Below are 118,680 nucleotides of genomic sequence, written 5' to 3'. Positions count from 1 at the left end.
CAAATAGTGTCAGTCAATTTTCTTGGATATATATGTGCTTCCCAGAGAACTGTCTATCTCTGTTTGGTTTAAGTATGTGTATGCATGTTATATATATATGTTTTAAAAGCAAGAACAATATTTAAAAATATTTTTAAGTGCTTTTTGTGCATCTTCTCAGATGACCATATGGTTTTATCCTTTGTTTAGTATAGTAAATGATATTGCTACATTTTTCTGTTAAAGTATCCTACCATTACTACTACTATAACCTCTTCTCAATCATGCTTGGCATTGCTTATTTTTTAAAGTATACTCAATGTGGGATTTTTGCCTCCTTGATTGAAGTGATATTAAATGATGTATTTTTTCCATGCTATCCTTACAAAATGTTGGCATAAGCATTGTAATAGCCTCATAAAATGAACTGCCATCTTTTTCTCTGTTCCCTCTGAAGAACAATGGCATTATCTATTTCTGGACAATTGGATAGAATTTCACTAATAAAATGCTTTGATCCTAGTATATCTATGGAGAATGGAGTTGACCTTTGATTACCATTTCAGTATTTTGTATGGTTATTACTCTTTAGGTTCCCTCACTTTCCTTCAGTTAATTTTGGTAATATTCCTCTTTAGAAAATTGTTTCATGTAGGTTTTCAATTATATTGCTATAAAAGGTAGGCAAGGATGTGCCACAACTAGGATTTTCATACAGTGACAGTTTCTTATATAGATAAACTGACATTTACCATCAGACCCAGAACTTCCATTCATTTAGGAGAAATGAGAAAAATAAAATAAAAACACTTGGAAATGAATTTTATAGCAGTTCTATTTGTAAGAGCTTTAAACTGGACAACCCAGATCTTCATTAAAAGAGGAATTGATTTTAAAATTGTGCTATATCCTTATTAGCTACCCTGGTGGCTCAGATGGTGAAGAGTCCGCCTGCAGCGCAAGAGACCTGAGTTTGATCCCAGGGTTGGAAAGAGCCCTTGGAGTAAAGAAAGGCTACCCGCCAGTATTCTTGCCTGGAGAATCCCATGGACAGAGGAGCCTAGTGGGCTACAATCCATGCGGTCGCAAAGAATCGGACACAAATGAGTCACTAACACATACACTTACTAGGCTGCTGCTATTCAGGAAAGAAATGCAATGAACTGTTGATATTTAACATGGATGAATTGCAGGATAATTTCATTGAGTGAAAAAAAGAATATATAAAAGGGTAGATAGATATTTTGATTCCATTTATACAAAACTCAAGAAAAGGCCAAACTATTGTATAGAAATAAGATGAACAGTTGTTGTTTAGTTGCTAAGTGGTGTCTGACTCTTTGTGACACTGCCCCTGCCCACCCGCCCCCCCCCCATCCCCCACGCCTGCCCCAGGGATTTCCCAGGCAAGAATACTGGAGTGGGTTGCCATTTCCTTCTCCAGGGGATCTTCCCAGACCTGGGATGGAACCTGGGTCTCCTGCATTGACAGGCAGATTCTTTACCACTGAGCCACCTGGGTTGCTCAAATTAGCAGTTACCTAGGGCTAAGAGGTAGAGGAAGGGGATTGACTGAGAACTGACAAGAGAACCCCTGGGTTGACAGAAATATTTTATACCTTGATTATGGTGGTACTAGTTACAAGTGGCATATAGTTATCAAAATTTCTCAAATAATATATTTTAAAGGTGTGCATTTTACTGTGTGTAAATTATACTTCAATAAAGTTGATTTAAGAAAACAAAACTTATTGGCATAAAATAATTACAATATTTGTTTATAATTTAAAACGTACATATTCTAATATTGCTTTCCCTTTTCATTCCTAATGTTATTACTACCTCATGTCTTTTTTTCTTGCAAATGTTTATTTTACTGATCTTAAAAAAAAAAACAGGTTGGGTTTTATTGATGAACTTTACAGTTTTCCTGTTCCTTTTTATTTCTGCTTTAAGTTTATGGAGTCCCTCTATTTCCTTCAGGCTATTTTGTGGTTCTTTTTTAGATTCTTGAATAAAAAGCTTCATTCAAGTATTTTCAATTTCTGTTTACCATCGTTCTAGGTTTCTTATTTTTCCTTTTTCTGCTTTAGATTGATTGATCAGTACTTTTTACTCTGCTTTTTCTTACACTGGTTTCAAGTCATGCTTTCTATTTTGCTTCATTCAGTAGGTATCTATATTTTTAAGATACTTGTTTTGTTTTAAAACATATTTTTATAACAACTTATACAGTTATTAGGTATCCACATCCATTCTTCTCAAATAGACAAGAAGCTTAGAAAACTATTGCTTCCCCTCACTTAGTATCCCAACTCACTGCTCCACTATTCCACTTGTTATTATCTGGGATTTTAGTTTCAGATTTTTTTTTTTATATCAATGTTGAGACATGATGGAAGTATAGTAAGTTAAATACATATATCTAAAGCGTACAACTAGATGAGTTTTAACATATGTGTACAGCTGTGAAACCATTGCCACCATCAAGATAATAAACATATCCACCCCCTTGGGCCCCTTGAAGTTGCCCCACAATTCACTGATACTCTGTTCATTTGTTTTTCCTTCAGTCTTTGTTCTCTTGTTTCATCTTTGTTTCATTTTGCAGTTTCTACTGTTTCTTCATGTTTACTAACCTTTTCTTTTGCGAAATCTAATTTGCTACTAAACCCATCCAGTATATTTTTTTGGTATCAGATCATTTAGTTTTCATCTCTAGAATTTTATTTAAATCTTTCTTATATCTTCTATATTTCTACTTAACATGGTCTATCTGTCTTCTACCTTTAACATGGAATGTAGTTATAGTAACTACTGACTGTCTTTGTCCACTCATTCCATCATCTGTGTCATTTCTGGGTCTGTTTCTACTGGTTGATTTTTCTTATTATTATGGGTTTTATTTTGTCCTGCTTCTTTGTAAGCTGGGCAATATTTGGTTGGATGACCATTGTAAATTTCACCCTGTTGGATGCTGCACATTTTTCTAATAAATATTCTTGTGCTTTGTATTATGTTTTTGGAAACAATTTGGGTCTTGTTTTACCTCCTTTTGTGGTTTGCTTTTATGCTTAGTTATTCAGATTTAGAGCAACCTTTAGGACTCATTTTCTCCTCTGCTGATATAACATGCTTCTGAGTACTGTGCTGATAACCCACGAATTTGCAGGTTTTTCCACTTTGGCTAATGGAAACACAGACTATTTCTAGCCCTGTATGAATTTCAAGGATTGTTCCTTCCAGTCCTTTCAGGTTGTTCTTTCCCTGGCACTGTATAGTTTCCTCCCACACATGCACTGATCAGTATTCAGCTGCAGCTCCAAGGGAGATCCTCAGCAGATTTCCAGAGCTTTTCTTTGTGTTGCTCTCTTTGTCTGATACTCTGCCCTGTGAACTCTAGCCACCTTGGCCTACCTAGACAACAAACTCCATCTTTCAAGGAGACCACAGGGCTCTGCCTAGGTTACTACTCTTGATTCTGCATTCTGGATACTCTCTCTGAGCAGCAACCTGGGGCAATCACAAGGCTCACCCTGTTTGCTTCTGTTCTTTCAGGGATTATTCGCCTCTGCTCCCTGATGTCCAGTTTCTGAAAAGATTGTTTCATATATTTTGACCAGTTGATAAATTCATTTTCTGTTACTCCGTCTTGGCTCAGATTGCTTTATCTTATTTTAAACACTTAAAATAATACTTGGATTTAACTGTTAAATGTTTAGATAGGTGATCAGAGACAAATCTTTCTGAGATGTCATTTAAAATGAGAAACAATGCAAAGGTATGGAGCTAGTCATGTTAAGAGTTGAAGAAGTACATTCCAGACAGAGGGAACAGCCTCTGAAAAAGCCTCAGACAATAAAGAGCTTGGTGAATCCTCAGAACAAACAGAAGATTGGTTGGTGTTGCTGAAGTATATCCAGTCAGGAGGAGTGCGATGCTTACTGAGGATGGAGAAACCAGCAAGGACTGGGATTTGGCCAGTATCAGGGGTTCAAGTATTATCCTAAGGACGTTGGTGGTCATTTAAGAGATTTTTTAAGTGTCACATGGTTTAGAGTTTAAGAAGGTCACTCTTGATGCTAGTCAGAAAACAGTTTCAAATCAAGAATGGGCACAAGGAGATGAGTTAAAAGGTTCCTTCAGGAGTCCATGTGAAATGATGATGACCTAGAACAGAGACATGGAGCGGACATGGAGAGCTGACCATGGTTTTAATTGCACTTTGTGGAAAAATAGAACTAGCCGACGGATTGGTTATAGAAGTGAGAGAAAGAGGAATACTAGGCTTTCTAGTACCAAAGAGGGTCTGCTCCTCATACTACTATTATCTGCTCCTCTCCTTCTATGTTACAACTGATTTTTTTCCTGGTTTTACTTAAGTAAGGTCCTATGTAAACAGAATAGTGTTCCCCTCTTACCAGCCACATGGATCTTCCTATTCAGAAATCCTACAGGGTGGCAGGTTTTTGTTTGGGGCGTGCATGGCAATGGCAGGGGAGTCAAGAATTCAGTTATGGATGTTAATTTTGAAATGCCTATTATACATTCAAGTGGAGATGTCAAGCAGTCAATCAGCTATCTATCTGGAGTTCTGGGCTAGCAATAGAATCTGGAAGTAAGCCACATAAAGCTGGTACATAGACTCATGGAAATGGATGAGATCACTTAGGCTGAGAGTGAAGAGAGAAAAAAATGGCCCACGATGGAGTCCTGAGGAACACCAGCATTTAGAAGTCAGTTCATGGCATCTGGTCCCATCACTTCACGGCAAATAGATGGGGAAACAGTGGAAACAGTGGCTGACATTATTTTTTTAGGCTCCAAAATCACTGCAGATGGTGACTGCAGCCATGAAATTAAGATGCTTGCTCCTTGGAAGAAAAGTTATGACCAACCTAGACAGCATATTAAAAAGCAGAGACATTACTTTGCCAATAAAGGTCCATCTAATCAAAGCTATGGTTTTTCCAGTAGTCATATATGGATGTGAGAGTTGGACTATAGAGAAAGCTGACCACCGAAGAATTGATGCTTTTGAATTGTGGTGTTGGAGAAGACTCTTCAGAGTCCCTTGGACAGCAAGGAGATCCAACCAGTCCATACTAAAGGAAATCAGTCCTGAATATTCATTGGAAGGACTGATGCTGATGCTGAAACTCCAATACTTTGGCCACCTGATGCGAATAACTGACTCATTTAAAAAGACCCTCATGCTGGGGAGGATTGAGGGCAAGAGGAGAAGGGGATGGCAGAGGATGAGATGGTTGGATGGCATCACCAACTCAATGGACATGAGTTTGAGTAAACTCCAGGAGTTGGGATGGACAGGGAGGCCTGATGTGCTGCAGTCCACGGGGTCGCAAAGAACTAGACATGACTGAGTGACTGAACTAGAAAAAGAATGGGGCTTCCCTGGTAGCTTAGCTGGTAAAGAATTCCCTGCAAAAGAGGAGCTCCGGTTCGATTCCTGGCTCAGGAAGATCTGCTGGAGAAGGGATAAGCTACCCATTCCAGTATTCTTGGGCTTCCCTGGTGACTCAGCTGGTAAAGAACCTGCCTGCAATGTGGGAGACTTGGGTTTGATCTCTGGGTTGGGAAGATCCCCTGGAGAAGAGAAAGACTACCCACTGCAGTATTCTGGCCTGGGAAATTCCATGGACTGAGTAGTTCATGGGGTCACAAAGAGTTGGACATGACTGAGCAACTTTCATTAGGAAAAGAAAACCTAGTGAAAGTAAGGAAGAAGGAATGTCTGAGGACATAGGGAGAAAACTAGGGAAACTAAGAGTTTCCAAGAGGAAGTGCTTCATTCATTTAATAAATATTTGTTCAGAGTCTATGCAGCGCCAGGCTCTACTTCAGGCACAATAACAAGTAGAACAGAACAAAGCTTGTAACATAATGAGGAAGGCAGGAAATAAAGAAATAAATAACTACGTATATAATATGTTGTCTGAAGACCTTATTGGACAATAAGTCCAATGAAGAAAGACAATGCAGGATAAGGGAATAGGGATTGATGGAGGGTACAACGTTAGCCGTGGTCAGAAAGGGCCCTATTTGAGGAAATGACATTTAAGTAAACTCTAGAAGTGAGGAAGCAAACCATGAAGATATCAGGCAAAGATCACTCCCAATCAAGGGAATAGCAAGTTCAAAGACTCCAAGGTGGGCACATGTCAGGGATGTCTGAGGAACAGCTAAATAAGTCTGCAGTTGGAGTGAAGTGAGCAAGGCGGGGGAGGGGCTCAGAGAGGATATTGCAGAGGGAGCTCGGGCCAAATCATACAGGGCTTACACAGTCTAAGAATTTTGGATTTCAATCTAAATGGGAGAGAAGCCATTAGAAACATGCATGGGTTCTACTTTTTAAAAATATTAAGTATGAGGTATGATTTTCAGCCAAGTGAGTATGAAACCATCCTAAAAAACACAGCATTTTAAGAGAATGTTTATCTTATGCTATTTTTTTCCTGACGCTAGTTTAAATTAAGGCCCTGAAAGTATAGAGTGCATCCTCCAACCTGTGCTAATAATAGTAATAATAGCTAACATTCATTGAAAGCTATTGTGTCAGACTCCCTGCTAAACACTGCACAAGGGTTATCTGATCTCTTCTCTCCATAACATCCCTATGAAATAGATTCTATGATCTGCATTTTGCAGAATATGAAATTGGGACTTCCCCAGGCCACACCCATGAATGGCTCTGACCTCTGTGGGATCCCTGCTTCTTTAACACGAGTATTCCAAGCTATTCATTATAGATGCTCAAGGATGTTTATTATACAAGGCTTTGCCAAAGCAAAAAAGGGGAATTTCCAAGTTCCCCATCATCTCTAGATGTTGCCTGAATTCACACCACATTCCTGAGTAACTCAGCCTTAAGTCTGGTTGATTTCTCAGCTAGCTCAGTCTATACATATACAGCCTCTTGTCAGGTTATGTGATTCCACCTCCTATGTCTCCCTGTAGCATCTCTCACGTACAGTTTGCTTCCCACTCCAGCCACCCTATAGCTGAGCTCTGGTGCTTGTTCCTTCTTGGGTTCTTATGATGAGCTCTCCACTGAAGAGGCCTCTGCCTGCTATCTCTCTTCCCACCAATACATCCTACATCCTGTGGCCACAATAACTTGGGTGAAATAAACATCTGATCTTGTTTTTCTGCTTAGATACCATTATGGGTGGTCCACTGCCTGCAGAGTTAAGCCCAGGCCTGGTAGCCTGGCTCCCCTTGTTCTGACCTCAGCCTGCCTTTCCAGCCTCACTGCTGACTCACACTCCTGGCAGCAGGCCCCACTCTCACCTCAGCCCATTGCTTGTGCATCTGCCCTACCTCTTGCTCCACTTCTGCTTTTAGAAACTCTGCCCAGATCATGTTCAGGACTTAGCTCAGGGGTCACCTTTTCATGATGACATCTCTGACTGGCACTCCCACAGGTAACTGACCCCTCTCCCTCTGTGCCCCCACCATACCTACAAATGTCCCTACATAGGTCCTGCCACACTATCACATTCAAAGGCCATGTGTCTGACTCTCACCCCCCCCTCAGCCACACCCACGCAGCCACACCCACATACAGCTACAGTTCAACTGTAAGCTCTTTGACAGAAGAGGCTGTGACTCATCCATCTTTGAATACCTACTCATCTTGCATTTCTGGGCAGCATACTGTCTAAAATATAGTAGGTGCTCAATGAATGTGTATGGAATAAATAAATGAATGAATTTAAGAAAGAGAGAAGAGACGATGAGGAAAAGGGAAGTAGGCCTTGGAACAGGTTGAAATCAGACAAAATCATCTTGATCATCTTTGTGTACAGGGAACTCACTTAGGATTGGGATAGGAGCACAGAATTAACAGTCTATGAGATAGGCTCATGCTACAACTCCAACGCAAAAGTCAAGGCTGCTGTTTTTTAACATTAGTTTTCAAGAGCCCACAAATGACCCTTCTGCTGCTTGAGCAGCTTCCTTTCATGATGTTCAGTGTTCTGGCTCCATTTTCCCAACTGCCTTACCTGCCTGTTTTCTGGGGGTGAGGTCACTGGATGACATACTTATTCACTTCCTGCCCTTAGGGTCCATCGTAGACCTGTGCCAGGGGAGAAGACCTCTAGGGGAATGCTTAGGGCTGAGAAGAAATCTTTTAACTTAATCACCAAAACCTAGAATGCAAAGAATTGATAAAATACCGAAAGACAGGCTCCCTTCATCATTCGCCCTTTGGGCTAAAGGATGCTGCTTGATTACTGGACTCTGCTCTGCTGCTAATTTGGGGGTCTGTCAATGCTGATTTCCAAAGGATGCTAGCACTGAAACAAAAACAGAAACAAAAGCAAAGACCAAAGATAGGGCTCATAAAAGAGAAGCAGACTTATTTCATATTTGGCTCTGTTACTCAGAAAAATTATAGGTTGAACTGTCAGTCAGTAAGGGCTCCCAGGGCCTCAACCACTCATAATTAACTTCATTAACAGCTCATGATTGAGACAGAATGAGAGCAGGTGTACATCTGGGGGCTTTGTATCTGGCTAAAGATATAGGCCTGACAAAACCCCTGTCGTCTCTTCTTGCTGACTCTCTCCTTCCTCCAGGGATTCCCAGAGACTGAGTAAATTGTGGCACAGCTGTACCTATTGTCTAAGCAACAGTTGCTACACTGTAGAACTATTAGCACATATAGAAAATATAAAAGGAATGACTGTGCTCCCTGATATAGCCATCATTACTCTTTTGTTGTTTCCATTGACTCCTTTGAATGCATTTTCCATATTTGGGACTGCGCTCTAAATATATGTGATGTTCTGTTCTTTTTTCCTGCACACTATCCTTGGATGGGCCTCTATGGGGAAAATATAGAGCACTAACTCTGATGGTGGGGTCTGGCCTCAGGATGAGGCAAGCTGACGTCATCTAATTGTGTACCACCCCCTGCCCCCAACACCACTGCAGTTTGACTTGAAGCCTGAGACAGCAGGTCTTGGGTTAAATCTCCTTCAAGTTCATGAAATTTTCAGTATGTTCTCCCAATCTTCTACTGTTCTTGGCAGTACAGCTTTTTAGAATTCTTTGGCACCATGCACTTTATATTTGCATTTCCTTTCTTTAAAGCATTTTCTTAATGAAACAATTTATTCTTCAATATGAAAGGGCTTTCAGATTGAAAATGTTTTCAGTTTCTAGTACAGGGTGCTTAGAGTCTTCAGTATTTGTTTGTTCATATTTATTTATTTATTTTAGTTTCTCACATTAATTCAGACTTTAAAAAAAATTATAATTCATTGAAGATGGTTTTGAAGAGATGAGGGATGGGAAAGATAAACTGAAAAGACAGCGCAAGGGAAGAGAAACAAAACTCAAGAAACACAGTATCTGTTTGAAGGTCACACCTCATAGATTTCTCATGGAAGACCAGGTCGGATAGAAGTAGAAATGTGATATTATCTGTGTGCTTTAAAAAGACCTACATTCCACAGAATTCATGTACATACATGCCTATGTGGCTGCAATGAAATCATGTTTTAAAGAGGATTCAGCTGCATTATATTTATAACTATGTGGTTGCTACCAGCTACCGGCTTGTCTCCTTGCGGTGGTTCACTTCTCTTTTCTCCATGTCCTAATTCTGTTCTAAAGGGTGCAGCTTTGCTGAAGCCACCGGTCAGTCCACACCCTCTTCCCATCATACACAATTCCAGCTATGGCTTCCTAGGAATCCTGATCTGGTCCCACATGGGCCTATGTTCTGACATTTTTGTCTCTGGGTTGCAGAAGAAAGTTTGAAGCACTGGGGATCCAGACACTTCCTTTGATGGTGAAAGATGCATCTCTATGGGAGTCCTGTCCTATCTGACTAGGATAAATAGATAATTAGAGATCAACTGGATCTGAATCTGAGGCTCATTGGCAAACATGAAGTCAACAGCTTCCCCAGAAAACAAAGTGATTAAGTAGGGCTTCTTAAACATTACTGAGCTTTAGAAGTATGCAAGGAAGGTGGTTAAAATGCAAATTTCCAGGCCCCACCCAAAGTTTCTGATCTCAAAATTTTTAGTAGAGCCTGGGAACCTGCATTTAAGCAAACACTTTCATGTGACTCTGATACTGGAAGCTCAAAAACCACACTAGGAAGAGCATCAGGGTTCTAGTGTCATATCCTGCTATGAACACCAATTCAGGAAAATAATGCCATTGTCCCAACCTCCTCTTACCTCTGTCTTCAGGTCGCATGTTGCGAATCATTAGGTGTACCTAAAGTTCCTCGTAATCCTCAATTACCTTGGTAATAATATGTGTACTGGGGAGGGGCACACACTCCCCAATGACTTAGTCCAGTTTAGCAGCTCCTTCCTGGAGAAGAAAATGGCAACCCACTTCAGCATTCTTACCTGGGAAATCCCATGGATGGAGGAGCCTGGCAGGCTACAGTCCATGGGGTCACAAAGACTCAGACATGACTTAGTGACTAAACAACAGCAGTAGCATCTCCTTAGGGATGGCCCAGACACCATCCACTCAGGCAGTTGCTGATCAACTGTACTGTCCTACTTAGAAGACAGACACGCAGGGTGCTACACAGGAAACAAATTCCCAGGAATGTGGACAAAGCCCCTGTGTTCTATGATAAACCCTGGCACAAGCTCTTTTCCAAGTGCCCAGACTCCTTGCTGATGCATACACTCTAAGCACACATTCAAAGTTCACTTTTGTGGGCTTTCCTTTCCACTTTCCATGTACATCTAGGTGTCCTTCATCGAGTCCATCTCCCATTTCCAATTTCTCAGCTCTTATGTCTGGTTCAGTTCAGTTCAGTCACTCAGTTGTGTCCGACTCTTTGCAACCCCAAGACCTGCAGCATGCCAGGCCTCCCTGTCCATTACCAACTCCCGGGGTCCACCCAAAACCCATGTCCATCGAGTCGATGACACCATCCAACCATCTCATCCTCTGTCGTCCCCTATTCCTCCTGCCCTCAATCTTTCCCAGCATCAGGGTCTTTTCAAATGAGGCAGCTCTTTGCATCAGGTGGCCAAAGTATTGGAGTATCAGCTTCAACATCAGTCCTTCCAATGAACACCAGGACTGATCTCCTTTAGGATGGACTGGTTGGATCTCCTTGCAGTCCAAGGGACTCTCAAGAGTCTTCTCCAACACCAAGTTCAAAAGCATCAATTCTTCAGCACTCAGCTTTCTTTATAGTCCAACTCTCACATCCATACATGAACACCAGAAAAACCATAGCCTTGACTAGACGGACCTTTGTTGACAAAGTAATGTCTCTGCTTTTTAATATGCTGTCTAGGTTGTTCATAACTTTCCCTCCAAGGAGCAAGTATCTTTTAATTTCATGGCTGCAATAATCATCTGCAGTGATTTTGGAGCCCCCCAAAATAAAGTCAGCCACTGTTTCCACTGTTTCCCCATCTATTTGCCATGAAGTGATGGGACCAGATGCCATGATCTTCGTTTTCTGAATGTTGAGCTTTAAGCCAACTTTTTCACTCTCCTCTTTCACTTTCATCAATAGGCTCTTTACTTCTTCTTCATTTTCTGCCATAAGGGTGTTGTCATCTGCATATCTGAGGTTATTGATATTTCTCCTGGGAATCTTGATTCCAACTTGTGCTTCCTCCAGCCCAGCGTTTCTCATGATGTACTCTGCATTTAAGTTAAATAAACAGGGTGACAATATACAACCTTGACGTACTCCTTTTCCTCTTTGGAACCAGTCTGGTGTTCCATGTCCAATTCTAACTGTGGTTTCCTGATCTGCATACAGATTTGTCAAGAGGCAGGTCAGGTGGTCTGGTATTCCCATCTCTCTCAGAATTTTCAGTTTATTGTGATCCACACAGTCAAAGGATTTGGCATAGTCAATAAAGCAGAAATAGATGTTTTTCTGGAACTCTCTTGCTTTTTCCATGATCCAGTGGATGTTGGCAATTTGATCTCTGGTTCCTCTGCCTTTTCTAAAACCAGCCTGAACATCTGGAAGTTCACGGTTCACGTATTACTGAAGCCTGGCTTGAAGAATTATGAGCATTACTTTCCTAGCATGTGAGATGAGTGCAATTGTGCGGTAGTTTGAGCATTCTTTGGCATTTCCTTTCTTTGGGATTGGAATGAAAACTGATCTTTTCCAGTCCTGTGGCCACTGCTGAGTTTTCCAAATTTGCTGACATATTGAGTGTAGTGCGTTCACGGCATCATCTTTCATGTTTTGCATAAAATATCCTTGCTATGCAAGCTTAGATACTAAGCATTATTCAGACTCTCTTTCATGCTTTGTGTGCATGTGCCCACCAGCACCCAGACACATACTCAGTACATGTGTGTAAAGAAGTTGTAGGCAATAAACATACCTTGTTATATCAACCCTCTGGTCTAGATGTCCCTGTCATAATGCAAAGGGCATATGCTTTGGAGGTAATAGATCTTAGTTCAAATCTACATGGAAACAACCTAAATGTCCATTGACAGATGAAAGGATAAAGAAGCTGTGGTACATATATACAATGGATTATTACTCAGCCATAAAAAGGAACACTTCTAAGTCAGATCTAATGAGGTGGATGAATCTAGAGCCTATTATATAGAGGGACATAAGTCAGAAAGATATTAAGCAGAAGATATTAAGAAGAGATGGCAAGAATACACAGAAGAACTGTACAAAAAAGATCTTCACGACCCAGATAATCACAATGGTGTGATCACTCACACTCACCTAGAGCCAGACATCCTGGAATGTGAAGTCAAGTGGGCCTTAGGAAGCATCACTACGAACAAAGCTAGTGGAGGTGATGGAATTCCAGTGGAGCTATTTCAAATCCTGAAAGATGATGCTGTGAAAATGCTGCACTCAATATTTCCACAAATTTGGAAAACTCAGCAGTCACCAAAGGACAGTTTTCATTCCAATCCCAAAGAAAGGAAATGCCAAAGAATGCTCAAACTACCACACAAGTGCACTCATCTCACACGCTAGGAAAGTTAATGCTCAAAATTCTCCGAGCCAGGCTTCAGCAGTATGTAATCCCTGAACTTCCAGATGTTCAAGCTGGTTTTAGAAAAGGCAGAGGAACCAGAGAACAAATTGCCAACATCCACTGAATCATGGAAAAAGCAAGAGAGTTCCAGAAAAACATCTATTTCTGCTTTATTGACTATGCCAAATCCTTTGACTGTGTGGATCACAATAAACTGTGAAAATTCTGAGAGAGATGGGAATACCAGACCACCTGACCTGCCTCTTGACAAATCTGTATGCAGATCAGGAAACCACAGTTCGAATTGGACATGGAACACCAGACTGGTTCCAAAGAGGAAAAGGAGTACGTCAAGGTTGTATATTGTCACCCTGTTTATTTAACTTAAATGCAGAGTACATCATGAGAAACGCTGGGCTGGAGGAAGCACAAGTTGGAATCAAGATTCCCAGGAGAAATATCAATAACCTCAGATATGCAGATGACAACACCCTTACGGCAGAAAATAAAGAAGAAGTAAAGAGCCTATTGATGAAAGTGAAAGAGGAGAGTGAAAAAGTTGGCTTAAAGCTCAACATTCAGAAAACGAAGATCATGGCATCTGGTCCCATCACTTCATGGCAAATAGATGGGGAAACAGTGGAAACAGTGGCTGACTTTATTTTGGGGGGCTCCAAAATCACTGCAGATGATTATTGCAGCCATGAAATTAAAAGATACTTGCTCCTTGGAGGGAAAGTTATGAACAACCTAGACAGCATATTAAAAAGCAGAGACATTACTTTGTCAACAAAGGTCCGTCTAGTCAAGGCTATGGTTTTTCTGGTGTTCATGTATGGATGTGAGAGTTGGACTATAAAGAAAGCTGAGTGCTGAAGAATTGATGCTTTTGAACTTGGTGTTGGAGAAGACTCTTGAGAGTCCCTTGGACTGCAAGGAGATCCAACCAGTCCATCCTAAAGGAGATCAGCCCTGGTGTTCATTGGAAGGACTGATGCTGAAGCTGAAACTCCAATACTACGTCATGTGAAGAGCTGCCTCATTTGAAAAGACCCTGATGCTGGGAAAGATTGAGGGCAGGAGGAATAGGGGACGACAGAGGATGAGATGGTTGGATGGCATCACCGACTCAATGGATATGATTTTGGGTGGACCCCGGGAGTTGGTAATGGACAGGGAGGCCTGGCATGCTGCAGGTCATGGGGTCGCAAAGAGTCGGACATGACTGAGCAACTGAACTAAACTGAACTAAAGTCAGAAAGAGGAAGATAAATGTTGTATAGTTATGCATGTATATAGAATCTAGAAAGATGGTACCAATGAATTTATTTACAAGGCAGCCTTGGAGAAGCAGACATAGAGAACAGACTTATGGACTAAGGATGTGGTGCAGGAGAGGGTGAGAGAGTAACATGGCAACTCACATTACCATATGTAAAATTCATAGCCAATGGCAATTTGCTGTATGACTCAGGGAACTCAAACTGGGGCTCTGCAATAACTTACAGGGGTGGGATGGGGAGGGAGACGGGAAGGAGGTTCAAGAAGTAGAGGACATATGCGTACCTGTGGCTGATTCATGTTGATTTTGATGGAAAACAGCAAAAGTCTGTAAAGCAATGTCGTTCAATTTAAAAAGTAAATTAATTAAAAAGAATCTTAGTTCAAATCTAACCACTGCCATTTATTAGCTAGCTGATCTTAGAGGAGTTAAATTCTGTGGGCCTGAGTTTCCTTATTTGGATTAATTGAGAAAGCTTGTAAAACATCCAGGACTATTTCTAGAACCTAATAGGAAATGCACATCCCATGGACAGAGGAGCCTGGCAGGCTATAGTCCATGGGTTCATAAGAGCCGGGAACACTGGAGCATCTAAACCAATAATTGTTAGGTATCTCCTTTATTTCTATTTTCTTTCTTAATTTTTGTATATGAAAGAAAACAATTCTTCAGATTTCTCTCACGCAGCATCTTAGTTAGGGTTCTTAATTGTAAACTTCAGAAATCATCTCTGGCCAAATCAAGCAAAGAGGGAATGTACAAGGGGACATTGGGTAGCTCATAGAATTGCTGGGAAGCCTGAAGAGCCAGGTGCAGAAAATAAATTGGAACTCAGAGAGGCTTTACAACAAAAAGCACAGCCAAGATCTCACCTCAGAGTAGTCTGATTGCCTGATATCTGCCACCTTTGATCTGTGAACACTGGAGGTTGCTGTCCCCTCAGCGGCAAAACCGATTATCCGCTGATTCTGCTTCTTGTCTCACGTGCTCCTGGTTCAAAAAGCTCTGGGTGATCAAGGAAAGATACGATAAATTCTACTCTGGGTTGAACCAGGATCACACCTGGGTGTACATTTTCCTGCTGCTCCTGCTGCTGCTAAGTCGCCTCAGTCATGTCCGACCCTGTGCGACCCCATAGACGGCAGCCCACCATGCTCCCCCGTCCCTGGGATTCTCCAGGCAAGAACACTGGAGTGGGTTGCCATTTCCTTCTCCAATGCAGGAAAGTGAAAAGTGAAAGTGAAGTTGCTCAGTCGTGTCTGACTCATAGCAGCCCCATGGACTGCAGCCTACCAGGCTCCTCCACCCATGAGATTTTCCAGGCAAGAGTACTGGATTGGGATGCTATCGCCTTCTCCGGTACATCCTCCTAGTCTCCCATTAATTCCTCGGCAATTCCAGCATAGGCTTCCAAGCAGCCTGCCCTTAGCTTATTCAGATGACCCACCATGTTGTAGTCCAGCTTGTCTGCTTGGGCTTGGGAGGCCTGCTTTAAAAAAAAAAAAAAAGCTCCGAGTGAAAGGGTTCCATCCTTGACAATAAGAAGGCAATGGAGATGTCAGAAAGCCACGAAAGACCAGAGTAAATCCTCACCATTTCTGATGTTCACATCTCACTCATTTCACATATACGTACATTCATTCCTAAGGTTGTAGTCTCTCTCCAGGAACCCCCCTTAAGCCTAGAACCACTCTGTTTTCAGAGCAATTTTACACCTTTCTGCCTCATCTCCGGAGAAGGCAATGGCACCCCACTCCAGCATTCTTGCCTGGAAAATCCCCTGGACGGAGGAACCTGGAAGGCTGCAGTTTATAGGGTTGTTGAGGGTTGGACATGACTGAGCGACTTCGTTTTCACTTTTTACTTTCATGCATTGGAGAAGGAAATGGCAACCCACTCCAGTGTTCTTGCCTGGAGAATCCCAGGGACGGGGGAGCCTTGTGGGCTGCCATCTATGGGGTCGCACAGAGTTGGACACGACTAAAGCAACTTAGCAGCAGCAGCAGCAGCAGCCTCATCTCCTCTTTCCTCTGCCCAGTATTCCCCTGCTGTGTCCCCTTTCCACCACCAATCCCTCAACGTAACAAATCCTGCCCATCCTGTAAATATCAATTGAGACCTTAATTCATTTTTACTGGTGTTGCTCACTCCCCCCACTCCCCAGCCACACTAAACTGCTCCTTCCTTCGGGTTGCAGGGGCACTTTCTCCATACCTCCACCATCATATTTGCTCTCTTTTACCACCAGTATGTGTTTTTTGTTTAATGGTCTGATTTTCCTCCCTCTCTTGGACCCAAGGTGAGGCCCCTTAATGGCAGAAAATCTGCCTTCCTCATCTTTGTAGCTTTGGCTGTTAGCACCCAGTAGATGCTTGATACATGTTTATTAATGTATATATTTCTTGGTTGTCTCCAAACATACATTTAGGATCCTTTCCTACAAACACAGACAAATCCTTTTTAAAAACTGAAGTAATTAATTTAAATAGTCCCCGCAAACGTTAAGTGAAATTCCCTCAGTCATGAGCGACTCTGCGACCCCATGGACTATTATAGCCCGCCAGGCTCCCCTGTCCATGGAATTCTCCAGGCAAGAATGGGTGTGGGCACCCATTTCTTACTCCAGGGTATCTTCCCTACCCAGGGATCGAACCGGGTCTCCTATATGGCACGCCGATTCTTTACCATCTGAGCCACAAGTGCGCCTTCTTTTAAACAAAAGGCTGAGAAGTGATTAAATGCTGGACAAATGTGAGCCGTATAATTGTTCACTTTATTCTATATTTACATATTTTCTGTTAAAGAGTTGCATGCCCTTATAATGTTTTAACCTCATAACGTTTTAAAAGAAGAAAGTTTGGAAGCGGATTCTCGCGTACCTTTTCCAATTCTGCGGAGCCCCTTGGTTTTTGGCACTGTCAATAAGCGATCGGGATGGGGAGGGGGGCAAGGGGGTTCAGCGGAAACCCACAGCCTTGCCAACAAGTTATGCCAAGTCGCCGCAGGTCCCTCTCTCCCAGTTAGAATGGCCCTAGCCACGTGCGTACCCAGACTCCCTCCTCGAGTCCACAACCCCGCTTCTGGCTCTGGTCCCGAACGCTGGCTTCGCTGGGAGCTGCCGGCGCTGATCGCTCCCAGTTCGGCGCAGCCCGCCCAGCCGCCTCCTCCGCACCCCTCTCCGGCTTGTACTTTGTCTCTCGGCCCTGACCTCCCGCCCGCAGGGGCGTGCACGTGACGGAGAAACTTTGGCAGGCCCGGGGCGGCGGGCGGCGGGGCTGGGGGCCGGCGGCTGAGCTCCCCCGCGCGGCGTGCGCTGCGGCGGGAAGGCGCTCGGCGGGCTGCGCTGCCTGCGCGTGCGGGTGCGCCAGAAGGCTGGGAAGGCGCCGCCGAGCGCGGGGCGGACTCCTGGAGCCCGCGGCAACGCGCGTGCAGCCTGCGGCGCTGTCAGCCCGGGGCCCCGCCTGCGCTGCCGGGCCGGCGAGCGGCTGCATCCAGGGACGCCGGGGCCCCGCTCGCGCCCGGCGCCGCGGTTCCGCTGCCGCCTCCGCCGCTTGGTTACATAGATCCTCCATCTCTGCCGCTTCCTACTTCCTTCACTCCTTAATCTGGATGGGAAGTTGGGGGAAATGGACAGGGTCGTGATGGCTTGGGTTGCTCTCCTCTGGCTAACAGGTAAGAGACATTTTCAACCGAGACGGATAACTTGACACGTATTCCGGTACTGGTACTGTTCTCATCCTCCTCCCCACCCCATCCCCAGTTCCCCCAGACTGTGTTTAAAGCTGCTTAGCAGGCTGGTGGTAAGTGGGGGAGGGGGCTCTGTGTGTGTGTGTGTGTGTGTGTGTGTGTGTGTGTGTGTGTGTGTGTGTGTGTGTATTAGAATGATGGGGGAGGCCAAGAGAAGCCCGATAATTAAGTGAGCCGGATGGAGATGCAGGTGTTTTGACTCATTCGAGATATGAGATTGTTCTTGCCAATGTGCATTTCCCTTTCCATACCACGGTTCTTCCTCAGTCTTATCCGGAGTTTGTATTATGTGAGTCCTGGGAAAAACCTGGTTGGGAAAAAAATGAAAGCTCAGGGGAGACTGATTAATTAAGAGAACTAGTTTTCTAGAGGTTGGAGGTACACGAGTGTCTCCTTGATTCCTTCCCTGGAGAAGCCCAGAGCCCCAGGGGCATTCTTCTGTGGCTCCCGGGGGTGCAGGGGCGCTGGAATGAGGAAGGAGACTGGGATGAAGGCTTGATTGGTTGTGGAGTTGAGGGCCTTGCGCTCACTCATTTGGTAGCATTTGGGGAGTGGTTCCATAGAAGAGAAGAGCCTTCTTCCCCTGATAAAAAAGTGGGAACCCCTCCTAATAAAGATAATTTGCAGAGGTATTCAGAAGGTAGCGTTTCTCTTTAGCATTAGAGTCACTTCCTCTAGCTTGGACCTCCATATTTCCCCCTACCTTTTGGTGAACTTTCTTCTCACCCTCCTGGGATCTGGAAAAGCTGTAGTTCCAAACATGTGTTCCCACAGGATGATCTGCGAGGTTGAGAGACAGGTGGCCAGGCAGGGTGGGCAGCCCTGAGAGATTCATGGAGCAGCCCTGCCTGGGGTGGGGATGGAGGGGTTAGAAACCAGGTGATGGAGGAGAAGAACAAGGGAGCAGAAAAGTGAGGACAAGAGAGGGCAGTGAAGGGCAAGAGAGAAAATGTAGAATAGCACCAAAAATCAAGTTGTGTCCCCTCTGGGGGCACTGAAGCCTGGGAAAAATCAAGTCAGTAGGAAAAGAGGAACAAGATTAAAAATCTAAGGGAAGTGATTGAAAGAGGGTCAATAATACAGTTAAGAAGAAAGACAAAACCACTATTTCCCTTAGTTTCAGAATAAGGTTATAGATTGCCTCAGTTTTTTTCCTATTCCTAATGAAGTGTTCCTAACACTGGCTCTTGCCTCCTGCTAGGTTTAGGACTGGGGGGAGCCTTTAGCAGAGTTAGCCACTTCTCTTGGCTGCTCTGAGTTCATCCCTCCCACATTATTCATATCTGAATCATCTCTAATTTCAGGGTTTGGCTGATCCATGCCTCCCCACTCCTCTGGCCTCCCAGTGCCTTCCACTTCTACCCTTACTGATTCTGAATGTCCTTAATTTGCCTCTGCTTCTCAGTTATCATATTTGAGGGGAACTTTGGCCTTGAACCTCTATCACCTCCCTAAAGTCCGCTAGGCATCTGCGGAGGAGCCCTTGATTCAGAGATGCTCTTCTAGACACCCTGGGGTGTCCCCTAGAAAAGCTCTCTGAGGATTTGCAGGGCATGGGCAGAAGGGGAAGGTATAGCCCATGCTAGATGGCTGCCAGCTTTTAATGCAATGGTCCCTGGAAGGAACAACCTAGTTCAGTCCTCTCAATTTATACAAACGGAAACCCAGAAAAGCAATATTCATACAATAAGTTTGTGTTGGAGCAGGTGCCAGAACCCAGTTCTCTCGAACCCCGGGCCTGTCCTTCTCCCATCGGCACCTGGAAAGATTGCTCCTGCTTGGGAACAGGCAACAGGTTATCAGGGCCATCCCAGCTGTCAGAGGGCCAGAACTTCCAGGCTCTGCAAGTCAGGTGGCTCCAGAGATCCCACTGATCACACACTGGCATCCCCTGGTCCTAGCTTCCGCTTCCCTTTCTTCCCATGGTGGACAAGCCTTTCAGTCTCAGCAAAGTGCAGGAGCTAACAATGGCGGCTGGGGAGGGCGGGGGAGGAGAGAGGAGCAGTCAAGGATGAGATGGATTCAGACTCTTCCTTCACAGAGCAACCAGGAAAGGAAAGGTAAGACATTTTAGTCCAGCCCAATCAATGAATTTTCTCTTGAGGGGGTGGTGGAAAGGGAGGGAAAAAGGAAAGGACAGATTAAAAATGAGTCAGAGAGCCAGAGGGGAAAAAAACACATTCATTCTCCCTCTCCCTCCCTTTTTCTCTCCTCCCGTTTCTCTCCTTTTCTTCTACTCTCCTCCCATCCACCCTCCCCGCGCCCCCCCCCCTCCCCTCCCCTCCCCGCCAGTTTCTCTGTTTTAATGCAGGCTGAGCAATTTCTAATCAACACTTCAGGTTTTTTTCCCTCAGGCTCTAGCAGCTTCTTCCTCATCTTTCAGTGCAAAAATTCTGTATTTCTTTCTGCTGTATATTTAGCCTCCTGATTTCCCATTGTCAGTGTGAGGGAGCTTCCTGCAATAGACTGTTTTGTTGTTGTTATTGTTCTTGTTGTTTTGCACAAAATAAAATGCTTGCCAGCTGCTATTTTAGCAACAGGTGCCATCTAGCAATAAGACTTGAGGAGGGTTCACTGTGTCTTTGTTCCTGAATATGGATGGTGTTTCAACCTTTCTGGCAGCAGAGGCTGTCAGAAACGCCAGAACTGTGGTGACACTCTGGGAACATACTCTAGGAGCAGGCAGAGCATTTTCCTAGAGACTCTTTTGGGTCTCTCTGTGCTAAAGAGTGCTTATTCTATTAGCATTTCTTTTGGTACCTTTTTGGTGGTATTTATTCATTTATTCATCCATTCTCCAAGCATGTACCAAATACCTGTGGTTTCTAAGTATTTTGATAGGTGCTGAGAATACAGAGAGAAAAGACATAGTCTTTGCCCTCGAAGAGTGGCCAGTCTAGTGAGTGACTCAAATGAGTTTTCAGATAATTTTGATATGGAGGTAAAAAGTCCTACAATAAGAGCCACGAGAGCCACACGGGTGCTGTAAGGGCATGGATGGGGCATACCCACCTCAAACCTGGGGTGGGAGTCGAGCAACTCGGAAACAGACTCCTGGAAGAGGTGATGGCTGAGTTAGCATGTTTGTTCATGCACAGTCAGCTGCTGACTTACTGTCACATCCAGGCACTGTGCTGCGGTTAATAAGACAGCCCTGCACCCCAGCAACTTACAGTCTGGTGGTGGTGACCTCAGTGAAGGAACTGTGAACAGTTACGGAGTACCGCTTGCAAAGGCGACCGTGGAGCTACGCACTAAGTGTTGTGGGTGCCGTAAGGTGGCTACTAACCCAGGCTACATACAGCAGCAAGCGGAGTATCCAGCAAGGGTTGTCACCTGGTTTACTTGCATTCAGGTAGATGCCTGGTGACCATGTGAATGGGCTTGCGTACGGAGAATTGAAGTGTTATTAGTCCTAGAGGAGCAGGAGTTTCTTTTAAAGATTCCTGACACCTCAGCCTCTGGCGTGCTGCGGTCCATGTGGTCACAGGGTTGGACACGACTGAGCAACTGAACTGAACTGTCACCTCAACTTCCATTATCTCCTTTTTCCATTCTTTGAATTCCCTTCCCTCATCTGTCCATTTTTCCCCATAGAAGAGACCTCTTTTGTACTGGAGCATCGTTCAGCACTTTATTACAACTCTCTCCACTTCCTACCATAAGCCTGGATATGTCTCTCCAGACTAGGAAAGGGAGCTTGTTTCGGTCTCGCATTCACTCCTTAGATTTTAGACTCATAATTCTGCTGAGTGTCTGGCTTATACAGACGTGGGTATCCGTTCTAGTAGTCCTAGTGTAATACTATGCTAGTACTATATTAGAGTCTTAGTGAAAGTACCTAGTGCTTCCAGTGTTAGTACCCAGAGAAGGTGCTGGCACCCCACTCCAGTGCTCTTGCCTGGAGAATCCCATGGACAGGGGAGCCTGTTAGGCTGCAGTCCCTGGGGTCTGCTAGGAGTTGGACACGACTGAGCGACTTCACTTTCACTTTTCACTTTCATGCATTGGAGAAGGAAATGGCAACCCACTCCAGTGTTCTTGCCTGGAGAATCCCAGGGACGGGGGAGCCTGGTGGGCTGCCGTCTATCGGGTCACACAGAGTCGGACACGACTGAAGCGACTTAGCAGCAGCAGCAGCAGCAGCAGCAGTGTTAGTACCAGGACTTGGTTAGCGGAAAGAACTCTAACCTAGGATTTGAGGACTGGATTCCAATTCTTTCTCCACAGATTAACTGTATATCCATGGGATCTGGGTCTTATAATCTGTTTTTTTTTCCTTTTGGCACATAATTTTATTGTTTCATTGAGATATAATTGACATATAACATTAGTTTCAAGTATACAAGTTTCCTTATTTATATATGTTATGAAATGATCATTACAATAAGTCTAGTTAACATCCATCATCATATATAGTTTTAATTTTTTTTTCTCGTGATAGCTTTCAGCATTTATTCTGTTAGCAACTTTCAAATATGCAACATAGTATTATTAACTTTAGTCACCAGCCTGTGCATTATATTGTTGTGGACTTTAGCACGCCGGGCTTCCCTGTCCTTCACTATCTCCCGGAGTTTGCTCAAATTCCTGTCCATTGATTCGGTGATGGCCAACCACCTTATTCTCTGTTGTCCCCTTCTCCTCTTGCCCTCAGCATCAGGGTCTTTTCCAGTGAATTCGCTCTTTGCATCAGGTGGCCAAAGTATTGAAGCTTCAGCTTCAACATCAGTCCTTCCAGTGAATATTCAGGGTTGATTTCCTCTCGGATTGACTGGTTTGTTCTCCTTGCCCTCCAAGGAACTCTCAAGAGTCTTCTCCAGCACCACAGTTCAAAAGCATCTATATTTGGTGCTCAGCCTTCCTTATAGTCCTACTCTCACATCTGTACATGACTACTGGAGAAACTATAGCTTTTTTTATATGGACTTTGTCAGCAACGTGATGTCTCTGCTTTTTTAGTATGCTGTCTAGGTTTGTCATAGCTTTTCTTCCAAGGAGCAATTGTCTTTTAATTTCGTGACTGCAGTCACCATCTGCAGTGATTTTGGAGCCCAAGAAAATGAAATCAGTGCATTATATACTCAGGACTTATTTATAAACTGGAAGTTTGTACCCTTTGACCCCCTTCAGCCAGCCCCCACCTCTGGCAACCACCAATCTGTTCTCTATATCTATGAGCTTGGTTTTTTGTTTTTGTTTTTAGAGATTACACATACAAGTGAGATCATACAGTATCTGTCTTTCTGATTTATTTCACTTAACATAATGATCTCAAGGTCCATCCATGTTGTCACAAATGGTAAGACTTCATTCTACTTTATGGCTGAATAATATTCCATTGTGTGTGCATGGATATAAATGTCAATTATACACACACACATGTATAAATACGTAATATGGCATCTTTTTATCTGTTTATTAAATGAAAGACACTTAGCTTATTTCCATATCTTGACTGTTGGCTGTTGTAAATAAAGTAGCAGTGAACATGGGATTGCATATATTATAATCTTTTAAAAATCCATTTCTTTTTATTATTTTATCTTTAATTGGAGGATAATGGCTTTACAATGTTGTCTTGGTGTTATAATCTTTTGAGTGAGGTCATGTCTTTCAGCTCTAAGGTCCTTTGGTACGGAACTTTTTTCCCTTTAATTTTGATGAGTTGGAAATCAGACTTACAGAACCCTTAGTGTCCCTTCATGGATCACAGCCTTGTCACGGCAAAGCGACTTGCATAACTCAGTGAAACTATGAGCTATGCCATGCAGGGCCACCCAAGACACACAGGTCATAGTGGAGAGTTGTGACAAAATGTGGTCCACTGGAAGAGGGAATGGCAAATCACTCCAGTACTCTTGCTGTGAGAATCCCATGAACAGTATAAAAAGGCAAAAAGATATGATACCAGACGATGAGCGCCCCAGGTCAGAAGGTATCCAGTATGCTACTGGGTAAGAGCAGAGGGCAATTACTAATAGCTCCAAAAAGAATGAAGTGGCTCAGCCAAAGCAGAAATGACGCTCAGTTTTGGGTTTGCCTGGAAGAAAAAGTGAAATCTGATGCTGTAAATAACAGTATTGCATAGGAACCTGGAATAATTGCCGAAAGAAATATCAACAACCTCAGATATGCAGATGATACCCCTCTAATGACAGAAAGTAAAGAGAAACTTAAGAGCCTCTTGTTGAAGGTGATAGAGGAGAGTAAAAAAGCTGACTTAAAACTCAACATTCAAAAAGCTAAGAACATGGAATCCAGTCCCAACACTTCATGGCAAATAGAAGGGGAAAAAGTAGAAGCAGTGACAGATTTTTTTTTTTTTTTTGAGCTCCAAAATCACTACTGATGGTAATTGTAGCCATGAAATTAAAAGACGCATGCTCCTTGGAAGGAAAACTAGGACCAACCTAGACAGCATATTAAAAAGCAGAGACATCACTTTGCTAACAAAGGTCCGTCTAGTCAAGGCTGTGTTTTTCCAGTGATCATGTGTGGATGTAAGAGTAGGACCATAAAGAAGGCTGATTGCCAAAGAATTGATGCTTTCGAACTGTAGTGCTGGAGAAGACTCTTGAGAGTCCCATGGACAGCACGGAGATCAAACCAGTCCATCCTAAAGGAGATCAACCCTGAATATTCATTGGAAGGACTGAAACTGAAGTTCCAATATATTGGCCTCCTGAGGCAAAGAGCCAACTCATTGGAAAAGACCCTGATGCTGGGAAAGATTTAAGGCAAAAAGAGAAGGGGGCAGCAGAGGATGCAATGATTAGAAAGCATCACTGACTCAATGGAAATGAATTTGAGCAAACTCTGGGGGACCGTGAAGGACAGGGAAGCCTGGTGTGCTGCAGTTCATTGGGTTACAGGGAATCAAACTCAACTTAGGAACTGAATGAACAAACAAACAAAAGGTCCTCAGTGAGGAGCCACAGAGGGAGCCCCAGTTATCTTCAGCCTTTCTTTGACCACCAATGATTGGAATGAAAAACAGCAGCTGGGAAAGGAGAGCACATGTTAGCATTTTCAGTGCCTGGTGGACACATTAGCACCCAGTGCCTGGTGGACAGGATAGGGTCAACTTTAAACAATTAAATGTTGTCATATTGGGAACTGTTGAAGTGAGTCAAGTGCTTTGGGCCAGGTGGGATGAAGCCTGCTCTAGCCAACATGGCCCTCAAATGTCCTTTCTGGTCTCAACTTTTTGTTCCAGGAGACACTTACCTCTTTCAGCTCAGTTCAGTTTAGTCGCTCAGTCATGTCCAACTCTTTGCAACCCCATGACCCACAGCACGCCAGGCCTCCCTGTCCATCACCAACTCCCGGAGTCCACCCAAACCCGTGTCCATCGGGTCGATGATGCCATCCAACCATCTCATCCTCTGTCGTCCCCTTCTCCTCTTGCCCTCAATCTTTCTGATTGGAAATGGCAACCCACTCCAGTATTCTTGCCTTGAGAACCCCATGAACAGTATGAAAAGATTTACCTCTTTACTCCTTCCAATTATTTTAGCTCTTACACTGACTTTCCCCCAATTAGGAATTATAAAGAAAGGTATAATCTAATTGTTGCTCTTGCTTATTTAGATACTATAATGCTTTTCTAGTTTTGTGAGTGGTAAAGAATCTGCCTGCCAGTGCAGAAGATGCAAGAGACACTGGTTCAGTCCCTGGCTTGGGAAGATCCACTGGAGTAGGAAATGGCAACCCACTCCAGTTTTCTTTCCTGGAAAATTCCATGGACAGAGGAGCCTGGCAGGCTACAGTCCATGGGGTTGCAAAGAGTCAGACATGACTGAGCATGCACACAATAATTTTTAAATGTGTTTTATGACTTTTAAAAATCTCTTTTGATCCTTCTAAGTAAGGCTGGTTATTATCTATCTATACATAAGAAGAACAAGGCTCAGAGGAAGTAAATGACTTGTCTAAGTCCATTGTATCTTATTGATTAAAAATAAGAAATAATGTCACTGACTTACATATGACGGTTGTTTCAAATGCCTGAATCCAAGGGAAACAGTTTCTAGTTAAGGTGGGGGAAACTAGAACTCCTGACTTAAGGGAACAAATCCAGGTGTCTGGGTTTCCCTGATGGCTCAGTGATAAAGAATCCACCTGCCAAGCAGGAGATCACACATCTGATCCCTGGGTTGGAAAGATCCCCTGGAGGAGGAAATGGCAACCCACTCCAGTATTCTTGCCTGGGAAATTCCATGGACAGAGGAGCCTGGTGGGCTACAGTCCATGGGGTCACAAAAGAGTCAGACGCGACTTAGAGACTAACAACAGCACAACGTGGGTTATCTGTCACAGGGCATTGGGTAATGAGGCTCAGAGTTCACAGAACTCGGGGATCTTACAGGGAAAAGTGGTAAAGAAGAGAATTTAGTATTTCTAATTTAATCCTAAGATCTACAGGAAAGGAGCGAGTGAGGAGTGCTGCAGTGAGGCACAGGAGCGCGTCAGATGTGGCCCTGAGACAGCAGAGGCTGCTGGCATGTCAGAGCCCATCTGGGAGTGGCGGCCGGTGCTGTGCATCCAGCAGCCGCACCAGAGCTAGCGTATGTAGCTTTAAAATCTTGGTCGTTAAGATAGCTTCTGGCTTGCTGGAAATGAAAGACGGTATCTTGGATGACTAGAGTTCTTTATGGGCCAAGAAACAAGGAAGAACTCAGAAGAACATGCTGCGTCCCTGTTCTCCTCCAGCGGCTGGAGCCCTGCAGGAAGCACTGCTCTAAATTAGGAGTAGAACCTTCACATTCAGCTGGAATCCCGCATCGTCACTCCTCCCTTGCCCTGGGCTCATCAGGAGGCAGTTGGGAGAGAGGGATAAGGCTCAAACTGACTTGGATTTAAATACTAAATTAGTAGTTTACCTTGTTTTCTTTAGCTTTAAAATGGGAAAGCTAACTTACCTTGTAAGGTTGTTGTGATCGTTAAAATGAAATGATATACAATTCCTAAGGCAGCATTTGGCACATAGTATGCTCTCAATACTTTTTATGGGCCCAAAATAGGAATATTAGTCAGCATTTTGATGTAGCAATAATCAACCTCATAATCTCAATAGCTCACAAGACCAAACATTTAGTTGTTCATATTATATGAGAGCTGTAGTCAGCTGCAGGTCAACTGTGAATTGGCTAGAATTGGTGGACTTGGCTCATTTCCAGATGTCTTCTTATTCCAAGACCCAGGATGAAGGAGCAGCCACATTGTGGGCTTGCTGTTCTCCTGGTGGAGGACTCAAGGCTGGTAGGTAGAGGGCACAGAGCCAAATGACACAAATGCCTTTTAAGCTTCTGCTTGGACAAGTCTTATGGCACATGTACTCACATTTCATTAGCCAAACGTGTCACCTGGCCAAGGCATAGTCTATGGAGGGGTAAGTGTACTCTGCCTACAGGGAACAATGCAAGAGTGAAGAGAGAAAACCAGCTGGGAACAAATAATACAATCTATTAACTAGGTTAAATCATTCAACTGAATGTGCTGAGTACCTACTAGGTAGCAGTTTTTAAAAGCCTTCAGGAGAGAGCTTTTTTTTTTTTTTTTAGTTTTTTATTTTTAAAATTTTAATATCTTTAATTCTTACATGCGTTCCCAAACATGAACCCCCCTCCCACCTCCCTCCCCGTAACATCTCTCTGGGTCATCCCCATGCACCAGCCCCAAGCATGCTGCATCCTGCGTCAGACATAGACTGGCGATTCAATTCTTACATGATAGTATACATGTTAGAATGTCATTCTCCCAAATCATCCCACCCTCTCCCTCTCCCTCTGAGTCCAAAGGTCCGTTATACACATCTGTGTCTCTTTCCCTGTCTTGCATACAGGGTCGTCATTGCCATCTTCCTAAATTCCATATATATGTGTTAGTATACTGTATTGGTGTTTTTCTTTCTGGCTTACTTCACTCTGTATAATCAGCTCCAGTTTCATCCATCTCATCAGAACTGATTCAGATGGATTCTTTTTTACGGCTGAGTAATACTCCATTGTGTATATGTACCACAGCTTTCTTATCCATTCATCTGCTGATGGACATCTAGGTTGTTTCCATGTCCTGGCTATTATAAACAGTGCTGCGATGAACATTGGGGTACATGTGTCTCTTTCAATTCTGGTTTCCTCGGTGTGTATGCCCAGCAGTGGGATTGCTGGGTCATAACATAGGCAAAACACTCTCAGACATAAATCACAGCAGGATCCTCTATGATCCACCTCCCAGAATTCTGGAAATAAAAGCAAAAATAAACAAATGGGATCTAATTAAAATTAAAAGCTTCTGCACAACAAAGGAAAATATAAGCAAGGTGAAAAGACAGCCTTCTGAATGGGAGAAAATAATAGCAAATGAAGCAACTGACAAACAACTAATCTCAAAAATATACAAGCAACTTCTGCAGCTCAATTCCAGAAAAATAAACGACCCAATCAAAAAATGGGCCAAAGAACTAAATAGACATTTCTCCAAAGAAGACATACGGATGGCTAACAAACACATGAAAAGATGCTCAACATCACTCATTATTAGAGAAATGCAAATCAAAACCACAATGAGGTACCACTTCACACCTGTCAGAATGGCTGCGATCCAAAAATCTGCAAGCAATAAATGCTGGAGAGGGTGTGGAGAAAAGGGAACCCTCCTACACTGTTGGTGGGAATGCAAACTAGTACAGCCACTATAGAGAACAGTGTGGAGATTCCTTAAAAAATTGCAAAGAGAGCTTGTTTTTATTAATAATGGCCAAGACAGATGACTAAATAGAAAATTCTTAGACAAGATGATGTGATTCTCTAGGGTACTATGACTGCAGTAAGAGCAAGAAGAAACTTTTATATAAGAAGTGATAGCTGAGGAAGTCAGGAAAGATAAGTTGGCGTTACTAGAGGAAGAGTGGGATTGAGGGAAGGGAAATTTACAGAGGAGACAGCATGTGCAAAAGCCAGGAATCAAAAGAGGACAAAAGTACAAATATTTAACTTTTTTTAAGTGAGTGGGTAGCCTGTCCCTTCTCCAGGGGATCTTCATGACCCAGAAATTGAACTGGGGTCTCCTGCATTGCAGGTGGATTCTTTACCAGCTGAGCTACCAGGAAAGCCCAGTGGAAGAGGGTGCCCCCGTCTAAAATGAGTCCTTGTACTTCTGAATGCCTACAGGGAGTATTTGAAAGCGTGAGAGCAAAGGAGTGCTATGACCAGATGTGCATTTTAGAAATATTATTTGAACCTCAATGTGGAGGGTAGATTAGATAAAGACAGACATGCAGCAAAAACCGGCCAGAAGACCCTTGCAGAAGGAGAAGGGAGACATGATGAGATTCTGAGCTCCGGTGTGCCGTGACAATGAGAGGAGTGGGCAACGACAAGAGATGAAGGAAGTGATCCTGGCTTGGTTGCAAGTGGGAGTTGAAAGACAAGAGTATCAAAGATGTCTCCAGGTTCCTGTCTTGGGATTGCTGGGATGCCATTTATGGACATGAACTAATATAGGAGGAGGAACATGTAAGGGTGGGAGATAAGGGTTCAGTTTTTCGCATTATATTAGTTAGAGTAAGCCTAAGATGCTATAACAAAGAGACCCTAATAATAGTTTAAAACGCATATAAAATAGTTTTGTTCTCTCTCCTATAACAGAAGAGAACTAGTGGGACTGAGTCTACTGTTCCCATATGTGGTTCCCAAGACTGTTCCAGTGATAGGTATTTTTCAGCCAGTAGAAGCAAGGAAAACAGAGGACCAAGTAGTTTGTTTTTAGGGAGGTGATGTGGAAATCGCATACATCACCCCTCCTCACTATGTCCTGAATCTAGTCCTGTGACCATAATTAGCTACAAGGGAGGCTAGGAAATATAATATGTGGCTGTCTTGGCTGGCCAGATTAAAACCTGGAATGTTCTGTTTCTAAAAGAAGTGGACAGTTAGCATCTCCATCTATAGAATGATGAGTTTGGGGTGCTTGTGTAACATCCAGATGGAAAAAGAAGTTATATATTTGGGTCTGGAGCTTGGGTAAGAGATCTAAACTGAAAGTACAGGTAACAAGTTGATGAAAGTGGAGAAGAGCTTTCTTACAGGAGCTTTCTCTGCCCAAATGGCTGGTCCATCCAAGAAGTCTGACCCACCTGATTGAATCAGGACCGCTTCCACAGTTTCTGGGCCGTGCAGGGTAGACTGACCTCTTTTAGTACTGCTTTAGTCACACTGGAACAGCATGCGAGCCAGCTAGACATTACCCATGAGCCTGCTTCAGATCTCGGGAAGATGAGCAAATCAAATAGAAAGGAGATGTGCTTCTGGCTTTCATTTGCACAGTGGTGGCAGAGAATGGGAAAGCATGGCTCAGTGGGACACACAGGACATACACTTAATGAATGGCAAGCTCTGTGTGCACAAGGGCCAGAGTTATAGGCAGCAAATAATAAGTAGGCCATGAGCAACGCCCACCTGAGCAAGGGTAACACCAGTGTTTACTTTAGCCCAATAGAAATGGGGAGATACTGATGCTTTTTAGGGCCCTTGGGGAGAAAACATGAAAGAATGTTGTCATATTTTTAAAATATTTTTTAAAAGAAATCTTAAAATAGTACATCTGGTCACCCTAACCCTAAAATGGATCAAGCCATTAGGTACTGTGGTAGCAAACAAGAGAAACTGATTCTGTTCAATTTAAGCAATTGGATAGAAAGAAATTTATTGAAAGAAAATTGATTAACCTATAGGACCAATAAACAAACTGGAGAACGAGGCTTAGAAAATAGGCAAACACTAAGGGAATGTCTATGATTCTTGGTAAAGCCTTTTTTATTTTCTAACCCATCTATATCAAAAGATGAATAGTTTCTACTTCTGGTGGTTAAAAGGTTCAAGTTGTGTTTTGTCTTTAAAAATTGAGCCTGTAGGTCAGACTTTCCCAAAATGCTTTATTTTCCAGGCTGACAGTACTAAGGGATGGACACACTGTGGACCATGTGTGGAGATGCTTTAGCACTCATTATTCATCTCTTACGCTTAGAGAACCCGCTTATCAATTGATCCTAAAACAGTGTCATTGGAAATTGGGACAGTATGTTAAAAATGTGAAGACAAAAAAGATGAATTTCTTAAAGATCTAACTTAAAGGCAGGAAAAAGAAGACATGTATTGTCATATTGAATGAAGAAAAAACTCAGGGCTCTGAAAGCCAAGATATGCTGGTGAATGGGCAATTCTGAGGGCTTCAAGAGTTAGAGGATGGATGAGCTTGATATACAATTTCTAAAGATGCCGGTCTGTGGTGATAATAATTTTCCGTTATCTTTAGAAGCAATCTTTACTTCTCTAAAATGCGGCTGTGCTTATAGATCTGCATCTCAAAAATGCTGGCAGGAATAGCTTACAACTAGTGGGGAAAAGGGACTTGCTTTGAAAAAAAAGAAAGTGCTAAAATAAGAACAGCATTGCTGAAGATACTGCTTTTGTTATCCTTGCAAGAACACAGTTCCTCATGTATAGACTCCTTTTTTTTTTTTTTTTTTTTTTTTTTACATGAGAATTGGGGCAGGAACTTACTTTGCCATATGTAAGGAGGCACTGTCTATACTTGCAGCTGATCCTCCCTGGCCTGGTAACTAGGCGCCCCTGGTGATTAGCTGAGATGGGGCCTGATGCGCTGAGCTGTCACTCCTCACTCTACTTTTAGGCAGCTTTTCTAGTTATTGATCAGAATCCATTCTCTACACTGAGGACCACCTGCTGAGAAAGGTCCTTTGGATTCACTTATTCATTTCTTCATTCATTCTTTGATTCATTCCACATTTTGTGAGCTTCAGCTCTATTTCATGGCCTTGCTGTATAATGAGGATACAGAGTCAACCAAATCCACCAAGCTGGATTTAGAAAAGGCAGAGGAACCAGAGATCAAATTGCCGACATCACTGGATCATCAAAAAAGCAAGAGAGTTCCAGAAAAACATCATCTACTTCAGCTTTATTGACTATGCCAAAGTCTTTGACTGTGTGGATCGCAACAAACTGTGGAAAATTCTTCAAGAAATGGGAATACAGACCACCTGACCTGCCTCTTGAGAAATCTGGATGCAGGTCAGGAAGCCACAATTAGAACTGGACATGGAACAACAGACTGGTTCCAAATAGGGAAAGGAGTACGTCAAGGCTGTATATTGTCACCCTGCTTATTTAATTTATATGCAGAGTACATCATGAGAAACGTTGGGCTGGAAGAAGCACAAACTGGAATCAAGATTGTAGGGAGAAATATCAATAACCTCAGATATGCAGATGGCACCATCCTTATGGCAGAAGGTGAAGAGGAACTAAAGAGCCTCTTGATGAAAGTGAAAGAGGAGAGTGAAAAAGTTGGCTTAAAACACAACATTCAGAAAACTAGGATCATGGCATCTGGTCCCATCAATTCATGGGAAATAGATGGGGAAACAGTGGAAGCAGTGACAGACTTTATTTTTCTGGACTCCAAAATTACTGCAGATGGTGACTGAAGCCATGAAATTAAAAGATGCTTGCTCCTTAGAAGAAAAGTTATGACCAACCGAGACAGCATATTAAAAAGTAGAGACATTACTTTGCCAACAAAGGTCCATCTAGTCAAAGCTATGGTTTTTCCAGTAGTCATGTTTGGATGTGAGAGTTGGACTTTAGAGAAAGCTTAACACCGAAGAATTGATGCTTTTGAACTGTGGTGTTGGAGAAGACTCTTGAGAGTCCCTTGGACTGCAGGGAGATTTAACCCGTCCATCCTAGAGGAGATCAGTCCTGAATATTCACTGGAAGGACTGATGCTGAAACTGAAACTCCCAATACTTTGGCTACCTGATGCAAAGAACTGACTCACTGGAAAAGACATGATGCTGGGAAAGATTGAAGGCGCGAGGAGAAGGGAACACAGAGGATGAGATGGTTGGATGGCATCACTGACTCGGTGTATATGAGTTTGAGTAAACACTGGGAGTTAGTGATGGACAGGGAAGCCTGGCATGCTGCAGTCCATGGGGTCGCAAAGAATTGGACATGACTGAGTGACTGAGCTGAACTGAAATCCACCAAATCCTGGTCCTTGCCCTCAGGGACCTTAGAGTCAGAAACCAATTTATATTGGTTCAATATATAAAATTCAATTTATATTGAATTTTTCAAGATCAGAAGATGGTCTTTTAAATTTATTTCCCCAGAACTTAACACTGTATTTTAAAACACGTTTTTGAATGAATTTGAGTTAGATAGTCAAGGGCAGTTTTCCTGAAGATCAGGGGCAGAGTATAAACTGGAAGAATGGTCTGGTGATCCAAGAATGATGACTCCTTCTTTTGCAGATATAGAAAACCCCCTATAATCTCCAATCTGCAATATCATCTGGTGCTTCTTTTGATCAGGAATCCTAATTTTTACAGATATGTTCTATATAGCATGACCCCTTATCTGACTTACCTTCCTTTTCTGTCTTCTCTAAGCAGTCTCCTTCCAGTTTTGGGGGATACTTGTTTTTTAGAGTGAAACATGGATTCTTCCCATACCTCTCTAAATGTCTTTATAAGAGCTTCAAAACACAAGTCCTTTCTGGTGTCACCAGTGCCCAGATTCCGAGTGCCAGCCTCCTGTTGGGCCAGTGTGTGCTTCTCATGTGTGTGCAGGACCTACACTCAGTGCTTCTGTCTGTCTGCCTCCCAGAAACTCCTCAGCTACATGTCCTGATGTTTCCCCAGCTGGGGGAATAACATGTTTATAATGAAAGAATGGAAGACATCCTAGTATGCCTGGAATGTGGGTGGGGCCAAATCATGGAGATCTTACATGCCATGTCAAGGCATTTGGACCTTATCCTGGAAGGAGTGGGCAATCTTTTGAGCCTTAAAACAGGAGACTGTCTTTTCTGAAAGAATATACTAGATATAAAAGATGTGGAGAGTGCACCAGGCTGGAAGTAGGGAGACCACTAAAGAGGCTGTTATAAAAGCAAGAAGGTAATGAGGACTTGTGTAAAGTGATAGTCAGAGCTTTAGGCCCAGTCTAGGTTTGGGCTTCTCTGGTGGTAAAGAATCCACCTGCCAGTGCAGGAGACCCAGGTTTGATCCCTGGGTTGGGAAGATCCCCTGGAGAAGGAAATGGCAACCCACTCAAGTATTCTTGTCTGGGAAATTGCATGGCCAGAGGAGCCTCATAGGCTATAATCCATGGCATTGCAAAAGTGTCAAACACAACTTAATGACTAAAGAAAAATAAAAGCGTAGCTTCAAATCTGTCACTTGCTAACCCTCATGTGTTAGGCAAGATACATACATTCTCTGAGAATCAGTTTCTTCATCTATAAAATGGATGTAATGATAATATCTACTGTATAGGATTTTTTGAGAGAATTAAGCTACTACATGAATGACACTTAACACAATTTCTAATATATAGTAATTCTTTCACAATTACTTCCTGGTAGAAGGAAAAGAAACCTGATTTATTCCCACTGGGAATGACCATAGGAATAGAGAAGAGTCAAATTGGAGAAAGATTTGGAATTAGTGACTGAAAGTGGGTAGAGACAGAGAGGAAATGATCAAAGCTTTAATTTCTATCTGCAGGGACAAAACAAGGGCTGTACTGGCAAAAGAGCTAGGGAGACAAGGAAGACCAGTCTATGAGCAAGAGTTGAGGTGGGAAAACAGAAAGTGATATATGTTTAATTTGAATAAAGACAGTGAAGTCGCTCAGTCATGTCCGACTCTTTGCGACCCCATGGACTGTAGCCTACCAAGCTCCTCCGTCCATGGGATTTTCCAGGCAAGAGTACTGCAGTGGGTTGCCATTTTCTTCTCCAGGACATCTTCCTGACCCAGGGATTGAACCCAGATCTCCCGCATTGAAGGCAGAAGCTTTACCATCTGAGCTGCCAGGGAAATTCTGTTTAATTCAAATTATCTGTTAAACATGGAGATGAGGTTTCATGAAGTTGAGGGTCTGAGGCACAACTTGTAGTTAGAAACATGGGAGAATAAGATTTCTTAGGTCAAATGCACAGGTGAACATTACAAAATGGCTGAAAAATTTCAGTTTATTTACCTGGCACTCAAAGATGTTCTTATTAGCCTGTATAGACCAGCATAAGAAGTACTAGGTTTTTGACATCTGACAGGTGGTGACATAGAAAAACAAAAAGAGCTATAAGAGGTGGGACTCAAGTTCAGGACACTAATCTAGCCCCCAGGGCAGATCTCTTGGGAACTAGAGTCAGAGGGAGGGTGTCCCTAGGCCAGACCTCAGTGTCCACAGGAGACTATCAGTCTTGGTCCTCATCCAGACTTGCTATGACTCTGAGGGGCCTGATCTGGGATAGGAGTGGGGATTTCTTGAGAGGTGTTTTTTGAAGTTGAGTGAATAGCAACTTTACAGTTATAGATACAGATCAGTCATGTGTGAGTATATTGGAAACAAAACCTAGTCCTCAGGAGAAGGGCCTTATATCAGGGCCCAAGCAAGGAGGGCTGGATCTCAGGACAAGGCTTTGGTCCCAGTGGATTGCAAGCCAGGTGGAAACACAGGCGAATATAAGCATGGACTGAGGGAAAGACATGTGGCTCAGTGGTTGTGGGAATCACAGCCCTCACCCAGAACCCAGGGTTAGGGCCAGAAGAGCAGTTCTAGGCCTTGCCCTCTGGTGGGAATGGGGCATCTAACAGGGCTGGCCAGGACAGGCTTGGGGCCTGGGTGCCGTGTATCCTACAGTTTGGAAGCTTCTAGCTGATGCAGGGATTGGCTTCTTTAGCTTTCTAACTCTTCACTCTGGTCCTCAAATGTTCAGTAAACTGACATTTCCTTGAAATTCCTAGTTCTGTCCTCTCCAGCTATCCAGCTGTGTCCCTAGCTTAGATTCCCAGGATTGTCATTATCCCTGCATATGTATATATGTCTGTGTATGCGCACACACACTCAGGGGCACCCTCTGTTTCCAGCTGCTAGGAGGTACGGATGTGACTGTGCTGTGCACCCAGTCATTGTTGAACCGAATTACCCAGTCTGCAATACTATTCCTTTGCAGTTGCTGCCCATTCTGCCCTATAACTCACACCTTTTTGCTCACCTAGCTCTAGGTTTGGAGAAGGCGATGGCACTCCACTGCAGTACTCTTGCTTGGAAAATCCCATGGACGGAGGAGCCTGGAAGGCTGCAGTTCATGGGGTTGCTGAGGGTCAGACACGACTGAGCAACTTCACTTTCACTTTTCACTTTCATGCATTGAAGAAGGAAATGGCAACCCACTCCAGTGTTCTTGCCTGGAGAATCCCAGGGACGGGGGAGCCTGGTGGGCTGCCATCTATGGGGTTGCACAGAGTCAGACACGACTGAAGCGACTTAGCAGCAGCAGCAACAGCTCTAGGTTATATGGCTTTACAGAAGTCAACAGATTGTTATTGACAGCAGCAGCAACAACTACATTTATTGAGTGCTTACTTTACATCAGTATTATCCTAAATGCTTAGGATAAAATCTTATTTAACCCTCAAACAGCTCCTCAAAATAGTTACTGTTATTCTGGTTTTACCAGTAAAGAAACCGAAACTCCTAAGAGGAGTAATCTGCTGCAAGTCATGCAGCTAGGAAGTGGTAAGACCTATTCTAAATGAGGACTTGCTCTAAAATCCATGCCTTTAAGTATCATGCTATAAAGAGGCAAATGTTTCTGAAAACATAGTCTTTATTCTTTGGAACATGAGCTTATGTGTATGTCATAGAAGAAACTGAGTTGACTAACCTCTGTTAATAATTAAGGGAGTCCACGATTTTACAAAATAATAATTAATGGTGTCCCATGGCTTGGTCAAGTGGCTAATCTCATTAACAGAGAACAGAGCTGAGAAGGAGGTATTCTTAGTAATCATCTAATGAAGAAAACCCTATACTTAAACAACCCTTCCCCCAACACTTTTTGTGCTGCACCTGCCTCCTTTGCTGGTTTCATTTATCCCGGAAAGGCTAGGAAATATTTCATTTCCCAAGTAGAGCCTGAATAGGCAGCAGAGAAGAAAGGTGGTTGGTCAACAGCCAGCATTGTGATTGGTCAATACCTGTGACTGGTCATCCAGCCTCAGTGACTGCTCACTGAAGTCATTTCACCTCTCTGTCCCATTTTGTTACCTGGAAAATCAGACTGTGAATAAGGATTTGAAGAATTACAAGGTTAAAAATTAATGCAATAGAATTCAAGGAGAAACTATAGGGAAAAAAAAAAAAAAAAAAAAAAAACCACCACACAAGCCTTTTCGTCATCTAGCTTTCTAGATGTGTGAGTTGGGAAGAACAGAATCAGTGACACCAGCATTTGGGGGTGGTGGAGGGAAGCAGCAGAGCCTAGGAGGTTTTTTCCTGAGCTTCCAGATGGGAATTATCTGCCCCTCGATGGCACTGATCTGCATAATCTGGCTATAATCAAACCTTTTGGTGATGAATGGTCATCAAGATTCAAGAGCCTCTCGAGGGGAAAGGCAGGAAAGGTGAGGGAGGGTTCTCATTTGAGATGTACCATCTATGGGTCATGGTCAAGGTGCTCCTAAAGAGCCCTCTCTCTGCAGGCACCCAGAGAGAGAAGGTTTAACAACTCTGTTGAGTTAAGGAATATGAGGCTCATTTTACAGGTGAAGGTTGCTTAAGAGACTTCATTTAGGCCTTACCATTAGTGTGTAGCCAGATGAGATTCAAAGCCTTATCTCTTTGATGCCAATGCTCTTTTACTATACTATGCTGTTTATGTCATTTAAACATAAATGTGAAGTCCTAGAAATTTGTGAAGTCCTAGAAATTTTCGTATTAATAGTCATTCATTTATTTGCCCATTTCTTCATTTATTCTTGAGGAGCTATCCAGCACTTAAGGTTCAAAACACTAAATCTTAAATACTCTGCTGTATTCACTTCCCAGTTCCACAGAATGAAAACCTTTTCTTCCTGACAGGAATTAAAACTTAGTTTTCACAGTGCTTTCATGGAAGAGAGGCACTAGTCTGGAAATCAGAAGTGAGTACAAATGTGGTATTTTGCCCTTGTTGACCACGCTGCTGCTGCTGCTGCTGCTAAGTCGCTTCAGTCGTGTCTGACTCTTTGCGACTCCATAGACGGCAGCCCACCAGGCTCCCCCGTCCCTGGGATTCTCCAGGCAAGAATACCTGAGTGGGTTGCCATTTCCTTCTCCAGTACATGAAAGTGAAGTTGCTCAGTCGTGTCTGACTCTTAGCGACCCCATGGACTGTAGCCCACCAGGCTCCTCTGTCCATGGGATTTTCCAGGCAAGAGTACTGGAGTGGGGTGCCATTGAAGCTATTATTTGTGACTCTATGAAGAGTCATGAATGAACGGATATTCAAGTTGTGAGAGTGAGTTTGCTTTGTGGGATGTCATAGAGACCATGGGCAGTAATGAAGGACGGTAGGCCCCCCTAGGAAACGAGTCCTTCTGCCTCTGAAGTCCACCTGGAATTCTAGGGTTAAACTCTGCCTCAAGCTACCTGAAGGTGGCTTGGCAGCCTCCTGGTTTCAACTCTGGACCTCTTTATCCTATCTTTTTATTCATATTCCTTTTTTTGCTTCTCATCATGATTCTGCTTCTGTTTCAAAGCAGAATTAGATCAAGCTAGAAACTCTTAACTCTCCCAGTAACCTGAAGAAGTTGTATTCTCTTTGTCTGGAGTTTCTAGACCTTACCATTGAGTTCATAGAAGCCCTTTGCCTCTCAAACACTCCCCTGGGCTTTCATTCATAGAAACTTCCCTCTCTTTCTTGGACACCAAGCTTCAAATTGATCTTTTTAACACTTAAACTTCTCATCTGCTTTCTAGTCTCCCCCCACCTCTTTTTGGATCACCTTCAAAGCTTTTGGACTTGGTCTGCTGCTTTTGATCTGAAATTCTCCATTTTTCTCAAAGCCTTCTTTCCCCCTTAATCTCTGTCTCCTTTGCTTGGTCACCAGCTAGAAGGGAAGTCACTTTCTCCTAAATTCATACTTCCTGGATTCATTGTCCTCATTTATCAAATAGTTTAGTGTCTATAGGCTTCAGGAGCCAGGACAGCTAAATAAGACACGTTACTTACTTGACCCGACAAGTCTGATGGTGTGAAAATAAGAACTTGCAAAATCATTATAGTAAATGTCTGGTGGAGAATGCTGGGGACACTATGGTGCAAAGGAGGAAGTGATAAATAGATTTGACTAGTCAGAGAAGGCTTGACATGAAGCCTTTGAACTGGGTTTTAAAAGATGAAAAAGAGTTTCCCAGGAAGATAAGTGAGGAAAAAGCTTTCCATAAACAAGAAACACTATGTGCCAAGATCTAGAGGTGTGATATAGCACATCCCACTTAGGGAAACTGTTAGTTTGCTGTCCTCTGAGGTTGATGCTCAAACAGAGGTGCTGCAGGAAGTGAAGCTGAGGAGGAATTAGACGATGAAGCACCTTAAATGCCTTGCTGAGAACTTTGGGTTTTGTTCTAAAGGCCATGGAGGATGAGTGAAGGATTTTAAGAAGGAGAGCCATAACAGTCAGATTTAAAAAGATAACCGGAAATTATAGCAAGGAGGATAGATACATGTGGGCAACTATAGGTGGAGTGACCAGACAAGAGATTATTGCAAAAGTATAGGCAAAAAATGAGGAGAACATACACGGAAGCAATGGTAGTGGGGTTAAAGAGGGGGATGGAAATATTAAAGATGTTAAGAGGTCACGTTGACATGACTTTGTGACCAACTAGGTATTAGGATTGAGAGCAGGTTTCTGGACAGGGCAACCAGGTAGATACTGATGTTATTCATTGTGATGGAAAAAACAAGGACAGGTTAGGAAGGTAAGGCAGAAAGGCGTGCCTGTGTAGTGTGAGGTGAGGTCCAGGGTGCAGATGCTTTTTGGACATCTTCATTCTGTTTTGCAGCCGTGGCTGAAGGCCTCCAGGTTACAGTGCCCGACAAGAAGAAGGTGGCCATGCTCTTCCAGCCCACCGTGCTCCACTGCCACTTCTCTACGTCCTCCCATCAGCCGGCAGTCGTCCAGTGGAAGTTCAAGTCCTATTGCCAGGATCGCATGGGGGAATCCCTGGGCATGTCATCCCCACGGACCCAGTCTCTCAGTAAAAGAAACCTGGAATGGGACCCTTACTTGGATTGCTTAGACAGCAGGAGGACTGTTCGAGTGGTAGCTTCTAAACAGGGCTCGACTGTGACCCTGGGAGATTTCTACAGGGGCAGAGAGATCACGATTGTCCACGGTAATAATGCCTCTGTTTTTAAGGAATGGGAGGGAGGCTGGTTTCATTCTTCACAGGTGCAAGAGGATGTCAGCCGTGCACCCTTTCAGTCTCTCAAGACTTTGATTTTATGGGAGATGATAGCATTAAGAAGCTTTCATGAGCTTGACCTTTAGTCTGATAATAAATTTATTATCAGCCCTGAATTGAAATGGGTTCTAGTGAAAGCTTTCTCAGTCAAATACTTTACACCTTGACACCAGCCTTTAATGCCCTTAACTCAGAAAGTAAACTTCCCTAAGAAGTTCTCTGCTGAGAAAAGGGATGCATGTGTGTAAGTGCAGAGCCAGGTCACTGCATGGCCCAAGTCCCAGGCAGTTTTGCATCTGTTCTACTTTTTCTCCTGGTCCCTAAAGCTTTGGACAAGAAAAGGTCCAAAGTCTGGTATGACCTACTTGATTATTGGAATTTTGAAGAACTCCTGTGAACCCGTTTTGGGCTTCCCTGGTGGCTCGGATGGTAAAGAGACTGCCTGCAGTGCAGGAAACCCAGTTTCCATTTCTGGGTTAGGGAGATCCCCTGGAGAAGGAAATGGCAATCCTCTCCAGTATTCTTGCCTGGAAAATCCCATGGACAGAAGAGCCTGGCAGGCTAACAGTCTATGGGGTCGCAAAGAGTCAGATATGGCTGAGTGACTAACACTTTTCACTTCCTGTGAACTCAGCTCATTTCCAGGAGTCCAGGTTAATTCTGGAATTTACTTGGCTTTCAGAGGCCTCTGTAAGCCTGGTTGAAAGCAAGTATTCTATTCCTGAAACCAGCCTGCAACTAGGTGTGAATTCTGGGTGTGAATTCTCTCACCTTAGGGATGCTAGTTTTTATCATTGTTTTGTTGTTTATTTGTTTTCAGTAAAGCAAACATCACGTCAACCACCATTCAGGTAAAAAAGTAGAACACTGCAGACACCCAGAAGCACCTCACTTCCACCCACCCTCTGTTGTTCAGTGTTTTCTTCAAAGGACAGAATTTGAACCAGGTCCTTCTCTTTGTGATAACAGATGCAGATCTTCAAATTGGAAAACTCATGTGGGGAGACAGCGGACTGTATTACTGTATCATCACCACCCCTGATGACCTGGAGGGCAAGAATGAGGATTCCGTGGAAGTACTGGTGCTAGGTAGGTGACAGCCCTCAGCGATATTTTCATCTTAGACTGCTTGCACTGCTCCTTCTTCTCACTTCTCCCTGCGTGTATCAGCAGGTTGCACACACAGGCTTTATCTCTGGTGCACAAACTGATTTCAGAGTATGTTCTTCATGAGCAGTAGCTGTATTTGTTATATTTTGTTTCCTGGCTGCTATGATCCCCTTTTTCGCATTGCCTAAATGTTTCTTCTGCTTTCTTAGTTTTTTTCTCCTCCTTTCCACTTGTACCTTTAACCCTGAATTCTTTCTGCTGATTCTTTACATATGCTACTAGTGAGGAAAATAGCAGGGCAGAGACAGGAATTCACTGGTGTGTTAGGATCTCCTGAGGCCTTTGGGAATCTTTTCCCATTCAATTATCTCCCCTTAAGGCAATCCTTAGGAAAGATGGCTGTGCACTTTTAATAATAAAAGGTACCCAGTGAAAAGAGCTCTGGGATAGACCTACTAGTGTTTAATTGGAGGGCAAATTTCTTGAAAGATAAAAGTGCCTGAATTAGTTTCAAAGCAAATATAATCTAATCCTTATTAATATTAATTTCCTCATAAATGAAAACTCATTACTTTTGGCTACTTTTCTCTTTTGTGGATTAGAAGAATGTCAGTGGCAGATGACCTCCTTGTATGAAACTGAAGAACTGAGCACATATTTCATGCTCTATAAATGTTAGTTGAACAAGAAAATTGGAATAAAATATACAGAAATTAAGAAAAGAAACAACATTAACTGTAGGATAAAATGTACATCCTTGAAGCCATTTTCAAAAGAAATTACTTTTTTTGTAGCTTCTAAGAAACCAGGTGATAACAATTTGGGGGCACAAATGAGGTGCTTTCTTTTAGAGGCAAATAAAATTAAAGGTTGATTTTTACCCCCTGTAGGAAATTCAGTGCCCAGGGAGAAAATGGAATTTTCTACTTAGGATTTTTAGTTTTATTCTATCAGGACTGGCAAATAAGGTTTACTGTTGCCTTAATTTTACAGTTTACAAAATGGACTAAAGTAAATATTTATTAATTATTAACCCTTTAATAATAATCAATGAATTGATGCTTTCAAATTGTGGTGCTGGAGAAAATTCTTGAGAGTCCCTTGGACTGAAAGGAGATCAAATCAGTCAATCCTAAAGGAAATCGACCCTGAATATTCATTGGAAGGACTGATGCTGAAGCTGAAACTCCAATACTTTGGCTACCTGATGCGAAGAGCCAAGTCATGGGAAGAGACCCTTATGCTGGGAAAGATTGAAGGCAAGAGGAGAAGGGGGCAGCAGAGGATGAGATGATTAGGTAACATCACTGACTCAAAGCACATAAATTTGAGCAAATCCTGGGAGACAGTGAAGGACAGAGGAGCCTGGCATGCTGCGATGAATAACTGCTGTGACCTGTAAAAGAATGGGAAATATGACATATATTCAGAAGGAAATAAAAATGTAAAAGGTTTATATTGACATTGTAAAAGACTACAGGGCAGTCAGATTCAGGATCTCCTGTGACTCGGAAATCTGTAAATCTGTAAATGTGTAAATCTGTAGGAAATAAAAAGGTAAATTTCTGCCTAATAACACAACTCTAATGGTCAAGTCTGAAGGAACAAGTGGCTCATTGAGCCTGCAATTAGCTAATTGTGAACACAAGTTATTTGACCAGTGCAACCATTTGCAGCAAAGTAATTGCTTGTGCAGGAAAAGGAGGCCAGGTAAAAACCACTTGAAATAATTTGGTCCCCGTTCTGCAAATGTGGGGAAATAAACAGAGTGAAAGCCTTGTCATTAGAGGACGTGCTGAAGTATATGAAGGACATTCCTCTGGATTGAAACATACAGAGTAACTTGGGCAAAGATGCTATCCTCAGGACCAAAAGAGGGGTGAAAGGAAGGCTCAGATGAAAAGGGTCAGCAATGATGGGAGAAAACATAAAAAAAATTAGTGTTATCCTAAAAAGGGATCAGAAAGGCCAAATATGGATGCTGCAGATCAGACAGAAGTGGATGGTGGAGTTCTTAGGGAAAAGAAACACATAAGTCTGCTATTGTTGTTGTTTAGTTGCTAAGTTGTGTCCGACTCTTTTGCAACTCCAGGGACTGTAGCCTACCAGGCTCCTCTGTCCATGAAATTTCCCAGAGAAGAATACTGGAGTCTGTTGCCATTTCCTTCTCCCAGGTTGATCTTCCTGACCCGGGGATCAAACCCGTGACTCCTACTGCGTCTCGTGCATTGTAGGCAGATTCTTTCCCACTGAGCCACTGGGGCAGCCTGTATCCCACATTAATTGGAAACGTTGAAAGCATGGTAAATTTTCCATGTAAACTTTTAGGGCAACACTGGTTGTGTTAGTTAATTAAAGGTGTTAGTTTGAAATGTAGGAGAATTTTCTGAATACAGTATTTACTTTCCAAATGCAACATTCTGAATTTTCTTGGTCTTGACACCCCATTATGGAATTTTTCAAAATATTGTCACAGTTTAAAAAATTCTAATTATTTAGTGGCTATATCCTGCAGGCCTGTTCATGAGGTATATTCTTTTTATGTGAGACCAAGAGAGCAACCTGTTCCTGAAGTCAGCCTCTAGGAGATGAAGACCTCGGTAGGAAGATAATGGTCCACAGTTTGCTGCCTACAACTGTCATGAGCCACTTGTGGTCACTGAACTTATTATGAGGAATAGTTGGAGGAACTGGGAGGACTCGTCTTATGAAAGAGGACTTGGGAAAGGGAGTATGGGAAGCCTCTCCAGATATCGGAAGTGAAATTGTGTAGGAGAGAGTGGAAACTTACCCGTTGTAGCTAGGTAAAACTAGAGCCAGGAGTGGAAGTTACAAAGGGAGGGAGTCTGTCTCAGGATAAAGAAAGAGCTATTAACAATAAGAGAGGCCTCTGAAGATGCAGTGTCCTTAGGAGTACTAATTTCTATGTCCTTAAGAAGGAAGATTTCTTTTGAGTTATTGTATCAGGTATTCATAGGAAAAGGTGTTCAACTCACTTATTTTTGAGCTTTATTTCAAATTTAAAATTATTGGTTTAAAAAGTAGATGAATATGAGTGATGTGACTACTCTGATAAAGGGAGAAAATGACTTCCTGGTAATTCAGTCCTCATGACAGAGATAAAAGGGTTACAAGTTGGTTACAAGAACATACAGGATAGCATTCACTCAAAAGGAAGCCAGTGGGAATTCAGTGTGGTCTTTTGTGGTAGGTCAGTGTTAAAAGAACTAATTCCACAAGAATAAGAATAAACTTGATGGAGGCTTGTAGGAACTGAAACGAGCTCTTCTTAGAGGATGATCACAGCGTGAGGAATAGAAAACTGTAGAATTTCAGATGACCAATTAGTAAAGGAGATAGTTAAAGGGATAAATCAGAGGCAAAGTTAAGATGATTTGTTTTTTTCATTATACTCACAAAGGTAAAGTTGGAAAAGTTAATGGAGCAAGATTATGAAGTGTCTTATATGTCAGACTAAGAACTTTGTGTTCCATCTGAAGACTTGGAGGAGCCAGTGAAGAAGCCATCACAGAGGAATGAAATTAGATTTCAGGATCAGAATAATAGTAGCAAGGTAGACAGTACGTTAGAGAGGAGTACTAGAACAGAGGGCTCCGTTACGGGCTACTGCAGCAGCATGGGTGAGAGGGCATGCGATTCTGAACCAGAGCAATGAACTGAGAGCAGACAGCATGGAAACCTTTCTGAGAGGGAAGTGATGGATACTGAGAGACAGGGATGAGTCAAAAGGACACTCTGGTTTATAGTTAACTGGGTAGCTGACTGTTCTGTCAACCAAGAGAGAGGCTACAGATTGGAAACCAGGTTGGAGAGGCCGGAAAATGAGTTTGATCCTTAATACATGGAATGTGAGATGTCTTGATGACAATTAGAAATATGGTCTGGAATTCAGTGGAAAAACAGGGATTAGAGATAACAGATTTGAGAGTCATGAATGATAGTCACAACTATCATTATGAAAGAATAGATGAGTCACCCAAAAAGATTATATAAAGTGAAAAGGGCCAAGGACAGAACCTTAGTTTGACTTCATGTGAGTGGTGACATTGGTCCTGCGTGTATATTTGTCTTAATTTCCCTTACAACACTGGACCCTTCTCAGTAGCACTGGAACATGAGCCCTTCAATGGCCAGGACCAGTTCACATTCATCTATTTGCATTGGTTTGCAGAGTTTTTAGAATAAAGAAATTTAAGTGAATGTTTTTTTAAATGATAAATGGGCAGAATCTGTAACTAATACTTACTTTGTACCTCTTAAATATTAAATATGTACCTCTTAAATACATACTCAATGCTGAGTATGTATTTGTTGATTTATGAAGTGTTAATACAATAAATGTTTATAGTCTCAAGTGAGATATAACATCATTTAATCTCATTGGTCATGATTCTTTATCTAGGTATTTAAATTTTTCCTAGTGACAGAACCACCAGGAAATATGGTTGAAGCCACAATACCACACACGCTGTCTATATTACGAACTATAGAATGCTCCCTGGCATCAATCATGTTTTCAAAAATGTAACTGTTGCTTTAGGTAATGGTTTTTACTTGGCCCAGATTTGCTTTAGTACTTCATTTCATTTCTCAGTGAAACTGCCTATAATCATTAACCTCACTTCAAAGACATAGTTGTCCTTGTCTATACTGCTTACCTCCCCACTGAGTATGACCTACCTATTGCTGCCGATGCTTCTTTCAGAGGTTGAGAAATATCCAAAGATGTGATTTAGAGAAATGCGAGGATAACCACTGATTCACCATTAAACTCAAACACTGTACTGGACACTTTTCAATCTCTTTTCGATGATTCAGAAGGTAGAGTCATTCTGAAGAAATGCACGTGGTGTTTAGGGTGCTTTGAGATGATAGTGACAGGTACCTTAGAAATATTTAGATAGATGGTTGGGATCGTAGAGCCATGCCAGCAGACAGTTACAGAAGGTGGAAGTGTCCAGAAAATCTGCCACCCTGAGATTAGACATTGGTCTAGGATCAGGAACAATCTGTTTATAACCTGGAACCATGCCACTGTTTGGATAGGAATAAAGTTCCCTCGGGCAGCTCCAGCTGGCAGGAAAAGGACTTCACCATTCAGGAAGGCTCAAGTAGGGAAGTTGCTATTTTAAAATCTAAAAGCAGCTCGCCTTGTTCTTACTTCTTTCTATGCACAATGTAAGGGCCTGACCCCTTCTTTCTGATGTCTCATGTGATAGCTTGTTTTTTAAGGGCCAAAAGAAAAAAGGAGGGAAAGGGCCCCAGTAAAAATATGGCGCAATGAACACTTGTGCCTCTGGACTGAGAAAAGGAGAACTACACGAGCCTGTTTCATGAGCATGTTTCAACATGGAACAGGTTCTCTTGTCCAGGTTATCAGGATAAACAAGACGGCTTTAGCATCCTTTCTACAATTTTGACTTTATCTAAAATATCTACAAATTGCAGGATTAACTCTCTATATAGGTGATACCCAAATACTGCTGTCCTGTTTTGTTTAATACTTCTGTTTTAGGAAAAGTGATACCTCTTTATTATAAAAACTAAACAAAACAGAAAACACAAGAGAAGAAAATATCTTTTAAAAAATTCACCACTCAGAGCTAACTATTGTGTTCTTCAGAACTCTTTCAATTGCAAGGAACAGATTCTCAAACTGGCTTAGGGGAACTTTTTGGCTTAGGTAACCAGTAAAGTGAAAGTGAACTCGCTCAGTTGTGTCCAACTCTTTGCGACACCATGGACTGTAGCCTGCCAGGCTCTTCCATCCATGGGATTCTCCACGCAAGAATACTGGAGTGGGTTGCTGTTTCCTTCTCCATGGGATCTTCCTGACCCAGGGATCAAACCTGGGTCTCCAGCACTACAGGCAGACTCTTTACTGTAACCAGTAAGTCCAAGGGTATTCCTAACTTCAAGCATGGCTGAGTTCCAGTGTTCAGATTATGTTTTAAATATCTCCATCTCCTCTGTGTTAGATTCATTCTCCAGCAGGCTGTCTCCAAATGTGACCCCTAGCAGATCTTTAACACCTTTGATCTCAGGAGGATAAACTGCCTCTCTCCATAGTGTGGCAAAAGTCCTATTGTTGGGGGTGGGCTATGCATTCTGAGAGAAACATAGGGTACCACCAACCCCAAATGAACCATATGAATTGAAGGGAAAAGGAGTAGCTTTATAAAGAGAAATTGGACATTTGTTTCCAAATGAAGAAGAAAAGAATGCCAGGCAGGCAAAAACACACACTGTTAACATGTTGTGGAATTCATCAATTTCTGCTTCTTTTTAGGCCAAATGCAATGCTATTCCAGGAGGCCAGAAATAGGCTTGCTCCCAGCAGGTCCTTGTGAGTAGGTACTAAGTTGGAATTGATTCTTCCCTGTGAAGGTAATGCAGCAGAATTACCTATGTTTTCTTGTCATGCTTCTATTTTTCCTTCCATCTCCTCCTGTGATTTATCCTGAAGTACAGCATATATTACCTTGACAAGAGGTGGAGAAACAGGCATGCATTAAATTTTTTAAAAATCAAATTATTCACAATACTGTGCCTGAAATTGTTATTCTGGTCTAAAATCAACTTTTTGGCCTACTAGCATTAAAAAGCCATTAAGAACATAATGAGAAATCAGGGAATTCTAGGGAGGGACATCTCAGAACTAGTGATCCACTTTAGGGATTTTTGATAGGAATCTGTGCCTATGGCTGTGCAGAAATACTCAGGCACACACCCCTCTGTCAGTGCTGCCTCAATTTGAATCCCGTTGTACTAACACACACACCCCCCCAACCCCCAGCACCACCACCACCACCACCACTAGTTCTGGCTGTTTAGAAAGATTACCTGTTGCCAAGACTTCCCCTCCCCCTTCTCTTGCTTGATGCCAGCCTGTGCTGCTAACCAAGGAGATTTGCCGATTAGAAGGGCTTCAGCTCAGAGTTCCCATGGCAACAGACTCCTCAGAGGTCTTTGTTGCCTGCTAAAACTTTGATCTCTGAGAGGGGCTGCTGCTGTTTCTCTCTAAGATTTACAAACAGAGGAAGAGGAGAAAAGAATTGGAGGAGAAGAAAAGTTTACTCCTGGCCAAAAGGAGAGAAGGAATTAATTACAGCCACACTCTAGCCATAAATCTGGAGGTTACTCCTTTGGAACATCTTCCATTTAGGCTGTTCCTACATTTTCATTTGTAGACTCGATTATATTTCCACTATCTTGTTTCAAATGAAAGACTTAAAGTAGAGTTGACTCCTCTTGGAAGGTGGACCTTATCCTATCCATCTTCAGATTTCCAGAAGAGTCGAGATAACTGCGCTGGCTGCCATGAAAGCAGAGACACAGAACTAATATCGGGAGAGAGCTTTTTAGGCCCCAGATCCACTGGCTTTTCTCCCAGCCCTTTCTCTTAATTCTGGCCTACTCTGCCCTGAGCTTACCTACATGCATGCCTCTATTGATCTTGGTTTTGAGAAAAACCAGAGTAATGTGTTGAAGGAGTGGAGAAGAAGGAAGAGGCAGAAAAATCAGCCAGGCATCAATAAGAAGTTGATTCTGTTTAATGGCTGTCAGTGAGCCTTCTACCATCTGAGGAGTGGAGTGGGGTTTGTGGTTGCTCCAACGACTGGGGATCATGCCTTTCACTCTTCGCAAGAAGCCTCTGATGGCCTTCACGCCTCTCTACTGCATAATCACAACCCTGTTCTTTGATGGGCATCATGGAATGCAGTCAGTTTTGCTTCATGTGTGACTTGTATTTGCATTATGATTTAACTTTTAACCAGTCTTGTTTGCATACTATGTCCCTAACACAGGGAGGATACAAAATAAATAAAAGGCACTGTTCTGTCCCTATATAAATTACCATCTTTTGGTAAAGATAAGTATTACATTTCTGAGGCAATGAGAGAACAAGAAGAGTTCAAAAGTGTATTGATATTAAATGTCTAGGCTACTGATTGACAAGAGGGGCCGCTTTTGCCCCCCAGATTTTTGGCAATATTTGGGATCACTTTGGTTGTCACAGCTTGTGGGATGCCATGGCAGCTAGCAGGGGGAAACCAAGGAGACTGCTGAATATCCCACAATGCACAGAACAGCCCTCCCACCATCAGCAAAGGATTCTCTGTCCCCACATGTGAACAGTGCTAAGGTTGAAAAACCCTGATCTTGGTCAAAGGTCAATCTGGATACTGGATAAGGTCCACTGTGAAGAGCATGGGCTTTGGGGGGGCACATTTATGTGGACTCCATGCAGCCATATAACCTTTAATAACTCACTGTTGATAAGGCATGGTTTCCTTATCTGTAAAAATGAGGGAGGAAAAATAAAAGTTAACGTGGAAAACCTATTGTGAGGATTAAATAGCACAGAACACAAACTCAGTAAATGTCAGCTCGGGGCTTCCCTGGTGGCTCAACAGTAAAGAATCCGCCTGCAATGCAGGAGACTTGGGTTGGGAAGTTTGATTCTTGGGTTGGGAAGATCCCCTGGAGAAGGAAATGGCGATTCACTCCAGTATTCTTGCCTGGGAAAGCCCATGGACAGAAGAGCCTGGCAAGCTACACAGACTAGGGGTCACCGAAGAGTGGGACACGAGTGAGGGACTAAACAGCAACAACAAAATGTCAGTTTCCTTCTCCTACTTCTTCCCATCCCCCACATCTAATCTGCAGTGTGCTGCCCCTCATCTGAGGGAACCCCCTGCAGGGAGTTCTATGTTCTGAGACTCCTCCTAGAGAGCCGATTTTCCTTTAGCCTGTTCCATAGGCAGAGGCTGTAATGAGCCATCTGAATTGGCGATCCTGTTACTAATAGGTTCGTGTTTTTCCCGATGACATCTGTGCAGTGCTGTGCAGTGGTGACCCTAGTCAGCCCCGTGGGAATCTTCCCGCTAGTGGGTTTCAGGGTATTCTGTCCCAGCATGCAATCTTTTCATTGCTATGTTTTGGTAGCTGTTGAAAGCCCCTGTTTCTCATTTAATTACACAGTGTTTGCTACCTGACCTACATACAAGGATTAGGTCATACAGGCCACTCGATGAAGGCTGGAAGGGTTTGGGGAACACCTAAGACTTGGATTAGGATCTGGATGGACTTGGAAAGACTTTAGATAGGACAACCTTATAATTTCTTGTCCGAATTAGGATACTCTTGAGAGTGAAAAGGGGAGACTTTAAATAATTTATATCAAGACAACAGGCATTCAGGTGTGATGATCACCCCATCTTTAGAGATGATCACCTGGAAGTTTTTTTTTTTTTTTTTTTTTTAAGAGAACAGAAGAGCCAGAGGAGCTGGGAGCAAATTAGTTTCAGCTCACCTTCACCTGCTGGCCCCAAGATGTTAGCAGGCATTCTAATTAGGGAGCCTATGGATGCGCACCAGCTTCCCTGGTAGCTCCCGCCAATGCAGGAGACCCTGGGTCGGGAAGATCCCTTGGAGAAGGGAATGACAACTCACTCCAGTATTCTTGCCTGTAGAATTCCATGGATGGAGGAGCCTGGTGGGCTACAGTCCATGCGGTCACCAAGAGTCTGAGACCACTGAGCAACTAACACTTTCACTTTTACAGGGCTGTGTACATCTCCATTCATTTACTAGAAGCAAGCAAAGAGGTGGCGGAGAAGGCAGTGGCACCCCACTCCAGTACTCTTGCCTGGAAAATCCCATGGACAGAGGAGCCTGGTAGGCTGCAGTCCATGGGGTCGCTAAGAGTCGGGCACGACTGAGCGACTTCACTTTCGCTTTTCACTTTCATGCATTGGAGGAGGAAATGGCAACCCACTCCAGTGTTCTTGCCTGGAGAATCCCAGGGACAGGGGAGCCGGTGGGCTGCCGTCTATGGGGTCGCACAGAGTTGGACACGACTAACGCGACTTAGCCGCAGCAGCAAAGAGGTGGTGGTTTGCGGTACTACTTGTTCACTGAGAAATGTTTGCGAAGATTTCTGAAGGGTGAAGGACGTTTAGGCTCTTCACTGCCCTGGGTTGTTAAGAGAACAAACGAAGTCTTGAAGGCACTTATTGCCCTCCCCTCACCCACAGCCACCCAGCCCCGAGCTGTGACTGCCTCCCCTCCCCCCTTCCTCCGTCGAAGCCTTTATCCCTGCCTCACTATTTTTGCTTCACTTGTTGCTCATCACTGTGGGAGGAAACTGGGCCTTCAATTAGTGCGCATTCCTGAAGCCCGCGGTTGCCGTGGTTACCCGGGCGGGAGCCCGGCAGCTGGGTCAGCTCGCTTGGCGCATTGTAGTCTGTGCACCCGGGTGGCGGCAAACGCGCTAAGCTGGTGCGCGTGAGGGCGGGGACGGGGCCGGCAGACGGGAGGCACTGGGGGCCCGCGGGAGAGTGGGCGTCGCCGAAAGAATCGGCTCAGCTCTGGAAAGAAAGAATGGCAGCCCTTGAAAGCCGGGCAGGAGACAGTGACGGCATTTTTCTCCAGAGCCAGCTGTGGCTATTCGAGTCTGCTGGTTTTGGTTCACAGGGGGATAGTGCCTCTGAGTTTGCTCTGGGAAATGCCCCATGCTCAAGCTCCTCGCACTGAGAGGAGGCTGGCCATCTAATGGCTATCAAGCTGTGTGCCCCTGCGGTCAGCCTCGGACCTCCTGGGCTTTTTTGGTTAAGGAAACTAGCCATTTTGATACCTTTGCATCTGTGGTATCTGTGCTGGTCTGATGGATGGAGCACACTGAGCTCAGGAAATCACACTGGGCACCAAGAAACTCAATTTCCTTCTTCCATTAAATCCCACCCTCCTCTATGTCATTTTGGAGTCAGATCTACCTGTCTTCAGCTTTTCATCTCATGCCAAGTTGAGCATGTTATATTACTAATAATACCTTTGCATCTGTTCACTCTTAAGACTAGGGAGTTGGATCACTATAGCACTTTGCAAAGGCAGAGTGCTTCACAATCATTTTTATTATTACTTTTAGTAGTTTATAGTAGCGCAGTGAATACCTTTTAATTAGCTCATACTGTGTTATGTATTCAGTAGTCATTTTCTGGTCACAACTTTAAAAGGTGTTGAATTGTTAACCATCTCCAATCCAAAAATTATACTTGAGTTATGTAAGTAGAGCAATAATACCACAAACACAGATTTCTGCATTGCTCATTGCAAAGACTAGAAATGCTTCACATTTTTTTTTAAATTTAAATTTTATTTTTTTACTTTACAACACTGTATTGGTTTTGCCATACATTGACATGAATCCACCACAGGTGTACATGAGTTCCCAACCCTGAACCCCCCTCCCACCACCCTCCCCATATCATCTCTCTGGGTCAACCCAGTGCACCAGCCCCAAGCATCCTGTATCTGTATTGAACTTAGACTAGCGATTTGTTTCTTACATGATAGTATACATGTTTCAATGCCATTCTCCCAAATCATCCCACTCTCTCCCCCTCCCACAGAGTCCAAAAGTCTATTCTTTACATCTGTGTCTCTTTTGCTGTCTCGCATATAGGGTCATCATTACCATCTTTCTAAATTCCATATATATGTGTTATACTGTATTGGTGTTTTTCTTTCTGGCTTACTTCACTCTGTATAATCGGCTCCAATTTCATCCACTTCATTAGAACTGATTCAAATGTATTCTTTTTAATGGCTGAGTAATACTCCATTGTGTATATATATCACAGCTTTCTTATCCATTCGTCTGCTGATGGACATCTAGGTTGCTTCCATGTCCTGGCTATTATAAACAGTGCTGCGATGAACATTGGGGTACACATGTCTCTTTCACTTCTGGTTTTCTCGGTGTGTATGCCCAGAAGTGGGATTGCTGTGGAAAATTCTGAAAGAGATGGGAATACCAGACCACCTGACCTGCTTCTTGAGAAATCTGTATGCAGGTCAGGAAGCAACAGTTAGAACTGGACATGGAACAACAGACTGGTTCCAAATAGGAAAAAGAGTACATCAAGGCTGTATATTGTCACCCTGCTTATTTAACTTATATGCAGAGTACATCATGAGAAACACTGGGCTGGAAGAAGCACAAGCTGGAATCAAGATTGCCGGGAGAAATATCAATAACCTCGGACATGCAGATGACAACACCCTTATGGCAGAAAGTGAAGAGGAGCTAAAATGCCTCTTGATGAAAGTGAAAGAGGAGAGCGAAAAGTTGGCTTAAAGCTCAACATTCAGAAAACGAAGATCATGGCATCTGGTCCCATCAATTCATGGGAAATAGATGGGGAAACAGTGTCAGACTTTATTTTTGGGGGGCTCCAAAATCACTGCAGATGGTGACTGCAGCCATGAAATTAAAAGATGCTTCCTCCTTGGAAGAAAAGTTATGACCAACCTAGATAGCATATTCAAAAGCAGAGACATTACTTTGCCGACTAAGGTCCATCTAGTCAAGGCTATGGTTTTTCCTGTGATCATGTATGGATGTGAGAGTTGGACTGTGAAGAAGGCTGAGCACCGAAGAATTGATGCTTTTGAACTGTGGCGTTGGAGAAGACTCTTGAGAGTCCCTTGGACTGATCAACCCTGGGATTTCTTTGGAAGGAATGATGCTAAAGCTGAAACTCCAGTACTTTGACCATCTCATGCGAAGAGTTGACTCATTGGAAAAGACTCTGATGTTGGGAGGGATTGGGGGCAGGAGGAGAAGGGGACAACCGAGGATGAGATGGCTGGATGGCATCACTGACTTGATGGACACGAGTCTGAGTGAACTCCAGGAGTTGGTGATGGACAGGGAGGCCTGGCGTGCTGCGATTCATGGGGTCTCAAAGAGTCGGACATGACTGAGCAACTGAACTGAACTGAAGGCAGTTCTATTTGTAGTTTTTTAAAGGAATCTCCACACTGTTCTCCATAGTGGCTGTACTAGTTTGCATTCCCGCCAACAGTGTAAGAGGGTTCCCTTTTCTCCACACCCTCTCCAATGCTTCACATTTCTAACATTTCTAAATTTAGAATAAACAAAGCTTGAGGCGGAGTGAGATATTGCGAAAGATACAAGAATACGGGTGAGTAGACCCAGGTTCTACTCCTGGTTTGATTATTAGTCAGCTGTGTGATTTTGGGTAAGATTCTTAAGCTCTCTGAACCTCAGGTTCTTGAAAATATAAAATGGATTATGGATTAGATGACCTCTGAGATCCTTTCAGAGGATCTGAATTGATTCAATCAATATAATCAATTGTATTGATTCTAGAATTCTGTGTGAATAGAAGTCAGTGCCTTAGGCTAAGCTTACAACCGCTGCCAAAAAAGCCTGAAGCATTTATTAACAGTTAATTGCAGATGGTCTGATACTAGTCATTTTGTGGAGAGAATTCAGTGTCAGAATTACTCCCTATAATTTGAAGTGAACTAAAATGAAAGGGACAAGAAGAAAAAAAATACACACATGAAATGCTTACATAGTTTAAAAATACATATAAAAGAGAAGCTATGTCCGCATTTGTGATGGATAATCATAAACTATATATATTGAATGCATGGTTGCCATGGGAATATAGAATAAAAACAGAGATGTGTGTGCCCTTGGGGAATTTCTGATTTGAGGGGATTCCAAATAGTTATAGAAACAACTTTACACTTTAAAGGGCCAGAGAAAAACATCTGCTCTTCTCAGAGACTTAGGAGAGAAACATTCTGGAGGGTTAGGAGCTGAGACAATAGGGGTGGATATAGTACATCACTGAAAACGGATCCAGGGAATCTTAGGAAAGCTTGGAAGTGTGATGAAGCCCAGATGTGCATTAAGCAGAAGGGGAAAGGAGGGAACCTCAAGGATCTGGGGAAGAAAAACATTCTAGATTATCCTGAACAGAAGGTTCATTTTATAATATATTGGCAAACCCAAGGAGGACTCCCAAGTTAGTACATTTCAGAGAAATGGATGGAGATTCAGCAGTTTTGGCATCATGTGGACGAAAGGAAGTACTCTTTTCCCTTTTCATAAGTTCCAGTGCATAACATAATGTGTCTTATTATTACTTATTAATGTGTCTTGTAATCACTTAATCAAATAATTAAGTAGTAGATCTAAAAATCTGAAGACAAGTTTGTCCTACATCTAGAACTTCTGTACCTTCCATTGTACTTCAAAGGCTTGGAACAGAACTTGGATTTAAGTTTTAAGAAGAGAGACAAAAACCAATTTGGGGAGCATATTGAATCTCTCTGTAATGACTGCCTTGAAAATACCCTAGCCTGGTGGCTTTCAACTTGTAGGCCTGGCGTAGGGTGGTGCTTCAGTTCCCCGAGATGGCAAGATGGCATTTGGGGATATGTCAGTGACCTGAAGATCTTCCTGACATTGAGCCCTGAGTCCAGGGCTGCTAAATATTCTCCAGTACATAGCATAGTGCTGAATGAATGGGCAGTTCCTTCAGATCTTCATTGAGAGCCCATTTCCATCTGGGATGGATAAAAGGCACTATGGTGAGCAGTAAATCTGAAGTCTAGCATAGAAAACTGGGGATTTGCTGCTGGGATAGCGTCAAGGTCCTGATGGGTGAGGAGTCTCCTTGTGCAGCCTCTTAGGGATGCAGCACAGACACAGGCCCTGCCCCAGAGGGGTTTCCATCCTGCTCGTGTAGGAACATGCAAAGGAATCACTCCAGGCAAGATGTGTTCTCATGGAGGTGTGTGCAGTGGTCATCAAGAGCATGGAGGAGGATGCACCCTCTCAGAGCAGTATTCTTAGAGGACTCTGTCAGAACATGTTTCGGAGTTTTGCAGACTGTGTGTGCTATGGATTTGAGAGAGGCAGAAGTTCATTAGCTAGTTATCTTAGTACAGAGGTAAGTGCATCCTGCACTGAGGACCTGGCCAGCTTTGGGGAGATGTTACTAGGACATGGTCTGTTGTAAATATGCAAGAATAATGCCATGGCTAGGAAAAGAGTGGGAAACCAGGCAGGGACTGTGTCTTGAGGGAAGGCCTCATGACTAGGGGGAACCTGATATCAAAATGCCCCCCAAAAGCTGATGGAAACATGGAGTTTGGCAGGAAGATAGTCCTCTGACCTTGGTAAGTCATATGACACAGAAGCAGATAAGTAAAGCTGAGTTCTTAACCTCACACTGTTGGACAAGCTGCGTGGGCAAGCCTGTGACTTTCAAGCATAGGGATCATGTCTTCTCTGTGTCTCCACCTGGCACAATACACATCTCCTTATTGATTGAATGAATGAATTGGAGACATTCCAAAAATGAGCTTGTTCTCAGTAATATGTATCAAGAGTTTAGTTGGGGATAACTTCAAGTTGTCAGTGGCAGAAAACAGCTGAAATGGGGAATTATATGGTTAAAATCTGTAAGTTATTTTATTCACAATGATTGTTTTCTGCCCTCATCATTCAACGCAAAATATGTGAATGTTTTGGGCTGTGAAGCTTCTGATGGTATGGTATGGTATGGTATGATACTGGCACATGCGTATGCTTGATTAGTATTAGTATGCTTGATTCATTTGGTCTATTCATGTGGAAGTTTCTTTAAAATAATGGATTCTGCAAGGTTTGGGGAAAACTGTTTGAATGCTTACATGAAAAATATTTTCTACTCATAACTTGAGCTGGGTTTGAAAAGAGTAAAGGTGGCCTTCTACTTGTGAGGTCTGTTCTCTATCCTTTTCTTAGACATTAAAGTAACTTCTAATGGCCACACTTTAACTGAATCCTAGAAGAATGACAGTGATTCACAAGTGTTAGTAAAGTGTGGTGGAAATCTGGAATGTATTTACTGCAGTTGTCCAGACTCTCAAAGATCAAACCTTCATTGGATGTGATAGAATAGAAGAGAATGGGAAGAAAAGTTAGAGCATTTCTAACTGACAACAGCATTTCTTAGAAATTGTTAAGCAAGAAGCTGAAAGCAAAATAACTTTCAGAAATATAGGATTTCAGTATAAAGCTCCAGGAAAATATAGGTCATGGTAAAAGCCAGAGAGCTTTTCTCTCTTTCCCTCTTCTCTCTGCTCAGCTATCCCCAAACTCTTGCTATGTTCTGAATTTTGAAGACATTTAATTTTACCCACTTTACTGCCAAATTCCGTCACTCACACCACCCTGGGGCTAACACTGCATGGGTGCATTATGGGAAGGCTTTACCGGCTTCTGAAACTTCAGCTTTTGGCTGTTGCTTCAGGGGGAATGAGAAGCCTGATGCATGTCTCTCTGTTGGAGTGACAAGTTTTGTGAACCTCCTGTCCATATTTCTTATTCTAAGTTTTTTAATTACCCATAAAAAAATCTAAAAAAATGAAAGCCCCTTCATTGTTCTTCATGATGCCCATTCCAGTTCCCCAGAAATAAGGGCCAACAATTCGGTGTGTCATACTGTTGCTTTCAGATTTTAATTTGAACATCGTGCCTAGAGCTTATATTCACTAACATTCTGTGTGTAGAAGTAGTGTCAGAACACCGTCAAGATGTTGTTTTAAACAGTCTTTGGGGAAACCCAGCTTTTCTGTTTTACCCATCATAATTATATCTGTGTTGATAGCTCAGTTGGTAAAGAATCTGCCTGCAATGCAGGAGACCCTGGTTCCATTCCTGGGTCAGGAAAATGCGCTGGAGGAGGGATAGGCTACCCACTCCAGTATTCTTGGGCTTCCCTGTGGCTCAGCTGGTAAAGAATCCACCTGCAATGTGGGAGACCTGGGTTTGATCCCTGGTTTGGGAAGATCCCCTGGAGAAGGGAAAGGCTACCCACTCCAGTATTCTGGCCTGGAGAATTCCATGGACTGTGTAGTCAGTGAGGTCGCAAAGAGTAGGACACATTGGAGCGGCTTTCACTTTCATATATATCCCTCAGTGATTGCAAACTTGATCTCTAGGTTTTATAGCCCCCAAACACTTTGTATGACTTGCCCAATGCTTTTTAACAATTTATGAATCAGTTGCCAACATCTGAAAATTGGGATTTTTTACGTAAAAATCTGAGGTCTGGCTAATCTTGAAAAATAGGGAGATTTGCAACCTTGAAGACACATTTCTGTGAGGTAACAATTCTCTAGAGGTGGGTAGGAGCAGCCCCTACAGACACAATATGCTGTTTGCCATACCCTTAACTGCTGTTGGTTGTTATTACAGAAGGGCAGCTGCACTTGTTTGCATTACCTACTGGTCCATATAAATATATAGAGTTGAGTTTGCAACTCTAATCACTAAATATCAGATTTGAGAGCAAAAAATATTATGGATAGGGGGACCATATAAATAATTGTCCAAATTAGAAGACTTTGAAATTAAAAAGGGGGGTTCTTAATAATCACACCAGGCATAAACCAGCACTGTCCTAGACAAACCAAGATGTAAGGTCTCCCTATTTATGGATCTCTTCCTTCAACTATTTCACTTGACTAATGAGAAAACTGAATCCTAGAAAGAGGAAGGAATTTGCCTGTTAATGGTCAGCAAGTAAACTCTTGGCAAAGCTGCCTTTATTACCCTGATTCCCAGTCTACTACTTTCTCCAACAGAACATGCTCTGTATAACAGTTATATAATAGTTAATGATTTTATATAGTTAATGATTTTCAAGTAGCTAATTTTCTGTGAGAAATTGTACACAAATCAATAGCTTGTATCATCGGTAACATTTCTATTATGAATGTAATTAATGATTTGGGCTATAGCACATAAAAGGGTGTTTAAAACATTGGTAGGCTTGAGAACTAGAGAGTAAACACAATAAATGTCTCATTTTACTAGACATAAGAGATATATTTAGAAGTGCTAATTGTCCATATTTAAAAAACCCCTTAAGTATCTGATAACTGTCTTGATAAAAAGCAAAGTATATTGACTTTTTGATCATAGGCTGTTGCCTGGTAATTAATACTAATTATTCCTTTAAGAGATGTCTAAGATCCTAAATTCCCAAATCCTTGATCACCTGTCTATTACCTTGTTGATTTCCAAGAAATATTTGTCCACAGAACACTCCATATGAGACCAATGGATGCTCTTCATCACTTGCTTGACTTTAGTCCCATATCTGTGTCTCTCATAGGGAACTGGACTGGACCACATGTAAGCTTTGCCGTTACCTCTCAGCCTTTCATGAAGGCTGAGGCCAGAGGCTAGTCAGAGAACTCTCCTTCAAGATGCCATTTTCCAGTGACCTATTTGGCCCCCACTTGTCTTTGCAAGCAGCAGACTGCTTTTACCATGTCAGCTGCACAAGAAAGAAGATAGAAAGAAGGAAAAACCCTTCTTGCCAAAACCTAAAACAGAGCTAACCTAGTGGCCCAGTCCATGCTTCATTTTCCTGGGAATGTACTCAGGTCCTGATTAACTTTTCAAATATGGGACATGCAGGAGACATGACTGGGACACATTTCACTACACTGGCCTGGTATAGTTGAAGAGAGCCAAGAAAAATAAAGTGAGCAAAGAGTCCTCTCACCCGACTCCCTTGTGCCTTGCCTCTGCTGCAACATCTTCCTCTAGTCCTGGAAGAGCTTCTCTTTTCTTCGACTTTTGTCAGAGCTGCTTTTCTGTGCATTGATAGTGATTTGATAGAGGAGAGGATCAGTGATCAACTATGTACTTTAGACTCAAAATATAAGCCACATACATGGGTAACTTTTTCTTTAACACAGCTCAAGAGGAAAAGTTGTCTTCTAAGTGAGCCAGAGAGACCAGACACCTGGAGTTGTGCTTTGTAATAGTGATGTGTGGCCACTGAGCCTTTGAAGTGTTAATATTTTGGCTACATTGATATAAGTGAAAATATTATGAAGCTAATTTCATATTTTTTAAATTTAAACAACATACCTTTTAATTTACAACAAAGTCAATTGAAACAGCTACCAAAGGAAATCTTTCAAACAAAACACAAATTTACCAAGATAGAACTTACTTTCAACAAACACATTTTTCCATAATATAACTGTTTACAAAGTTTTTCATATGAATTGTTTCATCCCTCCTCCCCTATGTGTACAGTATGCAACCCTTTCCCTAAATGGTGGGGGGTAGGGTGGATAGGATGTGCAGATGCATACATACAGGATGCTTCTACAGGCATGAGACATCTCTGCAAGGATTCACAGAAACTCATAACAATGGTCACCTCTAGAGATGGGTCCTGAGAAGCTGGGGTCAGAAGTGAGAGGCCCACTTGGCACTGCATGCCATTTTATACCTTTTAAATGTTGAATTCCATGAATACAGTTTTAACTTTAACAAAAATGGGATCATACTATACACTGTATTATAATCTCTATGTTATATGATGTTATAAGCATCTTTCCTCATTAACATTCCATCATGTATAGATTCTATATCTTAGCTTTATGGCTTTAAAAATTCTGTTAGTAAAGATATAATAACAATGTGTCATCCCACCAAACTAGGCTAATCATTTGAATTCTCCCTGGAAATTCGATCAGGCTTCCTTCGATATATCCTGAATTATATATTTACTTTGTGCCAGGCCCTGGTGGCTCAGATGGTGAAGAATCTGACTGCAGTGCAGGAGAACCAGGTTTAATCCTTGGGTTAGGAAGATACCCAGGAGAAGGTAATGGCTATCCACTCCAGTATTATTGCCTGGAGAATTCCATGGACAGAGGAGCCTGTCCTGTTATAGTCCATGGAGACGCAGAGTTAGACACAACTGAGCAACTAACACTTTTACCTTTTACTTTGTGCCAGGCACTATTATATATATATATATATATATACATACACACACACACATATATATATAATATATATAATAATTGTATAACTCATTGAGTCCTATCAACAATTCTATGAGGCAGGTACCATGAATATGCCCATTTTATAAAATTTAAAAAACAAAACTGAGGCTTAGAAAGATTAAATAACTTGTCTAAGGTCATAAGGTCACACATTCTAAAATCCACACTCTCTTAACTTCTTTCTGTCCTAGATTGAACCCATTCAGTCTAGGAGAGACAACTCTCCAGACTGAGTTTATTAGTTCCTTACTTGATCTCAAAGCAGCAGCGTTGCTTGCATACATTTTTATGTGGTTTCAACAGTGAGAAAAAGAATGGTGAACCGAGCACTTCACCATACAAGATAAGTCTACAACATTAATAATTCATCTCTTCCAGAGCGGATAAAAATTATGCATAGCACATTTTCCTTTACAAATTACAAAAGTCTCTAAAGTATATGTGCTTGTGAAAAACATATCGAACAGTCCATTCAGTTAATATACAAACAGTAATTACAATATTAAAAATTTTAAAACATACCTATGTACAAAGTTGGGGCTTCCCAGGTGGCACTAGTGATAAACAGCCAGCCTGCCAATGCAGGAGACAAGAGATGCAGGTTTGATCCCTGGATCAGGAAGATCCCCTGGAAAAGGGAATGGAAACCCACTCTAAGATTCTTGCCTGGAGAATCCCATGGACAGAGGAGCCTGGCAGGCTACAGTGCATGGAGTCTCAAAGAGTTGGACTTAACTGAAATGACTAGGATAAAATGATAGGATACTGAAAGAGGTACTCGCCAGGTCGATAGGTGCCCAGTATGCTACTGGAGGTCAGTGGAGAAATAACTCCAGAAAGAATGAAGGGATGGAGCCAAAGCAAAAACAATACCCAGCTGTGGATGTGACTGGTGATAGAAGCAAGGTCCGATACTGTAAAGAGCAATATTGCATAGGAACCTGGAATGTCAGGTCCATGAATCAAGGCAAATTAGAAGTGGTCAAACAGGAGATGGCAAGAGTGAACGTCAACATTCTCTGAATCAGTGAACTAAAATGGACTGGAATGGGTGAATTTAATTCAGATGACCACTATATCTACTACTGCGGGCAGGAATCTCTCAGAAGAAATGGAGTAGCCATCATGGTGAACAGAAGTGTCCGAAATGCAGTACTTGGATGCAATCTCAAAAACGACAGAATGATCTCTGTTCGTCTCCAAGGCAAACCATTCAATATCACAGTAATCCAAGTCTATGCCCCAACCAGTGACGCTGAAGAAGCTGAAGTTCTTTGAAGACCTACAAGACCTTTTAGAACTAACACTCAAAAAAGGTGTCCTTTTCATTATAGGGGACTGGAATGCAAAAGTAGGAAGTCAAGGAAAACCTGGAGTAACAGGCAAATTTGGCCTTGGAATATGGAATGAAGCAGGGCAAAGACTAATAGAGTTTTGCCAAGAAAATGCACTGGTCATAGCAAACACCCTCTTCCAACAACACAAGAGAAGACTCTACACATGGATATCACCGGATGGTCAACACCGAAATCAGATTGATTATCTTCTTTGCGGCCAAAGATGGAGAAGCTCTATACAATAGTCAACAAAAACAAGACCAGGAGCTGACTGTGACTCAGATCATGAACTCCTTATTACCAAATTCAGACTTAAATTAAAGAAAGCAGGGAAAACCACTAGACCATTCAGGTATGACCTAAATCAAATCCCTTATGATTATACAGTGGAAGTGAGAAATAGATTTAAGGGCCTAGATCTAATAGATAGAGTGCCTGATGAACTATGGAATGAGGTTCGGGACATTGTACAGGAGACAGGGATCAAGACCATCCCCATGGAAAAGAGATGCAAAAAGCAAAATGGCTGTCTGGGGAAGCCTTACAAATAGCTGTGAAAAGAAGAGAGGCGCAAAACAAAGGAGAAAAGGAAAGATATAAGCATCTGAATGCAGAGTTCCAAAGAACAGCAAGAAGAGATAAGAAAGCCTTCTTCAGCGATCAATGCAAAGAAATAGAGGAAAACAACAGAATGGGAAAGACTAGAGATCTCTTCAAGAAAATTAGAGATACCAAGGGAACATTTCATGCAAAGATGGGCTCAATAAAGGACAGAAATGGTATGGACCTAACAGAAGCAGAAGATATTAAGAAGAGGTGGAAAGAATACACAGAAGAATTGTACAAAAAGGATCTTCACGACCTGGATAATCACGATGGTGTGATCACTCACCTAGAGCCAGACATCCTGGAATGTGACGTCAAGTGGGCCTTAGAAAGCATCACTACGAACAAAGCTAGTGGAGGTGATGGAATTCTAGTTGAGCTTTCTCAAATCCTGAAAGATGATGTTTTGAAAGTGCTGCACTCAGTATGCCAGCCAATTTGGAAAACTCAGCAGTGGCCACAGGACTGGAAAAGGTCAGTTTTCATTCCAATCCCAAAGAAAGGCAATGCCAAGGAATGCTCAGACTACCACACAATTGCACTCATCCTACACGCTAGTAAAGTAATGCTCAAAACTCTCCAAGCCAGGCTTCAGCAATACGTGAAACATGAACTTCCTGATGTTCTAGCTGGCTTTAGAAAAGGCAGAGGAACCAGAGATCAAATTGCCAACATCTGCTGGATCATGGAAAAAGCAAGAGCGTTCCAGAAAAACATCTATTTCTGCTTTACTGACTATGCCAAAGCCTTTGACTGTGTGGATCACAATCAACTGTGGAAAATTCTGAAAGAGATGGGAATATCAGACCACCTGACCTGCCTCTTGAGAAATTTGTATGCAGGCCAGGAAGCAACAGTTAGAACTGGACATGGAACAACAGACTGGTTCCAAATAGGAAAAGGAGTGCGTCAAGGCTGTATATTGTCACCCTGTTTATTTAACTTCTATGCAGAGTACATCATGAGAAACCCTGGACTGGAAGAAGCACAAACTGGAATCAAGAGTGCTGGGAGAAATATCAATCACCTCAAATATGCAGATGACCACCACCCTTATGGCAGAAAGTGAAGAGGAACTAAAAAGCCTCTTGATGAAAGTAAAAGAAGAGAGAGAAAAAGTTGGCTTAAAGCTCAACATTCAGAAAACGAAGATCATGGCATCCAGTCCCATCACTTCATGGGAAATAGATGGAGAAACAGTGGAAACAGTGTCAGACTTTATTTTTTGGGGCTCCAAAATCACTGCAGATGGTGATTGCAGCCATGAAATTAAAAGACACTTACTCCTTGGAAGAAAAGTTATGACCAATCTAGATAGCATATTCAAAAGCAGAGACATTACTTTGCTGACTAAGGTCCGTCTAGTCAAGGCTGTGGTTTTTCCAGTAGTCATGTATGGATGTGAGAGTTGGACTGTGAAGAAGGCTGCGCGCTGAAGAATTGATGCTTTTGAATTGTGGTGTTGGAGAAGACTCTTGAGAGTCCCTTGGACTGCAAGGAGATCCAACCAGTCCATTCTGAAGGAGATCAACCCTGGGATTTCTTTGGAAGGAATGATGCTGAAGCTGAAACTCCAGTACTTTGGCCACCTCATGCAAAGAGTTGACTCATTGGAAAGGACTTTGATGCTGGGAGGGATTGGGGGCAGGAGGAAAAGGGGACGACCAAGGATGAGATGGCTGGATGGCATCACTGACTCTATGGACGCGAGTCTGAGTGAACTCTGGGCATTGATGATGGACAGGGAGGCCTGGCGTGCTGCGATTCATGGGGTCACAAAGAGTCAGACACGACTGAGCAACTGAACTGAACTGAAATGACTTAGTATGCACCCATGTACAAAGTTAGTTGTTCCATCAATAGGGTCAATGATCCATGTAGGATTGTCAGTTAAGACACCTTTTTTCCCCAACTGCCATAGATTACTCACCAATGAAACTGTGAGATATATCAGTTCAGTTCAATCGCTCAGTCATGTCCAGGTCTTTGCTGCCCCATGGACTGTAGCACGCCAGGCTTCTCTGTCCATCACCAACTCTTGGAGCTTGCTCAAACTCATGTCCATCGAGTTGGTGATGCCATCCAACCATCTCATCTTCTGTTGTCCCCTTCTCCTGCCTTGAATCTTTCCCAGCATCAGGGTCTTTTCCAGTGAGTCAGTTCTTCACATCAGGTGGCCAAAATATTGGAGTTTCAGCTTCAGCATCAGTCCTTCCAATGAATACTCAGGACTGATTTCCTTTAGGATTGACTGGTTGGCTCTCCTTGCAGTCCAATGGACTCTCAGGAGTCTCTGCAACACCACAGATACTTTTCCTTTATGGAAGAGGTAAACATTTTTTCAACTTTATGATCAGTGTATGTTTGTGTTAGTTGCTCAGTCATGTCTGACTCTTTGCAATCACATGGACTGTAGCCTGCTAGGCTCCTCTGTCCGTGGGATTTTCCAGGCAAGAATGCTGGAGTTGATTGTCATTTCCTCCTCCAGGGCATCTTCCCAACCCAGTAATCGAAGTTGGGTCTCCTGCATTGGCAGGCGGATTCTTTACCATTTGAGTCATGAGTGAAGCCAGTAGCAGTTACCAAATCAACTAGAGAGCTTTTAATCATAGCATTCGTTTCATTTCTTAGAGCTTCATTAACCACCTCTCCAGCTTAACTTGCTAGGGTTACTGCATAACCAATGCATTTGTGCCAAGGATCTGCCATCTCCTCTTGCAGAAGGACATGAGGCTGGGACGCCCCAGCAGGATCCAATGCTGGGCTCTTCCAGAGGGAGAACTAATTTCAACTTAAAAAAAAAAAAGTGCTATTTTAATGCTATTATTACTGGAAATGCTAAAATTGCCAGTTACTCACATTAATTTCTACTGGACAGAGCTATTCTATAGGCATATGTCATGCCCATAAATGAAGTCAGATTCAGTTGCAGGCTTAGGAATCATAGTGACCTTTGCCGCCACAAGTCTGAAATGAGTTAAGTTTGCTAGTTGTTACCTAGTAGAACTTGTTTCTTAACAAGGCTGCATGTGATAGAACCTGGTAGGGGCAGAAGTTCTGTCCTGGCCTTTGCATTTACCTGGATATGAGAACATGGTGGAAGATTCAGCCCTTCTTTCTGTATAAATCAGGCCAGTTTTTTTTTAAAGACTAATCTCCTTCCCCACATCTTCCAGGGTGCTGTTTCTGCACAGCTCTTTGCTTCCCAGAGTCCTGAGCGGCACCTGTTCTGACACCAGCCGTTAAGTTTCTGTGCTATATCATGCAGAAGGCACTTGGTCCCATACCACGCCAGCTGCGGGTGCCATATGGAAGAGCCATACCATATACATTGTACAGAGTGTTTCTGAAGCCAGAAGGAATGTTGAAGAATGTGTAACTGATCTAGCTGTATCTTTTCCTTCCCTTTGAAAATTTTAATCATTGACATATCTTTAGTCTATAAGTAGAATCTTGGAGGGAGATAATTCTAAGTTAAAACCAAGTCTGTACTTTTGTTTTTATATGGACATGGGGCTGTATATAGATGTGTGAAGATATAGGTTGACCATTTAGATACAGATGTGTTTGACTTTCCAGTAAAATATGTGCATGTATAAATGAATGGAGGTGGTATGTGCCAAGCAGGATGTTTCTGTATTTGAAGCAAAGATCTCCTCCTTCTGTAATAACTGGAAAGAAAGTTCTGTTTCTGCTTCTGCCTGGTTTAGGTGCAGAGTTCTCCTAAATGGCTGCCGCGGATTGATGGAGAAGGCCATTGTCTTGACTGAGCCCAGCCTTGCTGATGTGCTTTTCATCACTCAAAGAGCAGGGATCAGTGGCCCCATGTAGGGATGGTACCAACTGAAGCCAGGCTTCAGGCTGTATTTGCCTTTGGAGTAACTGCTTTTCTTCTTTTCCTTCCACCTCTTCTAGGCAGAACAGGGCTGCTTGCTGATCTCTTGCCCAGTTTTGCTGTGGAGATTATGCCAGGTATTCAGTCATTTAACTCTGTATTTGCTTAATTTGCTATCCCTCCATCTGTCTTGCTTCTGCATTAGTTACTAATTGCTCCTTTAACTTATTTGCACATTTGTCTATATATGTCTGTGGTATTTTCCAGGATGAACTAAGCCCATTGGAAGAGCCTTCAAATTGTATTTCTTCTGTTACTAGGCCCTAAAAGAATAATGGTAGTTAAAAACAGGCTGAGACGGGACCCAGTCCTTCTGTGTCAGTTGCGCAGGCCCTGTGACAGTCTCAGTATCTTGGTTGCACCCAGTTGCTGTGTCTTTAATGGAGTTGCTATTTATCTGCATTCCTTGTTCCCTAAGTTTCATGTCTGAAAGTGAAAGTGGAAGTTGCTCAGTCATGTCCAACTCTTTGTGACCCCATGGACTATACAGTCCATGGAATTCTCCAGGCCAGAATACTGGAGTGGGTAGCCTTTCCCTTCTCCAGGGGATCTTCCCAACCCAGGAATCGAACCCAGGTCTCCCGCACTGCAGGCGGATTCTTACCAGCTGAGCCACAAAGGAAGCCCAAGAATACTGGAGTGGGTAGCCTATCCCTTCTCCCCACCCAGGAATCAAACCGGGATCTGCATTGCAGGCAGATTTTGTACCAGCTGAGCTATCAGGGAAGCCCAAGTTTAATGTTTACCCATTCATTATTGTACAACCATGTTACTTGGAATTGCCTTTTATAACTTTATCAAAACATTTTTTCAAACCTTATGAATGCTATGTACCCCTCCTACCTTCAAAAGTACACATTTACAGGTCTATATTGCTTTGTATACAATCTATATTGCTTTCGGAGAAGGCAATGGCACCCCAGTCCAGAACTCTTGCTTGGAAAATCCCATAGATGGAGGAGCCTGGTGGGCTACAGTCCATGGGGTCGCGAAGAGTTGGACACAACTGAGCTACTTCACTTTCACTTTTCACTTTCATGCACTGGAGAAGGAAATGGCAACCCACTCCAGTGTTCTTGCCTGGAGAATCCCAGGGACAGGGAAGCCTGGTAGGCTGCCGTCTATGGGGTCACACAGAGTCAGACACGACTGAAGCAACTTAGCAGCAGCAGCATATTGCTTTGTATACAATAACAAAGCAATTACAAAGCAATAACAAAGCAATTTAGGACTTTTTGGCCTCCCAAATCCCTGGGGTCCATGGACCCTGTCAAGGACACCTGCACCAAATGCACACCACTATCTTTTTATGTAGCTTCCATTGAACATATCAGCTGGACAAGCCAGCAGTAGTTTGATGCTGCACTATAGTCCATCATGGAAGGAGCCCAGAGAGAAACGAGAATGAACTACGGGAGAGGACATATCCAAACACAGAAAGTAGAAAACGGTGAGATTCAGTTTTGCTTTGGAGGGCTTCTGCCAAAGGGTTAAGAGCTAATAATTGAGAGCAACAGAAAGATACAAACTAATCCTGGTGATTGTTTTAGACTTGATTCAAGTTCTAAGAAATATCCAGAGTCCTCACAGTTGAGCTTCACTCTTCTGTGAAATCTCCAGATCCTTCCCCATTAGCTGGTTAACCCAAATACAGACATTCTTCTTACTGATGTTGATCCCAAGATCACAAATAGACATTTCTTTGTGATCTGCCTTATCCAGAGTTCAGTCAATTTGTACTCATTTTTTCATCACAAAAAACCCCACAGTGTTACACTGCATTGCTTCAAACTAGATGTTGCATCCCCAAGTCTCAAGGAAGAGTTATTGTACTTTCTCATACCTGGTCCTGGCCCTCCGAATTTCCGCCTCCGCCTCTGACTCCAAGAATCCTTTCATGGCTAACATTTTTTGTTTCTCCAAGGCAACCTGCCAGTCTTTAATCCTTGCCTGCCTGACCCGAGTTGTAGCGACCATAGCACCCAGCTCTTCTAGTCCTCAGGGCCCATATCTATCTCAGGTCACATTGTGTTACTATGTTAGTGCAAAGGCAATGCCAAAGCCTTCAGCTGTCTACTGTCCTCAGCAAGAAGCTCTTCCAGAACATTCTGGCCTTCTCACTTCCGCCCTGAAGACAGGGTGACCTAGTTAATTTGAGTGTGTTTCTGTTGGGTGAGTGAAGAGGGACACTTAGGTAATCTAAGTTGTGTGTTTTCTCTGAGAAAATTATGTTCTAAGCAAAGGTCAAATAACTTTATCATTATCACAAAACCCTTTATCTAACCAAAATGTCATATTCTCAAGCTCCAAATGAATGTCTTATTTTGTTGAAATATTTAATAACTAAAATTCAAACAAAATAATGTATACTTGAAGTTGGTTGCAAAGGGATTTTTGGTAGATGGTTTTCAATCAAAATGAATTGCTTTAATCTTTTGCTTTGAAAGGAAATCATGGCTCATTCCAGTCCGTCCCAGGCCCCCAGCAGGACATTAGGTCTTATAGCCAAGTCCCAAAAGCATGACATCAAGTCACTCGAGGGCCACAATCATTTTTTATCTAAGCCAAATGGAATTTGTTTCCTTTCTCTTTATCTGTTGGATAGGCAAATGAATTACATTCATGTTCACTCTCTGGCAGAGCTGTGAAAATAGCTGACGTTAACAAACGTGGTCAGATATGCACATTAGCCTTGCCAGTCATCACAGCCTGAATCACTGTAGTCCGCGGCTGTGCTGGCTATGTAGCATGGTAAGCCTGACTGTGATCAAACCATTCTTAGGGGACAGGGACAGCATTTCTCTATCAGAGCCTATGTCTCTAGTTTTTTTCTAGGAAATGGTTTTAATCTCAGCTCTGATGCTGCGCACAGGAAAGGTGTCAAGAGGTGGTCAGCAACGAAAGCAGATGGCTGCGTAAGGGACCTGGACCGCCTACAGGTGTTCTGATTTAGACCACACAGACATGGAGAACTTTTCTCAGGACTTACACTATTAAGGGATAAGATTAACTTGACTACAAAATATACGTATTCATGGAAAGCACCACTTTATAGCTCAGCAAGCAAAGTCCCTGTCCCTAGCCAACAATTTCTCTGCTCTTGTCCTCTACCTCTTCTGATACCACAATCAATAAGGTAAGCCCTTTCCCTGGAAAGGGGCCCTGCAGCTGCTCCCAGCGTTTCGTATTGGACATTATGTGTGCTCAGTATGACCCGGGTAACCGTCCCTGCCCTCCACGCCCCAGCCCTGGGACGGCCTGCACCTCTCAGCCTCAGAGCCCCTCCTGAGTCTGGGGGCTCTGCACCCTGTTACAAGGTGCCTTCTTCCCCAGGCCGCTCGCACTCTTCCTGGCACGGGGCGACCCCAGCAGGGGGCCGCCGCGAGTGTGGGTTTCTCTGTGCATCCTTCCAGAGTGGGTGTTTGTTGGTCTGGTGATCCTGGGAGTCTTCCTCTTCTTCGTCTTGGTGGGGATCTGCTGGTGCCAGTGCTGCCCTCATAGCTGCTGTTGCTACATCCGCTGCCCGTGTTGCCCAGACTCCTGCTGCTGCCCTCAGGCCTGTGAGTAATGTGACGCATGGGGAGACACGGATTGACCAAAAGAAACGTCACCTTCCCATCAGACAGCGGTGTGCCCTGAGCGCCTTGTCCGCCACCTTTCCTTCCACCCCAGAATGGATCATCCCAGACTGTCCTCTGCTGGGAGCCCCTGACTTCCTGAGATGACCATTCCTGTTTGCCTTCTCACACACAGGCGCCTCTCCATGCTTTTGATCCACACTTACGCCCCTGCATTTGGAATTCTCTTTAACACTATTGAGGAAAGGAAGGGCGGGTTCAGGATGGTGAGGTTGTGGGGTAAGGATTTTGCCCTCTCCTTGGGCATCCAAACTAGAGAAAACTTTCTCTGGCCATGCCTCTCACAAGCAGAGAACTCTTCTTTTTACCGCAGCATATTCAAAGTACAGCCCTTGGGTCCCCTCTAGCCACAGATGAGTTTTATTTACTCCTATGACAAAACGGTTCACAAAGGAACTAGTCCTCATTTGGGGATTCCCTAGCCAAGCCCATATAGGCATTAAGTTTGGCACCCCTGCCATAAACATCTTGAAGGAGAGAGACACAATATGTATCTTTAGTATCCTTAGGAACACAGCAGTTTCTGTGAGGTGTCAGGCTATTTGCTGTACTTTTGAACTCAAAGAGCAGGGCCATGTGTCAGCCCATTGCTGGCTTTGCCTCTCTAGAAGAGGTTAGAATCCTCTTGGAAGAAACCCTGGGCAGTCCCAGTGCTAGGCCTCCTACAGAGGGCTGAGGCGCCTACAGACTGCCTCAGGGTGGTTACGAGTGGGCTGCTACTGTCACAGGGGAGGCTGCTGTGACAGCTCCTAGCACCACTGAATTACTCAGTTGCCAGGTACTACTAAACACTGTAATCCCTTATGTCACTGCTGGAGGAGTCCAAGAGAGTGGGGGAGAGTGTTTCTAATGAATCAAGTCAGGCCCAGTAGAACACACGCACATACACACGCAAGCCCGCGCCCGCGCATACATCCAGGAGCTTCCTTCAGCGCATCTTCAGGGAGTTTTGGTGTGAGGGTTGTGGAGGGTGGAACGATGTAATCTCTCTTGCTCTTCTTCTCCCTCCACAGTGTATGAAGCAGGGAAAGCAGCAAAAGCCGGGTACCCTCCCTCTGTCTCCGGTGTCCCTGGCCCTTACTCCATCCCTTCTGTCCCCTTGGGAGGAGCCCCCTCATCTGGCATGCTGATGGACAAGCCGCATCCACCTCCCCTGGCACCAAGTGACTCCACTGGAGGAAGCCACAGTGGTAAATGGAGTTCCAGACTGTCCTGCCCCATGCTCCTATTGGGCTTCTACTCTGATTCCTTGCTGATTAAAACCATCAGCCCAATGATACTTCTGTGGACAATGATTATCTCCATTCTGGAAATGGGATCCTGACAGCTGTATCAGATATCTCCTGAAATGCATGTCAAGCTTGCCAAGGGGTGCAGGACACAGCTGCCCCTTACTTTCTTCCTGGCCCCCACAATAACCAAAATTATAAGAAAAAGAAGCAAGGTACCCCCTGAACGTTGATCATTCAGTTAATAAATGGTTATCTCTTCCATACCTAGTGCTCAGGACTTTACCGGGTACTCTGAGGAATACCCAGAAGTATAGGACATAACATGGTTTGTCTAGCCAGCAGCAAGGCCCAGCCAGGGAAAGAGAACAGACCTTTACTAGACAATTAGATGCTATAGTGTGTGTACTGGGAGTTCAAAGAAGAAAGAGCTGGAACGCTTACAAAGTCTTCAGGGAGGAGGTGAGATTAGAGCTGGGCTTAGAGGAGTGAGACGGATTAGGAAAGCAGAGACACTCACAGGCCAGCATAGTGGAAACCCAGAGCTAAAAGAACAGTGTGTGTGTGTGACAGTGTCCAGCTTGTTGGTCTGACTGGAAGACCATGGAAGAATATGGCGGAGCCAGATTAGGCAGGGCCTTGGAACCCCTCCAGAAGAGCCTGGGTTGGTGCCGTAGGAAATGAGAACCCCTGTAGCCAGGCTCCTGAATGGCGAGGTGACATGCTGACAAAGCTGGCAGTGAGTAGGACAGAGGAGAACCAGAGATCTTGAGCCGAGGTGTGATTGATATGTTTCAGGTGGGACGTTATGATGCAGACAAACGGAGCTGAGTGGCAAATCTGAGAGATGCTTTGAAAGAGCAAGCAGTTAGATGTTAGAAATCTTTAGGATGAGCCCAAAGTTGTCTAGTGGTGTATATCCTAGACAGAGAAGAAATAACTGGTAAGGAGAGTTTATTTGGATGATGACTAGCACCACTGAGGGCATGATAAATTTGTTGTTATAGGCAGGGGTAGAAGAGTATTGGGGCGTTAAAATGTAGCTTTCCTAGAGGCATCTGAGGAGGACTATACAGAGTAGTAAAGGTTAGAACTGTGTACAGAATATATTTAGGAGGTGACTTTTAAATCTCTAGTTGTAAATGAGCCACTAGGGTTGGTGAAACAGACGTTTCTCCCCTGGAGGGCTCTGGACAGACTTCAGTGGGAAGCGGGGGCGAGTGTCTAGTTCATTTAGTGACCTGTCAGGGCTCCACCATGGAAGGGGTGGATATCCTCAGTGAGTAATTGGTACTTGTGTTTTTTCTCTCTCAGAAACTATTAGTAGAATTCTGACGTCTGAGATTGGGAATGAGTCACAGACTGAGAAGTAAAAGTTAATAATCAAGGACACACAGGGTATTAGAGAAATAAAGACAATACAGTCCATTTTCCCAAAGGATGGAGAGGACAAAAGAGGCATTAATAGGACTCGTTGCTGCCTTTTTCTCCCAATCTTCTTTCTCTTTCCTTCCCACCAGGACCCTTCCCCCTTAGTTTTTATTGAGTAGATTCTCTTAATAAAATAACTATTATTTATAGGATGGCAAATACTTCTGTCCTGTTTTCAACTTTTTTCCAGTTCCTGCTTGTTGCAGTTCAATCATTTTGACTCCATCCTGCCATGCTAACCAACTGTAGTTAGAAGTGGCTTAAAAAATAGGAAAAAAAATATGATTTCACATAGTGAGAAATTCCAAGGTAAGGTGGTTCTAGGGTTGGTTAATGGAAGAGTTCAAGTGGCATCACTGAAGGACCTGCTTCTTTCCATCTTCTGTTCAGCATCCCGAGTGCATCCTCTGTTCTCCTGGACGAGCTCCCCTCCAGATCCCATAGTCTCAGATACTATATGCATTCAGAGATGGAAAAGATGCTTCTTCCTTGTGCTCCTTTTCCCAAGAGGGAGGAAAGCGTTCCCATAAATCTCCTTCCCTTCCAGCAGACTTCTACATGTCATTTTATAGGCAAGAATTATTCCTGTCTCCATTCCTAAACCAGATTTGACTTGGACCCACCAAGACTCATCTCTTAGGCCAAAACACCTATTCACCTCGGAAATGAACAGTCAGAATTCTGTTAGCCAGGAAAAAGGGGAGGGTGCACAACCAGCTTTGGCCGCGGCCAGTCTGGCTCATGTTATCTGGCTTACTGAGTCAGGAGTGAATTCTTCACGATCCCTACCAGGCACATTTCTGTACTCATGGTCCCATGGCCAGAGTTACTAATGGCATTTAGCTGTTTCTCCTTTAAGAAAGGTGGCTTAAGCCACTGTTCCATGTAGATTGTTTTTCAAAGAATGTTAGAAGTGTTAAGAAATGCTGATTTATAAAGATGTAAATTTAGCCTATTTTATATTTTTATGCTACTTCAATTTTAGGGTAATCATCTAGCAACAGTAATTTTTCAGACTGCATTTGTACACAATACTCTTTGAATATTCTGTGTAGTTGAAAAGGCATCTTTGATGAACTATATATAGTATAGCCAGTTAGTTACCAAATGGGGGAGAGAGAAAAGGAATCCTGACTCCTTCTCCCATTCTCCATAGCAGCTATTTATTACCTCTTTACAAAAAAAAAGAAAAGAAAAAGACTGTCTCCTCCTGCCCTGCTCTGGATCCAGTGCTTTGTCAAGGTTCTCTTTTTATTGAATCTCCAAATCCCACCCCATTTCCACCTCATGTTTCCGGCCTTTCCTTCTTCAGTGACTTCTTCCTATCAGCATTCAATACATGCTCAGATCTCTCGCATTAAAATACAACAATTTGCAAAAACCCTTAGTCTTCTAATGCTGCATCCCTGTGCACTTTCCCCTCTTCACAGATAAACTCCTTGATAGAGTTTTGAATACTCAATGTCTCCATTTCCTCTCCTCAGCTAACTTCTGTCTCTCTGTCACTTTCACCACTCCAAAGACCAGCTCTTGCCAAGACTGCCTTAGCGCTAAATCTAATGGATGCTTCTCAAAGCTTGCCCCCCTTGACTTCTCAACAGCATTCGCCACCCCGATGACACATTCATATTCTTTGCCCTCCTCAACACTGTATTTTGTGGCTTTTCCTAGCCATTTCACTATATGCTGGCTGTTCTTCCTCTGCACATCCCGTAGATGTTGGTGCTTCTATTTTGTCCAAGGTCCTCTCCTTGGGAAATCTTACCTTGTCCATGGCCTCAGTCATCATCTGTACGCTGATGACTGCCAGTCTTTATGTCCATCCTCTCTCCTGTTCCTCAGTCCCACATATCCAACTGCCTTCTGGACATTCCTACCTGAATGTCTTTCAAGCATTTCCAATTCAACCTCTATCTAGGAAATGGAATTCATCTGCTGTTTCTCAACCGCAGACCAACTCCAGCATTTCTTATTTCAGCAGATGGCACTGTTACCCACCTAGTAGCCCAAACCAGACGTAGGGACTTGATCTTTATCCCTTCCTCTTCCTCACTTCTCTCATCCAATTGGTCACCAAGTCCTTCAGATAGGATCTCAAAATAACTTTGAATCGGTCTATCTCTACTCAACTATCCTGGTCATTGCTGCCATCATCTCCCACCTTAATTAATGCAGTTATCTCTTCCCTTGCTTGAATCCATTTTATTTTCATAAATACCTGGTCTCTACTCATCCTACTTAACAAAAGAACTGGATAGGCAAGTAGGGTTTTGAAATGTCATTTTTCAAACTAATAAGGATATATGCCTACTGTATGCATACAGAGAATATGCAAATTTTAAGCATCACTCCTCCCACAACTGAGCTGCTGCCACCCTGGGGGTGGAATCTGGCAGCTGTTCCATTATCCATAAACAGCCTTGCTTAGCTTATTAAGATAGGACAGGAAGAACAAGGCTATATACCCATGGATATCTGCCTTAGACACTTTTGCAAGTTCTACAAATTGGATTTAGTATTAAAGGGGAAATTAGCTGAAAAATAGTTGAGTCTTAATTGGATCAGAATCATCAGCTCTAATCTTTTAACAATAAGAATTTTTAAAATTTGGCATCAAAATGAATATCCCCATATTGCCTCTCTACTAAAAATCAAAGTTGGTGAGGCTAGTAAATTAGAGGAGTTGAAGTATGAAAACCACACCAACCAAAGGACTTGGACCAGACTGAAATTCAAAAGAGAAATAAATCTTCCATTGACCCTGAACTGAAACATCACCAGGAAAAAAGTCATTTTCCAAAAAATGCTGGTCTTTGACCAATAAAGATATTGTAGGATATTTGTTATTAAATATTATAGCATATTTCTTTTTAAAATATCACCACACCTCAGAGAGTTCTCTGATCTAAATTACAGATAAAAATCAGCCCAACACCATTCTGTTTTCAAATCAAGAAAAATTTAATGAATGCCTACAATTTTTTTTCTCAAGGAGTTTACAGTCCAGCAGAATGGTTTTGGGGGGCTTGTGAATGGAAATAAAATGAGTAAAAAAATAGAAAGGAGCATGTGATAAGACTGATCTCTGATGTCAGCTCAGAGAAAGCAAAGTCTCATCTGCTTGGCGGATCAAGAAAGGTTTTCTGATGTTCTCTATGCTCCTGAGTATATATGTGACACAGAGTCAGTTCCTCCCACAATGAGAGAGTTAGTTATAGTGTGGTGCCTAATCGAATTTACAGCTTTTGATTAAAAAAAAAAAAATCTTTTCAAAGGAGAAGCGCCTAGCTTTTTAACTGCTGAAACCAAACGGATGATGCCTCTGAAGACTGTCAGTGCTCCACTCTGTCCTTTTCAACAAAGGGGACAGATTTAGATTTCTGAAATTATGAGCTGGTGTGACTGAGAATCGGAGAAGGCAATGGCACCCCACTCCAGTACTTTTGCCTGGAAAATCCCATGGACGGAGGAGCCTGGTAGGCTGTAGTCCATGGGGTCGCTGAGCGTTGGACACGACTCAGTAACTTCACTTTCACTTTTCACTTTCATGCATTGGAGAAGGAAATGGCAACCCACTCGAGTGTTCTTGCCTGGAGAATCCCAGGGATGGCGGAGCCTGGTGGGCTGCCGTCTATGGGGTCGCACAGAGTCGGACACGACTGAAGTGACTTAGCAGTGACTGAGAATAAAAGCTGAAAGTATTGGGGCTGGCCAAAAGGTGTGTTCAGGCTTTCCATAAGATGTTATAGGAAAACCCAAACAAACTTTTTGGCCAACCCAATATGTAGTATAGTAATGTCTCGTTATAATGCCAGTACTGAATGGCGAAGCTGACATCTTCATCTGAGACTGTAAATAGTTACTATAACTTTTCAGAGGCACGATAACCTATGCATACATGGTCAATCTGTGTCACAATTAGCGTAAATTGTTATAACGACACAGGAAGCAATCTAAGCTCCAATCCAAGTTGCAGTTTAGGGAGATTTCCAACTGTTACTTGGGGTGGCGGCCTTCTCTTACCACCAGGGGACAGCTGGTACATTGTTCCATATAGCAATACTCTTCCCCCTTTATCTAAGTATTACTGAATGTCTGCCATAACAGCGCTTCACATATTAAGAACACCTAGATAAAGACACAGCTGCAGGTAGAGTAGACCCCTTCTTTAAGGCCTGTAAACATGCTCCTTTTCTTAACTGAAAATATTGTTGTTTATAGTCCCTAAGTTGTGTCTGACTCTTTTGCAATCCTATGGACTGTAGCCCGCCAGGCTCATTTGTCCATGGGGTTCTCCAAGCAAGAATACTGGAGTGGGTTGCCATTTCCTTCTCCAGGGGATCTTCCCGGACCAGGGATCAAATTTGCATCTCCTACACTGGCAGGTGGATTCTTTACCTCTGAGCCACCAGGGAAGCAGACTAAAAATAGAATCACCAATAAAAGTAACAAAACTTGCCTAAACCTTGCTGCTCCCTTAAGCTACCATTCAAGGCTTCCCCTTCCTGTTCAAAATTCTCCAACAAACCCACCACATGTCTCTTCTGCCTTACTTTGTAATTCCCTGCAATACAGTTTCTATTCCTGATTTTCATTCATTCATTCATTCATTCATTCATACAAACTCATATGTTTGGAGTGTCTGCAATGTGCTAGGCTCTATGGGAGGTGCTCAGGAATCATAGATTCACAGAGAGACCTGGTCCTTGATCTCAGGAAGTTTACAATCTAGACAGAGAAATTCTACTGTAAATAATCTCTCTTAAGAAAGCATGAACCTCACACCCATCCCCAGGCTGGCACCATTTCAGCTCAAACAAACACACTATGTTTGTTTAGGAATATACTCTGTGTAGAGCACCATCCTGGGCGTTACACTGAGCTAGAATGATAAGCATTCTTTTCCCTCAAGAATCTTTTGGAAGATTAGACATTTATACATGTCATTTGAAACAAATAGGAATATATTAAGGGACATATGATGAAAGTTCAAAGTAAATGATTTGTAAGTTGGGGGTTGGATAGAGAGAGAAAAAGAGAAAACTTTTTTAGCTAGAGAAAAAGAAAGTCTTTTGAATGAGATGTTGTTTGCACCGCCCCTAATTACAAAGAACTCAAAGTGCTCCACTGAGTTGGTCTTTGTTGTCTTTTTTCCCTTTTTTGGTTCATGTATTTGTCTTTTCTGCCTTATAAGATTATTTAAAAGGTGAAAATTATTAGTTGTATTTTGTAGACATGAAAACTGAATCCTGGATAGGTCACCACTTATTTGAGGCCCTTGTGCCCTACAGGGTGCCCAGTTCCCCACTTCCCAGCCCTATGTTTTATCCATCAGACACAAATGCCTCAGAACAGACATAGCAGTTCCGTGGGATAATTGCATTTTAATTGAACTGTCTGTGGTACTCTGTAAACGCCTCTGCAGAGATGGAAGGGTGTGGAGGCTGATAAATAAAACCATTTCTGCTAATAATTGCTTCTGCATAAGGATTAAGGACCTAACCTCTGGGAGAAGGTGTCACTAAAAAGCATGTGCTGAGATTCGTTACTTTTTTAAAGTAATTCCACAATTGAAGCTGAATGTGCACTGCCCATCCTGTGCTTATATAGAAACCAGTGCACCTGCAAATGGCTGTGTGGGCGTCTTCCCAGTTTTCAACACCAGGGCTGTGATTAGAGTTGGTGAAAGATGATATTTTAATCTTCCACATACACGCTTATGTAGGGGGCTATGTCCACAGCAGGGGAACATAATCAGAGAGCAGAATGCTGAACTTTCTCCAGAGACACATGCAGTTGTGTGGCCTCCTTATGGTATTTTCCCTGCTCTGGGAATAGAGAATGTTGGGGGTGGGTCATCTGCTTCCATCCCCATTGTACGGTCCTGACTGGCTGCATGGTAGGATAGTGCCTTGGACGCCCAAGGTCCACCTCTGGGTCCTTCCTTTTTGTCTTCCTTTCGTCTCTCTCTGCTGCTTCTGGCCCCAGACTCCAGACAGACAAGAGGCCCAGTATTGTTGGGCTTCCTTCAGACTACATTCCAGTCCCAGCACTGCCACTTATTGCTGAGCAACTTATAAAACGTCTCTGAACCAAAGTTTCCTCGTCTGTGAAGCGCGGCTGCTAACAACTGACTCCTTACACAGTTGCGAGGACTCAGAGTCCACAGAAAGCATGTAACGCAGTGCCTGGCACGTCCCAGTGCCCACAAGTGTTGTCACCCCTGCTGTTCTGTCCCCATCCCAGTCCTTTTTCTTGTTTTCTCTTTGTCTTATCTGTGAATATTAGATCTGACTGTGTCTGATCACCCTTGGGGCTGGTATTGGATTAGATTGATGCTTAAGTGATACTGGGCTTCAGCAGCCTTTGTCTCTGACAACGTGAGTGATGAGAATGTAGAGGATGGTATTATCTCTCATGCTTTAGTTTAGTTTTGTTTTTATTAAGCCCTGAAAATAGCACCTGCCTGTAACCACACTGCAGCAGGTTGACTTAATCATGTCTAAAATATGGTATTCCCTTTCCTAAGGGGAAGATGCTGAAGAAGTAATAATGGAACCATAATTAGTAATACATCTATTTTGCATTTTATTTTGTTCTACTGTGTGTAAAGCCTGCAATCTAATATTAGCTCTTAGGCATCGCCTAGTTATGGAATTTTTGTACAATCTTCCAGGCAACTACAGGCTCTTAGGCCACCTGTGTCAAGGTCTCTGACGTTTGGGTATCTGTTTTAAAGCTACATGTGCTTCTACCAAGAGAAGGTATGATCCTCAGACGGTAGAGTGATCTGTATCCCTAGTCTAGAAAGTGGTCTTTTTTAGTGTGAGTATACTCCCCCTAACTTTGAGAAGATGATCTTTAAGTGCAGCTATAAGAGGTCAGAAGTTGGAAGGAGAGGTTACTGGAACACAATTTTTTTGTTGATGTGCCAGTCCTCCATTCTAATGGAACCATCTGATAAAGGGTATGGTTCCATATATAGAAATATAGGTTACTATTTCTGGGTGATTTCAAAAAGAGTTGTTCTGTCTGGGACCCATGTTTTCTACTGGTAAGTTAGATGGAAGTCACCTTTTCCTGATTTTTCTTCAGCTTACTATCTTGTTTGTTTCTCAACAGTTCGCAAAGGTTACCGGATCCAAGCTGATAAAGAGAGAGACTCCATGAAGGTCTTATACTATGTCGAGAAGGAGCTGGCTCAGTTTGATCCAGCCAGAAGGATGAGAAGCAGATGTGAGCATCTGTTAGTTTTATGTGATCTGTGCATCATGCTAAAAGGGATTTGGGGGTGACCATACATGGGGAGCCCTTAGCTTTCAGGGTCAGAACTAGTCGGGGTGCTGGTGACACCACCCTCAAGAAAGTAGCTTTGAGTACACGGAGGAAAGAAAAAAGGGGTTCTGGTATGATGAATAGGGCAATAACAGGGAATTATATCCAATATCCTGTGATAAACTATAATAGGATTTAAGAAAAAAAAGAATAGAGCAATCATGTACCATCTTGGCTTCTGTTTCCTCTCTCATGGGGCAGTCAGTATTGCTGGGCTGTACAGTGGGGTTGGCACCATTTTATTAAAACAGCCTTTCCCTACTACTCCCTTTAAAATATATTCAAAATAATGGCTTACAATGTGGAAGCTTCAGTATCAGTTTTTTCCAACATGAAAGGCCCTAGCCTCGGATGACAGTCCAGCTGCCAACTTGCCATATCAATGAAAGTAAAAGAACAAGTCTGCCAAATGAACCTCATAAAAAAGATGCCTACATTCCTTTCAGATACCCAGTGGCAGAGACTGAGGGGCAAGCAAAAAGTCAAAAGAATGTTTTAATTATTGAGTCTGTAGGCAGCAGGGCCCCAACCCTTAACTCACCCACAGACCTTAGAGACTTTGCCCCTGACATAGCTGATTCTTGATTTGGACTCCAAATTACTATCTATCATGAAAAGCAATACAGGGCAGGTCTGACATGGATGGGCTAATTAATCAGAGGTGCTGGCAGGCGTGGGAGTGCGGTCACTACATTTCTCTCTTTGAACCCTCCTTGCCTTGGAACCAACTCCAGACTCAATGGCATTGTTGGGAAAACAGTCCCAGACTAGAGGAACTTTATTCAGATTAAGGACAACATATTCCTCCCAGTTTGCAATTCTAATTTCATCCTGTCTGAGTTGCATCCATTGCTGCCTCCTCCCACCACACTGGCTATAAAAAGACCATCTCCAGATTGGAATGTCAGGAATGCAGATGTCACTGCACTTGACAAGCTAGTTGTAACGGTGTTGTCATGGATCCCTGTAAGGGGACAGACACAGAGATAGTCAGAGTTCAAGGAAAAAGAGCCTGTGGGGGAAATCTGTGAATTCACAGCTCAGAGAAAACACAGAGGTTAAAAATAAAGGGTAGATCCCAGTTTAGATGATGTCTCCCATCTGCCTGGATTAAAGTGGTCTCCAAAGGCCTGGCTGGCCAGAAGGTAATGAACAAGGAATCTTAAGAGTCCAAGGAGTGGCCTGGGTCAACAGATGAAGAAACAGAAGCCCAGAAGGTTGAAGTGACAGTTTCAGGACTACAACCCAGGTCTGCGGATTGCTGTCCTGTGCTTTTCTGCCTAACTAGAAACTTTGGAGCCAGCTGTGGATGGTGCCATGCCTGCAGGAGGAGCTTATATTCAAAGATCACAGCCTTCTAACTCTTAGGACTTTAGGATGTTGGAGCTGGAAGAGACTGAGATTGTTGAGGCTACCTCCCTCATTTTATGGAGGAGGAAAGGGAGGCGAGGGGAAAGTCACCAGTGCCAGCACTCACTGCCAGTGCCAGAATTGGAACCCAGAGCTCCTGGAACCTGCAGGTTCCCATTGCAATAACTGCACAGAGATGAAGCAGAAATCTAAGTTCTCTTTACTCTGAGAGGATCTATCCCTGAAGAGCAAAGTAAACCCTGGGATGGATCATGGCCATGGGATAGTCTTGAAGATCTCATCCTAAAAGGAGCCACACTTAGTTTCAGGTATGGCAAAGGAGTAACAGATTCTGTGAGAAATGGGAGTTTCAGGGTCAGGCCTATGAATTTCCCAGACTGTGTGATCCTCATTCACCTGCTCCCTGTAAGTAGGGGGTTTCTCTGGGGATATTTTAGTCTGGAATCAGCAAACCACAGCTCCCAGGGCACGTATGTTCCACCTCCTATTTTTGAAGTAAATTTTCTTGGAATACAGCCATGCCAATCTACTTGTCTTATCCATGATTCCTTTCATATTGCAATAGCAGAGTTGAATAGTTGTAACAGTAAGACTGGCAAAGCCTACAGTGTTTACTATCTGGCCCTTTACAGAAGTTTGCCTCTCCTGCCCTAGAGTTCCATTGTTAGGTGTCTCTGAAGTGGGGGATGTTGATGTTCATGTTCACTGTGGCAGAAGTTTCAGAACAGCATACAGCCTGGACTGTCCATCATATGAATGGAGAAACATCTCTCCCTATCTGAAGAGATGAAAAATGTCCATGATTGCCTGAAGTTTAAGGCAAGTTCTGAGCCAATAATGTAATTTTTCAATAAACACACTTGGTGCATTTTAAAGTTCTCTTCTGTATGGTTCCCAGAAGACTGGAATTCACTGGCATCGTGAGAAAAGGAAGAATCTAGATTTTATTAATCAATAGGATCTGAGTTATTTCCCTTTAAAATAGGCAGGCACTAGACCATTCTCCTTACGAGGAAGAAAAGACTTAGATTATAATTAAAAACCAGCTGATTACATGACCAAACTGAATGGCATTCCTGGTCAGCCCTGTGTCCTGGTGAAACAGGACAAGGAGGTTGTGTTTATGCTGTGCAGGGAGGCCCTCCCTTCCCTTCAGGGGTGGGAACCAGCAGAATTCCTCTGCTTCTCTGAGGACAATTGGGGATAGGGAGGAGATAAAGTAGACGGGAACCTGAGACACACACTTGTGCTTCCCACATCTGATCTTAGTTTACCTCTCATTCGGCAGCCAGGCCCTACATCTTATAATTGTTGATTTTGATAATAGTTTGAAGTTCAAAGGACTTTTAGAAAACAATGGATTTTCAATGGATTCAGTTACATTACAAATAGATTTGCTAGATTTATTTTTTAAGTAATGTGAAATTCAATCCATTTCAAAGTTTTATAAATAAATAGTTTCTTTTTTTTTTTTTTTCTTTCTTTCCAGATTGTGATTCTGGTCCTTATTCACAAGCGCTTTTGGGAAAAGCTACTTAGGCCACCCTAAAAAATGAGAAAGCCGTGACCATCCCCTCCCTTTTTACATTTTTGGGCTGGGACCAGAGCATAAGTGGAGGTCCATAGACCATAAGTGCAGCCTAACCTTCCCCTTTTATTCCTGCACTTCCAAACAGCTATCCTGGCCATCCATAGCCACATACACCTGGAACAGTCTGGGGAGTGAAGAGGTCTACTCAAGCCACAGAAATGGACTTGGTACTGTTCAGGGAAAATATTCCAGGTTCCTGGATGAACATCCAGAAGCAGGGTGTGCACACTCTCTTCGTCCTATGGACTCCTTGCTCTGTGGGGAGGGGCACAGCAGCAGCTGGGATGGGGTTTGTGTGAAGCACGGCATGGGACTGGCTCTGAAGGTTCCATCTTGGGACTCAGATAACAGCAGGGAAGATACTGTGATCTGTGGCTTTTCTCTCTTTTTGCCCCCTTTGCCACATGCCTGGGATCATCATGGCTCATCACTGATATAAACAAGAAGAAGCAAAACATTTGAGCGAGGATGATGATATACTAGGAGGAGACCAGCTGCAGAGAGCCTAAGTTCTGGAAAGCCTGCCTTAGGTGGAACAATAACAATTGTTTTCCTATCCTAAGAACAGCATGTGGGAAGCCTCCCCTCTGTAGGCAACTAGGCGTCCAAGTGAAGCCAGTTCCTGCTGAGCTAAGAACATAAATACCATTAGTTCAGGTCTACAACCCATCCTGGGCAGGATTGAGACTCTCGGGTGGGAATTTCCCAAAGATTCCAGTCTTAGCCCTTAACCAAGTTCCTGTTCTGTCCTATAGGTAGAAAGCTCTGTCATGCCTAGTTTTTGTCCTTGCAGATAACAATACCATCTCGGAACTCAGCTCTCTGCATGAGGAGGACAGCAGTTTCCGCCAATCTTACCATCAGATGCGGAACAAGCAGTTCCCTGTGTCTGGGGACTTGGAGAGCAATCCTGACTACTGGTCAGGTGTCATGGGAGGCAGCAGTGGGGCCAGCCGGGGGCCATCGGCCATGGAGTATAACAAAGAGGATCGGGAGAGCTTCAGGCACAGGTGAGGATAACTGTGGCAAGGCAGCTCTGGTGCCGGGTACGAGGAGGCAAAAGCTGGGAGGCAGGATGGGTCTGAGGCTGCAGTGATCCGAGAATGGCTCTGTCTGCCCTTCTAGGTTATCTTGCCTCATCTTTCTGTGGCTATTGAACACCCCTTTCCCACATGTATTAAGCAAGGGAACTCTTGGGGCACTGTGTACAGATGTAATCAGTCAAGGCTCTTTGAAGAGGGTTCTCTAGACCCCTTAATGAACCCTGTTGACATTTCTCTGCCCTTCTCATATATTTTATCTTGTAACCTCTAAAAGACCCCACCCATCATCTCTCTCATTTTTGATCATCTGTTCTGTGAAAGGTCAAATGCCAGTTATGTTATACTGTTGGATTTGATTCTCATAATTCTAAAAGGCAGGTACTATTAATGTCCTCCCAGTTTTAGCTGGGGAAACTGAAACTTAAAAAATTCTAAGGAACACAGACAGGGTCATATGGCCAGTGAATGTGAATGGACAAGATGTGTGTTCAGTTGTGCACGGCCAATGCCCACTGATAGCACCTTCCCCACTCACCTATCCTTTATATTGAAGGACAGTAGATATTGCTTTTCTCTCAGAGAACCAGCTGCGGGGTCCCTCTGGCCTGCTGCCCCACAAGGTAACTTGCCCTCCGCTCTGAGGAAGGAAAAGGCCTCTCTGTTTATCACCAAATATTACAGGGCTCCGTGGGCCACAGCTGTTTGGACAGCAGGCCACATCGCCTATGCCAGCTTTGAGGGTGTGAGAAGTGTGTCAGGAGGCTGTCAACCAGAGGTCATATCAAAATGGCCAAAAGAAGGCCCCACGTGTGTTTCAGCACCGTGTAGATCACAAAGGCGTTTTATTCACACAACCCCTTAATGCTTAACGCTAACTCACCAGATGGACGCACGCCTTGACTTGGCTGTGATTCTGAGGCGTGAGAGGTGCCTGGGGTGATGCATCCAGCCGGGAGCAGAGCCCTGTCGGGCCGCGCAGTCTCCTGAGCGAGGCCCCAGGCACGATGGGGGCCTTAGATCCCAGCTCAGGCTCCCTGCCTCGCGCGCCTGACAGGTCTTGGGTACCTGGGCCTTTCAAGGACTGACCAGCGCCTCCTCTGCCCGCAGCCAGCAGCGCTCTAAATCGGAGATGCTGTCCCGGAAGAACTTCGCCGCTGGGGTGCCGGCCGTCTCCATGGATGAGCTCACGGCCTTTGCCGACTCCTACGGCCCGCGGTCCCGTAGGGCGGACGGCAACAAACAGGAGCTCCGAGGCGGGAGCCGCTTCGAGCGCTCGGAGGCGCGGGCGCACGGGGGCCTCTACCAGGACGGCTCGCTGGAGGAGTACTATGGGCCGCGCAGCCGCAGCCGGGAGCCCCTGACCGACGCGGACCGCGGCTGGTCCTACAGCCCCCCGCGCCGGCGGCCGCCGGACGACGCGCACTTGCCGCGCCTGGTGAGCCGCACGCCGGGCACCGCGCCCAAGTACGACCACTCGTTCCGCGGATCCGGGCTGGAGCGGCAGGTGCGGCCGGAGGGCGCCAGCCGCGGCGGCAGCCTGGAGACGCCGTCGAAGCTGAGCTCACAGCTCGGCCCTCGCAGCGCCTCCTACTACGCCTGGTCGCCGCCGGCCACCTACGAGGCGGGCGCGCCTCCGGGCGACGAGGAGGAGGAGGACACGCCCGACGACACGTTGCCTCCCTACAGCGAGCTCGAGCTCAGCCGGGGCCCGTCCTACCGCGGCCGCGACCTGCCCTACCACAGCAACTCGGAGAAGAAGAGGAAGAAGGAGACACCCGCCAAGAAGACGGTGAGGCCCAGGCGGCCTCCCCAGGGGCCGGTGGGCACGATCGCCAACCGGGGGCCGCGGGGCTGGGGAGGAAGGGGAACAGAGCAGGAGGGCCCTGCCTTAGATGCGCAGACGCCCGGTGGGGCCCGGGTGGAGAGAGCAGGCGCTTCTGCTTGGGGAATCCGGATGTTAGGCTGGTTTGTCCCCCACCTCCTTTTACCCAGGCAGGACCAGGTGAAGTAACTGGGCTTGGAGCCCGAAGCGTTGAAAAAAAAGCAGAAGTAGCAGATATGCAGGTGTAGCAGATTAGCATTAATGGCCAGCTTTAAGAAGCATTTAGCCTCAGGGATTCTAGGGGTTCATTCCCACCACAAGCCTTTAGGTGGGTTTCTGAGGTCTGCGTTCTGACGATCTAAGCTCTGTGCATGCTTCTCTGTGCATTCCTTCCTACCATCTGCTCCCTTTAGGGTGAGGATTTGTTCAGTTCAGTTCAGTCGCTCAGTCGTGTCCGACTCTTTGCGACCCACGAATCGCAGCACGCCAGGCCTCCCTGTCCATCACCAATGCCCGGAGTTCACTCAGACTCACGTCCATCGAGTCAGTGATGCCATCCAGCCATCTCATCCTCGGTCGTCCCCTTCTCCTCTTGCCCCCAATCCCTCTCAGCATCAGAGTCCTTTCCAATGAGTCAACTCTTCGCATGAGGTGGCCAAAGTACTGGAGTTTCAGCTTTAGCATCATTCCTTCCAAAGAAATCCCAGAGCTGATCTCCTTCAGAATGGACTGGTTGGATCTCCTTGCAGTCCAAGGGACTCCCAAGTGTCTTCTCCAACACCACAGTTCAGAAGCACCAATTCTTCGGCACTCAGCTTTCTTCACAGTCCAACTCTCACATCCATACATGACCACTGGAAAAAACATAGCCTTGACTAGATGGACCTTTGTTGGCAAAGTAATGTCTCTGCTTTTCAATATGCTATCTAGGTTGGTCATAACTTTTCTTCCAAGGAGTAAGCGTCTTTTAATTTCATGGCTGCAGTCACCACCCACAGTGATCTTGGAGCCCCCCAAAATAAAGTCTGACACTGTTTCCACTGTTTCCCCATCTATTTCCCATGAAGTGATGGGACCAGATGCCATGATCTTTGTTTTCTGAATGTTGACCTTTAAGCCAGCTTTTTCACTCTCCACTTTCATCAAGAGGCTTTTTAGTTCCTCTTCACTTTCTGCCATAAGGGTGGTGTCATCTGCATATCTGAGGTTATTGATATTTCTCCTGGTAATCTTGATTCCAGCTTGTGCTTCTTCCAGCCCAGCATTTCTCATGATGTACTCTGCATAGAAGTAATAAATAAGCAGGGTGGCAATGTACAGCCTTGACGCACTCCTTTTCCTCTTTGGAATCCCCTGCTCCCTTTAGGGTGAGGGTTTGTAACTTGCATCAAATGCTGGAAGAGTCCACATTCCAGAGAAGGTCAGTATCCATTGGTATTTATGAAGGACAACTCACTTCTTTTTTTCCTTTGATGTTTTATTAAGTGTAAACTGTACTATGCCTGTATATGTGAAGGAAATCTTTCCGTCCCTGCCCAACTCATTTGTCTTTTGTGTAAGTGGCCTTATTTAGACTTTATTGTTTTCCCTCTAAATGCCAAGAGCAGCCCAGTGAATCCTGCAGCCCCCTAATGTGAGCTCTGAACCTGAGATTGTTGGGGGACAAATCACAGATCACTGTGGGTTTCCAGGGTGCCTATGTGCTCCAGAAGCCCTCTCCAAGCCTGGGTGCTACTGCCAGCTACCCTGCCTCTCTCGTGTTTTGTTTTTCTCATGGCTCCAAGCAGCGCATTTGCTTTAGTGTATAATATGGGGAGAGAACATGAACATAAAAAGGTTCTGGCATGATTATTAACCCCTCCAAAACAAAACCTGCAATGACCCAAGTATTATGAGAAGGAACTTTCAGGTGATGTCAGATTTATGGTGCACCATCCACACCAGCTGTTGTGGAACTGTAAACATTTTAGTTATCCCTAAAGGCATGAGAGGTTTTTCTGTGGTCATGGAACTACATTCTATAAGATGTGCATTGGCTTCAGCACCAGTTGAGGCTTAGGGGCATTAGTCACAAGCTTAATGAAATGTCCTAAAAGTCAGAGTGTGAGGCTCTGAACAGGTGTGGATTCTTCCCAGGGACCCATTGGTTGTGTTTCTTTAATCAGGCTTTTTCTGTTCTTTCCCCAGAGTGACTTTCCCACCAGGATGTCCCTTGTGGTCTGATGTTTGTTTTCAAGACAACTCTCTGAATGACTAGGAATTGGCAACAAAACACGGGAACAAGACACAAATCCAAGAGCCAGCAGGCCTGGGACCTTCTTGGGCCACCACCTTGGAAGATTTGCTGATCTTTGCTTTGGCAAGGGATGGGGGCAGCCTTTAAGGGAGGCTGATTGCAAACCTCAGTGCCCATCTAACTAGTTTGAGAAACTTATCAAGAAAACTACAGGTGAACACATTCCCACACATGGAGTTTCTCACCCACAGAGTTCATCCTGCCCTGTCTCCTTCCTTAGTCAAACCAGGATTCCTTTTCCATTTCTGAAAGAGAGTTAGCTCTGGACTGCTCATCTCCAGATAATGCCTCTGCTACAGTCTGCTTTTCCATACCTCCTGTGCTGTGCTTAGAAACAGAACCAATTACTACTATTAGAAGGCCTTCACCCACAGCGGAAGATAGCTTCAGGCAAAGTACACCTTTTAGCCCCATCACTTCCCAGTCACTCGTCAATGACTGTTGTTACACTGAAATCAGGCCTGTGGTGAACTCAGTGACCATGACCTGCCGGACAATCACAGAAATGACTTCAGTTTGCTGTTCCTAATGACAGTTCTTGGCTGGAACAAAACAAGAGCTGTCAAAGTGGTATTTCTTTTTCCATTCTGAGAACACGAACTGCTTTTTCTCTTTTGTCATAGCAACGTGAGTCTTGGACAGCAAGGGCTCTTCTCGTCCTCCCCTTTCCGGGACTGTCCACAGGTCGGTGCCACACACAGAGCCCTGCGTCCCTCTGCACAGGGGGCTGATTAGGTTGTCATCAGGTGCCTTTTGTGTTTAAAATACTCATATGAAAGAGAAGAGGGGAAAAAAGAGGAGAAGAGAATAATGCAAAAGAAAAATGAGAAAGAATCTGAGAAGAAAAGAATGTATGGTCTCACTATGTGTTGAATATGGGCCACTTCCTCCACAGGCTCTGCCTGCTCTTCTGTGTTTTATACTTCATTTACCATGAGTTGTTCCTGCCCATCCCAGTTTCATCATTCCAGGACACCTGAGCGTGGAGCAGGCATCCCTGGGCCTCACCAGGCTGCCACTCTAGATGCTCTTGGGAGATGAGGGATATTGCTTTCTCAGGAAGGAGCACTTCCTACTCCGTGTGTGCATGCTAAGTCACTTCAGTCGTGTCTGACTCTTTGCGACCCCATAGACTGTAGCCCACCAGGCTCCTCTGTCCATGGGATACTCTAGGCAAGAATACTGGAGGGGGTTGCCATGCCCTCCTCCAGGGGGTCTTCCCGACCTAAACCTGCTTCTCTTACATCTCCTGCATTGGCAGGTGGGTTCTTACCACTAGCACCACCTGGGAAGCCCTTTTCTACTCCCACCCCTGCCTAAAGGATAGATTTTGGTTAAATCTCAAATCTAGGACTCTCTGGATTTCATAATTTGTATAGATTGGTTAAAAAAAAAAAAAAGGCTACAAACTCTTCCCCTCTCATCAGAGGTGCCATCTATTTCTCAACCCCTTGAATTTGGGATTGGCCATGTGATTTGATTTAGCCAGTGGCCTAATAACAGATATGATAGAAGCAGAAACTTGACAGATTCTTGTGCATGAGGAAATTTGTCCTCTCTTGCTGCTTTTGGGAACCTTGCATCACCACCAGGTAAGTTAGCCTGGCTGGCCTGCTGCATGATGAAAGGGCCTAGTTACCGCCATCACTCTAACTGGCAGCCTATTAACTCTCAGCTGATTGCAAACATGAGTGATCCCAGCCAAAACCAAAAGAAAAATTGCCTAGCTGAGCCCAGCCCAAACTGCTGATTTCTACCCAAGGCATGAGAAGCTGGTCTACTCTTTAAATGTTCATTTTTCTTCAAGGAAAAAGCTGACTTTTTTTTTTTAAATTGTCTGAATATTTAACCCCCCAAACCCTGACTCTGTCTAACCTTAGGTGAGTGCTGGTCTCTACTTTCTTTGACAGACTTTTGTCAAAGCTTTTCACCCCACACTCTTATGGTGGGATACTTGGTTAGGTCCAATCACTGGTAGACAGTGTTGCTTGGTCTCTGTATCCCTCTACTTCAAGCAGGCTCCATCCTCTATCTGTGGATCCATGGACAACTGCTGAAGAAAGTTTCTTCCTCGGCATCTCTTTGGTCTTCTCCGGAACCACCTGACTGGGGCTAGGCCCTTTTCTCAGAGTACCATTGCACTGATGTCCATTTAATTCATGGCATTTCCAAACCAGTTCTTTGTGTGCAATGAAATCAGTGGCTGGGTGAGGGTCAGAAGGATGAGTTGATATCATTGCTGGGGGTAGAACTGGCCTGCCAAAGCACTTCATAATGGCCTTGGCCTGTATGAGTTGAACCAGGAGGACAATTCAGTCCACTGCTGGCACTTCCAAGGGCTGGAAGACACAAGCCATAACCCTGGTGCTGAGTTTTTAGACTTGCTAGTGTCCTTGTCGTCTGAAAGCCTAGGTCTCATCTGTCTGTTTGGGCCCCATTTCCACTGGAAAAGATGATTAAAACACCAATTCTTAGTCACCAGCTTTGGATTTTAAATTGCTCAGGCAGTTTTGGAGAATCTTGGGTAGCTGAAATAGTTATTATTTCTTTATACTGAGCACTGTGTCAGGCTATTCACCACCAAAGAGCCCCATAGCACCAGCTGCAGAGACCAAAAATACTGCTTTCATTAGCCGGGGGCATGTACGATTTTGGTGAAGGGAGCCATGGGAAAGAATTATTAAAATCAGAAACCTGAAGGCAACAAAACTACCGACAGACAATAAAAAGTACGAAGATGATAACAGACTACTGAAATAACCTGGGTACATGGGACCAGGTTGTCCTCGGAAGGGCTGCATAAATCACTCAGACCTCCAGGTTTCTGGTCAAGAGAGAAAACCGTCATTTCTGGGTATGTGGACAGGAGATAAGTCTGACCGGACAAGTAAAGGCAAAGCTGGCCATCCTCAGCACCCTGGCTTTTCTCAGCACATCCTTCTGTTTCTTTTCCCCTGACTAGTCCAGTGTAGAAAGTGCTTACACATGTTAGCTTCCTTCCTTTATTTTACTGGGGGTAAAAGATGAGGCTTGTGTAAGACAAGATTTCTGTCCATGCATGCGTGCATGCTCAGTCAGTCAGTCAGGTCCAGCTCTTTGCAGCCTTATGGACTGTAGCCCGCCAGGCTCCTCTGCCCTTGGGATTTCCCAGGAAAGAATACTGAAGTGGGTCACCATTTCCTCCTCCAGGGGATCTTCTTGACCCAGGGACTGAGCCTCATCTCCTGCGTCTCCTGCTTTGGCAGTTGGATTCTTTACCACTGAGCCACCCGGAAAGCCCACTCTGTCCATGGGGACCCTGCAACTGAATAGAGGAAACAAGAAATGCCCAAGAAAGAATTGGGAGATTTTATACATATAATATGAAATACTGCTATGGATAAATTACAACAAACCCAGAGAATTAAAGTTTTTTTATTTAAATGGGTATATTTTGATATCTAAGTGTTGTGTGTATTTGTCCATCCATCCTGTTTAAAGACATACTCAGTGATCTGAAAAGCCAGTATTAAAAAATCTGAGCTGAGAGAGGTGAGTTAGAATGGGGAGGGGTGAGAGGCAGAGGGCTGAGTAGGATGATGCAGGAGCGTGTTTGCCTATGAGTCACAGCTGAGTCAGGGACGTGTTGGATGAGGGCGCAAGGAGGCAGGTGGCAGGTAGATGAACTTCTCTAGGCCATGCAGACTCATGAGGAAGCTGGGAGCATTTGCCATGGACCTGGTGCTCATGGGGTGCTCTCTATCTGCTCCTCCAGGGGTTCAGCTCTGTGGCCATGGAGCGTTGCTGCCCACCTTCACTCACACAGGGACCATCTTGCAGAGATGATGGTTCTCCCAGCTCCCTTTCCACACCAGGCAGATTGTGCAAACTGGGCATGGGAAATGGCTGTCACTCTAGCCTAAGGAACACCTAGACCTAGCCACATCTGTAAACACTTCTAGTCTGAAAGACTTCATACAGGTAATCCAGTCAGACCTTAGGCAGCCTTTGAGAGGCGCTGAGGTCACTGACTGCGTTGTAACCCACCCCCTCTTTTCTTTATAGATGGAGAAATAAACCACTGCTGCCATTAGTGAAGTCAAAAACCTAATTGAGTCTTTTCTTTTGGATTAGCATTTTCCCAAATTGTCTAGCCGTATAAATTACCTGGTTGCTGTTAGAGATGTACTGTTGGGCCCTGCCCAGAAGATTGATAGGATGGGTCTGGAGCTAGGATTTGTACTTTTAACATGTGTTTCAGGAGAGTCCTGTGATCACATGTATTTGGAAAATCTTACACTAGCTCATACCTCATCAGGTGCCCCAAACCCTGAGGGTTCCTTGGGCTTCAAATATTTTTCTTCAGATGTCCTGGTGAGGTCGCTCATACTCCCTTGGGCCTGAAAGTGGCGAAGCCCCCAGCAGTCTCACTAGGATGGTGGTGACTGGCTTACCAGGGTCCAGGGGTAGGAGAACTGTGCGAGGCAGAGGGAAAGGATGGCTAGGAGCCCACCCTAGGAGGCTGCTCCCAAGGCTTCCAGTTCTGGAACAGAGATCCTGTTGTGACGATTTCAGATCTGACAAGAATTGCAGGTAATTTTCTCATTCCCCTGATGTCATTCTGAGCAAAACTTAGATCATGAATAGAAATAAACAAGACCTTTGGGGGAATGGCAAAAACAAATCATTTTTTGAAACATTCAAATCGCAGCCTGACTGGTCAACACCTACTTCCTCCTTAAGACCCAAATTGAATGAGCAAAAATAATAAAAATCTATGTTACATATCCTTCCAATATCAGATTTAAATGCTGCCACAATCTTACAGGGTTTTGAAATTGATTTATAGAATGTAGAGATTCAAATTCACCAAAATGGGGGCCAGGTACTTAAAAAAAGTGCCTAGATTTTTCCTGCCCAGATGCTTCCTCCTTTTCACCCAGGAAACTGTTCAATGAAGCTCCAAGTAAGGGACTTTTAATGTGAGGATGGAGCAAGGATAGTGTGAGCTGCTTCAAGAGGGTGATAAGAATAAAGTCTGTATTATTTTTATGGTGTATTACTGTTTACAAAAACTTTCACATGCATTATTTCATTTGATTGTCTCACAGTGACCTCTATGATAAAGGCAGGGTAGATGTGCTGATCCCATCAAACAAAAGGTAAAACTGAAACTGACAAAGGCTAAGTGATGTGCCTATGACTTTTTAAATCATAGAGCCAGGCCTTCTGACTCTCTCTCAAGGGTTCTTTCCAATTCCTACAGTACTTGTGGGACTGGAATCAGCCCAGCATCTGGGAGAAGAGTCCTGCCGGTGATGCTCACTCATGACATCACTGGAATGAACCTGTGGAGACAAGCACTGTGGGTTCTTCATCTTGCCAAGCATCGGTCCTCAAATGCTGCTGTGAGAGGAAGTCCGTTCTATTCAAGGAGGCTTTCATTAGCCATGCTGGAGTTGAGAAAAGGTTTTGATAAAAATGTGCTTTAGATTTTAGAATCCTTCCTGAGAAGGAATTTCTGAGCCAAATTAACAAATTCCTGTAGACTCAGAATTCCGAGGCTTGGGGTGACCTGCCTGGAATGAACAATCTGGCATCTTCACTGCATTGGTGATTTTAGATAGAACTGAGAGTGGCCGGATATAGAGGGAGCCATTTGGCAGTTTAGTTAAAAGTTTTATTTCTCGGTGAGGCTGGATACAGGTCCATGTAGTCTGGCCCATTTCTTTGGGGAAGGCTAAAAGAGATACAGATAGCTTGTCTCTTACCTTGGCTTCCAAAAAAGTCACTCTATATTAACAAATGTATTAAGCACTATCTACTGAGAATTTTCTTTGTGGGAATAAAGGAAAAGGGAACAGAAGGAACCGCAGGCCAAGAAAGGTCGGAAAGCTGCTTCATGGTAGTCGCCTGCCCAGTTGTTTGGTGCCTTGTCTGTGGCATCAAAACGGAAATGTTTGTATCACTGTTGCCCATGACTTTTTTTCAGTATCAGACATTTAAAGTGAATTTGGTTGTAATGTTTAAATAAAGCATTGTCACCTACATTGGTTATCAAGAACTCATGATTTATTGTAACTATGTTTAATCATGATCTGTCATTAAATGATCTGAATAGAAAAAAAAAAAATCGTACAATCCATGACCTCAGATTTTCTTAACTGCTGTAATGGAGGATGAATACTGAGGGACTAGAGGCACGTACTGACCAAGCGTAGTGCATGTTTTTATAGATTTTAATAAGCTTTCTGTGGCCACTCTTACCACTCTGCACAGACATGAGGAGTAGGACAGATGATGGGACAATGAGAGGGTTCTTAGTTCATTTTCAAAAAGGGTCCAAACATTTGCTGCTAGAAATGGCATTTGGGGAAGGGAAGAAGGAAACTGTCTTGGGAAGATTAAATTCTGAGGAGATTTGGAAAATTCCACAGCATCATAATTTAGAGAAGGCAACTTAAAACCTTTGTTAGAGTGAAAGTTGAGTGTTTAGTCGCTCAGTCAGGTCCAACTCTTTGTGACCGCATGGACTATAGCCCGCCAGGCTCCTCTGCCCATGGAATTCTCCAGGCAAGAATACTGGAATGGGTTGCCATTCCCTTTCTCCAGGGGATCTTCCCAAACCAGTGATTGAACCAGGGTCTCCTGCATTGTAGGCAGATTTTTTTTTTTTTAAACCAGCTGAGCCACCAGGGAAGCCCTTTGTTAACAAAATAATTGATAATTACCCCCAGAGAACTCTTTTTTCTTTTTTTAATCCCCCACCCCCAGAGAACTCTTATCCTCTCTTCTTGGCCAGGCCCTCTCAAAGGAGTTCTAGACTTTACAGTCTGGGTTGAATGAAAATTCTGTCCTTGCTTAAAGCATCTGGACTCAATTTTCTTCTTTTAATAGTTAACTAAAAACGTTTATATGTAGATTTAACTTAAAGATAGACACTAAAACAGTTTAACTCTGATTACCTCCTTTGAACATTCTCCTATTTTATCCATTTTTAAATTTCTATCTTACCTTTCAGCTTTAAAATATGGTATTTGACTTATTGTTTGTTTAGAATTACCTACATCTTTTCTTTCTACATTTCAGATCTGTTTTTGAAATCTTCTCCCTTCTTTCATTTTTGTATTTATTTGTTTTTAATTTTTACTGAGAGTATAGTTGATTTACAATATTGTTTGTTGCAGCAAATTGAATCAGTTATACATATACATATACCTACTCTTTTTTTCAAGATTCTTTCCCATATAGGCCATTATAAAGTATTGAGTAGAGTTCCCTGTGCTATACAGTAGGTCCTTATTAGTTACCTATTTTATATATAGTAGTATGTATATGTCAGTCTCCATCTCCCATTTATCCCTCTGCCCCTATATCCCCTGGTAACCATAAATATGTTTTATATATCTGTGACTCTACTTCTGTTTTGTAAATAAGTTCATTTATACTACTTTTTTGGAGAAGGCAATGTTACCCCACTCCAGTACTCTTGCCTGGAAAATCCCATGGACGGAGGAGCCTGGTAGGCCGCAGTCCATGGTGTCGCGAAGAGTTGGACATGACTGAGCGACTTCACTTTCACTTTTCACTTTCATGCATTGGAGAAGGAAATGGCAACCCACTCCAGTGTTCTTGCCTGGAGAATCTCAGGGATGGGGGAGCCTGGTAGGCTGCCGTCTATGGGGTCGCACAGAGTCGGACATGACTTAAGTGACTTAGCAGCAGCAGTAGCAACATACTCCTTTTTAAGATCCCACATATAAGCAATATCATATAATATTTGTCTCTCTCTGTCTTAATTCATTCAGTATGACAATTTCTAGGTCCATCCATGTTGCTGCGAATAGCATTATTTCCTTCTTTTCTCTGACTGAGTAGTATTCCATTGTATATAGGTACTACATCTTTATCCATTCCTCTGTTGATAGACATTTGATTGCTTCCATGTCTTGGCTGTTGGAAATGGTGCTGCAATGAATATTGGGGTGCATGCATCTTGTTGAATTACGGTTTTCTCTGGGTATATACCTAAGGGTGGCATTTCTGGGTCATACGGGAGTTCCACTTTTATTTTTTTAAGGAGCCTCCATACTGTTCTCCATAGTGGCTGTGACAATTTATGTTCCCAACGATAGTGTAAGAGTCTTCCCCCTTCTTTCTGAAGAAAGTTTTCTTTAGTAATGGTCTCCTGATAGGATATTCTGTCAGTTTGTATTCATTTAAAACAAAATCTTTACTTCATTCTTGTTCTTGAAAGATAATTTCACTAAGTATACAAGTTTAAATCAATAGTTATTTTCTGTCAGTGCACTGAAGATATTATTCCACTGCCTTCTAGCTTTTGTTGTTGATTTGAGAAGGCAGTTACCAATCTAATTATCCTTCTTTCATAAATAATCAGTCTTGTCTCTCCAGCTATTTTTAAGATCTTCTTGTTTCTAGTGTTTTGTGGCCTAATCAACATGTGACTGGTTGTGGATTTCTTTTTAGTTATTCACATTAGAATGCGCTGTGCTTTCTGAATCTGTGGATTTTTCATTAATTATGAAAAACTCTCAGGCATTAATATGTCAACTATTTCTTTTCCCCTTTAAACTCTTTTGAGAATTCTGATTGAATGTATATCAGACCTTTTCATTTTGTTCTACATACTTTTAAATCGATCTTTTGTATTTTTCATCTTCATCATTCTGTGCTCTCTTCTGGGTAATTCCTTCAAGTTTATCTTCCATTTCACTATTTTTCTCTTTAGTTTCCTCTAATCTCCTTCCTTTGAGTTTTAGTTTTAATTAATAAATTTCTGTAGGGTATTCATTTTTAAAAATTCAATTTAGTTCTTTTTCAAATCACTATGGTCATTGGTAACAGTGTTTTGCTCTGACTGCTATACAATTTCCTTTTATTTCTTTGAATATATTAAATGTGCTAATTTTATACTTTATCCCCAGTAATTCCAATATCTGCAGTCTTTATGGGTCTGCTCATTCTCACTTGTGGTTTCTTATCTCCTTATGTGTTTTGTAGTTCTTGACTGTGAGTTCATGTTCGGTAAAATGTCACATTATATTGATGCCAGTCAAGAAAAACATTTCTTGCTCCTTCTCCTTACCTGTCCTGTTCTCTCCACATCTATATACATACACACAGCAGCCCTGGAGGATCCAAAAAGAATAAGTGATTGAGGGAAGAAGGAATGGAATTGCTAAGTGGGAAAATCTAGACAGTGTATGCATTTCTCTCTAATGCAAACTGAGTAAAATGATCCTACAATAGGGGAGAGCAAGAAGTCTTAACTTTACAAATTGTCCAGTTTGATCATTATGAAAGAATCATCATTTGAATTACAGAACTAAAACTATTTGGGTGAGTTGAAGGTGAGTAGAATGCCATGTATTATTCAAGAGTGACCCAAGGAAGTATGGATCTAGATTTCATTCATGAAGCAAGGAAGGGCTTGACCCATAGGATTAGAATTAGGCAGCTGTGGGGGGGAAAAATCAACTATTTAATGTTTTAACCCTTCTGATTTCCATTTGCGTCATGTAAGAGTCATATTTTTAAAAATCTTTATTAATTACTTTTGGTTGTGCCGGATCTTCATTGCTTTGTGGACTTTTCTCTAGCTGTGGTGAGCAGGAGCTATTCTACACTTGCGCTGCATGGGCTTCTCATCGCCATGGCTTCTCTTGTTGAACACGGGCTCTGGGGCGCACAGGCGTCAGTAGTCGTGGCACATGGTCTCAGCAGCTGTGGCTCCCAGGCTCTAGGGCACAGGCGTCAGTAGTCGTGGCACATGGGCCTGGTTGCTCTGTGGCATGTGAGATATCTTCCCGGATCAGGGATTAAACCCCCGTCTCCTGCCTTGGCAGGTGGAGTCTTTACCAGTGAGCCACCAGGAAATCCCCCAAAGTCATATTTTTAAATACATTCAATTCAAGAAACAAAGAAGTATGCTGATTTCAGGCTCTGAAAAAGAAATCTTGGCAGAGACATCCTAATAATACCATTTAGGTGAGTTATATTTTCTGCTGAATTGGTCTTAAGCATTTCCTGAGTGTTTATCAGGTGGCCTGAAATGACTCACCAAATATGGCAGGAGACGTAGAGGCAGCTAGCAAGTTACTCAGAGAAGGGGAGCGAGTTAGCCTGACACGCCCTCTAGTGGCACACATCTAAAGGAGCGTCTCAGGTGCTCACTTAAGGACTCAAGGTAGAATTGATGCTTTTATTTGAGGGGGGGGGGCAGTAATTTATTTATTTATTTATTTTTTGCTTTAAAAATTTTTTTATTTTACTTTACAATACTGTATTGGTTTTGCCATACATTGACATGAATCCGCCACGGGTGTACTTGAACCCCCCTCCCACCTCTCTAAACTGCGGTGTTGGAGAAGACTCTTGAGAGTCCGTTGGACTGCAAGGAGAGTCAACCAGTCAATCCTAAAGGAAATCAGTCCTGAGTATTCATTGGAAGGACTGATGCTGAAGCTGAAACTCCAATACTTTGGCCACCTGATGCGAAGAACCAACTCGTTGGAAAAGACCCTGACACTATGAAAGATAAAAGGCGGGAGAAGGAGACGACAGAGTACGCAATGGACATGAATTTGAGTAAGTTCTGGGAGTTGGTGACGGACAGGGAAGCCTGGTGTGCTACAGTCCATGGGATCGCAAACAGTCGGACATGACTGAGCAGCTGAACTGTACCTCATGTTGTCTAAGAGATGTATTCTTAAAACACTGTGTATGAATTCACTTTTACCAAATCAAACTAAGTGCATTAGGAGTTCTTTATGTAGAAGTGATAAGTCCTTGTATATGTTTTGCAAGTTTAGATCTTGCCATGTTATATTTTCAGGGCAGACTTCTGTGGCTACAGAGTTATAGTGAAGTCAGTTTACCATTAGCAAGCAAAAATTATATCATTGAACTGTGCCAGCAAACGATCTAAATAGTCTATTCCCTGGCTTTTGGCTGAAAAAAATTTGTATCAATATTTCTCTCTCTCTCTTCTTTGCTTGTTCACTTGCTCTCGCTCTCACTATTTGCTGTCTCTAAAAAGCAAGTGGAAAAAATTCCATAGGCTCTTACATGAAAACACTGTTTATAAAAAGCAATCCTTGCTCTCAAGACATGTTTTCTTGTATTTTGTTTACATATCTTGTGAAGCAGCCTAGCACCAATGTTTTCTTGGCTTGTTTTGGTTTTTCATGAGATGTTCAGTCTCTAGTAGAGCAAAACCAGAAAGAGAGAGAGAGATGCCAACTTCTATTTAGCACTGTTCTTATAAAAGCCCTTTGTTCAACTGAATGAATCCATTTATAATGGACATTACTGCCACCCCTTCTCCCCCATAACCTCTATGGTCCAGGCAACTGGATTTTCTTATTCCATCATGTCAGGGAGACAGCCACTGAAGTTCTAGTTGAAGTTACTTTCCTTTTGCAGAAGTATTAGTAAAAAATCTTCTGGTGGAAAATAACAGAACGCCATCTCAGACTAGCTTAAGGTAAAAAAAGGAAGAGAGGGAGGCTGTTTATCAGAAAGACCCTGGGATAGATCATGGGATGGAAGAAGAGCTGTAGGAACTGTGGGTAAATCTGCATTGTGATGTATTCAGATTCTCTCTCCACCTATCACTCACATCTATTTGACTTTTTATGTCTATATTTTTCCCATTGAGGACAGACTTCTCTACAAGGCAGGAATATATCCAAAAGCAATTCAAGAGTTACAATTTTTCAGCTCACGTGGCCCCAGAGAGATGAAGGGCCTTCCTCACAGGAATGATCCTGGGGAAAGGCTTGACTAAACCATCTTGAGTCCTGTGCCCATGTTTGAGCTCATCCTTGCAGCCAGAGAGATGGCAAGTCCATTTTCGACTAGAAAGTTGAGATTTGGTGATGGACTGGATCATGGGATAAGAATATTTCTCCAAAGGAAAGAAGACGCTGTTATTAACAAAAGTGGGAAAAGGGATGTGGGGCAGACCAGACACCAGCACGACAGGCATCCATTACTGCATCCTGGAAGTTTCTTCTATAGTCATGGAGCCTTGAAAACCCCTCATGTGTAACGCCCTATGCAGGGCACTAGGGAGGCTGTTTGCAATTCAGTGAAAATCCCACCAGAGCCTTCCACATACTGGTGTATCTCCTTGGTTACCCTCTACTCATTCTAAATTCAGAAATCTGTCTCTGGGTCACTGCCTTAGTTAAAATCATTTCCTCTCTGTCCTGAGCTAGTCTAATATTCCTTCTTTATTCTCTCCTGCTTCCAGTGTTGTCCCCTAATAATTCACCTTCTACTTTGTTGTCAGAAATTCTAGCTAGTTTCAAGAGAAATACTTGATGTTGGGCAAAATGCCTTCTTTCCTCTCCAAGTTCCGCGGAGCTGGGGAATTCTAGTCTCTCTGTGCACTTTCTTTTGTGTACCAGCAGAAAAGGAGAACTAACTGGATTACTGAGAATCACTGAAGCTCACTGCGCCACGATTTATGCATAAAGGTTCATGGACCACACACTCTTCTCTGGTCCCACTTCCTCTTCATTTCCTGTTCTCAAGATGCGCAGCACCTCTGAGCTTCCCTCCCCCGTGGCGGGGCGGCACATGTGGGCAGAGTCAGCACCTCCACCTAGGAGCACGGCTGTGTTCTCTCACATTTGTCCCTCTGAGCCCTCATTTGACTTCTACTCATTCTGGGTACAGGTAAACAGGGTTGTGCCTCTCCAAACCTCTAAGGCTGCTAAGATATTTGTTGATATTTGTACAGCTATAGAAAATGTATTGAGTATGTTATCTATACAAACAACTTTTACATTATGTAACTTTAAATATATCTTTCCAAAAAATTTATTGCTTCCAAGCCACCAATATCTCACGCCCATCTGACCATAGATTTGCACTTCTTTTCCATTCCAGCATTTGATACAGAAATTGAAACAGAATACTGAACCAAGTGTTAACAGATTTAAAGCAGCAGGTTCTTGAGGGAAAGATCCATTTATTGAGAGATGTTGCCTCAAGAAAAGTGAATGCCATGTCCAAGATCTCCCCATGAGGAGGACTTGGAGAGCACCCATAGAGATTCTTCAGATTTAAATAAGCCCATTGAACAAAGGTAGATTTTCACAGTGATCCAAACTCTCCTCACTCAGAGCAGGCCATGGGCATTTTCAACAGGAAACCTCTTCTCCAGGTGTTTGAGGGCTCCTGTGTCTAGTTTCAGTGCTTCAGAAGGAAACATCCTCAAGAGCTGGCAAACAGCTCTTCATCACAGCAAATTTATCTCTCATTCCAAGAAACATCAACACATGTTTTTCTCTCAAGGAAATTTGAAACCAAAAAAAAAAAAAAAGTTTTAAATTCTTGACTTAAGGAGACCTGGGTTTGTTTTATAAATGCTCCTCAGAGTATAAGAAAGAAAAAAGTCTACCCAAAGACTCTCACTGTAGGAATTTAAGGGATAACAAGGAGCTAGTCCACTCTGGCTTGTAGTGGGAGGCAGCCTGACAGCAGGCAGTGCTGGGAGGGTAGGGTGCTAGGCACTGGGCTGTGTGTCAGCAACTGGCGGGCACCAGAGCCCCCGGATCCAGGCCAAAAAAATAAATTAGCCAACATAGTTCATTCAAGAGGGAGAGCCCAAACACTCTCACACAAGCCATATTACACCTTGATAATGACCCTCAGTTACAAAAGTCCAGATATGCAAATATTTCCTAATCCAAAAACTAAAATAAATAGTTCAGTTAAAACCAAGATACCTGGCAAGATCCAAGTCTGACTTTGTCACTCCCTGCTTATAACTCTTCTGGCTCTCCACAGTCTTCTTGGCATAAGGTCAAGTGTCTTAGAAAGTACACAAGGCTCTGTGATCCAACCTCTTCCTGCCATGGCAGCTTCACTGCCAGTTTCTACTTAGACTCCTCTTTTTTCTTTTTCTTTGCTGTGCTCTCACATGCAGAATCATTTGTAGGACTCAAATACACTGCACGTCTTTGCATCTTTGTATAGATGCTTTGCATCTCTATTATAGAATGCCTTCTTCCTCTTCCTGGGGCACCTCCTTACACACATTTTAAAATTCATTTTGGTTATCACATCCTCTAGGAATCCTTGCTCTCATCTCGCTGAGCTAAGAGCCCCAGATCCAAGCTTCTCTGGCAGTGTTCATCCTGCCACTGCAATCAACGTGAATTTAAAATGATTCCTTTTTGTTCCTGTCCACCCACTGAAATGCAAGTTTTTTGAAAGTATGCTTTTCTTGTCTCCTTCAAATCACCCTGGTATGTGGTACACAATAAATTTACCAATGTTAGTTGAACTAAACCAGAGTGAGCTCATGTTATGATATTCTGGAAGCTCTGAATGCAGAAGGGCTGGAAAGCAGTTACTCTCATGCTGGTTGAATATGCCCAAACCTTTCCATATCCAGGTCACAGCTCAGCCAGGACAGATGGTCTCAGTCACCTTGAGGCATTCCTCATAGCCATATGCTAAAACAGAGGTTTGAAAACTTCTGAAAGGGACTTGCCAAGAAACTAGTCTCTTTCTCGGTGACATGTAAGCCTAGAGATGTTTGGAGGGCAGGAGATGGGGATTGTGTTCACCTATAAGCCATAGGTGACAGGCCAAATATTTTGGAGGTAGAAACACCTGATGCTATATATTGGCTGCCAACCTCAGCTTTTCACTCCAATTGAGGATTTATATCCATGGAGAATTTTTCATGCTATTGTGACTGAGACATGAAAAAAGCAGCCAGTCTCTAGGCCACAAGATGTTGTGTGTGTCTCTATCAGCACCTAGACCAGTCATTACTACCCCCAAGCTCATGAGAACCAGGAAAGATTATAAGCTGTGTATCCAAGACAGAAACAGCAGGGTTGGACAACTCAGAAGGCCTGGAAGACATCCTGTCCAGGTTGCGGGGAAGATGAAGCCTGAGCTGCTAGAGAAATCTTCTCAGTCACTGTCTAGCTCTGGGTCTGCTCCCTTCCTCTCCACTGTATCTGAGCCTCAGTTTCTTTTAGTTTGAAGGCAACAAATCAGTGTGTTATGTAGAATATATCAGTGGTATGAGTACCCCTTAACCTCTTTCTCTTTCAATCTACACCAAATTCTGAACAGCCAGCTCAGCATCTGCAACTTGTGCTATAGAACAAGGTAATGAGTGAGGCATTCCCTGGTGGCTCAGATGGTAAGGAATCTGCCTGCAATGCAGGAGACTCAGGTTCGATTCCTGGGTCAGGAAGATCTTCTGAAGAAAGAAATGGCAACTCACTCCAGTATTCTTGCCTGGAGAATTCCACGGAAAGAGGAGCCTGGAAGGCTACAGTCCATGGGATTGCAAAGAGTCAGACATGACTGAGAGACTCTGAGCGAAGGCAGAACCCAGAGAACACTGGCCTGGCCTGGTGGGCTCATGTGGAATGAGCAAAGTGTGGGAGAAAAGACAGTAAAAAAATGGTCAAGATGAGCCAGGAGATTTTGGAGAGGGGAGAAAGGGTTATAGGTTATTAAAAGACATTGAATACAGTTCCCAGTGCTATACAGTAGACCCTTGCTATTCATCTATTTTATATAGAATAGTGTATACCTGTTAATCCCAGACTCCTAATTTAGCCCTTCACCTCCCTTCCCCTTTGGTGATTACAGTGTTATTTTCTATGTCAGTGACTTTATTTGGATGACACAAATATGCTCTCTGAGACTGATGAGTCCAAGCAACCCTGGGAGAGAGTCAGAGAAGAAGATATAAAAGAAAACTTTTGCTGGTCCTCAGTTTCTGTGTCTTAGAAACCCAGTTTTTTGGACTGGAGAATGATCATAAAAGATTCTAAAACTGTCTCTCTTTTGTGAGTCTAGCCTCTGATATTTTCAGAAACCAGGCCTTGAATACAAAAAACAAACTGCCTGGGCCTAGGGGCAAAAGCAGCCTTAGTTCAGGATGAGGGACATAAGGGAAGAGAACCGGCAAGAAAAATATGGTATCATGAGTGGCACCTGCTGTCCAGGGAGACTGATTTCGGGTGGGCAGCGCTTTTGCTTTTGATTCTTTGAATAAGAAGCTTTGAATAAGCTGCTACTGCTAAGTCGCGTTAGTCGTGTCCAACTCTGTGCGACCCCATAGACAGCAGCCCACCAGGCTCCTCTGTCCCTGGGATTCTCCAGGCAAGAATACTGGAGTGGGTTGCCATTGCCTTCTCTGTTTGAATAAGCAGCGTTGTTCAAAAGCTGCTCACCATTAGCTACGGATAAAGAAGAAGCTGTTTGAAGAAGTTCTTGGTTAACTTTGGTGATACTCCTGGAGCACCCAATGACTACAAGACTGATGTGGGTCAGGAGAAAGGGAGCAGGGTTTATGCCAAGTCATAGGTGTGACCGCCAGGAACCTAACAAACTCAGAGGACAAGAAACACCTGGGCACTTGCCAATTAGCTTGCATCGGACATGTGGAATCTGAACTCCCACTAGTCCTAGATTGTACACCCCTCCCCCCAACCACAAGCCATCAATTCCAATTGCTAAGGATAGAAGATGGCCAGATAGATCAGACAACGTTATGAAGCTTCATTTCTGATTTTTGATCTATTTTAGATGTGTTCCATCTATTTTTTTTTCTTTTGCTTGGTCACACCACACAGCTTGCAGGACCTTAGCTCCCCATCCAGGGTTGAGTCTGGGCCACCACAGTGAAAGCACTGAGTCCTAACCAGTGGACTTCCAGGCAATTCCCTCCACCTATCATTTATACAGTTTCTTTGTAAGATTTCTTTGGTGTATTGCCTTCGAAAAATCAGAGTTACCTATTACTACAAAGTATAATAAAGAAGGTAGGAAATTAGAAAAGAAGCAATTTTTTTACATTCCCTTAGACAGAAACTGGGAGTTTTAACATAGGAGTAAAAATAACTTAGCACTAACCACATCAACCCTAAAACAAAAGTCCTGCCTTTTCACCTGCTTTTTCTACCTGTGTTGATGGCCTCATCTATCCCAGTTAGTTAAGCTGAGTCCTAGGAGATCATCACAGACCTCTCAGTCTTCTACCCTCGCACGGGGGTGAAGTCCAGGTCCAGAGTCAGAGTTCTCGGAGTCAAATCCCATCCTTGTTATTTTCTAACTCTTTGGATTTAGGCAAGTTATGGAGACCAACACCTTCCCTGAGCCAGATACCAGACTTATGCCTATGCAGTCCATGACTGCAGGAATACAGGGGCACTCACGGCACTCTACTGACATCTCGTCCATCAAAACCCTTTGAGCTTTGGCATCTGTGCTGTTAGCTTTGCTCTCCATAGATCACTTTTCACATGGAGGCTTCAAAAAATCTAGTCATATGGGCCTCCTTTCGGTTTCTTGAACCATCTTATTCTTGACTTTTCTTCATTTTTAATATCTCAGCTTGAATGTCCAGTCTTCTCAGTCAGCCTGTCAACCTAATTCCTTTCATGGAACGTAGTATCACCTAATCAACTTGAGTATTTATTGGTTACTTCTTAATGGTGTCTCTTCTCCAATAGGAGAGAATGTAAACTGACATGGAATATAAGCTCCACGAGGACAGGAATCTTATATTTTGTTCATTTATCACTAGAGTCCGACACCTTTCTTGGAATTGTGTCCTGGGCAAATATTTGTTTAAAGAATTAATATAAAAACACTGAATCGTAAGTGAAGTGAAGTGAAACTTGCTCAGTCATGTCCAACTCTTTGCAACCCTATGGACTGTATAGTCCATGGAATTCTCCAGGCCAGAATACTGGAAAGGGTAGCCTTTCCCTTCTCCAGGGGATCTTTCCAACCCAGGGATCGAACCCAGGTCTCCCACATTGCACGCAGAGTCTTTACCAGCTGAGCTACAAGGGAAGCCTAAGAATACTGGAGTGGGTAGCCTATCCCTACTCTAGTGGGATCTTCCCAACCCAGGAATCGAACCGGGGTCTCCTTCATTGCAAGCAGATTCTTTACCAACTGAGCTATCAGGGAAGCCCAGAACCACAAGGATGATGCTATTTAAAACACACACTTGATATTCCCTTTAACTGTCCTATTCTGCCTAGGGATAGAACACTCAAGTAAAAGAACCAGAAAATATTAACACTATTGTTAATACAGATCTCATTTCATAGGTGAGAAACCTGAGGCTTGTCTTTTTTGTAGATAGCTGTCCAGAGCAGCTCAGCAGTCAAGAATCTACCTGCCAATGCAAGAGACGTGAGTTCAGTCTCCGGGTCAGGAAGATCCTCCGGAGAAGGAAATGGTTACCCACTCCGGTATTCTCGCTTGCAGAATTCCATGGACAGAGGAGCCTGGTGGGCTACAGTCCATGGGATTGCAAAAGAGTTAGACATGACTTAGTGATTAAATAGCAATAACAGTCCAGAGCCACACAGCTTGTTAGAGTCAACTGATTTGTGGATTCCCTCAAAAATATACCTGCATTCTAAACCAGGTCCTGTGAATGTTACTGTATTTGGAAAAAGAATCTCTGTAGATGTAATGAAGTTAAGGGTCTCAGAATGAGATTATCCTGAATTAGAGGAGGCTCTAAACCCAATGACAAATGTGAGAGACAGAAGAGAGGATGCCGAAAGATAGAAATGAAGTTCATCTGAAGGAGGAAGAGATTGGAGCTGTGCGTCCGAAAGCCGAGGAACACCTAGAGTCATCAGAAACCAAAGGGTCAGGGAAAGGTTCCTCCTTAGAGCCATCAGGGAGAGCACAACCCTGTAGACAGACTGACTTCCAATTTCTGGCCTTCAGAACCAGGAGAGAGTAAACTTCTGTTTTTTTAAGCCTTCAAATTTGTGATAGTGTATTAGTGCAGCCATAGAAAATTAACACAGGGGAGGGGCCTGGCAAGGAACCACCAGCCATACTTCTTACCCAGTGTACTTTCCATGAGCACCTAGTTCCCCAGGTGACTATGAGTAATTACAACATAATCAAGTTCCAGATGACAACCCAACCATTAGCCCTCAAGTCTAAAGACACAGATCTCAATCCCAGACAAAACTCCAAAAGCTGAAACCTAAACAGGGAACGTCTGAATTCTGAATCCAGGGAAAGTTGCCTTTTAAACCATGAAGGGAGGGAAACTCTGGGCTCTGAAAGTGTCCTGCCACGCAGTCACTGATGAACAGGCCTTATTTCTCATAGGACCACACTTCTCCCTGACCTCCATTCCAAGAATGGAAGCATCAACATTTTGCTCAGGTCCACCACCAATACACAGCCCATCTCTGCACAACTATGCTGAGCAGAGGTCCCTCTTTCAAGAGGTGGGAAAATGTGCTCAAGCCAAAGGTGGTTAGTTCTTTTCACCAGCTCATTAAACTTACCAACCATCACATCAAGTCTTTACCATGTAGTCAGTGTTTACAGAGGGATTGAAATCTAATTCCCCTTGTGTAACAACAGCATTTCACAAAATTCCATGTGGTACATCTGAGTAGTGCTTCTCCAACTTTGTTGCTATTGCTCAATGGCTAACTCCTGTCCCACTCTTTGCAACCCCATGGGCTGCAGCATGCCAGGCTTTCCTGTCCTTCACTATCTCTTGGAGTTTGCTCAAATTTATGTCCATTGAGTTAGTGATGATTTGGCTATCTATGCATCTCATCCTTTGCTGCCCCCTTTTTCTTTTGCCTTCAGTCTTTCCCAGCATCAGTCTTTTCCAGTGAGTTGGCTCTTCGCATTAAGTGGCCAAAGTACTGGAGTTTCAGCTTCAGCAGCAGTTGTTTCAATGAATTTCAGGGTTGATTTCCTTTAGGATTGACTGGGTTCATCTCCTTCCAGTGCCAAGGGACTCTCAAGAGCCTATATTGTAAGTTTAAATGACGTGGGTTTCTTATTAATATGCAGATTCTAATTCAGTAGGTCTTGCTGGGACCTGGGATTCTGCATTCTAATAGGCTACCAGGGCACACTAATGCTGTCAGATTTTGAATGGTCCAGAGTAGCAAGAAATAGAGACAGTCCTTGCATTGTGCTTTGACAAGTGTGACAAGTGACCATATTTGGAGCTCCTATAGATTTGTTTGTATTCTACTTTCATAGAGCTTGTCCCAAATAATTCTTCCTCTTTCCCTAGACCACATGTCCATATTTACAGAAGTGTCAGAGCAAGGGGAAAGACAGCTGTGTAGGAAAAGTTTGTGCATGCTGAGTCACTCAGTCATGTCTGACTCTTTGTGACCCCATGGACTGTAGCCTGTCAGGCTCCTCTGTTTGTGGAATTTTTCAGGCAAGAATACAGGACTGGGTTGCCATTTCCTAATCCAGAGAATATTCCTGACCCAGGGATTGAACCCATGTCTCTTGCATCTCCTGCACTGGCAGGCAGATTCTGTACCACTGCGCCACCTGGGAAAAGTTTATTGATACATAATATGTAAAACACATATCATAAAATGTGAACATATAGTCATATAAAATAATATACATATACATGAAATATAATAAATGAAAGAATATAAAAAAAGTTTTAAAAATCTAAAAGTTTAAAATCCCAAAATTTAAAGTCCAAAAAATGGAGAAATATTTTATTTTCTGAAACCCAGTTTCTTCTTACGGACAATTTTTTTAGTACTTGTCCTTATTTGTCTATACCAGATCTGATGTGTGGCATACAGGGTCTTCAATCTTCGTTGTGGTATGCAAGGTCTTCTAGTTGCAGCGTGAGCATCCTTAGCTTTGACGTGTGATCTCGTTCCCTGACCAGGGCTCACACCTGGGCCCTGCATCGGGAGTGTGGGGTCTTAGCCATGGACCACCAGGGAAGCCCCCGCGGACAAATACTCAAGGAGGCTGTACAGAGACTTATGACTCATCTTGACTATCACCCTTGTCAACTCTAAGATGGCTTTATATTAGGTTACCTCCTCAACTACAATTTACACATAGTCACATGATCAGAAAAATTTGGTTTGCAAGTAAGTGTTCAGATTCCTTCAGACTGTAAACAGTCATGTCTTTCCATCTTCATATCCTAAGCACATACTAGGTGCTCAAATATTTGTTGGGAAGAAAAATGAATGTCTTTGGCATTTAAAAACAAGACCTTTCCTCATGTTATATTATGCAAAAGTGATAAGACAAACTCTGCCTGCAAAGAATCACACTTGTGCCCTCCCCAGGCAGAAGAAAAGGTAGAAAGGGCAAAGTCATGTAGGCAGATCACAGATAAAAATCAGTGAGCACTGAGGATTAATTGCACACGTGGTGGGGGAGGGTGTGCTTGGAGCCTTCTGGTTGCCAAGCCTCTGCAGATCATTGGCTCAAATTTGGGCAGGAAGGCAGTTCCCAGGGCCACTGCAGGCCAGAGTGGGAAGCGGATGAAGAGAAAAGGAGTGACTTGGTGGTGGGGGGGCGGGGGGGTGGGGGAGGAAGGGGAGAAAAGACAAAGACCCAGGAAGGCTGGAGAGTGGGAGAGAAGTGAATGGAAGGAACAAGGAGCCTGAGAGGACAATAAAGCAGAAAGATTCCTATTTCAGCCTGTTAGTTGAGCACCATCAAATCTTTGCCCCCAGCCCATACTCTCTTCTGAACCCCAACTGCACAGCTTTCTAGACATATCAACCCTGAGGACAATAGACTCTTCAAAGTTGACAAGCATAACACCAAATTCACCTTCCTCTGCTCTGACTCAGACCTGCATCTCTTATTGGGTTTGTTATACCTTTAATCTAAAAACTAAAGTCATCCTTGACTTGTTTGCTTTCACCCTGCCACATAATCCTGACACTAGCTACACAAGTTACATTTAATAGGCTGGGTGCACATTCTTCCACAAGACTGTCCTTACTTTAGATGTCAGCTACATGTTCAGGGGTTACTATGTCACATGCTAAAGAAAGCTGAGCACCCAAGAATTGATGTTTTTGAGCTGTGGTGTTGGAGAAGACTCTTGAGAGTCCCTTGGACTGAAAAGAGATCAAATCCTAAAGGAAATCAGTCCTGAATATTCATTGGAAGGACTGATGCTGAAACTCCAATACTCTGGCCACCTGATGTGAAGAACTGACTCATTAAAAAAGACCCTGATGCCGGGAAGATTGAAGGCAGGAGGAGAAGGGGCTGACAGAGGATGAGATGGTAGGATGACATCACTGGCTCAATGGACATGCGTTCGAGTAAGCTCTGGGAGTTGGTGATGAGCAGGGAAGCCTGGCGTGCTGGAGTCCACGGAGTCAAAACAGTCAGAGATGACTGAGCGACTGAACTGAACTGACTGATGTCACATGCACTTCTGACCAACTGGCTATAAATTGGAGGGTCTCCCATGACCTTTTCAGATTTGATCATTTGCTAGAATGACCCTCAGGAAAGTGCTATACTTCTGATTACAGTTCATGATAAGAAGATAAAAATCAGGACCAGCACAAAGAAGAACCACAGGTGAAGGCCCTAAATGTGAAGTTTCTGTACCTTCAGGATGCATCACTAGCCATAAAACTCACTAAAGTCTCAGTGTCCAGAGTTTTTACTGGTATTAGGGTTTCGTCAGAGAGGCATGTCTGCTGGACTCCTTGGCCATGTGATTGAAATAACTCTAATCTCTCTTCCCCTCCCCAAAGTTCAGAGATCTAGCATATATCACTTGGCTCAAAGCCTCAACCTCCAAACTGCATGATTAGTCCTTCTGGTGTGGCCAGTCCCTATCTTGAAATTTTCTAGGGGCTCACCATGAGTCACCTTATTAGCATAACTCAATTGTAGTCCAAGGGCCCCACCATGAATAATAAAGACACTACTGTCACTTGGGAAATTCCAGACTTCAAGATTACCTGTAAGAAACTAGGGACAAAAGCCAAATTCTTCATTGTACAAGAGACCTCCGCTGCCAGCCCATTACTAAGCCGTGCCATTCTCCATCCTACATATTTTTTCAATAGAGCTCCCTCATTCCATCTCTACTCTTTCAGGTCTTTGTAGGCTCTTACGTGGACTATAGCCATAGTCTCTAACTGGCCACCTTACTCTCTCACCAAGCCATCCTTTGCTCTACTATCAGAATTGTAATTATAAAAACCTGCTCAGATGTGCAGATGACACCACCCTAATGGCAGAAAGTGAAGAGGAACTAAAGAGCCTCTGGATGAAGGTGAAAGAAGAGAGTGAAAAAGCTAGCTTAAAACTCAACATTCAGAAAATGAAGATCATGGCATCTGGTCCCATCACTTCATGGCAAATAGATACAGTGACAAACTCTATTTTCTTGGGCTCCAAAATCACTGTCGATGGTGACTGCAGCCATGAAATTAAAAGGCCCTTGCTCCTTGAAAGAAAAGCTATGACAAACCTAGAGTTCAGTGTTCGGTGTTAGTCTCTCAGTTGTATCCGACTCTTTGTGACACCATGGACTGTAGCCCACCAGGTTCCTCCATGGGACTTTCCAGGCAAGAGTACTGGAGTGGGTTGTCATTTCCTTCTGCAGAGGATTTTCCCAACCTAGATAGTATGTTAAAAAGCAGAGACTTTTGACTACTGGTATGGCCAACAAAAGTCCGTACCAGTAGTCATGTATGGATGTGAGAGTTGGACAATAAAGGAGGCTGAGTGCCCAAGAATTTATGCTTCTAATTTTGGTGCTGGAGAAGACTCGAGAGTCCCTTGGAAGATCAAAACAGTCAATCCTAAAGGAAATCAACCCTGAATATTCATTGAAAGGACTGATGCTGAAGCTGAAGCTCCAATACTTTGACTGCATGATGCAAAGAGCCAACTCATTGGAAAGGACCCTGATGTTGGGAAAGATTGAGGGCAGGAGGAGAAAGGGGCAACAGAGGGTGAGATGGTTGGATGGCATCATCAGCTCAATGGATATGAGTTTGAGCAAAGTCCAGGAGATAGTGAAGGACAGGGAAGCCTGGAGTTCTTCAGTCCATGGGGTCACAAAGAACTGGACATGACTGAGTGACTGAACAGCAACAAGCCTAGGAGATTAAATCAAGATGGTGGCATAGAAGGACGTGTGCTCATCTCTTCCTATGAGAATACAGAAATTGCAACTAGCTGTTGAACAATCATCCACAGAGGGATGCTGGAACCCACCAAAAAGGATACCCCACTTCCAAAGACAAAAGAGAAGCCACAACAAGATGGTAGAAGGGGTGAAATTATGATAAAATTAAATCCCACACCTGCCGGGTGGGCAACCCACAAAATGGAGAACAATAATACCTAAGAAGTTCTCCCACTGTTGTGAAGGTTCTGAGCTCTTATCTCCAGCTTCCCAGCCTGAGGATCCAGTAAGGGGACTATAAATCTCCAGGGAATCTGACTTTGAAGGTCAGTGGGATTTGATTACAGGATTTCCACAGGACCGGCTGAAACAGAGACTCCACTCTTGGAGGGCACAAGCAAAATCTTGTGTGTACCAGGACCCAGAGGATTATCTCCTAGAGGAAATAACAAGATAAAACCCCAGAAAAATAAGTGGAGATAGGCAATCTTCCAGAAAAATAATTCAAAATAATGATAGTGCAGATGATCCAGGATCTTGGGAAAAGAATGGAAATGATGCAAGAAATGTTTAACAAAGACTTAGAGGAACTAAGGAACAAACAAACAGAGATGAACAATACACAGAAGGAATCAATAGAAGAATAACTTCCAGGATAAGTGACCTGGAAGACAGAATGGTGGAAAATCACTGCCAAAAAAACACAATGTAGAAAAAAGAACGAAAAACACGAAGACAGCCTAAGAGTCCTCCAGGACTACATTAAACATATCAGCATTCACGCTATAGGAGTCTGAGAAGAAGAGAAAGAGAAAGGACCCAAGAAAATATATGAAGAGATAATAGCTGAAAACTTCCCTGACATGGGAAAAGAAATAGTCAACCAAGTCTAGGAAGCACAGAGAGTCCCAGGCAGGATAACCCCAAGGAGGAACACACTGAGACACATAATAATCAGACTGACAAAAGTTAAAGACAAGATAAAATATTAAAAGCAACAAGGGAAAAATGATAAATAACATACAAGGGAACTCCCATCAGATTATCAGCTGATTTCTCAATAGAAACTCTACAAACTAGAAGGGGATGGCAAGATATATTTAAAGTGATGAAAAGGAAGAAACTGCAGCCAAGTTTACTTTACCCAGCAAGACTCAGGTTCAGATTCGATGGAGAAATCAAAAGGTTTCCAGCAAGCAAAATTTACAAGAATTCAGCACTATCAAACCATCTTTACAACAAATGTTAAAGGAACTTTTCTAGGCAGGAAACACAAGAGAAGAAAAAGACCTACAAAAAAAAATAATTAAGAAAATGGACCATACATATTAATAATTACCTTAATGTAAAAGGATTAAATGCATTAACCAAAAGACATAGACTGGCTAGGTGGATAAAAACATGTGCAGGTATACACTTCTAGTTACCACATCACTCTAGTTAACCCCCTAAATTGTGTGTAATTATTTTATAAAGTGAAAGTCGCTCAGTCATATCTGACTCTTTGAGACCCCATGGACTATACAGTCCATGGAATTCTCTAGGCCTGAATACTGGAGTGGGTAACCTTTCCCTTCTCCAGGGGATCTTCCCAACCCAGGGATTGAATTCAGGTCTCTACTGTACAGGCGGATTATAATTGCAAGCCATAATGGAAACATGATTAGCCTAACAGTATACTGCAATTATCTTTTATCTTTTGTCTAGCTATTAACTGTGAAAACTTTTAATTTTGTGATTCAGTTCAGTTCAGTTCAGTTGCTTAGTCATGGCCAACTCTTTGCAACCCCATGGACTGCAGCATGCCAGGCTTTCCTGTCCATCTCCAACTCCCAGAGCTTACTCAAATTCATGCCCATTCAGTCAGTGATGCCATCCAACTATCTCATCCTCTGTCGTCCCCTTCTCCTCCTGCCTTTAATCTTTTCCAGCATCAGGGTCTTTTCCAATGAGTCAGTTCTTTGCATCAGGTGGCCAAAGTATTGGAGCTTCAGCTTCAGTATCAGTCCTTCCAAATGAATATTCAAGACTGATTCCCTTTAGAATAGACTGATTGGATCTCCTTGCAGTCCAAGGGACTCTCAAGAGTCTTCTCCAACACCGCAGTTCAAAAGCATCAATTCTTCAATGCTCAGCTTTCTTTATAGTCCAACTCTCACATCCATACATGACTACTGGAAAAACCATAGCTTTGACTAGACAGACCTTTGTTGGCAAAGTAACATATCTGTTTTTTAATATTCTGTCTAGGTTGGTGAGACCTTTTCTTCCAAGGAGCAAGCGTCTTTTAATTTCATGGCTGCAGTCACCATCTGCGGTGATTCTGGAGCCCCCCAAAATAAAGTCAGTCACTGTTTGCATTGTTTCCCCTTCTATTTGCCATGAAGTGATGGGACTGGATGTCATGATCTTAGTTTTCTGAATGCTGAGTTTAATTTTGTGATTATGTAACTAATATTCACTTTAATACCATTGTATCATGATTGGTTAAGAGAAAACAATTGACTTCTATATCACTAAAACAACCATTTAGTGGAAAAACCGGTTATCACTTTTAAAAATCCAGATGCACAGTAGAATTATCTTGGAAATTTTTGAAAAATACAAATGCCAAGGTATTGCCTTTTTTTTTTTTTCTGCAAAGCTCCAGAGGTAAAACAACTGGACTATATGATGACCTTACTTTTACCTAGTTTGTTTCATTTTTTTCTATTTTATATTCAATGCTCCCATTTCATTTAGTTTATGTTTTCCAATTTCCCCATCTCTTTTTTTTGTTGTTCTTTCTCAAGGCTTTATCAAGTATAGTAGAAAAGCTTTTGTATATGTATGTATGTGTACATATATATATACATATATATGTATAGTAAGTAAATGTATTTTAGAACACTTCTGAATTTTTGCCTAGCTAAAAAATTTATGACATTTTGAGTCTCCTTGTTTGACTTAATATAAATAGAACACTAGATTTGTAATTTATAGTCATTCAAAACTTTGATATAGTTCCATTTATTTTGGCATCTAGTATTACTGATAAAAGTCTAGAAAATTTATTATTTTAGTGATTAAAAAAATATTTGAATGAGAAACTTCTAGGGCTTCCCTCATAGCTCAGTTGGCAAAGAATCTGCCTGCAATGCATGAGATCCTTGTTCGATTCCTGGGTCAGGAAGATCTGCTGGAGAAGGGATAGGCTACCCACCCCAGTATTCTTGGGCTTCCCTTGTGGCTCAGCTGCTAAAGAATCCACCTTCAATGTGGAGACCTGGGTTTGATCCCCTGTTTGGGAAGATCCCCTGGAGAAGGGAAAGGCTACCACTTCAGTATTCTGGCCTGGAGAACTCCATGGACTGTATAGTCCATGGGGTCACAAAAGAATCAGACATGACTGAGTGACTTTCACTTCACTTCACCTCAGAAACGTCTAATCCAATTTTGAAAATATAAAGAAAAATTAAGTTAAAAGAAACAGGAAATTAACATGTGATACAGTATATTTCCACCAGCAATGTGGGAGACCTGGGTTTGAACCCTGGGTTGGGAAGGTCCCCTGAAGAAGGGAAAAAGGCCTACCCACTCCAGTATTCTGGCCAGGAGAATTCCATGGACTCTATGGTCCATGGGGCTGCAAAGAGTCAGACATGACTGAGCGACTTTCACTTTTACTTTCAGAGTATTATTAACTAAAGTACAGATTTTGTTCAAATTTCAGAAAATTTTATACTAGTGTCCATTCTGTTTTCATTTCTCTTCTGTTACAAATATTTTATAATTTTCCTTGTTATATCTCCTTAGAAACACCCATTATTCAAAAGTGGACACTTAATTTCCAAATCAAGGGGTTTTTGAAGTGTCTTTATATTAATTTCTCATTTTGATATTAATGTCTCATTTAAATATTTCTTTCTCTGCAATTGCTCTCTGGTTTTTTAGTCTTTTAACCTTCTTGAGGCTTTCAATAGCTCAATCAAAGATCTCTCTGGCTAAATCAAAGATTTCTGTGGCTAAATCAAAGATCTCACATTGCACTTGAAAATATGTGGGTTATTTTCAAGTATCTTTTGATATTGATTTCTAACATAATTACACAGTGATAAGAGAACAGACTGTGTATACTTTTTTTACATCTCTGGATATGTTTCTGTGTCTCCTGGTTTATAGTCTCTGGGAACTTGAATAAATTTGTACCCTTTTGTTGTGTGAAAATTGTATAAATCTTAATTATGTTGAATTGTTTCATAGTGCTTTTCAGGTCTACTATATCCTTCTACTTTTCTGTCTATTCATTCTATTAATTTTTGAGAGTTTGATATTGAAACTCTAACTAAAAACCTTAATTTATCTACTTGAAATAATAATTGTTATAGGGGAACTATATGTAATTTTGTTCTGTATTTTCCAAGTCTCCTGTAAATGTGTCACCATACTTTGATAATTTGAAAAATTTAAAAAAAAATTAAAAAATAAAACCCCAATCTGATCACATTCATTTCTTGCACAAAATCTCTCAGTGGCTTCCAACTGCCTATAGCAGCACAGTCCAACAAAAATATAATGTGAGCTGAACACATAATTTTAAAGGTTCTAGTAGCCACATTTTTAAAAACTGAAAAGGAATAAGTTAATTTTAATAGTGTACTGTATTTAACTAACCCATCCAAAATATAATCATTTCGACATGTTATCTATGTATCTTTCTATTTTATACTATTTCCATTTTTAATTTACATCAATGAAATAAAAAATTCTGCCCTTCAGTTGCATTGGACATATTTCATGTACTCAAGGGCCATATGGCTAATGGCTATCCTACTGGACTACTACAAGGTTAGCTTCCTGCCTATGATATAAAGTCCTTCACACGCTGCCTCCTGCCTGCATGTCATCCTGCCTCCTCCCTTCCACCTCTCCTGCCGCCAACTCAGATACTTTCTTCTCTGACCACATTGAAGCACTTCCCTCAGACAGACCAAACTCTTTCCTACTTCACACCTTTACACACACACACTTAACTGTCTGCCTTAAAACCTGTCTCTCTCCTGTGCCAGGAATTGTCACATATGTTTTTGAATATTAAACCCCAACTTTGTCTCCTCTGTGAAGAATTCTCAGAGCCTCCAGGCTGAGTCAGTCATGCTCACGGCTGAGCTCCGATGGTGCTTTAATACCTCTATTTGAGCAAACCATATTTTCTGTACCAAAGACTGCAACACATGATTTGACACATCAATTGACAGCTAGGCAGACTATCTGAAGATCAATTTTGTGATTATAGTACTTACCATGTTATACTGAAATTGTGTGTGTACATGCCTGGGTGGTTAGCTCTTCAAGGACACAGCTTGCTCCTCTTTATCTCTGTGTGCCCAGTTCTAGTTCAGTGCCTGCTGACTGCTGGCTCCTTCTCCACTTATTAGAGTAAACAAAACAGATCTCTAACCCTGGATACAGCAAATACTCCTGGGACAGGAACAATACAGACCAGTTAGTTATGTATACTGCAGTTCTCCCCCTTAACTTCCACTGCATGTTGCTTAATCAAAGCAGTCTTAGAACATTTGTTCCTGTTCAAGGTATACGTAATTGACGACAATGAAAATTGTTACCAATTATACAAGAGTTTGTATTTTGACAGAGTTCAAAAACTCAAACTATTTAGATAAAATATGAGGACAGAATGAGAGGCATCTTCCAACTAACGGCTGATCAGGGAAGTTTTCTGAAGTCTCTGAAAACACACCTCATATAGGTACTGCTGGATTCAAGATTAAGTCATTTAAAATATATATATACCATGGTATAACTGCTTTTGAAGTTTGAAGGTTTCCTACAAAACTAAACAGTCCGACCATATACTCCAGTAATCACATTCCTTGCTAAAATCTGCACACAGATCTTTGTTGCAATTTTACAGAGAATTGCCAAAACTTGAAGACAACCAGGATGCTCTTCAGTAGGTGAATGGATAAACTG

At 43.1% G+C, this 118,680-nt stretch overlaps 1 protein-coding gene across 5 annotated transcripts; it reads left to right on the top strand.

The window, feature by feature from the left end:
• Nucleotides 1-17,622: 17,622 nt before the first annotated feature.
• ILDR2 (immunoglobulin like domain containing receptor 2) lies at nt 17,623-94,784 on the top strand. 5 transcript variants are annotated; one of them, XM_015092353.4, is made up of 10 exons: nt 17,623-17,928; nt 39,939-40,271; nt 41,310-41,429; nt 67,022-67,078; nt 70,415-70,561; nt 71,653-71,829; nt 80,422-80,535; nt 84,390-84,606; nt 85,747-86,428; nt 88,649-94,784. In XM_015092353.4, exons 1-10 carry the CDS (start codon nt 17,883-17,885, stop codon nt 88,682-88,684), a joined length of 1,929 nt encoding a protein of 642 aa, XP_014947839.2. In that variant the 5' UTR covers nt 17,623-17,882; the 3' UTR covers nt 88,685-94,784. The 5 variants fall into 5 exon arrangements, with proteins under 5 accessions (XP_014947839.2, XP_042113259.1, XP_060259534.1 ...); XM_060403542.1 differs by lacking the exon at nt 17,623-17,928 and adding an exon at nt 19,792-20,063; XM_042257325.2 differs by lacking the exon at nt 67,022-67,078.
• Nucleotides 94,785-118,680: the final 23,896 nt, after the last annotated feature.

The sequence above is a fragment of the Ovis aries genome, chromosome 1 (genome assembly GCF_016772045.2).
Source record: "Ovis aries strain OAR_USU_Benz2616 breed Rambouillet chromosome 1, ARS-UI_Ramb_v3.0, whole genome shotgun sequence".
In the NCBI taxonomy this organism is placed as follows: Eukaryota; Metazoa; Chordata; class Mammalia; order Artiodactyla; family Bovidae; genus Ovis; species Ovis aries.
Note: the sequence above shows the minus strand (reverse complement) of the source record. Positions and strands in the feature narration are given on the sequence as shown.

Coding starts and splice junctions, on each gene's coding strand:
- ILDR2 (XM_060403542.1), top strand. CDS start 20,015: ATGAGATGGATTCAGACTCTTCCTTCACAGAGCAACCAGGAAAGGAAA. Junction 20,064..39,938: donor GAGCAACCAGGAAAGGAAAG/GTAAGACATTTT, acceptor TCTGTTTTGCAG/CCGTGGCTGAAGGCCTCCAG. Junction 71,830..80,421: donor CACTGGAGGAAGCCACAGTG/GTAAATGGAGTT, acceptor GTTTCTCAACAG/TTCGCAAAGGTTACCGGATC.